The sequence below is a fragment of the Anomalospiza imberbis genome, chromosome 9 (genome assembly GCF_031753505.1).
Source record: "Anomalospiza imberbis isolate Cuckoo-Finch-1a 21T00152 chromosome 9, ASM3175350v1, whole genome shotgun sequence".
Lineage (NCBI taxonomy): Eukaryota > Metazoa > Chordata > Aves > Passeriformes > Viduidae > Anomalospiza > Anomalospiza imberbis.
Window position 1 is genome coordinate 2,728,216 of NC_089689.1, and position 108,487 is coordinate 2,836,702.

The window sequence follows — 108,487 nt, forward strand, 5'->3', positions numbered from 1 at the left end:
CCTACCTTATCTAATCCTGTTTAAATTTAAAGAGATGCATCTAAGCTGGTGAAGTAGCAAGCGCTTATTAACAGCCTCTGGTTATTAAAACATATTTGAGATGTCATCACCAGCGAGCAGTCCCAGCAGCAGGCAGGGGACTTGCAGCCTGCAGATGTATTTCTTTCTCAACTGGGGCTGCCCAGGGATAAGATCCAGTGGTTTCCTCACAAGCTCTGCTGTCACCACACCAGTACCTTTAGTTCCCAGGCTGCTTCCCCTGCCTGTGCAAGAGAAGGTGGTGGCCTTCCAGGGTAATTAGAGCTACTGGATGTTTATTTTTAAGGCTATTTTCCAGGTCTGCAGCTACTCAGGCTGGGGCATTTTTAAAGAAATGGATGTTTTGTTTTCTCGGTGTAATTAAAGTTGTGTTTTCTTCTGCTCAGACAATTCTTCACAGCTCAGTGGGGTCCACAGAAAATCATTTCCTTGAGGATAGTCTACAAGACCAGAAAGACTGTTTTGCCAAGTTTTAGCCCAGCTGTGCTTACATAATCTGCATGTTTCTGGTCTGGCTGCCCTGTGTTTGGTAGTCTCCTTACCTCAATTGGATGCACCTGTGCTTTCCCATCTCTGCTCTCTTCCCTCCAAATCAGGCAGTTCCAGCACACTTTGGAGTGGTGCCACCCAAAACTCTGATTAGGGCAGGTCTCAAAATGCTGCTGTCACAGACAAGAAGAGGTTGTTACAGAACACACAGCTCTCAACTTGGACAACTTACACAAAAGGAGAGTCAAGCCAACAATTTAAGTTCCTGTGCAAAATGGCCTCCAGGCAAAACAAACAATTTTCAGGACATGAACAGTAAGTCACTCTTAAATCCCATGAAAATGAACAGCCCAGACTATTTCACAAGCACTAATCCACCCAATTTTAAAGTACCTTCAACTGCCAAGGCTGGAAGTAACAGCTGTGTAAAGAGAGGGGAAAAACTCCACCAGACAATTTAAAACAAGAAAACACATCTGGGAGAAATCTCCCTGCCCAACAAGACAGGCAGTTCTGAAGAGCTAAGGCCATGATGCCTTGAAGGCTTAATGTCAGCATCCTCACATGAGAGAGGCTCCCTATACATCTTGTTCAAGCAAGAGTATCTCAGCTTCTTACCTTAAAGGCTGATTTTCATCATAAGTCTGGTGCTCTGCTTTTGGCCACTGTGTTTTGAGACAGAAATGGACCATTTGGAGAGAGTAAGCCCAGAGCTGACACATCTGTCACATGCATTGCAGAGAAGCACAGCCATCCCAGTTGGTCCTCACTGATCTGAGAGCAGCTTTCAAACGGCCTCCTAGAAACGTGAAGGAAAATGTTTCCTCAGCCATAACCACCACAGAACAAAACCAAAAATTGAGGCAAGAAAGAAAAGTAAACAAAAATACCCCAACACACTTTATAGGCTTGTTACAATTATTCTTGTTAGAAGTCCTGAATAGGTTGAGCAACCTGTATCCCCAAGGGTCTTTACAAACAGATTAGTACAGCAATGATAGAGATGATCTTACCTCGAGGCAGGGAGAGAGGCTCACACGACCTTGGCGAGGTCCTTTCGACGCTTGTGAAGCACCAGCGACACCGAGCTCTGCCCCACTGCAAGGGTCTGGTTATGGCAGCAGCCAGAGGAGTCTGGACACCAGCAACAAGCTGAAACAGAGACAGAGACCCCACAGAGTCCAGCAGAAGCAGCGTTCTAGCCTGCCAGGCTTGTTGGTCTCCCGTGAACAAAGTAAACCCATCTCATACCCCCAGCAGAACCCTCAAGCCCCAGCCCTCTCCACAGTCCCCACACCAGACTGGGATGACAGATGACCAGAGGGGACCAAACCGAGCAGATAATTTTATTTGTTTTCCCTTTGTTCCTCATCTCTCAGAAGCTGGTGTCATTTAGGATCTTCTGTGGAGGAGACACATCAGCACAGTGACGGATCCTGTCTGGTCCCATCAGCAGCACGGCGGCGTGTCCCCAGAGTAACGCGAGAGGACTGCCATTCCTGCAGGGAAGGATGCTCAGCAGGAGGTGTCAGCCCGGGAAACACAACAATGGTTTCTCTCCCATCAGTTTGGAAACTTTCAGGATAGCAGGGAAGGCTGAGTCTGAAGAGGTGTGCCAAGGACTTGCACTGAAGGCCTTGGAGCAGACTTCACACCCAGGCATCGTCATCATCTCATGCCTGTCAAGGGAAAAGGAATAAGTGTACTTCAAGTGGCTGTTTCCTACAGGATGTGCCCTGTGGGGTAAGGAATGGAACTTCTGAGCCCTCCTCCCACTAGCTGACACTTCCCACTGCACTCCCTCGTCACCTCTGTGTGCAGAGCTGCAGTCACAAATCATGGGGTTACTTAGACTCTTGGAAAAAAAATAACAAAAGGATGCATGTGTTTACAATGCTATTTCCTTAATTCTCAATAAAGGATCCTATTTGCTTCCTCCTCCATAAGTCACCTCTGGCTGAGCAGTGTGAGAGCAGGATGGAAGGGATGGTGTGAGTTAACACTCCAGTGCCCTCTAGCTAACACAGCTTTGGCTGTAGCAAAGGTCTTCACATCCTTTATTCCAACAGAGGACTTCAGATCCTCCGTGGCCATGTGGAGCAAGGCCTGGTGCAGTCTGGCCCAGCTGCTCTGCCTGCCAGGCAAACAGGGATCCGAGATGCAGAAAGGCTCAGCTATTCACCAGCTGAAGAGCACCAGCTCTCCAGACACCCAGCCACCAAATCATCCAAATCACCAAACCATCACGGGGCGTTCCCCACCCTGAAGATCTCAGCTAGAGCTGCAGGTATAATTTTATACAGCAGATGAGGGAAACTGCCTGCAAAAAAATCATCTCTGCGTTTGTCTTAGTGGGAAAGGAACCTGATCCTGGGCTCTTTCCCTGTGCAACAAAGCAGGAAGCACCGATACTGAGTACACTTGTAGCACAATGCCACGTTCAGTCTCATCTGTGCAGCTCAGATCTAGGCAGGCCTTGTCTTTTGCCAGCAGGAGATGCCACGACACGGCTCTTCAGCGGGTGGGAAGTGCTTGGAGGAGCTGCTGGCAAACAGCAGGCTCAGAGGGATGAACCAGCAGAGGCATGCACAGAGCAAGTGATAATTTCCGTGCTGTGCAATTACAGCTGGGAAGGAGTAAACCTCTGGTGCACAAACCTGCCAACAGTTTACTGCCGACGAGGAAACAAAACCGACAGTTGACACTGGAACAGCTACTGATACCCTGTAATCATCTTAAAAATAGACTCTTTGCAAACCTGCTTGTTAGTAGTGAGAACATATGCTCTTTTTAAGAGAGGGGGGAGAGAAACCTTTCAGCATCTCCAAAGCAGCATTTAAATTAGGCAGAGCACGTGTTTGGTGAAGCTGAGGCTGGAAGCTTCCCAGAACCTGGTCCAGTACTGCTGGGTGACCAAGGCACATTGAGATCCTGCATTGCTACAGCACGTTTTGCAGCATGAAGAACTCTTAGTCCTCTGAGCCCAGCAGCCAGTGCTTGCACAGCTATTGCAGGCAGACAGCTTATTCCGCCTTACTACACGTTTGCTCCCCAGGCTCCTGGTGCACAGCTTTCACTCAGGGTGAGTCCTCCCCACGGCTCCTTTGAACCACAGCCCCTGGCCAGGGTGAGCATCATCTTTGAGCCCACTCTGGAGTCTTGTTCCAGCCTGGAGCGTTGTCCATCACACAGAGCTGGAAGGCAGCACAACCCTGGCCCATGGAAAGTGCCATGAGTAAGGTCTTCCCAGGAAAGATAGCACTGCTCAGTCCATCAAAATAGAGACTGGAGCCAGGATTTGATCTATTCTAGGTTGATTTTGTTCCTTGATTCTAGGTTGATTTTGTTGGATCTCTTAGAAGACAGGCCTGGTTTGCTTCCTAACATATTCAGCAGAAAATTCACTCACCTGCAATTTCTGTCCCCTCTGTGCTCAGCACAGCAGCACTACAGGAGAGAGAGGGACACGTTCCCTCAATAAGTGGATTTCATTTTGGTATGAGCCATTTAGAGATTATATCCACTTCAATTTGGGCAGAGATCCAAGGTTAACTTCCGTGCTCTTGTTAACAGAGCTTTGCTCTCAAAAAGCCCATCAGCTCAGTTTTACATCTTACTTGGGAAAGTCAGAGCAATGTTACACTGGGTGCTGAGTGATGCCTCAGGTTTTAACTTTTATATTTTTCTGATTCTGTGCTGCTTTAGTGTGTGGCTCTGGGCTTCATATGAGGGGATGGTGAGCTCTCTTCACAGAGTAGGGAGACAAAACAATTCCTTCTCCAGCTGGGGACCAAGGACAAGTGATCCAAATCTCAGGCCCAAGGGCATAAACAACGTGGACTGAAGAAGAAAACAAGAAGGATGGGACCTCATGGGCTGGAGCTGGAATTGGACAATTAACTCCAATGTGCAAATGGAGCAGAACTTATAAAAGTGAGAGACCCCGTGAGCGGTCGTGCATTTTGTGACCATTTTGGGTGCATCTTGGGTGCAGCCCTGGCTGGGCTCTTGTGTGCCCAAGGTGGATCCATTGGGGCCTTTAATAAATCCCTACTTTATTCTTTAGCTCCATCTAGTCTGTTCTAGGTCAGCCTGCACAAGGCATCATGAGAGGAGAGGAAAGGCAGATCTTTGGGAGCTCTGTGACTGCTGGAGCTGAGAGCAGCTTCCCAGGACTCCTGGACACACATCCCTGGTCTCCTCTGCCTGCCACTCATGACTACAGACTTTGCAGGCTGTCATTGTGCAGCTCTGAGGTCACCTTGGAGACTTCCCGGTGTCTCCACATGGCCAGGAAGGAAAATCTTTGCCAAACAGATACAACACACAGCATGAGGGTGGCACCCTCCATCCAGGATCACAGCAGCACACACAGACACTTGGTCCTTTAAAACTCACATTTATGCAAACCACGGTTTCCCACTTCCTGGAAATCACATCCATTTCCAGGGGGATGCTGCTCCCTCAGGGTCAGTCAGCCAATGTACACTTTCCTGCCTTGCAATCCCCTTGGGAATACTGCAGGCTGTGCCTGCACACAACAGGAGCAACTGCAGAGTCCATCCTGAGGATCACCCTATCACAAAAACTATTTCAGACTCAGCATTTCAGCCACCAGCAGGCACAAGAGTCCACCCGACAGTTATGGCAAGCTGGTCTTCAATAGTCTGGCTTCTCCAGACATCTTGCAACACTCCAAAAAGCAGATAGGAGTATGCTCTGGGTAGCAAGAAGCAGTCTTGGCTGCCAGAGCTGCCACCCTGGAGAGGATCTGGCAGCCAGCTTGCCATGGGGAGACTCTTTGTTGGAACCCTGGATGCTGAGAAATTTACACTTTCTGTGTTAAAAGAACACCACACTTGCCCTGAGGTCGTGGAGAAGGCTTCCAAAATTGAATGACAGAACTGGGATAATAGGTGTGTAATTTGAATAGAAGTGTGTAATATTACATGGTGGAAAACCTAGAGTTTAAGGGTTTAGAAAATAGTAATATCTATAAAGCAAGATGGAGGTTTTAGGGCTGTGGTTGGTCCTTCTTTTTCACCTTCTTCTCCATGGGTTTCGGTGGTTTTGTGTAATTGGATAAAAAAGTCCAAATTGTGGGGCACAGGTGGTTGGTTATTGGGTTAAAAGTAAAAATAATTTAAGTGTCACTTCTTAATTAGATAGTTTTTCCTTAAAAGACCTTGTAGAGCTAGACACAGAACCATTTTACAGCTCGTTAGTGAAATACTGCAGAACTCACAGCTTGTAAGACTGTGATCTAGAGAACCCCAGCACCTGAGCAGGAAGGCAGCTCCTTCACCCAGGGCGAGGCTCCTAACAGCTCCCACCAGTCAATACCTCCAGCATGAATTATTAATCCGTGTGTCATCCAGCCTGGGAAGCTGACACATCCACACCACCAGCAGGAAGAAAGCTTCTAGCAACACTCCCTTGTCAGCAAGGCCAGCTCACCAGGCCCTTCCTCACGGCTCCGTGCCGAGCTGCTTGGAGGCAGCAGGAGGCACCCCTGGCGGTGTTCCTGCTGCCACCTCCAGCACGGAGCTTCCAGATCCAGCTCCGTGAGCTCAGCACATCCACCTGTCACGCGAGCCACTCGCTTGGAAAATTATTCTGCTGGAGCATCACCGAGGACACCTTGCCAGTGAAATATCAGACAACATCAGGCGGTGTTTACTTGCTCCAGTGCGGATACTACACATTTATTATTTACACTTTGCGGCGTATTTTTGGAGTTGTGTCAATAAGACTGAGGGTTATCAAGTGATCTGTTTGCAGTCAGTCAAAAGCTGCTGTGATTCCCAGGGAATTTCAGGACAGGGATTTGCATTTTTGCACAGGCCTAATCCACAACACAAGAGGCTGAGGATCTGGGAGATGTTGGGACTTGTGGGACCTCAAACTGAGTTTGTGTTCCTTGCCTTCTCTGCTTCCTGCACAAGGGTTCTCCAGTGGGAACCAGTCCCTGGGGGAAAAAAAAAGGCTCCTGAAATGATGTAACAATAAAGTGTAGATCTCCCTCAGCCCCAAGCCTTTGAAGAGATGGTTGGGTGGATGCAGCTCATCCAGCCTGGAAAAACTTGGGAGAGACCAGCTGGGGACTCCCCACACACAGGAACACAGATGAGTCTGGAGAGTGTGTCATGGATGTCCCACCTGCAGATGTCACCTCCTGTCCTAGCCAGTATTTTCTCCCATATTTTCTACTGTCTTTTGTCAGAGGTTGGGAAAACAATGAGCACTTCCAACTCAGCCATGGCATAAGCTCACCCTTACTAAGAGTTTCTTAACAGTAAATTTAGAAGTATCTTCAATGGAACCCATCTTTAGAACTGCTTCTTGAAATGAAATTTTTCTCTAAAGCAAGATGGACAGCCATTCTCACATTTTTGATTACCAGGAGTGCCTTCATAGTTCTGGCTGAGAGACCAAAGCATCCAGCCACACATCCACACAAAGCCACCAGGCACGTTAGCAGCCATGATCTGCTGCAAATCCCATTTCCACAATGGGAAATATTTAAGATTTGGTTTCTGAAAAGCCCCTTTTTCATCACTTCTTGAGCTGGGCTAGTTCTAGTATTCAGCCCAGCTCTGCAGTTCGGCAGCAGAGATCTGAATTCTTGGCCTAGTAATGAGTGCCAAGGCAGTTGTTTTCATCTTATTCAGTCAACAAGAACATGGAAATCAATTTTTCCCAATCTCAGTTATGGCTAGAAATCTATTCCTTTTAGGCCAGCTACAGAATTAATCTATTGAATGGTTTGCAGGCGTTTTGCTGACATACAAACATTTGAAGAATACATTATGCTTTCCCCCTCCTAGAAGAGCATTAGTGCTTTGTTTTTTTTGCTTTTTTTTTCCTGTAAACATCTTTGTTCGGGAATCCACGAGACAGGATGTGAAAATGCATGTCTGCCTTGCAAACCAGCCTCGTGTCTGCAAAGTTTCTGCACTTAAATCGTCAGAGCTTGGTGACTTCAGGAAAAGAGCAAAGACGCCTCGTGCTGCACGAGATGTGCCAGCAGCACAAAGCAGGAGCTGAGCTGCCTCTCCACAGCCAGTGCTGAACAAAGGAGCAGCAAGTTTAAATGAAATAAATTACATAAATTCCAATTTCAGTGGAAGCCTCGACCTAAAGAGCTGCCAGTCTAACAATTAGTCTCCTCTGCTGGCTCCACAGCATCAGGATGTGAGTGCAAAAAGCCATCTCACAGCTACCACTGCAGCAGTCTTGTGCAATTCTGTCACCCCAGAAAGGGGATACTTGGCCACAGTTTGTTCTTTCCTCACAGAAAAAGGAGAATCTCATCTCTTTTGGACCTCACTTTGGGCTCCAGAAGGTTTCTTGCCCTGTTCTCAGCAGGATTGCCAGACACTCTGCAAACTTCTGGAAGAGTTTGTTACACTTACTGACATAGCTGAATTTTAATTTCCCCCCATTTTACAGTCATGGAAATAGAAGCAAGTTTCTTTATTTCATCAGCATAAGCAGGTCTTCCTTTCAACTAGACCCTTTCCAATTCCCAAAGGCTTGTTCCCCACCCAAATCTGGGGGTACATCACCCTCCATTCCAGTATCTGCACTTACTCACCGTGATCTAAATTTCCACTTGTCCAATATCACAGCTTTTCCCCACCCAGACTCCAAATATCGGGATTGTTTGTAAAACTTTCCACAGGTGATATATTTCAGGCCAAAGGCTAAGATTTGTTTTAAAATGTTCTTCACAAAATTTGATCTGGGCAGCAATATCGAAATGGTTTTGGAAGAACAGAGAAGGATAAAGCAATTATATCCCACATAGCAGGACAGCAGAAAGTGAGTGCATCCATCTCACCACAGCTGTCCTTTCTTCCTGCAGCAATCTGAACCCAACAGAGTGTGCAGGTCTATTTCCCACTGCTGGGGAGGGCAGTACAGGTATTTCTGAGTCAGAAAATACTCCCTGTACTATAATGTGTTTGTCTGACCAGAAGGGACATATCTAGCTATGAAGATATGATAGCCCTGCTTGCTTACCCACAAAAAACCCCAGTGCTCCAGGGCCACAGGGAGGGAGCAGAGCTGCTCCACAGCTGTCCCCACACCTGATCACCCCAGTGATGCAGGCAGCAGTGAAGACCTCAGCATGTTTACAGGACAGCTCTTAAAGTGCCCCAGATACAACTTAGAAATGAGAGCAGAACAACAGCACCAACCACACAGTCGCCATTCCTATGAGCAGCTGATCCACCCTCCAAAATATTCAAAATTCAAAAATATTCTCTGGATGCTGCCCTTAATGCCTAAATAGCACTACATTTACCTGGAGCTTCACATTGTCCACTAAGACCTACCCTAAAGAGTGCTCAAGCTGCTCATGAAATAGATATTTGTGCCCATCACAAAATCATGGTGCCCTCCTTCCCCCAGCTGAGCTTTTCCCTCTGTTTCTGTAGCATTCACTTGCTGGGCTGAGGCTAAAACAATATATATTGAAGCTAGGAGCAAGCCTCCAGAAATGGATTTATCTCAACAGCTCCCAGCACTTGCAGCAGCACATTTACTCTGGAGCCCTCTGCATGGTCTCCAGCTGCCACCAGCAAGACTTGGTCAACAGGTGAGTCTTCCAGACAGCACAAAATAGCTCATTTCTGACTATTTCTTGCACGATTTTGTTGCCTGTAGCAGGATATGGTCACCAGTCATGAGCACGAAGGCACCTACACCATTCTGGGAAGCAATTCCTGGTTGCAGGGAGAGCATTGTGCACCACTCCCGTGCTGGGCACTGCCTGGAGGGGAGCAGGGGGTGCTCAAGGACTCCTTTGTGCTGCCACACAGCACCACTGGAGAGCTTCCATCAGGTTCTCTCATCTTGCCAGGGCATCCAAGACAGATCCATAGTAACTGAATAATCAATTAATCCTCCTGTAGAGCTCCATTTACATAATGAAAACGCAGCCTCCCAATATACCACTATTTTTCAGTTGTCTAGACCAATATATCTGTCCTGTAGTTGGAGGGGGGAGACCCAACACAGCTTCTATTACGGGTGGCAGAGTTCCAGCTGACATCACGTGGTGGCAATAAAACTCCTATTGATTTCATGTAAGCATTTAACCCTAGCAGAGCACGTATTCCTTCAACGGCCCACAGCGGACTCCGGGTCCAGCAAGCCAGACTGAATTACAGTTGCACCTCACAAGGAGCCTGGGGAATCTCTTCTCTTCCTCTCCAGCTCCCCAGGAAACCATAGAGAGGCAGAGAGCAGACAGGCTTCGCTGCACACCCTGAAATATGGCAACAGGTTTGGATTTCTCACTTCAGTACCTGCAGCTTATCTCAGACCACAAAGGAAGGTCTTGCCCTACAGCTCTCAAAGAGAAACAAATCAGCTGTAATTCTAGATCCAGCTTGTTTAGCAAACAAGGACCTGGGGTTGAGGTCTGTCCTCAAATTCTGCTCCCAGACTGAAGACTGGGACCAGTGGTGCTGAATAATCCCCTTTCTCCACTTCACACAGCACTGGCAAAGCACAGGGAAATAGCCAGCAGAGGCTCCAGAGCTGAATTAAAGCCCTTACTCTTCCCTCAGCTTTCACCAGCAAACAGGATATGAAGAGCAAACAACCAGTACCTCACAGCAGGGCCCACTTGCTGGTCCTGGCTCCCAGGACTGGCTGCAGAGGAGCCTTCAGCAGAGGAGGCTGAGGTTCAGCTGCAGCCCCCGGTCCTGCCACAGACTTCTGCAGGTCAACAGGCAAAGCATTTTGAACTGAACTCCAAACTACAAAGTTAGGGCAAGGCTCTCTGTTAACCTCAGAGCAGATGGAAAGGGAACACAACATCTGGGCAGCACTGCCAACAGCACTGCTGGACCACTGGAGATAAAGAGACAAAGCTGGAAGCACCTTGGTGCTTCCATGAAACAAACTGGACACATCTCGGCTCCGGCCCAGGTGAGCTCTAGGTCTGTTTTTTCTCTTTGTCCTTTGAGGAGCCCTGTCCCACCTGACTTTCACCATCCCTGCTGCTCTTCAAAATGTGAATTCCAAGTTTTGCTGTAAAAGGTCCCTCCGGCTCCTGTCTGAGCTCCTAAAGGGGATAAAAGTGCAGACTTGCTTAGATTTCCAGGGCTAACTCTCTGTATCCTCAGCACAGAGGAGATCACTAGGAACCATACCACAGCACTAACAGAAGAGCAGGAATTCCCTGCCTCCGGGGCATCCCAAAGCTTCGGCCATGACGAGAGCCCTGGGCTCTTGATCTTGAGAGTCATGATCTACCGTGATCTTGTTCTACTCCCACAGGAGCACTAAGTTTTCCATTTGTCAGGGGCACAGCACTGCCCAAGGATGACAGAAAGCAAGTCATTCAGCCTTGGCAGCCCTGTGCGTGCCAGGCACAAGTTTTGGCACATCCTCCAAAGCCTGGGATGCCAATATCTTCCTAGACAGCAGCGATGCTTCTCTGTACTTCTGTCAAGGCTTTCCCTGCTTTGCCCCTCACGCCCTACATCCCTGGGGACCTTGGCAAGCACAAAGGCAGCTCCTCTTGGAGTGGCTGCCTGGCACAACAACTTTTCACAGGTCTGGAGTTCTGGAGAGCAGCCTACATCTGGTGCGGCGCCGCGTTCGGAGTCATCGCCACTCGCGAAGGACAGCCTGAGCCAAGCTTATGTTACCAGCACCAGGAGCGTGTTCCCCACTTCCTAAACACGGCACCAGAGCACACGGTGTCAGGGGCGTTAGGGAATGCGCCGAGGCTGGTTGTGCCAGAGGACGCGCACGCATCCCGTCTGGAAGCTCCAAGGAAGGCCATCTGCCTTCCATCGCCAGCCCGTGTCGCTCGGAGATTCTCCCTCCCTGTCGCCGTGGCTACTGCACGCTGTGCCCGGCTCCACAGCGTGCTCCAGAGCCACCTCCTGGACGAACGGATAACAGTCCTGGAGAGCGGCAAGAATGGAAAATAAATTTTCAAATCCCCCAATGAATCCCAACGCCACCCTCCCATCCCAGCCGCCATGCCCTCCGTATCCAGTTCCAGCATCTCTCCAAAGAGAGGCACTACCCTGCTCCCCTTCCTAACCGTGGCCTCAAATCCAGGATAGGGCTGGGACTGTACTCTTGGGGACACTTTTACCTGCCTCCCTTGCCACCCTGGCTCCAGTGCTAGGATGCCTGGTGTTCCTATGCTCACCCCAGATGTCCCCCAGTCACCAACAGGCTGATGGGCACAGGGAAGGCAGCAGGCATGGTAAAACACTGAGACAGAAGCTGAACACCTGCACTCAGGCACAGAAATGCTGGCACTCTCCTTACCCCATGGCTTCCCCCCTTTGTGTTCCACTTGCACTTGGCTCATGGGCAGCAGAAGCCCCCCCTGCTCTCCCCAGCTGAAAACATTATTCTGTTTCAGCCACTTCTGCATCTGTTCACACCAGGGCTCTTCCTTCTCTGCAGAAGCTTCATTTTGGAAAATAGAGACCTGACAAAACCATTTTCTGAGTCAGAAAATACTCCCTGTACTATAATGTGTTTGTCTGACCAGAAGGGACATATCTAGCTATGAAGATATGATAGCCCTGCTTGCTTACCCACAAAAAACCCCAATGCTCCAGGGCCACAGGGAGGGAGCAGAGCTGCTCCACAGCTGTCCCCACACCTGAACACCCCGGTGATGCAGGCAGCAGTGAAGACCTCAGCATGTTTACAGGACAGCTCTTAAAGTGCCCCAGATACAACTTAGAAATGAGAGCAGAACAACAGCACCAACCACACAGTCGCCATTCCTATGAGCAGCTGATCCACCCTCCAAAATATTCAAAATTCAAAAATATTCTCTGGATGCTGCCCTTAATGCCTAAATAGCACTACATTTACCTGGAGCTTCACATTGTCCACTAAGACCTACCCTAAAGAGCGCTCAAGCTGCTCATGAAATAGATATTTGTGCCCATCACAAAATCATGGTGCCCTCCTTCCCCCAGCTGAGCTTTTCCCTCTGTTTCTGTAGCATTCACTTGCTGGGCTGAGGCTAAAACAATATATATTGAAGCTAGGAGCAAGCCTCCAGAAATGGATTTATCTCAACAGCTCCCAGCACTTGCAGCAGCACATTTACTCTGGAGCCCTCTGCATGGTCTCCAGCTGCCACAAGCAAGACTTGGTCAACAGGTGGCTTTTCCAAGCTCAAGTCACATTGGGACAGCCAGGAACTGCTAGAAGGACAGACAGGACCACACACCTGGTCCTTGGCCCAGCAGGACAGAAAAAGGAACTTTTCTCCCAGTGCACAGCGAGGCCAGAGCCTGCTGTTCGGTCGGCTTTGTTTTCCAGTGAGGCTGTACAAAACATCCAGGCAGCTGAGCCGCCTTGGGGAGAGCAAAATTCAGTTCACGTGGCCAGGTGTCCTTCCCCAGTGCTGCCAAAGGCAGGTAAGAGTGCTCCCCCCAGGACCCTTCTCTCTGCTGACAGAAAATGCCCTTCACAGGTGATGCAGCTTTGCTCAACGAAGGGTGCATTACCCAGCTCTGTAGACAGAGGCCAATTAAAGCACAGATTCAAACTCTAAGCCAAGGTTGCACACTCACAAACAGCTGATGAAACATCAGATTGAACCTTGTAAAAAGGTTTTCCCACTGTAAAGGTGCTCACATCAGGTAAAGGAAGGGTTACAGCAATTTATAGTGATCTCTAACCTGGGTTTCTTCCATCTCAACCTTCTTTCCTGCTGCCATTTCCAGCTCATCCAGCACAATTCAGAATATCCCAAAGGTGAGACCAAACTGAGGTGGCAACCACAGACCCAAGAGATCTGGTGAGAGGAGATCAGCCCAGCTACAACCCCACACACAGCAGAGAAAAGAGGTAAAAAAGCACCAGGCAAGCAGCACAGCCAGGAATGACAGTGGAATCCTTAGGATGTAAAATCCCTTCCCGTGTTGCAGCATGTTGACCTGACAACATGCCATCAGAATTTTAAATGATGCATCCGAGCGCTCTCCTCGCCGTCAGCGAGCGTTTGAGCCTCAAAAGCAGCGAGGAGCAGACAGGAGAGGTAATTACCCAGGGCCTCCTCCAAGAGCTGACAGAAAGCAGGCCCCGTGCTGGAGATCCTGGCCTCATTAGGGGCTCTCCTGGAGGCTGCAGCTGCTCCTCTCCACGGTCAGACGGGAGTCACGGCGCTCGGGAGGAGAGAGGAACGCTCCCACAGTGGCCACGGGGTCCATCAGCCATAGCACAACCACTGCCATGCTGGTGTTTGAAGCCAGACATGAATTTGGGAAGGGGCTTTTTCCTGAGTCAACGTGTGCTTTAGAGCAAACAGAAGCTGTTGTCTTTTTCCCAAGCTGGAAATGAAACTCAGGATAATTTTAGTGAGGAGGTAATATAAAAGGGGATCTTTATTTGAAGGCAGTTATGGAAAGATGTCCACAAAAACCCACTCCCTCCAGGGGTGAATACAGTTTTACAGGTTTTATGAAATTAGCAGAATTCATAAAAAGCAATAATTAGGAGGACAAGTGGGGATGCAATTCCACCCCCCCGCCCCCAGGCCAAGCCCCTTCTCTGGAACCCCCCCTTCAGCACTAACCCATGTAAAATCTTTGAGAAAATGTATCTCAAAGAGTTGTTCTCAACCTTGGTGCCCAGCAAGAACCAAGACAGCACAGGGGCCTTGCACCCCCAGGGCTTGGAGCTCTGGAATTTGTTTTGCCTTTCTGCTTAAGGAAAGGCCTTGGAAAAGTACTGGGAAAATGGGTCACTAATACAACAAGCTACAGAGCTACAAATGTATGCAATGCAGAAGAATACAGAGAACATAAAAAGAAAAAAAGCAAAACCCAAACGGCATCAAAGTGATGGAGCAAACTCTCACTCCTTCCCTTTCTCATTGATGGCAGCAAGACAAAAACTGGGATTCCACAGCACCAATTTCTGCAGCAGTGGAAATGACACCTTGCTCCGAGAGAGCTGCCACGCCAGAAAACCCAGGGTCTCCTGGCAGCTTCTCCATGCTCCTCAAACACTGCCTACACAGAGCAGGGTCTCCCTGTGGAGCACAGATCCCCATCCCATGGCCCAGGACAGCCTTCCTGACAAGGAAAGCGATTTGCAACAGCACAGATGCAGCATAAGACACCTTATGGGGTCTCCACCATGTGCTTCTCTGATGGCCTCTCCTGGCAGTGACCCTTGCTGGCCTGACAGTCTCAGGGCACTAGAGAGTAATTCCAGCTCCATTCTCCCGAGCTGCTGCTGCCCATCTTCCCAGCCATGTGTGCACAGGGAGCTTGGGGAGCCCCCATGAGGGATGGCTGTCCAAAGGAGGCTGAGCCACCGAGCCTGTCTGATGGAGAAACTGCTGGCTGGACATGAACTACAGACCCAGACTGCAAAAGGTGACCTCTTCCAGCCTCCTCAGCCCCTTCCTAGCAAAGGCCTGGCCCAGGGAAGCAAACGTCCAGAATAGCAAAGGGAGGGGGAAACACACCGATGACCACGTGCTGCATGGGTGTGAGAAAAACCCTGTGCTCATCCACTCCAGGAGAGTGGACATGAAGCATGTGAAGCCCCTTGAACAGCAAAACAAAGGTACAGGAGTGATGGAGAACCTGCAACACCTGATTTCCCTCTGTGCTACCTGCCCTCCTGGCTGGTGGCCCAGGCTGAGCCACAACAGAGTGACCAGTGGGGGACACAGCACACCTCTCTCAGTGAAGTGATGCTGCACAGCTGTGACAACTCTAGTGCATCCCATGAAGCCAGGAATTATCATCTTTGCCTCTAAAAGGTCCATTATTAACCAGCAGCTTCATTTTGGAAAATAGAGACCTGACAAAACCAAAACCTGCAGCACCAGCTGTTGTCTCCCTAGCAAAGCAAGCAAACCTGGGCTCAGAGTGCTGGCACTGCCTTGGATCTGGGAGTCCAGGGCAGAGGAGAGATGTGTCAGGCTGCTCCCTCCCCGCTCCCAAGGAGAAGGACAGGAGGAGAATGTGTATGAATCAAAAGGGTAATGTTGGCACATTACAGGCAGCAACTTTAATGACACCTAATCATAATGCTACAGAATTTTGGAAGGGATATAAACCCTTGGGCTTCCAATGACCTTTGAAAGACAAAGAAGATTGGGAATAAATCCCCCCTGCAGCTGTCTGCTCTTCAGTTTCCTCCACCTTCCACTAAACCAGGCAGGGCTGGAGCCATCACAAACACCAGCCTGAATCAAATGGATCTTGGTGCAGCTCCCACCATCCCTTCACACCTAAACAATAAATGCAGCAAATCATTTCCTTCCTGACAGGCCTTTACTCAGCTGAGAGCCATTTTCTGCCACTTCTCCTCTTCCCAATTTTTTTACCTCAGCTTTTGTTTTCAATCCAAGCCAAATTCTTTGGGCGGCTTGGGGCCTGAGCTTCAGGTACGGCGCCATGCACGGTAACAGATTTCCCACCGAGCCCAAGGGAATGGGATCAGACTCCAAATGCCTCCAAGAAAGCCCCATATTTCTCTCCACCACATGTCCCACGAGGATTTGTTAGCACAGGCTGCTCCCGTGCCATCCTGGTCGAGGCTGTGCTTGAGGAGTCTTAAAACGGAGCATTAAACTCCTGCCTCCTCCTAAAGGGATCGGTGGGAAATTTCACACAGGGTTAGTTTTAATGCTTTAAATATTCTGTGAGGTTTGTGTTCAATTTCTCATCATAAAGTTTTAATGGGAACTCCTGGAAATTACCAGCTCTTCTGATGCATCTTCAGACAGGAAACTGTCTGTCTCTGCAAAACTTGGTGAGGTGCATCCTGGTTATATTTATCTGTCTACAGTTTTTAGTTTAAAAAAGAAAGCACATCAGATATGCAAGGCTTAGCAACATTTTTAACGAGGATGTGTCAACATTCGTCCCACACTTGCAAGCCTGATAGCCTAAATCCTTGGTGGAGGATTATATATATTTGATAAAGGTGATTTTATAGTTGTCTCCAGCAATGGGAGACAGGGAGCTGAGCACATCCAGGCTCAGCTCTGAGCTGCCGCAAGTTAAAACCTACTCCCCCACAGGTCACTCAGCTCCCTCTCTCTGCCATACAACTCTTGGAAACACCAGGGAACAAAAAACTTGGTGGAAAAAGCTCACTGCTATACTCCCTAACAAGCTCCCAGAAGTAAACCCATCTCCTCTCCCCTGAGAGCAAGGCATTGCCAGCATGAGCAGAGCCATGGGAGGAGGATTTCTAAGAGGCAATGGGCAGCTGTTCAGGGCTGGATCTATACAGAAAATTTTGTCCTAAACCATCAGGGTTTTCAGATAAAAGCAGAGGAAAGGAATTTTAAGAATTGGAAAAAGAAAAAAAGAAGGAAGTGGGAAATGGAGGCAGAGGGAATAACAAGAAACTTAATTTGGTCAGAGAGGAAAGGTAACAGTGGTTTTCCAACCAACAGCTCACCATGAGTGTCAAGTGTACAGATCATGCAAAAAAAAAAAAAAGTTATTTACAATATAGATTAATTTTGTAAAACAGAAACAGAAGTGATGATTCCTGCTCTGAGAGGGGATTCCTGAGCCCTTGCACATTATTCTCTGGATTTGACCCTACCTCTCACATGCTAAAGGACAATACATCTGCTCTACCTGCTCAGCCTGCACAGGATCCCTCTTCCAGCAGCCTCTGCCCCCAGGGAACAGCCACAGCTCCCAGCGGAGACCACTGAGCTGGAGAGATCAGAGTCACAGAGTCACAGCATGGCCTGGCTTGGAAGGGACCCCAGAGATAATCTAATTATCTCGGTGGACAGGACACCTTCCACTAGACCAGGCTGCTCAGCAGTCCATCCAGCATGGCCCTAAACACTTCCAGGGATGAGGCAATCACATTTTTCTGGGCACAACAGGTCTGCATGGCTGTTCCCCGGGCAGGAGCATCACAGGGGCACAGCTGGACTGCAGCATCACTCCTCACCTTGTCCCCACCAGCACAGCAGCTAGGGAGGGGGATTTTCTGGTCTCTGGGCTGCTGACACTGGCCCTGCTCAGTGTCATCACCCCCCAAAATGAGGCAGTCTTTAGCTGCCTGGGCAGCAGATTGGGGTGCACTTCATCCTGCATCCCTGGACCCCCTCCAGTCTACGCAGTGGGGGTTGCATTTCCCCTTCTCCTTCCCTCTCTTCTCCACAAACACTTTATGCAAATCCAGTCTTGGCTCCCGCTGCGCTGCAGAGGGCTGGGGAAGGGGAGGAGAGGGGAAGAGGATGGAGCCTTGCTCGCTATCAGCTGCTCAGAAGAGCAGAGCAGAGACAAGATTGATGATGCTCTCTGGATATAAGATCTCCTCCTTGTGAAAGGCTGCTTATGAGGCCTGATAGACTTGTCATCTCTTAATAAACATCGCTGATATGTCGGTGAGGAGAAAGCGGAGGCGAGGGGAGGACACACAGAAGGGCTGCTGACAATTTACTCAGAATGCTGCTCCCCTCTTGCCTCGGCCTCCACGTGCAATTCCCATGGCCTCTTCCCAGGGGGAACATTCCCAGGCCAGTGTCACCAGTACCTGCCATCCCAGCAGAGCCCAGGAGCAGGCTGGACCCAGCATCTGGGTGAATAAAACAACTCCTTTCCCCGTGAGCCTTGGGCACACACCTGGTCCTAAACCACAAAGGCATAAGAGTTTTCAAACAACTTCCACAGTAGTTCCAGGAGCAGATCCCAGTGGGACAGAGTGCAAGGGAGGCATTTCATCAGCACCTTGCAGAGTTCAAAGCTGTTTCACTGCTGTTGTGCTCCTTCTCCAAACTGCTCTCCTAATGTAATTGGCTCTGCTCTTGCCCACATGGCTGTAAATCAGAGGGACTTGCTCAGGAAACACATCCCTTGCTTTTATTTAACCTCTGTAAAGCAGAAAGGAAAATTTTAGTGTCTCGAGCAGGCATTTGTCCTATCCTGTTCCAGTCACAGGCAGAAAGTGTGATGTCATCACCAGGAGCTTGTTTGGATCACCAGGATGCCATCCTGGTGTCATCACCAGGAGCTTGTTTGGATCACCAGGATGACATCCTGGTGTCATCACCAGGAGCTTGTTTGGATCACCAGGATGACATCCTGGTGTCTGGTGTCATCACCAGGAGCTTGTTTGGATCACCAGGATGCCATCCTGGTGTCATCACCAGGAGCTTGTTTGGATCACCAGGATGCCATCCTGGTGTCATCACCAGGAGCTTGTTTGGATCACCAGGATGCCATCCTGGTGTCATCACCAGGAGCTTGTTTGGATCACCAGGATGACATCCTGGTGTCATCACCAGGAGCTTGTTTGGATACAGAAAACCCACAGCAGGCATGGGGGTTTTGTGTGACTACAGCCACATTTCCCCTGCATATCTGGCTCTGTTTGTATTCAATCAAGCTATGCATGGTTAAAAATCCTCCAGAGCATTAGCAGGTGCTTAGTGGTGCTGTGTAAGTGCAGAGCTAAGGAATAACGTGCTGTAAGCACAGCTAACATAAGTGTTCATGGCTCCCTGTGGGGCTGAGGATGGCTGCAGACCAGCTTATCCACCCCGGGCTTGCAGATGCCCAGAGAGGTTCCTACAGCCAGGCAGGGAACGCCTTTGGTCCCTCCGAGGTTTTTGCTCCCCAAAGCCTGCCCCAGCACGCTGATGCTTCACAATGTGCTTCATCCCACACTGTTTCTGTGTAAAACAGCACCATGCAGCGATTTTTCCTCTTTTACACAAATTCACTCATCACTTTATTAGCCTGGAATGGTTTGGGTTGGAAGGGACCTGTAAAGGCCACCCAGTCCAACCTCCCTGCAATGAACAGGGACAGCCTTGAACTCTTTCAGGGATGGGGCATCCACCACCTCTCTGGACAGCCTGTGCCAGGGTTTTATCACCCTCATTGTGAAAAAAATTCTTCTGAAACAACTTCATGAACAAGTTCTGAGACAAACTCATTGAGCTACAAGGACTTGCCGTATCTGCAGCACCAGTACTAATATTGTGAGAAAAGTAAGTCCTTTCAGGGCTTGGATTAATTTTTGTTCAGAACTCAGTATATTTTTCACCACGGCACCTGTGTTTGCAGAAACCCCAAACTGGTTGCATCTCTTTCCAAAAAACTTAATATAGAAGCAGATTTTCCAGGGTTGGATTCATCACCGTGCCAGATGAGCACAGGAGTGAGTACCTGCCAGAGGAAACAAATATATTTCTCCCTGTTTTGCACATGACCTTTCCACCACACCTCCCAGCAGAGAGATGTCAGGCCTCCCTCCTCCCCAGGATTAGTGACCCACAAGGAATGAGTTTCTCAGGGCTGGAGCCCACGGCTCAGAGCAGACCAGGACGGCTTCAAGTTGATTAAGAAGGAAAACAACCTCCACTGGAAAAGGTGAAAGTGCAGCGCTGGCATTTCCTGCCCTCAGCAGCCCAGAACAAACCAGTGTCCCCAGTGTCACCTTCTCAGTCAAAAGGGCACTTCAACACTTGAAACCCTCCTCTGCCTCCCCCCTAAAAAAGCCCAGAGGGGTTATTTGCAACATGCAGCTCCCAGGTCAGCATTCAGGCATTGGTGGGGGGTCACTCTCACAACCTGGAGTGTCCCTGCCTGCCTGCAGAACACCAAGTCTTGCTCAGTTCTTGGACAGCCAGCACACTATTCCCACCTCTGATACACCTTGTGACTCTCTAGCTCATATTTCTAATAAAAAACCAGCTGATTTTGCAGCTACTCCATGTACACAAACATCTCCTACTGGCCGGGCACCTCAGGCCAGATCCATGAAATAGCCCCTTCAAACAGATAAAATTTCAGGTGCACAATGCAATATTCCCAACTTCTCATTATTTCTTGTTGTCTTAAATTATTTCAGGAGATTTTTTTTACCCGGCTTCAGCTGCTGGTGGCAGGTGAACACATGAGAATCATCATAGCTGTGCTAAAGGATAATTATTATATTATAGTATAATTAACCTCTGTGGCTGCAAAGTCCTGGAAACCAGCAACAAATGAAAAGTCTCCAGCTGAATTTTCCTTACATTTCACTCCCCCACATAGCCCCCAGTGGCCCTTCTCCTCAACTTAGAGCTCAGCTGCACTTTCAGATTCATTTACACATTCTTGCTTCATTGGGATTTTTCATCGCACTGGAAAAGTGATTTTTAATTCTAAATCCCTGCAAAATCACACGCACTTTGTAGTCTTTTCTGCTATTTCCTCTCCAAAAAAATAACACCAAAAATAGAGGGTAAGAGGTTTTCACAAACATTAAAGGGAAAAAAGCTTTGCTGAGGCTATAGACAATAAAGAACCAATTAACTACCTCATCCAAGAAACTGAATTGCTGGCCATTAAAAAAAGATAGCACCAATCCAAACTCTGCCCCAGTGATTAGAAACTCAAGGTACAGTATATACATTTTCTGCTCAGCACTTAACCTAATGGTTATAATGAGGATATCTAAGTGACTGAGGATATTATTGGTCAGAGGGTCACCACAGAGCCAGACAGATAAAGCATAACTAGAAAATGTGGGGGTATTTTCACATCATGTTGTACGAGTTGTCTTCCAATACAAATAGGGGCACAGAAGAAAAAAAAAAAATGGGAGGGGAGGGAAGGAAAAGGAAGGAAAAGGAAGGGAAAGGAAGGGAAAGGAAGGGAAAGGAAGGGAAAGGAAGGGAAAGGAAGGGAAAGGAAGGGAAAGGAAGGGAAAGGAAGGAAGGAGTATTTGAAGAAAAGGAGGTCTAAGGACAGCTAAGGGGATGTATTTCTCCAGCACAACCCTCCTTAAACAGCAAAACTCTCAGAAACACAGGATTGGAGCCCTTTGAAAGCTGCCTCCAGCTCGCAGCAGCAAAGATTAAAACCCCAGCAGTTCCCATCCATAACTCTCCCTGTTTGGCAGGGGCATCACAGCACTGCAAACACGGAGACAAACAGAAGGTGTCAGCTTAGTAATTTCCCAGCTCTGCAGTGAGCAGCATGGAAAATACGTGAACCTCTATTTCATCCTCCACATCATAGCCAAACTTGGATGTCCAGCAAGAGAGAATTCAAGGGTTTCTTCCCTGTGAGGGTGGGCAGGCCCTGGCACAGGGTGCCCAGAGAAGCTGTGGCTGCCCCTGGAAGTGTCCAAGGCCAGGCTGGACGGGGCTTGGAGCAGCCTGGGGTAGTGGAAGGCGGTCCTGCCCATGGCAGGGGTGTGGAACAAGGTGATATTTAAGCTCCCTCCCAGCTCAAACCATTCTATGAACTAAGCTGTTCTGGTTTTTGAAAGACAGGGATAGGAATGTAACGCAAGGAGTGTTTTAGAATATATATTAAAACACCAAGTGGAGGGTGGAACAAAGCTAATGAACTCAAAAGAAGACATCTGAACAAGTAGTTCATTACCCAGATTCCTGCATGCTCAGAAATCATAGATCATTTGCTTTCACCTAAATGTCCATTATCTCCAGTTTGTTTGGGTTGATTTTTGACGTAGAAAGACATTATCCCTGCTAAGATCTCCTGACAAAGATTTAATGCTGCCATTTGTCGTGGTTTAACTCAGCCCCACACAGCCTCTCTCTCACTCCCCCCACCGTGGGGTGGGCGAGAGAACTGAAAGGATAAAAGTGAGAAAACGTGTGCACTGAGATAAAGACAATTTAATAAGGAAAGCAAAACCACACATGCAAAACAAGGAGTCCATCCTCCACTCCCCATGGGAGGGCAGGTGTTCAGCCATCCCCAGGAAAGCAGAGCTTCATCACATGTGGTCACCAAAACTGATGCCTTAAGGAGCTGGAAGAGAGGCTAGGCGAAGTTAAGAGGAATAAAGTGGATATTTATTAAAGTGCCTTCGCTTTATTTATATCTTTATATAGAAATATTTATTAAAATATTTGTATATTTCTATATAAATATATATTTAAAATATAGGATATATTACATTTGTTTGTTTGTTTATATTAGAGAGAGAGAGAGCCTTCAAAGGCCACACCCTGGCAGTACTGGAGCCACAGCTGTGGCTCTGCCTGGGTGCCTCCAATTTGGAAGCAAAAGAGACCTTGGTCACGAGATCTCACATTTTTATAAATCTTAGTCCATTTGCATCCAGGAGTTAACTGTCCAGTTAATACCTTCAAATTATGAAGTTTCATCCTCCTTGCTTGCTTGCCCACCCTCCTCTTCTCACGTTGTTTATGCTTTGGGCCTGAAGTTTGAAGAGATTGTCCTTGAGACTCCAGCTGGAATAGGAATGTTTTGTCTTCACCTCCCTGTGAAAAGATCCCAGTAACATTTAATATAAAGCTAAAAGCTGCACACCAAAGCAGAACAGAAAAACTTAAAACCTAAGGTATCAAACAACTTCACTTTGAATGCCCCCCTCCTTCTTCTTCCCACAGCTTCATATCATCAAATATACAGTATGGAACATCCCTTGGGTCACTTGGGGTCAGCTGTGTCCCCTCCCAGCTCCTTGTGCACTCCTCCCTGGTGGGGCAGTGCAAGGAGCAGCAAAGGCCTTGGACCTGTGTGAGCTCTGCTCAGCAACAACAAAAAACATCCCAGCATCATCAACCACAACATCATCAACATCCGAACCACAGCCCCACACCAGCCACTGGGAAGAAAATTAACTCCATCCCAGCCAAAACCAGCATACCGTTTTGTAGCCTTTCACAGATAAGGAAATATCTCCTTCATCTTCTTAGCAAAAATCTCTCCCCCCTCCCCTGCTGACAGAGTGTAATTCTCCAAATCTGCAGTTTCAAGTGAAAGCGAATCTGATTTTGACTCAGGCTCCAGATGGGTCTAGCTGTAAAGATATTGTCATGTGAAAGATTAGGCGCTAGCTTAGACAAAGAGGTGTTCAGCTGCAAGCTTAATAGCCTCTGAAACAGCAACTGCCACCAAAGAGCTTCCAGGTACTGATATTGCTATCCATAATAACCACGGGATTGCAACAGATGATGGAAAGGCTGGAAACTCCCCGTGGGACTCAGGGCTCTGCACAGAAAGCTGCTAAGCCCAGCCAGAGCTCAGAGTCCTTGCAGGGTGCCTTTGTCCACGCAGTGACAGTCAGAGTGGAGTTGCCTCTGGGGTGCCAGAGGGGTGGGAGGCTGTGTAGGGACCCCCGTGCAGGTGACCTGCAGCCCCTCAGGGCTGGGGACCTGGGACAAAAGGCATGGAAAATGCAGGAGCAGGGTTAATCCCACCCATCCAAGCCACTGCACTCCTCACAACTCTGACCTCGCACAAGGCTCAGCACCTACGTGGCCAAAGCAAAATTAAGTGAAGGAGAGATGGAAAATGAGCAATTGTAGCACCAGGGCTGGGATGGAATTGTCACCTCCTGCCCAGAAAGCCCAGAAGAAATCCCAGTTTGAGGGCTGGGAAGAATCCCACTGTGCACACTGAATTGGCCTCGTGGCCCCTGCAGCTCAGAGTCGTCACACAGCACATCCTGGAAACCCTCTGCATCCCAGGTTTGGGGAGGCCAGTTACACCCCAAGCACTGCCCTGAGACCCCAACTCTGCCTCCACCTCAGCCAAAATGAGGCAGCTTGGCCAGGGGGTGCAACAGAGAAGCCACAACGCCCACGTGGCCTGGACATGATGATCACAGGTTTGAAAGCCAGTTCTGGCTCCCACTCAGTGCTGACACAAACCGAAACCTTTTGAAGCACTGGTGAATTGACCATGGTGCACCTGGTCAGTGCACCCACCACTAGTGTTTGTTAGTATAGAAACTTTTACATTTTTAGTGATTAGGGTTTTCATGTTTCCCCCTCCTGTTTGAATTATGAATATTGCTTTGATTGCTTTGTTAAACCTTTATTGGCTATATTGAAGTAGATAAGGTATAAATATTATTATAATTATGCTGATATAGATGTTTATTTTAAAAAGTTTTGTTTTTTTAATATTGGTGTGAGGCTTAGCTAATTAAATAGATAATTTAATTATGATTTTTGTTTTAGTTTGGTTATATTTTTTGGTAATTGTATGTTATTCTGTATAGCTATTGAATGGTTGGAAAGGTTTATGTAATATATTTTATTAAAGTCTTTATACTAATGTTTATGTATGAATAAAAGAAAATTAATTGGGGTTTTTTTGGTAGAGTTGTATGTTTGGTATTTGCTGGACATGGAGTTTGTCAGATGGGTGCCAGGAGTCCTGAATGAGGCTTGTCAGGACCTACAAACCCAGCAGCTGGTGCAGCAAGCCAAGCTGAGCCCCCCTTCCAAAAATCCCAAACTACCACCGTGACACCAATAGTTCTGTGTTAAAAAAAACACCTTCCTCCTAAAGAAATACTGCAAAGGGAGCAACTTCTCTGCTGCTGGGCAGAGCTCCTGGAGAATGAGCATTCTCAGGGATGAAACAGGGGCTGTGTACCTGTAAAATGCCATGAAAGAGAATCCAGTGTAACCACCTCGCACAGGTGCACAGAGACAGCTCAACCTGGGAGACGCCTCAGCATCCCTTCCACTTCATCCTAGAAAATCCCGCATCCCTGAAAAGATGCCAAGCTGGGAGCAAAGAGCTGGGCTTCCAGGGCATCCCATCCATCACTGGGGAGACACATTCCTTCAGGGCACAGTGGGGGCACAGATGGGACCCGTGAGTCCCATGTCACCATCACCCCCTGCCCAGCCCACGTCCCCACTGAAGTGTCACTGCGCGGCCCCACGGAAAACAAATATCCAGAGGGAGGGGGATGTTATTTTTTTACCTCAGGCTAATTAATCCGTTCTGCTCGGTAAGGAGTCACACATTGCACATGGAATTGTGGAGTTCAGCAGTATTCCCTGGCACAGCCATGCAGGTAGAGCTGGGAACCACTAAATTAGCCCTGGCAACCACTGGCAGGAGGCAAACACCATGGCTTTGGGAAGCAACAGCAATAAAATGGCAATGTTTATAGGAAATGCTGCAGCACAGCCAAAACACGCAGAGCTTAAAATGAGGACTGTTTTCCCTGTTATCCATCTTGCCTCATGTCCAAGAGGACAAAAAGGATCAGGCTAAAGGTAGGCTCTTATTTTTTTCCTGATGGATCATGCAAATACAGCATTACTATGGGCTTACACCACACCAACACGTACACAAGTGTAGTTGAGGGGTTTTTACACAGACAGCAGGAGGAAAGTTTAGCTTCCCTAAGTTCACTTTAGGCAAGCAGACCACAGATCTGATGAAGTGTGGGATAAACTTTGTGCAACTCTTCTTTGTTGCAGTCGGTGATGAATAGGTAATGGGGTTTAAGGGCTCTGAAAAGGTCACCTGCACCATCTCCTCGCCCTAAAACAGGAGCCATAAACCATCTCTGTGCCTCCCCCTGTGCACACTTTTGTGTTTGTGGAGCATCCAGCACAAAAGAGCTCCTTGCAGATGGACACTTTGATGATTTAAGTGTTAAATAACAGATAGGTGCTATTTATGTGGAAATTATTTGTGTTGGGACAGAGACAAGAAAGCAGCATTTTCTCCAGTGCCTCTGCCTGCCTCACCTGCACTCTCACTGCTCATCCATCTCCCAGGATTGCCTGGAACATTGCTCATGTAGGAGCATTTTCAAACAGCTCACATTTTCTTTAGAAAGTCAACCTGTTCAGTAATGGCTCATTCTGCTCCTCCCACCCCCTGCTACAATACTCTCCTGGGACCAAGAGGGGAGAAGATTCAGCCTGCACTGGAAAACAGCTTTATGTACATTAAAATATCACCACTTGCAAGTCTGATGCCACTGCAACCTGCAAAGCCAGAAATAGCAGCTTTTTCCCAGGGGAAAAGAGAAGGACAAATTTCCAGCCTCCCAGAAGGGCTCAAGGAATGCAGGTGCAATCTGCAATGGCAAAAATCTTACCAGAAGGATGGAAAAACATTGGCTGAGGTCATTATATTTTATATAATGACCTTGTACACCTGTACAGTGGATCTGCAGCTCAAAGATTAAAATAAAACATTTTACAGAGATCAAAGTGATAATCCCACTTCGATCATTTTCCAAAACACTGAAAGAACTTAGTGATGAAGCATTTGGTGGTGTCAGGGACCTCTACGGGGTGCCTGGGTAGGAAACAAAGAAATCATAGAATTATTTGGGTTGGAAGACACCTTAAAACCCATCTCATTCCAACCCAGGGACACATTCCCCTAGGACCTCGTTGCACAGAGAGTCATCCAAACTGGCTTTAAACACTTCCAGGGATGGTTAATATTTACCTGCAACCAGCCATCACCTTAAAATTACAAAGAAAAAGACCTCAAAAATGTTTACATCACCTCCTTTCCCATGATAATCAAAATCCATATTTCCATTTTCAAACAAAACCAGTTTTTCCTATCCACAAAGGTGCAGGATTCCTGGCTCTGCCACAATCATCACTTAAAACTCATTCAGACCATTCCAGCCTGGATGTGCAGCAAAGGCTTAGACACTTCCAAATTTATGCAAAGAACTGGGACAACCAGGCAATCGGCCATCTCCAAGACCACTCTGGTGTCTTGTAGGGTTAGAAGAGGATGGCAGGAGTGCAGCCCATCCCTCCCAGAGGTCAGAGGGGATGGGGAGCTGTCACAAACTATCAACGGGGCTCTTGGCAGTGGGAAGGGTGATGAAAAAAACAAGGATGAGTCTTGCACAGGCTTTTCCTCCCCATACTGAAGGAATTGCATGGGGAATATGGGTGTGGATCCTCCTGTGCTTACAGAATCATATCCCAAAAAGATGGAGTGCAGCAAGGGGAGCCACAGCACCCAGGGCACGGGGAGCAGCTGACTCTCTTCCCTCAGGGGCCAAAAAGCCAGCAAAATTGCCAGTTCCCAAGGAGGAAGGACACTTTAGGAGGTTTCTGCAGCCACTCTGAGACACAAATGGGGGGCAAATCAAAGCGAGCCCTCAATTCACCCCTTCCCCTGGTGCTTTCCAGCTCTTGTGGTCCCCCAGGAAAGCACTGGCAGACCAGCAGCTCTCTCTAGGAGACAGATCAGGACTGCCAAGGGCTAACAGCCATCACAATTCTTCATGCACCAAGTTCTGGAGATTTTTTGGAGGTCCACATGATTGTTGGAGCAGCAGCCAGACCCACAGAGGGATGTGCCATGTGACTGTATCACCTTTTGGGAAGAATTTACTGTTCTCTGCCCCAGGAAACCTGGAGGGGACAGGGCTTCTTCAACACCACAGCAACTGAGCTCAAGCAAGCAGCCAGATTTTTAGGCAGGAAGCAGCCAAAAGAGCCCCAGGAGTTAAAACCAAGAGTTACTCCAGCTATCATCTGCCTCTCAGTGCCATCACAGCAGCACACAGTTTTGCCTTTTTGCTGGCAAGATGAGAGCCTCAGAGAAGCCAAGCAGAGATAAAAGTATTTCACCGAGCAGAAACCACTCTTGGATGACTTTCAGTGACCTTCCCAGTCCTCCCAGAGACACTCAGGAGTGCACACACACACCCCCCCATCGCTCTGCCACGGCTGGGGCTGTCGCCCTTTTGGCAGCCCCTGGATCCAAGCTGATGGAAAATGCACTGGATGCAAGAGGAGAGCACAGTGGCACTGCTGCAGAACAGGAGCTGGATGCAGCAGTGGCAGCAGCAGCAGCAGGAAGCACCGAATTCCCATTTAAATAAAATGCCAAAAGGCAGTCAGCGAAAGTGACATTTATGGTGTTACTACAAATGCATTCAGTGGGAAGCTGAGTAGCAGAAGCAGGTTGGGGGGAAAAAAACAAGCTGTAGTGAAAACTGCCATCTGTATATTGTGCCCCATTTTTAATATTCTGTATTCTCATAAAAAGTGTTGTTTCTGTCACTATTCAATCTCCCAAACTCACATGGAACACTGTTAAAAGTCAGCAGTGTGTGAAATGGTATTTTAAAATAAATGAAACCCGCTCGCAAAGCTGCGGAGGAATATTGCAATGCCAGGGTGCTGACAGACAGGCATTGAAAAGTAACAACCGTTATCATCTTAAAGCAAAGCGGATTAAATAAAAACCCACAGCTAGTGGTGCATTACCAAGTCTGATATTGACACAGCTGCCGTGGTGGTTATTTTTCATTGTCTCATCAAGACAAAGCATCACGGGATATCAATCTTCCCTCTGTCAGGCCATGCCTGCTGTAAAGTTTTTCGTTTACATTTTCATTATATCCCTTTTATCTCAGCTGCCAGCAAAAAAAATATATATGTATTTTATATATATACACATGCATCTACATATATATATATGTGTGTGTGTGTGTGCGCATCTGTAAGTGTGCATGTGTGGATGTACTTTTGGGAATGCTGAGACTGGTTCACCTTCCACATTGCCAAGACACAGTCTCCAGCCAGGAGGATACTCCCAAGACAAAGCAAACCCCAACTTGGTGAGCTGCAAGGACTGGGTCACATCCCCTCCAACTGGGGGTGAGGCAGAGACGAGCTGGTAAAAATCTGACATTTTCCAAAGTGTGATCCCCTGTGTGCTTTCTAGCCAAGAAATCCAACCCACACAGCTGCCAGTGCTGGTGAAAACACTCCTTCCTGTAACCATGTTTTGCTGGGTGGACCAGCCACATCTGTTCTGCTACCCAGCTCAGTTTGGGGCATGGAGAAGAAAACAAAGCAGACATTGTAATTCTCCTTGGAGGGCACTGGCCGCCTCATCAATATTAGGAGCTGTTACATTTCTCCGTGGCTCTGCAGGTTGGTCTCTGCATCTGATCATTCCATGCTCTTCTGTCCATCTTTAACTTTTCCAGCCTTGCAGCACCACCCAAGTGTTTGCAGGAGAGCCTTGCCAGGGCAGAGAACTCCCCCCGAGCATCCCAGAGCCCCACAGAGCTCACCTGTCCTTTCACTCCCACTAACAACCCTGCTCTTTCAAGGCATGGGGCAGAGCCAGCTGTTTGCAGCTGGCCACAGCATTCCTCAGAGCAACAGGGAATGCAGGGGGGAAAAAAAAGAAAAAGAAAAAAGAAAAAGTGTCTTCCATTGTTCATAAGAGAGCTCCATCTTCCAAACCTATCCCAAACAGCTGATGTGGCTGCTCCCTGCGCTTATGATTTAATTAAGTGCAGCCTACGACATTTCTGTTCTTGCGCCTCCTCAGAGGCGGCTCAGCGCTGCCCGGTGCAGCCCTTCACCAGTAGGAACTCTGGGAAACGTAGTTCACACAGGGACCACGGGGCTAAAGCAGCCGCAGGATGCTGGCGCGCCCTGGCAGAGCTACAAAACGGGCAGAATAAACAGCGGAGCTCCTTGGGAAGGGGCTAAAAGCAGGCAAGTGTGGAAGTGACCACCAGCAAAACCCCCAGTCCTCGCTCCTGTGACCCTCTGATGCAGAACAAACCCCCCTTCCTTTCCGCAGCTCCCAAATCCTCTGCAATGTTGGGCACACACCTTTGCACCAGCCCACGGGTGTTCTCTCTCTGGTTACAGCTCCCTGTGCTGAGCAGCAGGAGGGGAAGGTCGATTACACCTTCCCCAAGCCAGGAAGGGGCTCTCTGCGCTCGCCTGGATGGGTTTTCCCCATCAGGGATCCTCCAGAAAACTCATCAGCATCGCTGGCACTTGTCCTGAGGTCAAGCCTTCACTGCTGGAAGCCACAGTGCAAGGTAAAGCAATAACAGAATCACAGCATGACCAGGTTGGAAGGGATCTTCAAGATCACCGAGTCCAACCCAGCCCCAACACCTGAACTGAACCCTGGCACCCAGTGCCACATCCAGGCTTTGGTAAACACATCCAGGGATGGTGACTGCACCACCTCCCCGGGCAGCCACCCCAGAACTTTATCACTCTTTCTGTCAAAAACTTCTTCCTAATTTCCAGCCTGTATTTCCCTCGGTGCAGCTCGAGGCTGTGTGCTCTGGTTCTGTCAGTGCTGCCTGGGGAAAGAGCCCAACCCCACCTGAGCACAGGCACCTTTCAGGAGCTGTAGAGAGTGACGAGGTCACCCCTGAGTCTCCTTTTCTCCAGGCTGAGCACCCCCAGCTCCCTCAGTCGTTCAATTCCTCCTCCCACCTTCCCTGCCTCGGTTTCCCCAGCGCTGAGGACAGCATCCCTGGGCACTCCACAATCCCTCTCTTCCCATTTCCCCGCTGGAAAGCCCCTGGCAGAAACGCCCATCCCACCGAAGAGCTCCACAACCCTGGGATGTGTGTCCTTGATCCTGCTGCCAGGAGCATTCCCTCTCCATCCCCCTAATTCTTCCTTCTTCCAAACAACAACCAGCCTTCCCAAGGTGTTTTCATCTCAAGAGAGGATCATTAACCCCTACAAAAGGAAAACTTCTGGCGGTTCAGCGATGCTCCAGCCCTCATCCCTGCATCCCTCGGGGGTCAGCTGTGTTCCTGTCCACTCGCACCCAGCCCAAATTCGACCCCAGGTCCCGCCCTTCCAGCCCGGGGCCGCAGAGCAGCAGCATTTCCACCCTCTGCACAGCACTCGGCACAGCAAAGGGTTACACCCGCTCTTCCAGCAGCGTTCCCTCTCTCTCCCTCCCTCTCTGCGAGCAGCAGCAATTGCCATTCTGCATCCTTAATAGCAGCGTAATCAAAAGTTATGATGCATTTTTCAGTAATCACAAGAAATGATCCCCACTTAGCGTTAAGTAAAGCAAATTTGCCACTGGAAGGATTAAAAAAAAAAAAAAAAAAAAAGAAGAAGAAGAAGAAAAAGGAGAAGTCAAAAGCATTTCAATGTTCATTTGAAACGAATGAGTCAGAGTCAATTTGGTAAAGCAGTTAACAGCAGCTGTGCTCCCCTTCCCAGCCCCTTAACAGGTACAATTTGCTTTTAACAAACAACCTCGCAGAGGTCTCTGGCACCATGTTAACACAGTGCCATTCAACCCCTCTTGCTGTTGTGTATTTAAATTGGGTAATAGAGTCAGGCAGAGGAGATCCACCATGAATCTTAAGAAGTGCAATTTGACAGCATCTTAAAACAACAACAACAAAAAAAAAAAGTGGGGGGAGCCTTTATAAAAAAATAATAAATGAGTTTGAGAGCAGATTTTGTTGGGTTATTGCAAAGCAGCGTATTAATAAAAACAGAAGTCTCAGAAAGCCCCAGCATGGCAACAAGATCCCAGCAAGTTTGGTCCCAAACCTGGGGTTCTGAGCAGTCAGGGCACCTCCACGAAGAGCTCTGCAAAGCAGGGAAGGACTTTTGGCAGCCAAAGCATCCCCAGCCTGGGTGTATTTGGGGTACTTTGCCCCACACACCAAGAGATTCGCTGGAAGGCTGTGTGTCAGAAAAGAAGAAAATCAACAAAACCAAAACACAACAGAGCTGCACAACCCATGCTAAGGTTGCCCCAACCCCTCAGGGCATGCCACAATCTCATAATCTGAGCACTTGCTTGCAGAGAGGGGAATTCCTGGGCTGGAATGAGAAGTAGAGATATGTGATGAGCCTTCAGCACCCTGTTATCCCTCCTGACCCCAGAGCAGCCCTGTCCTTCCCTCACCTCAAACTCAGGCCCTTGACAATGCCCTCATCTCACTTTTGGTCCAGACAGTCATCATCTCTCATTCATTTGTTCTTTGAAGAAATCTCATTTCATTACTTTCCAGGCTCCTGAGCTTTGTGGGATATTACAGGAGGTCAATGAAAAATTCATGCTCTCAGTCAGTAATTGGCATTTTTGTTTCCTTTTTTTTTTTTTTTTTTTCTTTTTTTTTGAGGAAGGAAAGCAAAGAAAAGGATGTGAGTGGGGCAGACAGCAATGTGAGTGGGTATCTTCTGCTGGTTATTAAGATAAAGTCTCTCATATTGCTCCTGGCCACTGTACTCTGGTGCTTGCTCCAAGCAAGCCCTGTAATCCAGCATATTGAAATCTGAAAGCATTCCTGGTACTTTCATTAGAGGGACAAGTAATGAAAGCAGACTGGACACACACAATTATTACAGTGTAATCCTCTGGAAATGAAGTCAATGCAATCACCCGGCATTCTGCTTTCTTCTCATTTTTTCGACTTCAAGTAAGTGCTTCCCAAATTCCAGCTGAAGTTACTGTTACAATCAATAGCACAAGGGCTCTCAACATAAGACTCAATTAATATGATGCTTGCAAGTGCTCCCCTATTGATCCCAGGCTGGTCTGAAACCCCAGGCAGCACTGGCACCAACTGCAGCATTAGCAAGGAAGACAAATGCAAAATTGAGGGATGCCAGCAAACTAAAAGGGGCAGCAGACCTCTTTAAGGATAACCAAGGAAAAGAGAAACCCCTGAAAGCACAGGACACTCTCCAAAACTCAAAATCTGCCTGCCTGCTATCCACTCTGTTGGATTTACCACCCACGGGCTTGAGACCAGGATTTCACCCACCCAACTTGATGCCTTTTGGGGCTACCTAAAAACTGAGGCCAGATAAAATTAAGGGAATAAAAAGGCATTATATTTATTGAAGGGCCTTCAGGTACATTTAGGGCAGACAAAGCCCCCCAGGGGCTACACCCAGAATGGATGATGGGTCACAGGTTTTCACACTTTCATAAGTTTGGTCCATTTGCATATTGGGGGTAATTTTTCCAATTACAGCTTCGGGTAATGAAATCATTTACCCCAAGTTTGCTCCTCCCAACTCACTTTTGTTCCCATCTCTCTGGCCTGAGGCAGTGAGGTGTCCTTGATTGCCAGGCCTGGAGGGGAATTGCTGTGTCTGCCCAAAAGGGGAAAGCAGCAGCTCACGCTGTGTATGGAGTCTAGAGCTAAACACTAAAGAACTGCAGGACCACAAAGAGATGAAAAACAGAAAAGCCAAAATCCTGAGGCATCAAACTCAGGGGAAGAAGCCCAGCCCAGGCACCCTCCAGGCCCCGTCCCGCGGGGCAGCCGGCGGCGAGCTCGCTGTCAGCCAGCAGACAGATTGCTGCAGCCAGCACCACCAAGGCTCGCCATGATTGCGTCTATTAATGCAGCGCATCTGATTCACCTCCAAGGCCCCGGCGCTCAGTGACAAATAGGGACAGGCTTCCCCGCCTCGCCGAGCGCGGCCTGCGGCGCTGACCGCCCGCTCGGAGCCCGCAGCGGCAGGGACCGGGGCAGCAGCAACCCACAGGTGCCGGGGTCGGGTTGGCAAGACCCCAACAGTGTGAAAGTCCTTTTTCCCTAGCCTGGCAGCCAAAGAAGACGTCTGGAAGGCGTGAAGCTGAGTTTTCAAGGTTGTTTATTTCTTCTTATCTAAGATATTTTCTTTCTGACCTGCCGAGGTCCAGCTAGTACAGAAGCCATGGCAGTCTGCCCCGAGCCCCGGGCGTCTCCCACATTATATACCCAAAATTGCGTGTACCATGTTCACATTCCCCTACCAATACCTAAAATCTATGTTGGACAGTGTGTCCCTATCCTAGACCAACAGAAAAGTGTCACTGTCACACTGAGACATGGAGAAGAAGGAAGAAAAGGCTAGGGCACGCCCAGATTCCGCCATCTTGTACCCCTGAATTACATTCTAAAAACACCAAAATTCTACTTTTCCACCCTGTGTCAATTCACCTATTACACTACTCCAGCCCTTTTGGCTTGTAATTCCTCATATAAGGTTGGCAGCCTCTCCCATGGGCTAAATTTGAAGCCACAGGTGTTTTTGGCTTGTTGCCAAGGTCCCTGAGCCCCCTGCCAGGGTCTCGAGACAGCCAGGGCAGCCAGAGGGATGTTCTGGACTCCGGCACACAGGGACCCTGGGGAGAGCCCAGCAAGGACAGGAGATTGACAGCTGTCAGTCACAGGTGGTGGTCCCAGAGATTGCGCCCCAGCAGGCTCTCTCAGTTGGAGGGTGCAAAGAGGTCCTTGTCTCCTGCCCTTGCTGTGATCTTCTCCTGTCAGAGCTGTCCCCAGTCCCACCAGAGAGATCATTCCACTGGCCCAGTCTCTCCTGCCTGATGCCAGGAATGCCCGTGCAATTCCATGTGTTCCCATTTGCTGCTGCTTGGGATCTACATTTCCCTGAGGCCAGAGGAGGCTCTGCTCCTCCAGACTTGTCACCTCCTCCAGGATCACCTCTCCTAACCCACGTCCCCCAGCAAGGACAGCCACCCGCTGGCAATTCCCTGGGACATGGGCTTCCCTTGAGCTTCTGTGACTCCAGGCCCAGGTTCTCCTGGTACCACCTGTTCCACAGGGTGGTAAGGCACTGGAGGAGGCTGTCCAGAAAAGCTGTGGATGTTCCATCCCTGGAATTGTTCCAGGACAGACTGGATGGGAGTTTGAACAACCTGGTCTAGTGGAACACGTCCCTGCTCATGGCAGGGAATTGGAACTAGGTGATCCTTAAGGTGCTTTCCAACCCAAACCATTCCAGCATTCCCTGGTACCACAGCCTGCCCCATGGCTGCTCTATCCAGGCAGGGGAAGCATTGCCCTGTGCTTTCTCTACTCACCATCCCTTTGTCCATCACTTCCTTCCAGCTGCCCTTTGTCCATCACCTCATGCACTGAAAACCAGAGAAATCACAATTTTAGCACCTCAACCGAAGATACAACACATTCCATGACAAAGCAAAACCCTCCCCATTCCCTACCCCAGCCTGCTGCCTGACTTCCAGAGATCAGCCAAGCCCCACTCCAGGCCCGATTTACCTGGGGTGAGGCTTTCCTGCCTTAACCTGTTTCCCCAGCCCCACACCTTGCCCTGCAGAGCTCGTGGCTCCCCTGCCATGCCCGTGGCAGGAGAGAAAAGCCATACAGGCATTGCTCCAGCATCATCTGCTCCTCAGCCAGGGTGACGTCTCCTTGCCAGCAGCTGCAACCCAGGGTCTGGGCAGGGGGGAGGCATGCAGGCAACCTGAAGGTGGACACTTAGCACATTTATTACCTGCTTATTAGATACCAGGCTCCCATTATGATGAATTGGCTGAGTGATGGCTCCCGCCAGCTCCCGGTGCTCAGCAAGGCTCTCTAATTCCATTTTGCACAAGCTGGGCCAAGGCGAAATCGTTTCCGAGAGGAAGGAATAAGCAGTTGTTTTTCTCCTGCATCCAAAACAATCTGACCCTCTGCACAATCTCAGCAGGACCTTTCCTGCTGCATTGTCTCTCCTCCTGGCCATGTGAGTGGTTTAGATTAGATATTAGAAAGATATTAGGTTTAGATTAGATATTGGGAAGAATTTCTTCCCTGTGAGGGTGGGGAGGCCCTGGCACAGGGTGCCCAGAGAAGCTGTGACTGCCCCATCCCTGGAAGGGTTCAAGGCCAGGTTGGATGGACTTTGGAGAAACCTGGGAGAGTGGAAGGTGCCCAGCCTAAGGCAGTTCCACCCTGAACAAAAGACTTGTGCCAAGCTCTGCAGTAAAAATACCACATCCATGAGCCTCCCAGTAGAAAAACTGCAGATGGGAACAGGTATCACAGGATTAAAAGTCATTAGATGGTGCAAAGGCTTTTCTGGGAATGGCGACAGCCTTGAAAGACATTCCAGAAAACTGAAATTCCCAGAGAGGTGATTTTGCAAAGCAAAATGATAAGAAGATAAGGAAATTCTTAATTCTTCCACAAAACCACTGCTCAGCTCTTTTTTGTCTTCCAGAAAACTGGAATCCAGGAAGGAAATTATTCTGCGAAGCAAAATTACAAGAAAAATTTTAATTGTTTCACAGAACCACTGCTCAGGTCTTCTAAAGGCTGTAGTGAAAGTCACAGCCAACAGGAGGATGGTTTTGAGTGCCTCTCCCGAGGGCTGTCATTTCTCTTGAGATAATTTTTTCTGTATTCCTCAGCTCTGTAGAAACCTGTCCCAATATCCTTTATCCCTCCCTCGGGCCAGATTAAAAACTGCGTGCAGGGGCAGAAAGTTCAAAGAATAAGGAAGCTGCATTCTCACCCAGCCACTCCCAGACTGGGTGTTTTACACATTCTTGGGCTTTTTCTGCTAAATCTGATCAGTGAAAGCAATCCCTGGGTGCTGAGTCCAGTAGAAATGACCAAGCTTTGCTAAGCAGAGATATTTCATCACCATTCACCTCTGTTGGCAGGAGAGACATTCCCATGCTGTGGTTTCCCAAGTGGCACTGACTGAGGGCAGGCAGCAGCATCACTTGTCCTGAACGACACAGGGCAACTCCTTGGTCGAGGGACACTGGCTGTGAGGTGGCTTGTGACCCTTGGAGGTTGGCACGTGTGAGTTCTTGGTGGCCAAGCTGCCTGCAAACCAAGCAGAGTCACTGGTGTGAACAGTCCAGAGAGCTGCTCGGGGGCTTTTACCTCCCTCCAGCTTTACCCGACGAGGTCCCGCGGACTCTTTTCCACCAGGCCCCCACTTCACCATTCCAAAGGAATATTCACACAGAGACAGACGGGATGAGGAACCTCATTCCCAGAGAGCTGAGCACAGAGAGGTTGCTGTGAGAGAGAGATGAACACCTGCCCCCCTTAGGGATGGGCTCCGTGCTCCAAGTTTCAAGTTTCCCTCCCATCGCTGGAGGGCCCCGAGCCCCAGCCCGGGGGAGGACCACACGTTCTACATGTCCCTGCTGAACTGTTACACATTTCTGCTGCGTTCCTCAGGCAGAGGACTCTGCTAGCAGCAAGCAGGAGAGGAGCTGCCATCTGGGACTGCATGTGCTTCCCAGACAGATGGCTGCCTATTCTCGGCGTGTTTTATTTCGAGCAATGGTTCGTACAGCAACAGCGCTAGTGTGAAAATGGGATGTGACAAGATGTGTATTGCTTACACCTTCTGGAAAGTTCAGATAAAACCAAGATGTACAGAATGTAAGAATCAATATAATTAGGTAATTAAGAGAAGCAAAAGCCCCCTGGTTTAATGCTGCATTGTGCTGTGTGTTGTAGGCTGTGTATGTATACATACATACATATGTATGGTTCCACATTTGTGCATGTCCACAATGCAAAACCAGTGAGAAATAATGAATGTATACATCCAGCCATTAAAATAAACAGAGCTACCTGCCCCAGCAGGCGTTTCAGACAGAACTGCTGACAGCCACACACTCTTTCACCATTTTCACAGGGCAGGAAATTCCCTCTGTCGTGCTGGAGCAGGACACAGGGCAAGGTCCTGGTTCTGCCCCTATTCCTCAAACGTTTTTTCCTGCGTTCTGCATTGCAGAACACCAACATCTAGAAATGTCAGCAGAAAGAAGAGCAGCATCACATGCACAAGCTCTCAGTGGCTAAGTTGGGGTCATTGCCTTGCTCTCTGCAGAATCAGGAATTCAGCTCTGGGCAGTATAGGGACACATCCACAGAGAGCTTGACACATTCCCAAGTACATAGGAGTGGTGAAACACAGCTATAAAACCTGTTTCCAAGTTGTTTTGCAGCTCAGGTTGCAATGAAGGTTTGAACCGAACATGTTAAAAGCCACTGGTCACACATATGGAGCCCGCTGGAAGCTGACTTCCCTCCCCCATGGGAGCCCTGAGCAGCTCACAGCCCAACAGCTCCCATCTCCCACACAGAGAAACTCACACAAACTCAAAGAGGAGGAAAAAGATGGCAAGAAAAGAATTCAGGACAAAAGAACCTGTCACCTGGCTGCCCAAAGGCACGGGTTCAGGTGTAATGAGCTTCTGGAAGAGGCTGCTGCTGTGCTCAGGTACATCTGAGGCTGCACCTTCCTCATGTTTCAGGAGCAGCAAGGGTCCATCTCATGTTGCACCATGTGAGACACTGGGACTTAGGCAGAAGAGCAAGTGAAAGAAAAGTATTAGTTGAGCCACATCTCAACATGCAAATCCCAAACAGTGAGGTCCTGTGCTCATGGCCCCAAAGCCCAGCTCCTAGGAAGCTCAAGAAAAGCAGAGATGTCCTCTAAAATAGCAGTGAGGAGACGTGTCTATAATCAAAGTTCATTAAAATGGGCTAATGCAGAGCAGCTGGTGGTGAAAGACCCAAATGGAGTGTAGCATGCTGAGGTTATCAGCATATAAAGTCCCTGCAAAGTTATTATCAGGCAGGCAAGAGAAAATTATGCAGCTCTCCTAAGATTAAACTGCAGGACTGGGACTCAGTGAGGGGAGGGGGGCAGCTAACACAGGATCCTGGGCCTGTGTGCACGAGTGTCCTGTGCAGGGGCACCAAATCATTCCCTGAGGTAAGCTCAGGGATGCACAGCAGGCAAAATTCAGCTGAGGAGCAAGAGATGAGCCAAGCAGGTCAAAGCACCCTGCAGGCAGGGATCCAAGGGTCAGACCAGCAAGTGAAAAGCCTGCCACCTCCACGCCCCCCATAACTAACTCTGAGTCAGCAAATGGGCTTTTGTACTCGCGGGTCCCAAAGTACAGCCAAAAGGACGCTGCGTAGGAACCAGAGCGCGTTCGGGGAGTTTTGGCAACTCTGTCTTTGTATCGCTCTGCAGCTCCCTGGGTGTCTCTCAGAGTGGAACCCTTCAGCCCGGTTCCCGTTAGGTGTAGATGTGATTTCACACTTCTGCCGAGGCAGGCACTCTCTGTGCTGCTGCTGGTTAATTACTGGAGGATGAATCACAGCGCTCAGCAGGGAGGTGGGGCAGGCAGAGTTGGCTGAGCAGGTCTGGAGTGGGGAGGAAAACATCTCCGCATCAGGCGGGCGGGCACACGTGTGCAGGATTCGGGAGGAATAAATTCAGAGAGGAGCCGCAATAAATCTCCCAGCCTGGCCACTGCGGTGGGAGTTTCTTTCCCCCCCCTCCCCGCAACAGGGAAATTCTGCTCTTTCCACGGGGGGTGGGAAGTGGCACAGGGCTGCATTGAAATGTAAATTCACTCAAATTATTAAGCACAAGAGAGCAGCTCCTGCCAGCCCTTTGTTCCGCAGTCAGAATGTGTAATCTAGAAGAATAAATATAGTCAGATATCAGCTAAACAAAGAGACCTGGGGCCATGCATATTCAGCGACCCTCTCCCCCAGGACATCCCTTCCCCCTTTATCTGGGAGGCTCTTTCTGCAGTCAACAATTGTAGATCAAAATGCCCTCATTAACCAGGGCTGAGCTGCAAGCCTCTCGCTGCTTGGTCCTGAGGGTGGGTTCCTTTATTTCTCTCCAGGAGCAGAGGCGTTCCTAGCCCCCGGTTACCTCCGCTGTCCCTTTTCCATCCCGGGGGACAGGGCAGGGCTGTCCCTGAAGCCCATGGGTGCTGCACTCCCGTCAGAGGGATGGGGTGGCTGCGGGACAAAGTCTCAGAGTCCAGCAGCTGTTGTGGCTCCAAAAAACTGTCCCACACTTTGTTGCCACGTCCATCGCTGTTCCAGCCAGGAGAACACCCCCCAGAGAGGCCAGAAGCCACCAAATATACCCAATTCTGCTACCTGGACAGACTGATGACCTGGAGACTCACAGAGATGCTTCTTTAAAAAACACCACCCAGAGAAACCACTTCAAATGGCTTTTTCCCCACAAGCTCCTGACTCCCTGCAGCCACCACAGCAGCTCCAGGTCCAACAGAGACCCGCACTGCAAGTGCACCCTGTGCTGTGGTGACCAAGGATGTCCTACTGCGTCCACTCTCTGGTCACACAGGGCCAGGTGACCACACAGGCACAAAGCCAAGCTGGGAACAGTGGGAGGGACAGCCCCAGCTTCCCAGAGCCCTTCCAGCAGCACTGGGGAGCTGCAAGCCAAGGATTGCCTCTGCCCCAAGCACAGGGAGAGGTGGCTGGAGGGGAATAAAGCACCAGGGGAGGAAAAGAGGGTGCTCTCCCCAGCACCTAAACACAGCTTCTCATCTCCAGTGCTGTCAGTCTCACACCTGTCACTACCACTGAGCCTGCTGCAAGGTTTAAAAATGAGGTGGAGGAGGGGGAAAGAAAAAAAGAAAAAAATCAATTTGGCTGGTTTTGAGTTATATGAATATAATAAACCCTGAGTGTCCTGCTTTTGGATGCAGTTCGTGCTTCCAATAACTCAGCAATATATTCATTAAACAAAGAGAGGTAAAAGCAGCAAGCCATTAAAAATAAAGCACCAGGAGAGGGAAGGCCATGCAGGCTGTAAATATCTTTGACTCTTTTTCAAGCTCCATTTTCTATCCCTGCTCATTCACTAATTGACCTCTGGATCCTGCATCTCAGAACTGTTTCCATCACTGCACTTTGTCCTTCAACCACAGATGCAGCAAAGGATCTCAGGCACTCTCTAAATGCAGAATAACTCACAGACATCCAAAGCAGGAGACAGAGTACATTTCCCTCATTGCCCTGGTGCTGTGCTGCAACACCCCCTGTACAAGGCTGCAAAACCATCAAAGATCAGGTGTCCCAGGTGAAAAAATATGTCCAGTTTTAATCTGTTTATGCACTGGGCACAGACCTTCAGTACAAACACACAAAATCCTACCTTCTGGTGTTTCAGCTTCACTGCACAAAGTCCACCCAGAGCTATGGAGACAGACTCTTCTTTCTGATGCATATGGAGGCGTTCTGGCCACGGGGCACTGCTCCCTTTCCTGGCCCAGGCAGGGCTGAGCTCCACGTGGCAGCCACCTGAGCCTGCTCCAGACTGAGGGACAGCACACACACTGCCACCAAACCACCTGGAAAAGGAGGGTTTCAGCACCACTCTGCAAGTCCTGAAGAGGTTGCTCCTGTCACACCTAGACCCTCCAAGCCTAATTCTAGGATCAGCAGCTTGCCAGAAGGGTGTCTCTGACCCAGCATCTGAAGTTTGGGCTTTAACTCCCCAGTCAAACACTAACTCCAATCACATGCCACAGCAGCGATTCAGAAGACAGCACCTGGCTGGCTCAGCACCCTCCAAAAGCCTCCCTAACAGCTGGGAGAGCTCTCCCACTGGCAGGGAGGGAAGTGGTTACTCAGCAGGAGGCTCAGCTCCATCTCTGCAGCATCTGGTTCTTCTCTGGAGCTCATCACCCTCTGCGTGGTCTCATTTCTTCACAGGTTCCAGCAGCATCTCAGAGCATCACCCAACATGACAGCAAAACAGCAAGTGAGGCTTCCCTCACATTTTCTGTGATTAGCAAAACTGCTTGCTGGGGAAGGCAGGATTCAGTTTGGTGAGGGCACATGGGTTTTCCTGCCCCAAAACCCATATGAGACTTCTCCATTCCTTGCCTGCAGGCACTCAGAATGCCACTTTTCCTCCTTTCTGTGGGATTTAAAAGAGCAGCCTTCTCATGTTCTCAATCCCTCCCAAAGCTCACAGCATATGGCAGTTTGGAAGGAAATTGGGTTAAGAGCATAAGGGCTGTTACAGGAGTTTTGCTAAGAGTACTTAGGCTCTGCAAGGGAAGCCACGGGCAGGGGACAGCCTGGGGATGTCACAGACCCTGCTGGGCCCTGGAGAGCAGAAAGCAGGGCCAGGAACTCTGTATCTCACACCTCTTTGATGAGTTCTTTGCATCCAGTCCCTGCCAGTGCTGAGCAGCAGAAAAAAAGAGCTCCAACAAGCTCCTCTCCCTGTGATCTCTGAGAAAAAGGTGTCCAGTGCAAGGAGGGACAAGGGATGGTGCAGCCCTCTGCTTCAGCTTCACCCCGGCAGTGCTGCAGCCAGAGTGGCAGGAAAGGACGTGGGGGTGCTGCTTTTGGCAAAGCCCAGGTGGCCAAGTGGACCAGTGGCACCTGGGCTGGAGCAGCCACAGTGAGACCAGCAGGCCCAGGGCAGTGATTGTCCCCTGTGCTGAGCACGGGTGAGGCCACACCTCAAACCCTGTGTCCAGCTCTGGGCCCCTCACTGCAAGAAGGACACTGAGGGGCTGGAGCGTGTCCAGAGAAGGGAACGGAGCTGAGGAAGGGTCCGGAGCACCAGGAGAGGCTGAGGGAGCTGGGAGGGCTCAGCCTGGAGAGAAGGAGGCTCAGGGGGAACCTTATCACTCTCTACAACTCCCTGATGGAGGATGTAGCCAGGTGGGGATTGGTCTCTTCTCCCAAGAACAAGCCATAGGAGGAGAGGAGATCCTAAGTCACACCTGAGGAGGTTTAGGTTGGATATTAGGAAAAACCTTTTCAACCAAAGGGCGGTTAGGTACTGAAACAGGGAAGTGATGGAATCGCCAACCCTGAATATATTAAAAAAACATGTGGGTGCAACACTTGTGGACATTGTTTAGTGCTGGATGAGGTCTTAAAAGCCTTTTCCAATCATAATGATGCTCTGATCCTGCAGTTCCTGGAAGTCCTTGTTCTCCACATGGCCCAAGGCGGATGGGAAACTGTCCATGCAACTTCTCCCCTCAGGCACCCCACAGAATATTGGACATGTCTGCTTTTATGGATTTTTCTCCTTCCTCGAGCTGGGCTGGGCTGATTAAAGTCATCCAGGTGCCGAGGACATGCCACAGCTAGCAGCTTTCACTGAACAGCCCATGTTTTAACTACAGATCAGCTAATTTAAAGGAAAGTGCCACTGTCTTCCCCTAATAACCACAGCTTTTCTCTCACTGTGATTTTACAGCGGTGCAAGTTTAGCTGAATATAAATCAGAAGCAAAAGAGAGCAGAATCTGGCCTCAGCTATTTGTATTTTGCCCCCTAAACAAAGCCACATTTGATCAGGGATCTCCTTTCCCACCTACTCATCACAGGCACTAGAAGACATTTTCAGAACAGCGCAGCGCTTGGACAGTTTCACACGAGATTTCTTACACTGTATTTTTCAGGAGAGTCCAAAAGTTCATCAAATGCTCCTTTATCCCCAGACACCCTCTGATCCATGCACAGGTGTGTGAACTCCCACACAGATCTGACACGGAACCGTTAGAGAGGAAAAAAAAATAATTCAGAGTCTCTCAGTTTGACTCATCAGCGAATATTAATTTCTATTGTCATGCAGTTGACTTGTAAATCAACTGGATCATTAACTCAGACCTTTTGTGCAGTAACATTACAAGTTATTTAGACACCACGGTGTTTCCTGCACTCCCACTGCTTTGAACACAGAGTTGTGCTTCCAAGGAAAGAGAGGCTAAACGTGTCCACACAAATCCAGATGATTGTCCACGATGCTGTCCTGGCTGTCCACATTTGCCAAAGTAACCACACCACGTCAAGCTTGCCAGCCAAATAGTGCCTTCTGCTGGAATTGCAGGATTTTGGGATGAATGGCAGTCCTGTTTCTGCCAAGACAAAGGTTTCCACGTGAAGATTACAGGTGTAGGCAAAAGGCTGAAGTTTTAACTAAGGATTTGTGGCCCTGCAGGTTCGGGGAATGAACAAATCTGTATCGATTTACGACGTCAAAAGGCTCAGATCTTGTCTCTTTCATATCTGTAAACAATAAGTATTGTCTATAATAAACCAATTGAGAACAAACTGCTGGAGCTCAGGCTGCTGTGAATACTGAATTAGTGGAGTGATGTGAGGCACAGCCTGTTTACTTCCCAGCTTGTTGCTGCCACAGATGTCCCACCTTGCCAAAGGCTTCTGATTGTCCTCGTGAAGAAAGGCACGAGTATCCACAGTCTCTGCTGGAAGGTCTAATTTGCTTTTTCTCCAGAGAGAAGCTAAAAATCCAAAGCGTTTCCTTCAAACCCAAGGCGTTTCGCTCAAATCCAAGGCGTTTCGCTCAAATCCAAGGCGTTTCCAAGCAGTAAGGAATGCTGGCAATAAGATGTGAATTCACCTGAGCAACTTGCAGCAAGTTCAGAGCTGCGGGATTTTCTGGGGATTCCTAAAAGGGGCTGAGGATTTTCATCCAGCAGCCTGAGGTGGCACAGGGCTGGACACAATGGAGAGGGAAGGTGGCCCTGGAGAGGCGCAGGGGCTCCATTCCCAGTTCAACAGCGACCTCTGCTCTCGGCAGCCTGAAGCACAGGTGTCACCGATCCGCTGGGGCTGGGGACACCTTCAGCCAGATCACCTCGCTCTGTTTTATCTGTGGGGAATAAGGACACATCTTTCACACGTGGGCAGCCACCGTGACCTTCAAATCCCATCAGATGGAGCCCAGGGCTCCACGGCCCCGGCAGTTGTTAAAGCATCCCAGGATTTACCTTTTCCTACTTGGCTGATATTTAAACCAGATGCCAAGAGAGACAAGGACACCTGGTTTCTGAATGGATTGTTTTCAGCGTGCCCCAAGAGGGAATATTGATATATGTGCACTCCCTCACACACACGAGACTTGCATGGAATCTCTGGAACCGAGCCGTGTAACCAAGGCAAACCAAAAGGAAAGTTCAGCTTCTAGACCTACCCCTCAACCCCTTGGGGGCTGGGGGCATTGAGGGGGTGGTGGGACAGCAGAAATTCCATTATAGTCACTGGGATGCCACATACAACAGGTCAGTTTGAGCTCTCCAGCCTGCAGAGCCGTTCCAAATATAGCAAGGGTAAAAGATCTGCCTCAGCTCCTCAAAACAGAGCATCCATCCTTGGCTCTCAGCTCTCCCCCCCCCCTGCTGGTCTCAACTCCCACATCTCAAGATGTGGGGTGTCCAGGACTCTTCTAATTCTTCACAGAACATCAAGCCAGATCCCAGGTCACAGCTGTGAGAGCTCCCCACGCACAGCAGCAGAGGATCCCACAGAAAATCCCACCTGTGCCGTGCCAGGGGTCCAGCACTGCAGACCCTCTGTCAGCAGCAATCAGTGGCAGTCCTCACTCCAGCAATTCAACCAAATTCCACCTGCCCGGTGTGTAGTGACCCGCAGGAGCTGGGATTCCAGCAGAATGTGGTTTCCAGACCCTCTGAGGGTCAGCAGAATAAATGGATAGGGATCCCTGGGAACTGAAGGATGCTTACGAACATGGCAGCACTTCCAGCTGTGCCTCCCCACCCCAATAAACCCACACACAGCAGCCCCTTCTCCCCTCCTCCAAAAAGCCCCAAGCGTTGAAAAAATATATTTTGGGCTAAACTAAGGCAGCAAAGTGAGAATCTCACACCTTGCAAGCTGCAGAGGTATTTTATGAGCTCCCCAAAATATTAATAACAAGCTGAATATCCTAATGCTCTTGGGTAAAGCAGCTTTTAGGACTGCAGTGTCCTCTGTGGGGGAAAGCTCCACTCTGCTCCCTCTTTCTCCATGCCCACTCACACTACTGCAAGTCATTGGGATAATTCTTAGAAAAAGCAGCAAAGAAAATGAAGGTCAGTTTAAAATACCCTCTCAGCTGTAGATTAAAAAAAAAAAAAAATCAAGCTAAAAATAACTGTTTTGAGCAAGACAGAAAAGACAGAAGAGCTATTAAGCAACTTTAAATTGCCCAGCCAAGAGTGTCCAAAGCTTGGACAGAAGCTGGCAGAAAACAGAATAGATCTCTGTAGCTCCTGAGGACTTTGTGTGCTCACCCTACATATAGATAGATATATATTTAAAAAAAACCCAAAACGTTTATAAACATCACCTTAACTGTAAATTAATGTCACCCCCACACACACATATATATTATAAAAACCCCAAAATATTTATAAACATCACCTTAACTATAAATTAATGTTACTCCACATATATATATATATATATGTATTTTTAAAACCCCAAAACTTTTATAAACATCACCTTAACTATAAATTAATGTTACTCCACAAATATATATATAAAACCCCAAAATATTTATCAACATCACCTTAACTATAAATGAATGTATTGGTGTTTGTAGGAAGTATTCACATTACTTTTACAATAATTCACAGTTTTAACAAATAATTCGCACAAAGTCTGTCCGTTTTTCACAGCTTTGTGTATCTTTACTCCTGCTCAGTACAATCCCATTTGTGCTCTCAGGACTGCACCTGCATCCACACCCCATTCACACAGAGCTTCAGAACTCAAAGGCAGGGAGTTCCAACAGATGAAGCTGCAGTTCACCCAAAAAAATATTTATGCACAGACTTCTGTTTGCTTTTAGATACCTTTCTATCCAAAGATCCTACATAACCAAAGTCCTTCCAGGGGGATAGATCAGTAAAAATAGGGATATTAACCCTTCTCTCTGGTTTTGTGCAAGAGATGGTCTGCCAGCTGTTCCTAGGTCAAACATTTTTAACACAAAGAGCACACAGCATCAGTAAATACACAAATTTCTTCTTGGGCAAAACCTGCCCATCACCACCCTGTCACTCCTGTCCCCAAACACAAGGGACATGGCCCTGCTGGGTGCCTGCCCTCCAGGGCAGCCTTGAACTCCAACCAAAGGCCAAAAAGCAAAAGCCTCAGCCTCACTTCAGCCCTTCCCAGCCAAGGTAAGAATGTTCTGCTTCACCACAAGCAGAGGTGGCCGTGCCCTTGTCCCCAGAGCCCTCCTGCTCTCTGATGGGGACAGGTATGGGTGCATTAGCATCAATTCCATTTTCAGCACTTAGAAAAAGTGCTTCATAACTCTCAACTTCATAACTCTTCCCATTTTGTCACTCTTAATATTTATAAGACGTCCAGGAAATGACTGATTTTCCTTCGGACCCCTTGTCATTCACAGTTGCTTATCTCCTGCGTGTAGGGGGCAATCAACAGATTTATAACAGCCCATAAAAGTTGTTACCAAAAGTACAGCTTCTTTGTGTGTGATCATTTCTAATAACTCTCAGGCACGATAGCAATTACTGACAAAAGTCAGCCTCTGTTAATAGAGTTTATCTCAGTTCATCATATATCCTTTGTCAGTGGAAGCATTTTGACAAGCCTGGGGTTAATTAAAACCAAGAAGACAATAAAATACACCTAATCAAACATTACAGGTACAGAAATCAATTAGCAGATTTATGGCACTTTGGAGCCCTCTATAACGTGCAAAATTCAAAGAAACTGTCAGTTCCATCCCCCCCAAGACAGTGTAATTGAATTTCTAATTGAAACTATTTTTCAATAGGTAACACAATCCGCAAAGTTTGATTTGCATTAAAGTGGCATCTGCAAAGGACAGAGGAATCTAAAAAAATAAAGAAATCCCAGGCTGCTCCTGTTATTACCAGCAATAATTATTATTATTGTTTGCATATTTAACATTTTGCTGAAGCCCTTTAGAGTGGCCAAGTCTTTTGCCAAGACAGCTCTAGACACCGAGATTTCTGTAGGAAGAGTTCATTTGGGTGAAAAGGGGGAAGAAGAAGATTCAGGCTGGGCAGAAATGAGAAATCAGGTGAGCAGAAAACAGTTTGGGCCTGGTGATGAGCAGAACAGAGTCCAAGTGGTGATGGTCCATCCTGAGGGGATGGACACTGGCACCCGTGTGTGGCACCGAGCATCCCAGCAGGGAGGGCACAGAGGCACAAGCTGTGTGCTGGAGGATGCTGATGAAAATCTGGGGACATTCAAATACCTTCACTGGGATGTTTGGCTTTTGTCTCTGAGTGCAAATCTTCACGCAGAGCAGTTATTGCCAATCTGGGGGCAGTGGCCACACCCATCTTCACAGAAGCAGCACAGTTCAGCTGGGACAGTTCAGGAGATCACCCAGCTCCAAACTAGATCTCGACAAGAATAACAAAATAGGTTCTAAAAGGCCAGAGAAACAGGGTTGTTCCCCAGAATTTCCCTCTGAAATGCAACGAGACAGAAAGCACAGCTATACTGCCTAATTGCAGTCTATATTATCTATACTTTACACTGCTTCATTTCTTCTGCTGCTTGTAAGACACAGCTAGGAGCTATCTTTCAGTAATTTACTGGAAATGGGAAAGACTAGAAATGAAAAGTCAGGAGAAATGAAGATACAAGGTCAACAGAAAGCTCTCGAGCACTTGCATCTCTTTCAGTGCAGTGAACCAGATTAACCTCTGATTTCAGCACTCTGATATCCAGAATCCAATATAAACAAAAGGATGTTATCCAAAATGAAATATTTGCTGAGCTTGTAGTAAAATGTTCATTACATTTTTTATGTTACACAATGAAACAAAAGAAAAAAATTAAAATTGGCTTTGTTGAAATATTGCAAGTCCAAACTCCATTTAGCTGGGTCCTGCTTTGGGAGAACCTCAGCAGGAATATCAGATTTTAAGAACAACACTGTGGACAAAACACAACAGCAAAGAGAAGAGAATGAATCAACAGCAAAATGGGGCTTTCTGGTGATTTTCTCCTATTTTAATGAAACTGGGCAAATGCACAAGGCTCTCACAATCCACCCAGCTTTGTTCTCCTGCTGTTTCAGCAGCATCTCATCTGGAAGAAAAGCACCTGCAGAGAACACATGCACAGGAGCTTCACAAGGCACCAAACCTTATCCCATAGAGGAAGGGCATTCCCAGGCAGCTGCCTTGGCAGGATAAATCAGCAAGCAAGGCACAGGGATCTTCTCACAGGGAGAGCAGCCACCTGTAATAGTGATGGACTTTGCAGAGGAGAGATTCCCCACCTTACCAAAGGCAGCTTTTCATCTGGATAGCACTTGCTGTGAAATTAAATCCTGGCACATTTGGGAAATGGTCCATGGAGAGGTGATTAATTCTATTAGAGGATGTGGAGGGAACTCATTCTTATTTCCTTTGTTAAGGAACAGAACAGGAGTCCAGAATTCAGACTGTAACAGGGCAGATCCTTGAAATTGTCACTGCCAACCTACACTGCCCACCATTTAAACTGTTCTAGAGGTGCCAGTATGCCCTTTGGAAGGGAATTGATCCCAGAGGGCAAGGAAGCCTCACCTTATCATCAACTCTATGAAGGGAGACATTTTCTGGTTTCATTGGTGCTTGGTTTTTTTGCCTTTTTTTTTTTTTTTTCCTGTTGTGGTTGTTTGTTGTTGGAGTTTTTTCTTATTTTAGTTTCTTTTCCTTCCTCATCTTTCATTCCCTTCCACTACGAGTACATCTTTTTGCTTACCCTGCTCCTCACGCACACTGCTTGTTCCAAAAGAATTGGAGGATTTCTGGCACTGAGAAATCAAAGCTTTCCCCTGGCCATCTCCAGGAACAGCTCTCAGTGCCAGCCCCCACTGGAATTTGCTGCTAAACCAGAATGAAAGAGGAAGCAGGAGTTAAGAGTAAAAGCAGGTGGAGTTGGGGGGCCAAAGAGCACATCCAGAGGGTTCCAGGTGGGCTGATAGGTGAGAATTGAAGGTTGTGATTGAGGTTTTCAGTTTAATTCTCTCCTGCTGCAAGTGAAGTTTAATTTTCTCCCTCTGTAAGGCTTGTCATTACTTATCCCCCAGATCATGATTTCCCAGTTCTTTCCCTGTTCTTGGCTTCTGAAATGCAGGCTGCAAGGCTGGATACACTCTGCCAGCCTTCACCAGGCAGCACAGAGCAGTCATATCTCTCCCCCGACCCCACAACTTGCTCCTGACACTCCTATTAATGCTTCCAGGAACAAGATTTCTGTTTAAAGGCTCATCACTGACTCACTTGTCTGTGATTCACTCTGCAGCCAAACCCTTCCCTGCAGTACTGCTTGCCTAGGCAGCTGTTTCTCATTTTTTTAATCAGATGTTTCCTCCCTAAAGGTAGCATTTGTCATGAATTTCATCTTATTGATTTCTAACCATTCCTGCTGTATAGATAATATTGAACTCAAAGCCTTCTCTGCTGGTAAACTCACACCTCACAGCATCTTCCTGAGGCATTGCAAAGGATTATTTCCTGTATGAGCCAAGGTATTCATGCAGGAGAACTGAACTCAGTGCAGGGAATTTGCAGGACTAGGGGAAATTTGTTTTTATAATTAAAAAAAAATTAAAAATCACTTCTTGACAGTAAGCCAAGGGCAACTGCTCTTTGAGAAATGTTCTTCCAATAAATAAGTGTGATCCCACTTGCTAAGCAAATTCAGTTTATGCTGATTTTACAGTGGTGTCCTCAAGGAGAACAACTGCAGTCAATAGAGGCATTGCACCAACTGCCCCTTCCCTCACCCACCCAGCAGCCATGCAGCCCAGAGGAAAGATCCCCTTTGGATGATCCCCAGTCCAAGGAGAGAGGCCCAAAATCCTTCCTTGTCCCACCCAACTGATAATAACTTGATCCTTCCAATCTGGAATTTCACAAGCCTTCAGAATCCCGATGGTGCAGACCTTTCCACACCCCAACCACCACATTCCAACCCAGACAAAAACTCTGGGTTTTAACTTGATTTCATAGAGCACAGCCTGGTTTGGGTTGGAAGGGACCTGGAAGGATCATCCATGGCAAGGACACCTTCCACTATCCCAGGCTGCTCCAAGCCGTGCCCAGCCTGGCCAGGGATGGAGCAGCCACAGCTTCCCTGGGCAACCTGTGCCAGAGCCTCCCTACCCTCACAGGGAAGAATTTCTTCCTAACATCCAATCTAAACCCTCCTTTCTCTCAGTTTAAAGCCATCTGACAGCAGCACAGAGTGCCAGCACAGCAAACCCTGACCAGCTGACACATCTCCACTGATACAGGGCAGGACAGCTCAGACAGAGCCAACACGTGCTCCGCAATATGTTCACTGCTGGTTTAGAGCAGCAGATTACACCAATGCCCCATTCAGAAGATGTCAGGCTGTGCTGGCACATGGTCACAATGTGTTGTTACATGGTAATTTTCCCCTCAGCCCAAATATCTCTAGCTTGCATTCTGGCCAGCCACTGCAAGGTAATCCCAGGCAGAAAGAAAAAAAAAAAATCCCAAATTTGTTCCCTACTGAGTCTGTGTCTAACATAAATCTGTCTCATTTTTTCCCACTTGTATTTCAGCTTTTTGCCTGGCTGCAAGGAGACAGTGGTATAAATTAAAAAATGCTTTCCTAACACCAACTGCAAATTCACCTGTCTCCTCAGTGCTGATACATTTTCCTTCAAAAGTTTGCATGCTTTGACATCTTTGCAGTCCCTCCATGTTCCTGCTGCTGTTTCTCAGCAATAGATAAGAAAACTTCAAAACCTTGCTCTGCAATAATGAGATTCAAAAGAAAAGATTTTTTTCCCAATCTTTCTACATAAAAAAGGCCTGAATCAGAGCCCAGCAGTGCACAAATATTACTCATGTCATTGACACTAAGAAAAGGGGAGCTGTGAATAAAAAATGTTAAAAATGAACACAAGGAGCATTGTTTGCATATCAGAAAAATTAATCTACATAGAGAAGTGTAAGAGCCTGCAATTCAGAAAGCGAAGAATTAGGACAGCCCAGCTGAGAATAATTTTCTAGCCAGTTAATTTAATTGCATAAATCATTCCTTTGTTAGCAATAAAGAGATATAATTAAAATGAGATTGCTTCTCATTTCTATTCTCTGGAAACTAAAGGAATTGATTTTGGGGAAAGCATTCTTCCAAATACCAGATCGGCAAATTACATTTACCTTTTTAGAAAGGCGAAATTATTTTGCAATAATATCATGGAGGGTTTAATTAATTATAGATCTGCCATATGATCTTAAAGAAATAATTTACTCAATGCCCACGGAACAGAAGTTTGTAAGTGCGTGCATCCCTCTGATAGATGGTGTGCAGATTTTTACAAACAGGTCACAGGTTGAACAGGTGGCTGTCAGGAGAAATAAGAGGAAATATAATAAATGTTTAAAGATAGGGGATGGTTTGTGAAGAGATGATAAAGCACTGCTTCCTATTTATTGGCACATACCTGGATTACTGGTCTTTGAACCCCTCTGAATTGGTTTTCTTTTAAATATGGTAATGATGGCTGTTTTCTATTCACAAATCTTCAGGGCTCAATAAGCAGTAACAGGTTAATAACAGAACAACAGTCAGAGAGGAAAAAAAAAAAAAACAAAACCATAAAGTCCACCAATTAAACAGACTATTGCTTTTGCTGAATATTGCAGGGGTTGGCCACTGCCAGGCCCCTAACAGGGCTGTAACAAACAAAACAGACAGAAGAATTTCTACCCTGGGAGGGTGGGCAGGCCCTGGCACAGGGTGCCCAGAGCAGCTGTGGCTGCCCCTGGATCCCTGGCAGTGCCCAAGGCCAGGCTGGACAGGGCTTGGAGCAGCCTGGGACAGTGGGAGGTGTCCCTGCCATGGCAGGGGCGTTGGAACAAGATGAGCTTTTAGGTGCCTTCCAACCCAAACCATTCCCTGATTCTATGACAATATACTCAGCATCCTTTGGGATCCCTGTCTTTCTCTTACCACCCTCTCTTTGTAACTACTTACCATGCAGGAGACCCCAGAAACTGAGAAAGCTCTGCCTCTTCCATCCCATCCCCCCCCTCCAAGGGCAGCCCCTCTTGCAAAGCCTGCTCAGGAGGCAGGGAACAGAATCCATTTCCTCTCTGCTGTACCAGGATGGGGTCTCACATCCACTCTCTCCACTTCTCTCCCCAAAACAGACATTTCTTTCCACATTTTTGAGAGCAGTAGCCATCTCACGAACATTTGTGGTGCTGCCCACTCTCTCAGTTGTCCTTTTTGTCAGGCAAAAGCTGCCACCCTTCCACCTTCCTCCACAAGAATCTCCCCTGCCACCAAGGATTCCCACTCCCCACAGCTGGGGCTCTTCAGCAAGCAGAACACCAGGTACAAATTAGAGTCAGGTACAAATTAGGGTCAGGCTGCTTTGATGAACTCTCAAACAGTCACGGAAAGTCTTCCACAGATCTCAGGCAGAGGCTGCCCAGGATCAGCACTCCTGGTGAGTCCTCCCTGCACACAAAAGGTGCCTCTGCCTCATAAAGCTCTTCCTTTTCTGTGTGCTTTGGAGCAGAACAGGAGCAGCCTTGGCTCAGGAATATCATTCCCCATGGAGACCACGGTGGTGGAGTGACAGCACACCCATCAGCAGGGACTGTGCTGTGCAGAGACAGGTAAGGCAAGAAAGAGGCTCTGCATGCAAGAGTTAAACAGCAGATAGATCAGATCTCATCAGCTGAGTTTTCCAGGAAAAGCATTGTGTTGCTATGGAAACCCCAACATAACCTGGGTTTTCCCTCCTTTTGTTTGTTCATTTTCTGCAAACACTGGCCTCTCCCAGTCCTCCCCAGGTGGACTTGCAGCTTGCAAAAACAGTGATTTTCCACCCCCACCTCTTTGCAAGTGCATTTTTCAGTGATTGCCTTTCTCAACAGCACTGTCCCAGCCTGCAGACTCTCCCTTTGCAGTAAGGATTGTTTGATGTGCTACCCATTAGAAACTCGACTCCTGAACACCTTGCTGTCTTTTCTTCCTGGGGAAAAGGTGACAAAAGCCTCATGGTAATAAAACTTTTCGGTGAAAAATCACACAGGAACTCCTGCAACTGCAACTTTATCTTGTCACGTAGTTTCTCCATTTACAGCATCTCAAGAAACAGCATTTCCTTCAGAAAAAAGGAATTTTGCAGGCTACAAGAATTTGGATGTTCAGCTCCAAGTTTTCTTTGGTCTTATCCTCAGGTACCTCCAGCCATTTATTTTACTGTATGGTAGTAAGGATTGCCTCTAATGAGCCTGATGGAAACATCAAGAGAATCTTTCCAAAATGTACCCTAGATACAAGACCCCTCAACACACAGCTGCATTTATCAGCCACATTTCTTTGCTCTGCACCTCAAAACCTCGTGATTTACACACACTTGAGCCTTTCACCCTCCCTCCTAATTCCCCTGCACAAATAACAGGGAATAGACTCCCAAGTGCAGGCTCCTTCTCCAGAGTAGCTCCTACTTTGGCAGCATCGAGGGTCATATCCTTAGATGGAAATATATGTCAGTAAGTTTGGACTTGTAGCTTACCTGCTCCTGGCTAGTCCTAGAATATATGAGTGCTGAAAAGCTGTTATCCTGAAGCTGAAGATTCAGCAGGTTTTCCTTTGGCTTCCTCAGCACAGCTGTGGCAGGAATGGAACATGAATCCAGGGCCACTCTCCGTGCCAACATCCCCACCAAGTGGCCAGCACACCACCAAGGGAAGGGCTTCTTCCAGCTCGTCCCACTGCCCCAGCAGCTGAAAATATGAAAATACAAACCTGGCTCACCCACTCTCACCCAAAACCTATGAAATCTGACTTTGGAGACAGCTCTGAAGATCTTTCCAGCCACGCTCTGGAGTAAAGTCAAGAGAGGAGTAATGAAGAGATTTCCTTCCATCCCTTAAAAGGTGTCCTATTAACCCATTTCCCACCTCGGCCACTATTATTTTTTCTGCTTGCAGAATTTAAAACCTTGTGTACAGATTAATGTTAATAACTTCATACATTTCAAACAAGTGTGGCCAGCCCAAGCAGTGTGATGCAAACTTGCTACAAGCTTTATGTTGAATATGAAATACTAAAGTACATGCAAAAAAAAAAAAATCTTAAACTACACTTCTAAAGAGTAGCTAAAGCAGAAAGATTAGGGAAAAAAAAAACAAAAAAAAAAAGAAAATTTTGACTAACACTGCCCTCTTGAGGGAAAGGGAGCTGTATTGCCTCAGCAAAATCATTCTCCCTTCTCTGCTCTCCAGGCCACACTAAACTCCCCCCAGTGCCTTGCCATATGGTTCAAGGTGGGTAGGAGTTTTTGACAAGCAGCAGTAGGAATCGATTCCCACCTAGGAATCGATTATCCCTAGATAAATCATTCCTTAGTTATGTTTCATTTGTAAGTATTCCAGGTACAAATAAGCCACAGTGAAAGTACAAGAACTTATTGGAAATACAAACATCTGAAAATCAAGAGTTTTTCTTTCTTCATGAATTGCAGCCTTTTATTTTACCCAACAGCTGGTGTGGCAAAATCTCTGAGAGCAGACTCCAGCTTTTTCTTTGCCCTGCAAATTCCTCATCACTGGGATACTCAAGCATCATCTCTCTAGCCTAAGAATCTAGATCTGCTGATTGGAATAATCTCCCGCAGTATCTATTGGAAATAGATATTTTGGGAATCTCTTTCCCCAGGGCTGCTGCAGTATCCAGGCTGTGGAGTGCAGCTTCCAACCAGTCTTTATAAGGAAGGAGATGCTACTGCAATATTTCAAAGTGCACTGGTGGCATCAGGGACAGGGTTTAGTGATGGAAGGGGCAGGGGTGCACGGCATTTTCGAGGGCTTTTCCAGCCTAAACAATTCTGTCACAGTGTAAAAAATAAAAAGCTTAAAGCAAAACTTTAGAAGGGTCTGATGCTTCCATAAGAGCTGTAGAAGGAAGAAGCATCTGCCCTTCCTAACTGACTTGCTAGCATCTCTGGCTGGTAAGAGATGAAGAATTAAAATTTTAAAGATGGCTTGAATCATCCTCCTCCTTTCATCATAAAAGACTGCTCATAGCACACATTCCTATAAATGTACAAAGCAACATTTTTCAACTGAAAACTTAGGCCAAGTCAGTTAGAGGAGTGGAAAGACCCAAGAGAAAAAAGGTTAAGTATCTTTTTATCAACTAGAGTAAAAATTAACATTTTATTTTTTCGAAATAACGAAAACCACTGTGGCCATCACAAGTTATGGTACAAAACATCAATCTATATTTAAGAGCATCCTAACACAGACTGATGAACACAGATGAGGGTTCAATACCCCACAAAGCAGACACAATGAGTTCAAGCATTGAGAGGAAGTGTACTTCTAACTAAAATGATATTAAAATGATACTTCTGAGTGTTTACAGTTCCAAATATTTAAGATGAGAGTAACTTGGCATGTAGATGGATGCAACTGCTCTGTCAGAATTTCATCTTAATTGAATAATGGTGGTGGAGCATCACCTGTTACTGACTTATCCTAAATATTCAAGCCAGACCAAGGCACCAGGTGTTCCCAGATCAAAGTTTGCAGAACAGTTTCTACAGAGGCAGGGTTCTGTCTTAAATATTGAACAGTTTGGTGATAGCAAGGCTTGCAATATTACCACTGAAACACCTTTTAATTGAGTGTTTTCTTATCCATATCAGCAAGTTCATGACATCAGGATCAGCCTGGAAAGCTGAATGTCTTCTGACATGATTTCTGGGAAAGCTGGATTGGCCTGGAATTATTATCCCTCCCATGCAAAGCAGAAGCTCTTGAGTTCAGGTAAGAGCATAAACACAATGAAAGTAGAACACAAGTTCAGACAGGCTTAAGAAGCATCTCCAGAAGACTGAATGCTCAACAGCCCTTCCCTTATTTCATCAATTTTTTCTGCTCTTGAGGCTGTCTTTACTGCCTTAAGGAGAGATTCATGACACTTGTCCAATACAGCCTTCAAAATTAGGTGTATTTCCTGGAAAGAGAAAATAAAGAAGGAAAAAAAAATCCATCAGCAAAGTGAAATCTTTATCAAGCACCAATGTCAAGTGAGTGGTCTGGTGGACTCAAATGATTTCAAGGGTGTCTCATCCATGGCTTAAGAGGCAGCATTCACAGAACACAGGGGAGGCTGTTTAGAGGATCATTGCACTGTCCACACTACAACAGGAGTGTAAAAAGATTCCTTTTGAAGGGAAGGGGTGGGTAAAAAAAAACCAAAAAAAACACTCACCTTGGCTTTGGTTGCTTTTTCTTCAGCATCATCCTTCAGCTGCTCAATTTTGCCCTTCTTCTGTTTGATTTCCTTGCGAATGGCCATAACTTTGTCATACACAGCACCCCTCTTCTCCTGGACTTTATTAAAATGTCTAAGGGTGACAGAACAAAAAGTTAGTACTGAGCCTTTTGACTCATTCCAGGTTAAACTGAAGCCCACCATGAGCAAACCTTGCATTTCATGAGCATCAAACCAGAAGCTTCCAGAAGCAATGATACAAAGAATTTACTTTCTCAGAAATTAATGTGACTTTTAAACTAGAACAACTTAGGTACAAGAAGTGAAACTCACACTTAGCAGGAGCCCATATGCACCTTCCCACCTTTGGGGAACAGTCAGGACATATTCTTTTATTCACCAGCAAAAGCTCTTTTCTTCAACCAAGGTTACCTCCCTTCCCCTCTTGCTTATCAAAGCATCTAGTTTTATCACTCAAGGGAAATACCTGACACAATAAAAACAGAAATGGGCAGCAACTTTTGACAAAGAGGAGTATAAGACTGTGTTGTTTTCATTCCTAAATTAAAAGCTACTTCTCACAGAATCATTTAAGTTGGAAAAGACCTCTGAGGTCATCCTATGAACACCCCCTTGTCACTTTGACCATGGCACTTGGTCTTTCCTTGAGCACCTCCAGAGGCAGTGACTCCACATCACCCTGAGCAGCCCATTCCAAGGTCTAATCACCTTTCTGTCCAGAAATTCCTCCCAATGCCCAACCTATTTTCCTCCAAAATAATTCCCTTTAGCTGGTACAATACACTAAGTGCCATTCTGCAAACCACACAAACCTCAAGCGTGACTAAATCTCACTTGACTCTCCCAGCCATGTGCAAGAAGCTCCCTTCCATCACAGCCAATTCCATATTCCCTTTCCTCTCTATCTGTGTAGATGAAAATTGTTTAAAAATCAATTTTCTCCCTAACAGTTCAGCACAAAGCTCACAGTGAAGCCAGGACCTTCCAGGGCTGCAGTTTGGTGCTGCCTTCAGCATATGGGAGGAAGGAAGAGGGGCTGGGAGGCTTTGATCAAATGACACTTTTCCTTTTGTTTCAGAAGCATCATGTCAGGATAATGCTCCTCTGAGATGCGAGCCCCATTTCCCCATGGGTCTTGAACATCTTTGATAATGAGCAAAAGTGGCAAGGGAAATTATGAAAAATTCATGAAAGGCAAATGGGGCTTTGTTGAAGTCTGATAAGTTGGAAAATTATCCCAATGTGACATTCTCTTTAAGAAGATAAAAGAATCAAGAATAAGCATTATAAATTAAATTAGTGCTCCAATAAAAGAATTGCTGTCAAGTCACATTGCAATTATTGATTTGAGACCCCAAATCCCTGCCTGCAGCATTACTGGTCTTCATACAGAGCTGTCCCACACTGCTCATTTTCCCCTCACTGCTAAGCTGTGTGTTTGTAGCAGACATGAACTTTGGCAGCACATAACAAAGACATAAAGCAGCATCAGGCAGAAACATCAAGCCCTCCATACTCGAGCACAGTGCACTTGTTCTGCTCAATATCTTCCCGCATCTTTTTAAGCTGGATCTCAGCCGTAGCAAGCTTCTCATGTTTTGCAGTGACCACTCTCTTTAGGGACATTTCATCTGTCTTGGCCTTTTTCAGCTCTACCTGAGCACTCTCAAGTTGGTCCTCCAGATTTCTGGCCTAGAGTATAGAAGTATAGAAATAAATTAAATAGAAATAAATTAAATGGGGGTGGGAAATTATCAAGACAGCATGCCCTGTAAATGTGCTAAGATTACAACTAGCTGGCTGCTTTTTGAAGATCTGATTGCCAGCTCCTTATCCCAGTTCCCTGGTCTTTGATTATAAATACATCCAAATGGACAAGACTCCCTCCCTTAGGATGACTTTCAGAAGTGACTGTGACTTCTGCTATAGCTTTTTGCCTAGGGTAATTTGAACACAATGCTATACAAATACCCAAAAAGACTCCATACCATTTTTCAATGGCTCCTAACAACTGCATTCTCCCAAACCCTAGTGGCAAATAGCAAGGGACTGTATTGTGACAAACATTTCATCAGAGAATGTCTGACTAACTAATATTAATAAATTTAAAGGCATTTAAGACATGACTCTTCCTGAAGTAACATTTTTTTATTCTTAGTTTCCACTCTCAAGGCAGAAGAAACTCGTTTTCACTTTTCTTTCCCCATCATTTCCTACCAACAACCCCAAGACAGCTCCAACTATTTTAGGTCAGGTTTCTATGGCAACAAAGGCTTTGACTATTCAAAGTGGTCAATAGCTAGTGCATAGTACATTAGCTAGTGCCACCCAGCAAAGCAGCAGCAATGTTTTACTGACATTTTTAAGAAAGAATTTGGAAACTTCAAAATGTCATTCTTTACAGTGAAAAGGAAAGAGGGGAACCTTGCTTAGACATCAAATTCTCCCTAACAGGATATAATTTGGATAATACAAACCTCTGATGACACACTGGCCAGTCTCTCCACATTTTCTCCCTGTATTTCCATCTTCTTTTGGTATAACTGCAATTCCACTTGGCACGATGGCAGAACCTCAACCACATCTCTATAACCTTCATATTTCTCAGTAACTTCTTGCTTTAAAGAGAGAAAAAGACTATCAATAAACAGTTTTAGAGTTCTTTTATATAGAATTAAAGCATGTTGAACTTTGAACCCTCCCCTCATTGTTTCAAGACACTAGAAGTAATATTTAAGAGTTAGTGAAATGAGCTCTTCACTTTGTTAAAAAATAATAAAAGAAAGGCATTTGTTTGAAAGCACAGAAATAAAGATGCCATAGAAGTGCTTTACACTGAATTAATCAGTAATCAGCTTTTTCCAAGAGCTTTCAGAAAAAATAAGCTGTACAGTGAAGAAATTATATACTGGTAAAGCAAGAGTTATGTAAAGCTTTGTACCCGAAATTACAGCAATCAAGTTTACACCTTTGGAACAAAAATAACCTTCAGAGGCAAAGTGCAAACTTCACTGAAGTGTGAGCAATCTCAAACCACAAAAATGAGTGGATATTATAATAACTTAAAAAAAAAAAAACAAAACAGAAAGCTAGGAGGGAACTTAGTGTTCAGCCTATTAGCAAAGACATCCACTGATTCCAGAAACAGTCAATGACAACAGAAGCACTATGGAACACATGTTTTAAATTCAAAAATAATTGGGATCTGACAAAATATTGTCTCCTCTGGAGAGCAAACAGCCGAACAGATTCAAGAGTTCAACACCTGATTTTACAAGTGACTGCAATCTTGCTTTTGAAAAGGAAAAAAGAGCCCATCAAAAATAAACCACCACCTCTACCACAAACCTTCAATTTCCTCTGAGGCTGTGATTTCATTTCAGAATAACCACTGTCCTGCTGGTGTTTCACCACCACTCAAGAAGCAGTTCTAGATGATGACAGTCCAGTAAAACATGTTTTTTCTAACAGAATACCTCTTAGTGTGGACAGAGGAAAACCTCACCTTAGATCTCTTCAATTTCTTAATAGTCTCTTTCATCAGCTCATTGCAGTTTTTTCGTTCTTCTGGACTCTCCACAATTTTGGATTTCAGCTGCTCTTGTTCTTCTTTCAAAATAGCCATAGACACTTTACACTCATTCTAGTTAATGACACAAACACTTTCAATATTAGCGATGAGGTGAACAAAGAAAAATTGTGCAGCAAAGTTTGCCATGATCTTATGGCTAGACAGGTTCTTTGGTGTGTAGTCATTCTCATTTGGAAGCTCTGAAAATAAATTCCTCTGAACAGCATTAACATTCCAAATCAAAGCAATTAACACCCTATTTTGCTTCCCAGATTTGCTTACAAGGGTGCAGAAGAACAGCAGTTAACTGGTATTTTTCACCAAGAGCCTGCTAGCTAATCCTGGACTGGTTTGGGTTGGAAAAGACCTCAGAGATCATCTCGTTCCAACCCCTGCCATGGGCAGGGACACCTCCCACCAGACCAGGTTGCCCCAAGCTCCATTCAGCCTGGCATATTGCCAGCAGAACTCCTGTCCTAGGGATCCTGAGGCAGTGACTGCAGCATTCCAGAGCCAGCTCTATCACCCTGGGAGAAGAGCAACAAGTTCAAAAATTCCTGTTTTGCCTCATTAGCCCACTCTATGCATGCAAGGTAAACCCACAGCACCTCAGAGGTCCAGATTTCTAGTGACTTAATTCCAAGAATAATGTCATCCTTGAAAGAGATGATGATGATCTCTCAGTTATCGGCAGCCAGCACCCACACAGAGGTGTACTCACCAGTTTTTGGGTTCTTTCAGCAATATCTGCCTTCTTTTGAGAAGTCACTTCTTGCAAAGCTGTCTGGAAAAAAAAGAAAAGCACCAAGCATTCAACAAGCATCTACAAGCATCTCTGCAGCTGCTACCTGCCTAATCCTTCATCATAGATCTGTCCACAGGAGAAATCCCATTTATGGGTCCTTTGGAATGCCATAACCAGCAGACAAAACTATAGTCTGTAAGATTTCAAAGACAGGAAAGGAGGATATTGTCACCAAAGCCACTGGAAGCACTAGGGATGCAGCCAGCAGTGGGTAACTAGGAATAGGGATAAGAGATTTGCCATCCTTATTCTCATTGACCCTGGCAGTTATTATACCCCCACAACTTTCTTTGCCAGGAGCCCTGTTCTTCAGGGGAAAATATAATTTAATATAAAGTCCCAAATAATAGACAAACACAAGGTTAATAATGCTAATAATAGAGACATGACTTGACAAAACAAAAATATCCTGACCACAGATTATTATTTTCTTTCTCCCAAAGGAGCTAAAAAAGTTATCTATGAGACCTGAGAGGCAAGTTTCCACTGCTGAAAAATTACCCCTGCAATTAACCCCATTCTTTTTGCCAGGCATTCCCTTGGGTGACCCTTCTTAAGCCTCATTTCTTGCCATGGCTCAACCTCCAGTTCCAATTCTTTGAATTCAAATGGAAAACATAGAGGAACATCCCTGTGTTCCTGTTTGGAAGTGTGATGTGCATCTCCCAAGTCACTGCAGAAATGCATTTCAAAAAAAAGACTCAACTATACTTTTGTATTCCCCAAGTCTGATTTAAAGCACATTTCACATTCCTTACAGTGAAACAAAGAGGGGTCCAAAAGCATTTTGCTAAAATGGCCGTTGTTTTAAATCAGAAAGGCCCCTTTTATGCACTGAATTAGAGGGAAGGGAATAAAATCAAGAGAAGTGAGGAACCCACAGCAGGTTTTCAGAGAAATACAGAACAAGATCCTACTTGTTTCCGACGATAGTCCTGCCTTAGCAGCTGCTCCAGCTCCCGAATGTTCTCTGTGAGCTGCTTGATCTCTGCCTCATGTTCAACTGGGACTGTGCTAAGGGAAAAATAAAGATATTGGGCAGTTTCAGCATCATTATAGTCCAGTCAGAGTACAGTAGATAAAACAATCACTGTCTCCACAGAGTTTACAGCCAGTAACTTCAGTAATCCGAGTAAGACAGTCTCAAATGAATATATCTTATTTTGCTTTGCTTGTAAGATTTTGCAGTTGAAGCATAATCTAAAGAGCTATTTTGGCAAGAAGTGGCACAAACAGAGGACTAAGTTTAAAGATCATGTTAAGCAAAGCATGAAAGTACAACACTCCTACCAATTCTGGTGGTGACTTTCATTTATGAAATTTGCATATTACCTGTCATACAAATAGCTTATATTAGTGTAGACCTATCCCAGCTAGAGAACCCCCTGTGTAGCACACACCAAGAGCAGCTGTCAGAAAAAAAAAAAACACAACCACTTTGTTTTGAAAGCTCTCTTGGAAACCAGCCATTTCTTCATCCTATTATCCACAAGCAAAAACAAAACTTAATGGTGCAAAGACACAGGCAGTAGGGCTAAATGGCCTGAAAAACAGAGATTGTGGCAAATATGTCAAATAACTAAGGAAGACAACTTTACTCATCTATTAAGTTAAAGATGGGCTTCCTCCAGCTGTTGAAGGGATAAAGACACATCACTAGAAGCTAAATAAGAACAAAAAGTTTCAACCTGGTTCCCCACATACAAATACAGGATTCTCTCAATGCAGCCATATACTGCAGAAGTTTTGTTTTGTTTTTTTTTTTTTTTTTTTTTTTTTTTTCCTCTGCCAGCAGAGAATAAACCCCCAGCTCCTTCAGCTGCCCCTCATCAGACTTGTGCTCCAGACCCTTCCCAGCTTCATTGTCCTTTTCTGGACACACTCGGTGTCCCTCTTGCAGTCAGGGGGACAACACATGGGGATGGTCACTGCCCTGGTCCTGCTGGCCACACTTGCTGCTACAGGCCAGGTGCCCTTGGCCTCCTTGGCCCACTGCTGGATGTTGTTCAGCTGCTGTCAACCAGCACCCCCAGGTCCTTTTCTGCTGGGTCACATTCCAGCCCATCTTCCCCAAGCCTATAGCATTGAACCAAGTTATTATGACCCAGGAATGGGGCTCTGCACTCAGACTTGTTGAGCCTCACACAACTGGCCCACTGATCAGCCTGAGCAGGAAAAGCAAGCAGTGCATCTCACAGTTCTTCCTCCTCACACTCACTTCAGTTTCTCCAGCTTCAGTGCTGCCTCCCGATTCACAGCCTCCAGCTGTCGGTTTTTCTCCATAGCTGATTTCTGCAAGTTAAATATTTAATTTTAGAGAAGTGTGGTTTCTCTCTGGGCTTTTATTAGAGCCTTGCTCAACGTTATTTCACATGAAATGCACCATCTCTGAACTACTGAGACATTCAGAACAGAAGCTACCTACAACTGTTGCACCCAACTTTTCTCAAAATTATACAAGGTGCCAATCCTTCACTTACCAGGCTAAAGTATCCAAAAAGTTATTGGAAAAAAAACCCTTTCAGTAATATCCTAAGTAATACTCAGTACCTTCCTGGATTACTTGGCTACATTTAACATCCCAACATGTTACATAAACCTGAAGTTAAACCTCAATCTTCATGCTCCTATATCTAGGTGAATATCAATCATACTTTTACAGGCATCTGGAATAAAACAGCACCTAATCTTACATAGCTCTGTTGTAGCTCCAAGTAGACCTCACGCCGGAATTCCCTGAAGTTCACAAAGTTGAGGATGCCACTCAAGAAGCGAACAGTCCTCTTTGTCTCTGAAACAGGAATTGCAAGAGCTCACCGAGCTGGTTTCCAAAAGCACTGCAATTGCTCCAAAAAAGTTGGGCCAAGTATAATTCAAGGAGACAGCAATTACAAAACACAATCCAAATTCGTTCTTCCCCCACTCAGCTTGCAAAGATTTCAGACTACACAAAAACCAGCACCAAGCTGGTTACCAACACTTTGCAATTCTGTGTAATTTAACAAATGAATAATGGCACCTGGGAGAAAAGGCTGTTAACACACAGCCTCCCATTTAAACAGAAGCCTGGGAGAAAGAGTGTCAATCTTGAACTACAGCTCCAAAGAGAGAACCTCTCTGTAGCTATCAGCCCAACTGAAGGCAGCAATTTGAACTGCAGGGACTTTCCATCTTTATTCCAAACAAACTTTCTGATAGATGATTACAAAAGCTTTGAATGTCTTAGACAAGACAGATCCAGAAGTGAAAGATTTCTTCAGAGCAGCGTTTTCCAAGTTGTCTGTGTTGTGGCAGAATCACAATTGGGTATTGAAAGGAGTGGAGCACAGGCATCAGTTTAAGAAATCCCGAAGCATCCCAGAGCTGTCAGGGTAATTTTCACCCCCTTCTATTATTACACTGTTATAAGTATGTCACAGCCCACCTCCAGACCAACAGTTCAACAGAATCATAGCACTCAAAGCTGCCCTCAGTTACTGACCTGCACCAGCCCACAGAAGGAATAAGAACTGTCCCCTAGAAGCAGCTTGTTTAAGGGTCAGAAGAGCAGCAGAAAGTCAAGGCCACTTCTCCACACTAGATGCCCATCTGGCTATGCCCAAGGAGAAAAACCACCTGGAATACCAAGCAGCATCCAGGAAACACAAGGATTACAAGGCACTTGCTTACTTGGGTTTAAAACATCAGCGATTTGGAAGTCACTAATCCGGCACATGGGCAGCAAGCGCTCCCTGCAAGGAGAACAAAGCACAACCTCAGCTGCAGTGACTGTGACTTGGGTTTGTTAACCATGGCTCAGTTCTTGTCCTGTACCATTTGCTACAAAATAGATCCTGTCCTCTCATCCCAGAGCATTTGCCCAGCAAGCACAAGACAAGCATCTTCTACTTACATGTGGATACACAAATTACAGACAGGTAGAAAGCCTTCATGGATCTGTGGGTACATTATGTCAACGTTGAGCGGCATCTAAAGAGTAAAAAGAGTGTCAGGAGTGAATATTTACAACAAAAATGATGCAGCATTTTCCACAGCATAAAATAATTCCGATAGATTAAAAACACAGATGATGATCTTCCCATCCGCATGGAATGCATATTAAAGGGTGAAAATGTCATCAAGTTCATTAGCACACTATTTTAAGGGTCAACCTCGGCTGGAAAAGACAAAAATACAATAATAACTAAAGCAGCAACGTTACAAACTCTGGCACTGAATCTAAACTCTGTTTTATTTTGTTCATATCTTGTGCAGCTACCAGCAAGAAGCTCCTTCTTTAAACACCCCAAAATTGACACACTCGACTGCTTCATGAAGAAGTCAGGAGGAGAATGTATTGGTACACTGTCCCCTTTCTTTGACATTTTGAACCTCACACCACAGCATGGCAGCTGATGGCACTGCCTGGGAAGAACAGAGTTACCTTGTGCACAAAATGCTCTTCCTTTTCAGTTTATCCAGAAAAGCCATGAGACAAAACCATTTACTCTCACTTTTAAGGATCCGTTCTTGCCTAACAGAGGCAGTAGACAAATTAATTGTTAGTCAATTTATGTATCAGTCCCTCCTCACTGTCCTCTCAGCTAATGGAGGAGTGGAGATGATCAAATATCAAAAGCAACATTTACATTCCTTCCAGATCAGTCCAACCTCCTCCAGCCATGGCCAAAGGCAGGAGTATGGATTTTCAAGGCATGGTGTCCCTCCAAAAGCTTGTCCAGTCCCTCCTGGACCTTAGACATTTCTGGCACTCTTAACATCCCAAAGAACAGGTGAGTCCAATATTCTTCTCTTTTCACATCCCATCACCCCTGCCACAGGCAGCCTTACCATGTAGGCATGCTCCAGTCGGATCCCACACACTTTCTGCAGGATTCTCAGGTAAATCAGGTGCAAAATATCAAGCTGCAGGAAGAAAGGACATGAATCAGTATTCCATATGTTTGATTACTCGGGGCTCTCAGACCAGGCCATGAAAGCATTCAGTTTTTAACATATGAAGGCTGATTTTACTGAGCCACCATGACAACGAAGTTTCACTTTCCGACATTTCTCAGTTCAAGCATGATTTGCTGATAATTCAGTTTCAAGGGGCAGCAGTCAGCTCGGGCAGTTCCAGCCCTGACTGTGTATGCCAGGCATTGGTTTTCATTACACTGCTGCTTGCTGAGCAGTTTCCGAGCCAAGCAATGCCAAAATCCATAAAAAGGCCACAGAAATTCTAATCCTGTAGCGACGAGTGCCCTTCATTAGATTATTAAAACGAAAGTGAAAAAAATCACTTACAAGCCAAACAATTTTTCATTTATAGCACTGATCTATGCCTCCTAAAAACCATCTAAAGCAGGGCCAGACCCCTCTCGCCGCAGGCTCAAACACAAGCAACAGCAGCAGCAGGAATCACTCGGAGGCGTCAACTCCGCTTTAAAGCCACTTTTCTTCACTCATTAACACTAAAAGCTCAGAGTGAGGAAAGGGGTGAAGCAGGGAGGGGTTTAAAAGCACCAAATGGATCCGGCGAGACGCTGGAACGAGACGCCGTGGCTATTTCACCGAGTTGCCACAGAACTGGGGAAGACGGGCCGTGCTGCCGGTCACACCACCGCGCTTCCCGGCGAGGCCCGACGAGAGCCCCGGGACTACTCCGAGCCCACGCCACCCCCGTTCCACCCAACCCCGCGGTCATTCGGGCCGGGCCAGCGCGTCCGTCCCACACGGAAGCCAGCGGGGCACGGAGCCGCCCCGCGCCCCCCTCACGCACCCTGGGGCTGCCGAACACGTCGCCCTTGACCAGGTTGCGGGCCTCGGCGCCCTCCAGGATGTGCGAGCGGAGGTAGCTGATGATGTCGTCGGGGCTGTAGCGGGGGAAGGTCATGGTCTCCATGGCGGCGGCGGCGGCGGGGACGCGGCGGCGGCTCCGGTGCGCGCCCGCCGCTTGAATCCGCCTTGCCCCGCCCCCGCACCCCCGCTGGCCTATCAGAGATCGCATCGTCATCGGGGGGCGGGCATCGGCGCGTTCCCGCCCTCTCCTGGCCTATCCGCGGCCGCGCTGTCGCGAGTGGGCGTGGTCGGGCAGGCCCCGCCCTGCCGCGGCCGTTGGCCGTGAGGGGAAGGGCGGGGTGAGGCGGCCGCGTCCCTCGGTTCCGTCAGGCGGGGCTGTCGCGGCCGCTGGAAGAGTCATAAAATCCCCGGAGGAGCATTAAAGCTCGCCTTGTTTTCCGCCTGACATGAGCAGGGACACCTTCCACTATCCCGGGTTGCTCCAAGCCCTGTCCGACCTGGCCTTGAACGCTTCCAGGGATGGGGTGGCCACAGCGTCTCTGGGCACCCTGTGCCTCGTCCCCTTCCCAGGGGAGAATTTCTCCCTAACATCCACTCTAAACCTGCCCTCTATCAGTTTAAAGCCATTCCCTCTTGTTCTTTCATTGCCTGTCCGTGTAATTAAACTCTTCCTCCTTTCCAAAAACCCTTTAGGTGAGGTGTCCCCAGAATCCTCTCCAGGCTGCACAGCCCCACCTCAGCCTGTCCCCACACCAGAGTTGCTCCAGCCCTCTGAGCATCTTCATGGCCTCTCTGGACCCGCTCCAACATCTCCACATCTTGTGCCGAGATGCCCAGACCCTGACACACACTACTCCACATGGCATAAAACCTCCTGGCTCCTGAAAGAAGACAAAGCCAGCCCAGCATTGCACAGGACTCTTGCCTAGCCAGTACCACCCCTTGCAGTGTGACACCATTTCTGACAAAATTTGGGCTGTTCACACTCTCCCCACAAAGCTCTGATGCTCCCACACTGCGCACAGCTTCCCGCACATCCACTCAGCTGGAAGCAGGTCAGCAAGGTCACAGCCGTGTCCCCAAAAACAGGCAGCTTCTGCAAGCCACTGACACCACGTTGGTGTCACCTGGCACCGAGTGTGAGACAGAGACGCTCCAGCCACTGTTCCGCACTTGCCCATGTAAAAGCCAGGCTCGGTTTCCAGCTGGGCACTCTGCCAAGGGCTCAGGTGAGCCGCAAAGTGCTTCCCGACAGCCTTGCAGCCGGACACCTCCTCGGCATGGCTGGGAGGGCAGTGCAGCTGCCATAGGGCTGCTTGCAGAACACGAAGGGCTGAGCGGCCTGGAAGGTCTCAAACCATGTCTCCTTCAGGTAGACCGTGGTCCCTGAGCCTCGTGTTTCTTCTGGGGATGGCATCACAGGGGATCAGCTGCCCCAGCAGGTGTAGCTGTCAGTACCTGGAGGTGAACTGCACCGGGCAGCAGTTGCAGGAGTTCCCTGTGGACATCCCTCTGGACACCAGGCAGCTGATTCTGGCAGCAAACAACATCTCGTTCCTGCCGGCAGTGGAACTGAGCTTCCTGGCTGATTTGGTCTATCTGGACTGCAGAAAGAACCTCTTGGGGGATGACCTGGATTTCACTTTCATTGGCGTGGCCAAGCTTGTCTATCTGGACCTCAGCTTCAACAACCTCACACAGGTCACCTTCAGCACCTTCTCCCACCTCCTCAGCCTGGTGGTACTGAAGATCTCGGACAATCCCAACCTTGTGGCCATCGAGAAGGATGCTTTTGCCAACAACACCTGGCTAAGGCACCTGGATGTGAGCCGGACGGGCTTAACCTTCCTGGACACCAGCACCGTCCGGGACTTGCCCAACCTGAGGCTTCTGGGGCTCAGTGACAACCTGTGGCACTGCAACTGTTCCTTTTTGGACTTCATCACCTGGATGATGGAGAGCGAAGTGCATTTTCCAGGTGAGGGCTGTGTGAGCACAGATCTGTGTGGAACAGAGAGAGCCCTCTGTTCTCTTTCCCAAAAGTTCAGTTCACGGGGCTGTGCCACTGCATGCCATTTTCTGGGATGGGAGCAGCTGGGTTACACACATGAAGAGTCCCATGTGTTCACATCCCCAGGGCAGCCAGGGAGGTGTAGTGTGCAGCTGGGACACTGCTGCTTCCCTAAAACACCTGGATCCAGCCTCAGGTGTTTCTGTGCCTGCACAGCACCCCGTGGCTGCAGCGCCAAGAACGAGGAGCCCAACGCAGCTCCAGGGAGATGTGCACTGGGAAACTCATTGCTCTGAATTTCCTGCCTTGTCTCCACCCCAAAGTCAGCTGTTGCCCATCATACTGAGAAATTCTATAACTGAGCCTTGGAGAGGCTGAGGCAGGGCAATCACCAGTTCCCTTTCCCCTAAAAACACTGGTCCCAAGGGTGAGGTTTTGCTTTGCAGCTGCAGCACATGGACTTAGTTTTTCCAGACTGGAAAGAGACACAGCACAGCACACATGAACAAGAAAAGCTTTGGTTGCAGTAATGCAGGGCACAGTGGTGAGAGAGAGCTGCAAGAGAGAAATTGTTTGAGAAAGTCTGTCCACTGAATAAGAAAGGGCCACAAAAGAGCCCAAGGGGAAAAAAGAAAAGGGCAATTGGAAGCTGGTGTTAGGACAGAACTGAATTGAAGACAGCTCAGTGTCTTTATTGGCTGTAGTAATAAGCTCCTTATAGACAATAAAGGTGGTTTTTTTTTCCACATGCAGTTATGGAACAGTGGAATAAAGTACAGCTCTCAGCAGTGAGATTGGAGATAACCCACTGAACCCTGCAACAGGAGAATAAAGCTCATTGCAGGCTGTTGGGGAGGGGAGGAGTAGGAAAGGCAGCCTTAAACTGAGGGTTGTTCCAGGCCAAAGGGATACTGGGACAGAGCCCTGGAATCTGCTGCAAGCAGACCCCAGCCTGGCCTTTAGAAAGGCTCCTGACCTTCAGAAATACCTGTGCAGTAGGAATGATGAATAGAACACACCTGGGTTGAATTTTCCAGTTTGGATAAAATATATTATGCACACAAATCCAAGGAGAAGGTGTTCCCCCTGTGGCCCGAAAAACCTTCACTAGTACTAGTGTTCTACATAAACTGTATTTTAGTCTGAAAGAAAAGCTTTTTCTGAGAGTGTCTGAGTGATTTGTATGAAGCACAGATATTTGACATATGCAATTTTGAATATCAGAGGAGAAAGGAAATTGCCAGAAGTTTTTAATTTTACTGGTTTTAATTTTAAATTCCATGCACTTTTTCAAAAAGTGTCAAGCTCAAATGCCCACCAACATATTTTAGTAATCTGTAAGTTATTATTAATATAAAATGTGTTTCAAATCACAAACATTTCAAACATTTCCTCAAATTGTAAATGCCTAGGTGTATTGTTTCTGACATATATTAGATAAAGGGAAGAATTTTTTTCCTATGGGGGTGGTGGAACACTGGAACAGGTTGCCCAGAGAAATTGTGGATGTCCAATCCCTGAAAGTATTCAAGGTCGTGTTGGATGGGGCTTTGAGCAGCAACAAATGCAACTCTTGATGGTAGAGAAACAAAGTTTGAATATAGAAGATATTGAGTTTTGAGCTCAGCCTGGGGGCTGACACAACGCTGCCCAAGTTTGGATGGATTTGGGTAACAGAGAGATGAAAGCTCATCAGTTTTGCTCAGGACCAGTAGAGAGATCAGCATGAACAACACCACTCAGCCATACACAATACAGTGTAATGCCATAAAAATCCCCCATGCCTTGTTCCCCTCCACCACTCCCATTCCATCCCATGCATGGAGCAGTGCTCCCTTTCCCTCAGGCTCTTCCATCCTGTCCGTCCAGCGGTGGGTGCCCAGCCTATGCCTGCCACAGTGACCATGTCTGTGGGGTTCAAAACCTGCAGAGCATGGCTGAGGGCACACCCTGCACCACACTGATCCTTCACTAACTTGAAAGGGAGCAGGCAGCATCTGTTTTATCACTGCAGATATTGCAATATGACAGGGTATGGTTGTTATTTCAGCAGAACTGAATCATTGATGAGTTGCCTCTGCTTGCCTCACAGAGCAGGTAAGGCTGTGCCTGACTGCAAACCACCCTCGTTGTCAAACCCACAGCAGCCTCATTATTCCAGCATAATTTAAGCTCTATCACTTCAGAAGGTGTTTGAGATTAAGAAAAACCAACAAACACAGGTGCTCTTATATGAAGATGAAAGTGCTCAATCAGCAGAGACGAGGAGGGCAGGGACAGCAGTTTGCCACAGTGGCATAATCCAGTGGGCAATATTATCCTATGGAGCCAACACTGCAAAAAATATTCTGGCAGCCTGGGAATTGTGGTTTGGCAAGGGTTTAGCACAGGTTTGGCATGAGTTTGGCTGTCAGATTTTACCCAAGCCATGGTGGGGAGGGCATGATTTCTGCAGCTATTTTTCAGGCTTTTAGCAAGCACTCCCATATTTTTTCTACCAGGACTTCTATTCATTAAATTATGATACGGGCTAGAGAGTCCTGCTTCTGCTCATCTCTCTGCAGATGCTGACAACATCACCTGCTACACCCCAGCAGGCCTGCGTGCCCTGAGGATGCCAGCAGCAGAGGCACAGCTCCACTTCAGCTGCCTGACCCAGCTGTACAAGCAGGATTATGTCTTTCTGTGCCTCGTGGGCTTCTGCATATTCCTTGCTGGCACCATGGCAGCCTGGCTGGCCGGCGTCTGTGCTGTCATCTATGAGGCCCATGCCTCAAAGGGAGAGGAAGAGGAGGAGGAGGAGGAGGAAGACACAGCCACTTAGAATCAGCCCTTCTGAACTCCCATTGTGGGAACCAAAGGCACGTCCTTCCTGCCTGAATTCCCATGTTGTCCCACCCTATTTTTTTTTTTTTTTGGCAAGTGAAATAAAACTGCAAAAGAAGGAAGTATCTGTGCTCTAGTTTCACTTGCTGTGCTCTCAGTTTCACTTGCTGTTTTTTTTACCCAGTTTTCTACCACTCTGATTCAGGATTTTGACAAAATATTAATTTTGGGCAGGTGTGAGAGTTGTGCACAGTGCCAGACATTTCCACTTCCACCCTACCTTGAGACCACAGAACAGTAGGGACATAAGGACTGGCTTGAAAAGCTACTGAAATACGGGAAAGGTCCTGACACTGTGCTGTAGCCAAGGAAGTCACAAGGCCCTTCCTGGCAAAAAAAAACCCATAGGGCTTACAGAGATCAGCCTACACAGCTGGAGCCCTAGGGAATATAAGAACTCCCTGCTTTGGAAAGGCAAAGAGATTAAAACCAGGATTTTAGGAGCCCAGGATCCCACTGGTTCTTCCTTTCTTTCCCATTACATTGATTACAGCAAAGGAACCCTCTGTGCTCCCGCAGTGCAGCCAGACCGCCTGTGCCTCCACTGTTGTGTGAACATTTACAGAACTGCAAAGTCCAGCTCTGCTTTTGTGTCACACTCTGATATTCCTAAAACTGGAATGTTTTATAAAGTAAAAATATTGCTTACACGCTCTCCAAATATTCTTGGAAATGGGTTGTGTGTCCATCCCAAAGTGTCAGAGTTACATCTACAGGGAGATGTAATATCCTTGTTACCACCAGCGCTGGGAATTGCCAAGGGAAGTATCTGCTTACACGACCCAGCACAGCAACTCCACGTGTGAAACACACTGCAGGGTCTGGTGAGATAACAGGGGAAAACAGGAGATTTCAGCAATCACGGTGTGAGTTACCAAACTCAGAGCCATTAAACTGTAGATTGCGAATGAGACTGAGAGCTCTTAGCTATAATGGGTAAAATGGCAGAAAGGGTATGGGGGAAAGGCTGAGGATAACGATGTCTGTGTGCTGGGGACGCGGGCAGAGCTGCTGGGGCACGGCGTCACGGCAAATCGCTCCGCAGATCCTCAGCAATCCCTGCGCCACCCTTCTCTCGCAGCAGTGAGACTGATCGCGCCTGGCCGAGCCCCGGCCCCGCCTGCGGGCGGTGCTGCGGCCGGGACGGCCCCGCCGCCGCCGCCGCTGCCGCCCCCGGCTCCGTCCCCATCCCCGGCTCCGTCCCGCAGCGCCTGGGCTGCTCCGCGCCGCGCTGAGGGTGAGTGCGGGGCCGGGGGCAGGGGGATGCTCCCGGGGTCAGGTTGTCCCGATGGAAAACGGAGGAAGCGCTGTGGACATCTCCCAGTCGGGGGAGGCTCCGGGGCAAGGGGGCCTGCGGGACGAGCAGGCTGGGCAGGGCTCGGCCCCCTTTTGTCGCTCTGCTGGCTCGAAGGGCTGAGCTTACATCGGGTAATCCGGTCCATATCCACGCGTGGTTCTGTTCAAGGAGCCTTAATGCGCTTTGCTGACTCACAGCAGCTGCAGTGTTGGGGCAGAGTTGGGAAGGTCTCTTTTTCTGCTGCTGCTCTGTGCCGTGTTATGCTCCAAAATCTCGTGTCTGTGGCTCCAGCCGGAAACATCGCAGGGTAAAGGGGTAGAAATTGAGTCTTGTGCACCGTGACAGCAAAGCCCTTGCAGCTGCGGGCAAAGATTGCTGAAACGCTCCGGGCACCACAATCCGGAAACGACCGTGGGAGTCCTGGTGACTTTGGAGTGCTTTATATGGTACGAAATGACACGAGCAAAGGCTTGAGATATGCTTTGATAGCAGTAGTGTAAGAGCAGCAGTTTTATGACACACCCGGTTTAATGCTTTGCCGTGCTCTTTGCTCCCAAGGTAAACCCCCAGATTTTAACTTAGTGCTGGAAGATAAAATGCCTGGTTCTCCAAGAACCTTGTAATTTGAAGGGGGAAATGTGACCACCAACCTGCTCTACATGTTCTATTTTCAGTGTGTCACCTGTCAGGTTCTAACCTCAATTACAGGTGCATGCAGCTGGGTTTTCTTCATTACTTCAGGGTTTTAATATTCTTACTGATAATTATTTCCCTCACTTCCTGTGGACAAAGCCAGCTGTTGTCTTCACCTTGCTCCATCAATGATAATCCTCTGCAAATGAGAAATAAAACCCTCTGGTCCCCAAAGATCCCTTGTGGGGGGTGCAAGAGGAAGACTTTGCAGCAGGTCCCTGAGTTGGCCTGTTTTTCCCCACACTGACAGATTGTGCTGGTGGGTCAGTGCAGGGGGACACCAAAACCTCACTACATCATGGAGGCACCATCTGGAGACAGACACCAACTGGGGTTTGACTGAGAGAATTCTCCCGGTGCTGGAGAGGGGTCTCTGCTGGGCTCTGTCATGCAGCACCCTCCAAGGTCACCCAGACAGGCGTCTGAGGTTTGGGGTTGTGCAAGATGGTTGTGGGGAAGGGCCCTTGTGCTCTCTGGCAGCAGGGAGGGAGCCAGAGTGCTCTGTGTGGAGCGGGGCAGGCTTATGGGGGCTGCTGAGCAGGAAAGAGTGAGAATGTGGAATGTAGGGCAGCATGGCAGAGGCTGCAGGATGCACCTTCTGCCCCATGCTTCTGTCTCAGGCCTGCATGAGGGAGCACAAAACCATTAAACAAAAGTCACACGGGCCCTGGTGTCCCTTGGCCACTGGTGCAGACGTTTGTAAATGGCAGTAGCTGTGTGTTGTTGGAGCTGTTCACCAGTTTGTGACTCTGAGAGGCTTCCTGGGAGCTGCAGGGCAGAGCATCGGTCATCTGGCCAGTGGCTCTTTACCCAAAAGTTCACTTATTGCTGTGGTGGGTTTTATTAGTATTTTATATAAGGGTGACCTTAGCAGTACAAATTAATCATTGATGTAGCCCAGCTCCTTCCAGCTCAGGGGATTTCTGAGCCAGGTTCTGTTATAATTCCCAATTTACCTCTTATTCCCAGTTTCCTGTTGAATTTATGAGAAGTGCCTGCATTCACAATGTCCCTTGGCAAGTTCCACAGGTGTGGTTCCCAGTGCATGAAGAAACATCTCTCTTGGGGAACAGGCTGGAAATAAACTGACTTCATTTGGTGGCCCCTAGCTCTGGGGCTGGAAAGGCCCATGAGTTTCTGCCCAGGCTGCAATAAGGTTCTCCAGACACCACTTCCCACCAATGCTTAGGTGATTTTGAGTCTTGCTTGACAGGAACTATGCAAGAGAACTCCTGGTTTGTGCAGGCTCCAAAAGGTACAGATTCCTTCAGCTAGTTCCTGTGCTGGGAGCTCTTGGGGTCCAAGTTCAGCCGCTCTTCCATGCACCTATATGACGTGTTGCCACTTCTCCAGAACACTCACGGGCTCCCTTTCTCTGGCAGCACCACGATGGCTGTTCTCTCCAAGGAATATGGCTACGTCATGCTGACCGGGGCTGCCAGCTTTGTCCTGGTCATGCACCTCGCCATAAACGTGGGCAAGGCCCGCAAGAAGTACCATGTGGAGGTGAGTGCTCACTGAGGGCACAGCAAGGTTGGAGCCAGTCTGCTGACTGCTTGATCGGTTTGGGGTGGCTTGCTGACATTTCCTGCCCCACCACACAGATGTAGAAGGGATGGAGCTGCCATGGCTCTCCAGAAAGCAGCTCCAGGGATTTGGATAACACAGCCTGGGCTTTGGGACATCAGGTGCTCGGCACTAAGCTGAAAGCATGTGGCTTTGAGCTTGGCAGCACTGATGGGCAAGAAACTGCTTGGCCCTTTTTCCCTGCAAATAAGACTTGATGCAGCACTGGGGGGAAAGGGGTCATAGTGGCACAAAAGTGACAGGAGGGTTTCTCAAACTCAGGGGGAGCATGTGTGCCCTGTCACAAGTCTTTCAAGTGACCTTCCCTTAGCATCTGTTGGGGAGCCTTTATGGCAGGCAGAGCTGTGGGCTGGGTGGGGACAGCTGTGAGTCAGGGCCATGGCATGCAGTGGCTGCTGTGCCACTTGGCTTCAGCACAAAGCACTTCTCCTTTGCTCTTTCACCTCTTCACTCATGGAAGTGACAAACGGGGAGGGGGGGCACCAGGGCAGCTCCAGCTGCCTGTTGGGGTGATCCCATTCCTGCTGCATCGAGTCAGGATTGGAACAAATGTCCCCAGTGTGTGTGGTGCACAGAGGGCTAGATTTGAGGCCTGGGGAAGCCTCTGCAGCCAGGCAGCAGCTCCAGGAAGGCGGTGACCTTGAACAGAGCTTTTGTGGGCCCCAGGGCAGGCACAGCCTCTTACCTGCCACTGCAGGTTGGTCTTGCAGCACCCAGGCAGCCCTGGGCTCCTGGGGAGAGGAGCTGCAGGCCTCACTTGCTGATGCTTTGCTGCTGGTTTATTTTTTGGCAGTACCCAGCCATGTACAGCACCGACCCTGAACACGGGCAGATATTCAACTGCATCCAGCGCGCGCACCAGAACACGTGAGTGACGCCTTTGAATGGGGGCCTTGGAACACACTGGGCTGAGGGGCAGGGCCCGAGCCCCAGAGGTGCTGCTGCCTCTGCTTTGATCCAGGCTCAGCCCTGCAGAGCTTAGCAGAAAGGCTGTGCTGGCTCCTTCCCACGCCTTAAACTGCGGAATGGTGCTGTGAAGTCATCTCCTCTTCCCCAGTGCCCACCAATTTGCTCCCATGGGTAGATCTCAAGACGTGAGGAATCTTGTTTCCAGAAGGTGCTGATCTGTTGTGCTGCCCAGGTCTCCCTGGGGAGAGGCCAAAGTCCACCCAGCTCCTGTGGACAGGTTGCAACAGCACATCAGAGGGGTGCTGGGAAGCATAACTCCTGGGGAATGTTTAGAGTGGCTTAGGGAACAAAATGGAAAGAGTGGGTGGGTGTCCTGGGAGAGAGGCACAGGCTGGGAGGAGGCCCCTAAAACTGTGTGTGCTTCTTTCCTCAGCCACAGCACTGAGCACAGAGACTCGTAATGAGCCCAAAATGCCCTTGGCAGGGAATGTTGCAGTTTCTGCCTTTCTAGAGTTTCATCTTTGTAAGCAACCTGAGCACAAACACAGCCTCCTCACTTTTATTTTCAGATTGGAAGTCTACCCTGCCTTCCTGTTCTTTTTAGGCACTGGTGGACTCTACCACCCGGTAAGTGATGCAGAACTCTGCTCTGGCTCCCTGACCTGGGCAAGGTGGGGGGCAGGAGCCCAAGACAGCCCCTTCAGTAGCCACATCAGACATTAAGAGCAGTTCCCCTTCTTAAAATTGAGTTGTAGAAGGTCTTCTGCAGGAGAATCACAAGTAATAAACTCATTACTGCTGTTACAGCTATTATAGTCCTTCCCCTAGAGGTGCCTTGTTAGACAAAGCAAAGCATTTGCAGCCTCCAGTCACTGAGCAGGAAGAATCCCTTCACCCCAGTTTTTCCAAGCCCTGCCAAAGGAAGTCAACAAAAGCCTGGATTACTTTTAACTGAAAGGTGCAGACAACTTGGGAGGAGGCAGGCACATGGGAGAGGCCAAATCCAGTAGCTGTGTCTTTGCCATCAAAAGACAAATGATGTCTTTCCTGAAGACAGACTTCTTTTCCAAGAGGGAAGGAAGCAGCATAGGCACATCTGGCAAATGGGAGCCATGCTAGAGCGAGCTCTAAATGAAGAGTCAAGGTGGAAGTTTGGAACACCTGCTGGAGGCACTGGAGCAGGGCTTGGAGCAGCAGCTGTCTCCACAATCCTGGTCCTTGCTCTGGCTCACTACCTGGCTAGAGGTGAAATAAGATTGAGCACCTGGTTGCTTCCATGACTTTGCTCAAGCCTCCAAAGCCTTTAATGCTTCTCTTTTCTCTGCAGCGAGTGGCCACAGGGCTTGGCATTGCCTGGATCGTTGGGAGGCTCCTCTATGCCTATGGCTACTACACAGGAGGTAGGACTGTACCCTGCAGCACACACTGCTGAGACTCAGGTCTCCTACAGTGACCTCAGGCCTCTTTGCTCCCAGCCAGGGGTGGAGGAAAGGGTACAGGTCTGCCAACACTGCAGCACACTCTTCCTGCTCTTGGGAAGAGCTCTCATCCAGCAGGGATGCCTACCCTAAGAGGCCTGAGCTGTTTTGCCCTGGGGATTTCCCTTTAGTTCTTGCTCCTTCTTCAATCTCCAGGCTGGGCTAGTCTATCAGTGAACTGACAATTTTTTTTTTTTTTCCCCAGATCCCAAAAACCGAAGGAGAGGAGCCCTTGGTTCCGTGGCACTCCTTGGGCTGGTGGGCACAGGCATCTATTCAGCCTGCCAGCACTTGGGCTGGGTCTGCCAGCATGGCTGCAGAAGCTAAAGGGACTTTTCTTATGTTTTCCTTTAGAACACTTGGCTTCCTGTGTTTTTTCACTTTTCTTTCTCAATAAAAGGTAGTTGTCCATTCTGTATTTTCATGCTAAAGTTACAGAGGGTTTTCTTAAGAAGCTCTGCAGAATGCTAGAACTACTCTGGTTTTGTAGGACTACAGAAATCTGTCTGTCAGGCAGAGATACTCCTTCTAGCTTTTATGGTTTTACTGATCAAAAAGCCACCTTGCAGCTCATTTAGCCCATACAGCAACAACCCCATTTCTGGACCCCTCAGTTCATGTCACGCTGAGAAGATGTTCCAGAATAATTATTTATTTGATTGCTAAAAAAAGACATAAGAAAACAATTGAAGTTTTTGCTTCATCATGTGTATAAAGAACAGTAAGTTTACAGGAAGGAAGTGAGATAACTTTCACTATTCTGTGCTGGAGCTCACCACCACTCTGATGTAGAGGTGATTCTCAGGGCCAGGCAGCATCAGCCAACCCTCCCCACAATGTTTTGTCTCACTTGTAAGGTACAGATAGAAAAAAACCAAAACTTGAGGTTACCAAGGGTCTAGAGGGAATAAACAATGCTACACTTAAGGCTTTTATGTGGTTACAGAATAGACAGGGTCAGGATAGTTACAGGATATCATTGTGTCCAAGAGCTGATACCTGCATTGAGCAGGGTCCTACCTTTTAAGAAGCCAGAAATGAAGCTGATGGAGGGTGGAAGGCAATGGGAATCAAGGCACACAGCCTGGGAAGCCTGGGCCTGGCCACTGACAAGCCTCTGTGGCTGCAGGAGCTGCTGTCAAAAGCCAGATTGGTGCCTCCTGCTCTGAGCTTCCCATTGTCCACCACCAGCCAGGTCAGAGCTGGGCCCTGTGTCCACCCCTCCTTGCGGGAGCAGGGTGGCTAAATGCTTCTCCAGCTCAGCTTCCCCCCAGGCACTGACAGCTGTAGGGTACTTTATTGCTGTGTTCATGATCCACATCTCTGGCTGGCAGGAAAGAGCTGCCCGATGCTGCCCTGAGCAGGCCCCAGAGGCACTAAAACACAGACTCCACATCCCCCATCTCCACGCAGACAGTCTTCAGCTGTGAGTAGTACTCGATGGCTGCCCGGCCGTTCTCCCTGCCAAATCCTGCAGGGAAGAGCTGCAGTGAGGACACAGCTCCAGGCAGTGCCAGTGACCCCCCTGGAGCTGGCATGTACCAGGGGAGGTCACACAGAGCTCACCTGAGGACTTGTATCCCCCAAAAGGCAGCTCCACTGGGCTGACGTTGTAGTTGTTGATGAAACACATCCCAGCCTTGAGAGCAGCCACTACCCTGTGAGCCTTCTGGATATCCCTGCAGGAAAAGAGCAGTTCAGCTGGATCCCCTCCTTCCCTGCCAGGCAACATCCACTGGAGAAAGGCCAGCAGGCCACGCTGCTTTTTGGAGTCCAGCCTGCCCTACTCTGTCTTTGCCTGCTCAAAGGAGGCAGCACCAATTCCCAAGGATGCTCCAAGTGCATTTGATTCAAGAGAGCAGGACAAGGACACCAGCAACACAGAGTGGGGCAAGCAGCCAACAGCAGCACAGCAGGCTCCTGATGCATCCTGGAGGGGCAGGAAGGCAGGCAGCAGGCCAAGCCAGGATGGGAGGAACCCAAGGGACAGCTGGGCCCACCCAACACTTCAGGAAAAAAAGGGAGCCGTGCAGTCATTTACAGATTGCCCTTTTGGCAATCCCTTGCTTCAGCTTGTCAGGGAAAGGATACCCATGCCCAGGCACTGCAAGAGGAACAGTCAATCACTGCGGTATTTCTCCTCCCCAGAATGATTCCACAATACTGCCCAGTCATACCTGGTGAAGACACCACCTGCCAGGCCAAATTTAGTGGCGTTGGCTCTCTCCACAACCTCCTCCTCCGTGTCAAAGGGCAGGATGGCCATGACAGGCCCAAAGATCTCTTCCTTCACACACGTCATGTCATCCTTGCAGTTCCCTGCAAGGGAAGGGTGACAAATGCTTCAGGAGGAAGAGCAGCAGCACAGCCTGTGCACTCAGCAACCCACACAGCCTTGGAGACAGCACTCAGCATGGCAGAGCAGCCAGGCACACCCTGCACCTCAAAAGCACCAACAGCACCATTCCTGTCAGGCCATCCAACAGCACAGACTTCCCTGGATGCAGTTCTTGGAAGCCTCAGCTTTCTCTAGGACCCCCATCCAAGTGTCCCTCCACGCTGGGGACATCACAGAGCCAGGTTACAAAGCTGAACTCATTTCTCAGGAGAAATCCCACAACATCCATGGTACCACAACTGAGATGGATCATACCTAACACACAGGGCCGCATGTAGTAGCCATTCTTCAGCTTCGGGTCATCTGGCACATACAGGTCCCCACCACACAGCACCTCTGCCCCCTGGAAAAGAGCCAGGAGAGGAAGGGATGCAGGCACATCCAGGAGCATCCTGCCCAGCTCTGGCTGGCCCTTGGCCTATCCCAGCAGGCTCTGCTAAAACATTTGTCCCCATCTTTCTTATAAGCCCCTGTTATAAACTGAAATCCTGCAATCAGGTGTCCCCACAGCCTTCTCCTCTCCAGGCTACACCACCCCAACTCTCAGCCTTTCCTCACGTGTTTTCCTGTGCTGAGGATTCCAGAGGTTGAAGTGGGGTCTCACCAGAGCAGAATTCCCCCTCACCTGCTGCCCACACTGCTTTGGATGCAGCCCGGGGCACTGGGGATTTCTGGGTGCCAGCACATATGGCTGGGGCATGTCCAGCCTCTCATCCACCAGCACTCCCAAGTCCTTCCTTGCAGGGCTGCTCCATCTGCTCATCCCTCAGCCTGGATTGATAGCAGAGGTTGCTCTGACCCAGGTGCAGCACCCTGTACTTGGCTCAAATCACCTCCCTGTCCTCCACGTGCCTTAACAAAACTTCCAGGGGGATCTGTTCCATGATCTTTCCACAGTCAGAGTGGTGAGGCTGACAGGTCTGCAATTCCCAGGCTCTTGTCCACCACACTTTTAGAAAATGAGTGCTTTTCCTTTTCCAGTCACTTGGGACTTCACCTGACTGCCATGACTTTTCAAGTATCATGGAAAATGGCTCAGCAACTACATCAGCTAATTCTCTGAGAACCCCAGGATGCATCCCATCAGATCCCACAGACTTCTGTATCTAGTGGTCCAACACACCCACTGAGTAAACCAAAAACAACCCCAAAAAAAAAAAAAACCACAAAAAAAGAAAAAAACCAGCTTAACTGGGAAGGCACAGGGCAGGAGGGCAGCTGGCAGTGTGTTTATCTAACAGGACAGACATTTCAGGGCAGTCACAAGGCAGCACCACCCCCTCACCTGCTCCTTTGCCTGCTTGATAAAGCCCTGCACACGATTCAGGTGGGGCCGGTTGATGAGGGCTCCCATCCGTGTGTCTTCCAGAAGAGGGTCTCCAATTTTGATTTTCTGGGTGCGTTTCACCACCTCCTTTGTGAAGGTATCCAGGATCTTCCTCTCCACAAACACCCGGGTGCCGTTGCAGCACACCTGGGACACAGGACAGGCAGCTCAGAATAGGAAACACAGCACTGCACTGTCCTTCCCTGCTTGGGTCCTGCTCCAGAGGCTCTTGGAAAAGCCCCTCCACAGCAGCTAACTTGTCCCTGGGGACAAGGAACACAATGAGATTGCCCTGGGGCCGTGACTACACTGAACAGTCCTTGCTGGACACCGTGGTTCTGATCCCACCAGGTGGCAAAAACGCATCAGGTCACCAGCAGCAGAGACCTTGAGCTGACTCCTGAATTCCCAGAAATGACCTTGCTGAGCAAATTTGCCAACAGGATTACACAAAACTTGCAGCATGGGTGGATATCCCGAATTTGGGAAGGACAGAAGCCTGTCCTCAGGCTCAGCACACCGGGCTGGACCCTGCTGCCCCTCCAAGGGACACCAGCACAGCTTCTCCTGACCTGTGAGTGCCACACTGGTGCCCAGGGCACGGAAGCAGCAGTGCTGAGCTGGGTGCTTGGTGCCAGGGAGGCTCCATGTCTGGGAAGGACAGGACACTGGCTACGTGTGTCCTGTGGCTAAGGCACACTCTGCTGGGACACTCTGCCCTGGTTCCTGCAAGGGCATCCCTTCTGACACTGCACAGGGAAAGGTGTGGCAGGATGGGAGCTTCAGGGCATCCCTCACTTACAGGAGGTCACAGGCTGGCCCCACTGCCCGACCCTGCCCCCACCCTGCCTCTCTGGGAAGGAGCACTCCTGCCCCACAGACACACACCTCGCCCTGAGTCAGGAAGTTGGCCATGAGGGCTCCCTTCACAGCATTCTCCAGATCAGCATCTGAGAAGATGATAAGGGGGGATTTGCCCCCCAGCTCCAGGGTGACTGGCTTTATCCCTTTAGCTGCCATCTCCATGATCTGAGGGGAACAAGGACACAAGAGATAAGTGATCCACTAGCCAAGGGGAGGCTGGTGGGAGAGGCAAGAGAAACCCAAAGGACCATTCACCAACAAGAGAAGCAGCTCAAAGGGCAAGCTGGGCTCCCTAGATGTGGCGAGTTCAGACTGAGGACGGCCTCAGAGGGTTCGGGGGTTGGTTTTTGATAGATAAAACCAACAAAACTTGGAGAGGCATTTGCAGGAAGTCTCATGCCCAGTGTAAGCTGCAGGCAGCTGTAGCTGCCATCTGTCACTGCAACTCACAGGTACACACATGTAGGGAGCATTCACAGGACAACATTTCCCCGCCTTCAACTCAGAATTTATTCCCAAAAGTCCTTCTTGAATTTTGGAATAATAAATTGAGGGTGATAAACTCAAAAAAAACTACCCCCTTGCTTAAAAACAGTAGGTTGCATGCAGCTTTAGTGCTTTAGAGCAGCCAGAACCACATTTTTCTAGTGCTGCTGTTTCATGTAATCTCTCCTCTCAACATCAACACCCACCTGAGCAGCTCAGAGACTTCACTGCAACCAGGGGCTAAGCAAGTGAAGCTGAAGTGAAGGGGTTTCTCTCCCAAGCTCATGCCCAGCAGGTTAACTGGATCCCCAGCATGACCCTGCCCATGCTGTGAGCTCCTTGCCCAGCCCCAAAAAAGCTGACCCACACCCCACCTCTACAAGCCCCGTGCAGAAAAGCTCAAGGAGGTATCAACTACAGACCTCTCAGGGTGCCTTTACCTTCATGCCAGTTGGCACACTGCCAGTGAAAGAGATTTTGGCCACATCTGGGTGCTGGCAGAGGAGCTGGCCCGTGGCAGCCCCACCCTGCACCACGTTGAAGAGCCCCTTGGGCACTCCGGCCTCTGTGAAGATCTCTGCCAACCTCACCACAGAAAGAGGGGTGAAGGGTGAAGGCTTGAAGACCATGGCATTGCCTAAGGGAACCCAGACACAGGCAAGGTAGGGGTTAACACCCAAACTGCTTCAGGGAAGAAACAAAAACAATCCTCACCCCACACTGTGAGTTTGTCTCAACAGACCCCAAAAGTTTCCCCCAAAAGAGGAGGAAACACTTCCAGATGATCCCAGCAACTAAGGGTGTCCTTCCTGCTGGGGGAGATGGGGCTGCTGCATGCAGCCCTGCAGACATTTCCAGAGACCTTCCCCATCTGGTACAAAGCCAAGCTATCAGTGTTTTTCTGGATGCACTCCCAACCTCTTGACACCTGACATGTTCCTCCTTCCCTTTTCCTTCCCTTTCTGCCAGAGTAACAGCCTGAACATTCTGCTAATCCTTCAACGCTTTAAGGTAATCGTAGAGTTCATCCCAGAAATCACTCTGCCCCACAGGATCAGTTGGCTTTGAAGAGACACTGGTGTGGGCAGAAAGGCTCCATTACCACAAGCCAAGGCCGGGCCAGACTTCCAGCAGGCAATCTGGAAAGGGTAATTCCAGGCTCCAATCCCAACACACACCCCAAGTGGCTCTCTCCGAGTGTACCCAAAGGATCCCCCAGGCAGCTGGATGTGTTCACCTGCAAAGAAACAGCCAGAATGTAGAAAAGAGCAAAGTCCCTTCTTGTTTGATCAGAGCCCCCAGGGGTCAGGTCTGGCTTTGCCTGGGAGACACAGTTTTAACCCAGCAAGCTCACAGATGGTGTGTGAGTGCCCAAAGAGCATGGCAGCATTGGGCAGAGACCTCTCAGAACCCTTCCAAGATCTTCAGGAATGGTGCATCTCAGAGAAATCAGCAGCAAAGATGGCTTTGTGCCATTGGAGCTACCAGGGAAGGTGGGACAGAGAGCAAAGAGCAAACTCCAGTAACATCCTCACCCGCCAGAGATCCTGCCAGCCCTGCGTAATATTCCAGGCACTGCCAGGATATGTCGATGTCCACTCTGGCCTCAAAGATGGATTTCCCATTGTTGATGGTCTCCATGGTGGCAATTTCCTCCCTCTGCTCCTGTGAGCGGCACAGGACAGAGACAACATGTTAAGAGAAGCCTGGAGCAGAACCCCACAAGGAGACAGCTGCTTCACAAGCACACAAATCCCAAACAAGATCCTGCTGTGAGAAACGGTTATCTCCAAAAGGGACATTCCCAACTGCTGTTTATCAGCGTCCCCATGGCGACTGAGCGCAGGGCACTGTCAAAGGGAAAGCTGCTGGGGTCCACTGCTGGTCCAGTCTTGTTTAACATCCCTGTTTATCTAAAAGATGAACAAACATGAACTTAAAAGCCAGCTGGCAAACAATGATTAGAATTCGCAGAACTGAACTGGAAAGAGCAAACAGCAAGATCAGGATGGAACCAGAGGCCAGTGAAGAGGGACAAAGCAATGCAGCTGGGAAGCATCCTTTAACTGTGCATCTCCCAGGCAGAAATATTACTCTGCTCTGGAAGTCTGGCAAAAGCAAAAGTTTGGCATAAAGGAAAGTTTTCTCATGACTTGCACACACTGGGGAAAGTCTGGGCTCTTACAGATGTGTACCTTGATGGAGATTAACTATGATGCCCAAGAACCTGTTATCTTAGAAAGGCGTCTGTGTTAAACCTCACTCATGTGCATCCTCCCCATGTGTATTATCTGATAGATAAAAACCAGTACTCCTACTTTCTCTTATTGCCAGGACACATTCCAGTCATGTAACAACAGCCTCTGACAAGCCAAAAGTTCAGCAATGCCAGTTATGCAATTTCAGCTTTGAAACTGTGTGCAGTGAAATTTAATCTCTGAAGCAGTTAAAAGAATCACAAACCCTGCAAGATGCCAAATGGGTCACTTCAGTTTAATGTCTTCCAACAGAATTAAGCTGAGAAAGCACACACTGGCCTTGAATCCAGTGATAAGACCAAAGCTGCAGGCACAGATGCTGACTCCAGCGATAAGAGCAAAGCCCTGCCTGAGGCAGCCTCCTGTCTCTTCTGGCCAAAGGTGGGTTTTAACTCCCGAGCAACTCCTGGAGCTCTGCAAGTCCTGCTGAAGCCTCCAAGAGCCACAATAAGAAGGAAGCTCAGAGACAGAACCACCCTCTCCCCCCACAACATACCCGAATAATTCTGGCAGCCTCCAGCATCACTCGGCACCGCTCCATGCCCGACATCTGGCTCCATATTTTAAAGGCAGCTTTTGCACTCTGCACAGCCAGATCAACTTCCTTCTCCCCAGAGCAGGGCAGCTTGCACAGCACACGACCTGGGCACGTTTTAAACAGGGAATAAATGAGATGGAAATCTCAGAAAAGGGGCCCAGAACGTGACTGATCTTGCACCAGACCTCACATACTTCAGTCAAGCCACCTATACCAGGCACAGAATTTCCCACTGAAACCCACTGGTTTGTAATCAGCCACAGAAGAGGCGCTGCAATTCAGCTGGGCCGAACTAAAAGAGCTGACATTCCCCACAGTCGTGTTCTGGTTACTAATTACCTCCAGTTGCTACAAAATTCCTGGGTTTTCAGTTGGGTTTGTTACACTTCTACCACCCTCTTCAGGCCTCTCGTTACACATTCCCCAGGAGGGTACAACACTTAGAAGCGATTCTGCTGAACGCTGCATACCGATAACTACAAGTACACAATCACAGAGCTATTTCAATCGCGGGGTTTTGCCAAAGTCACCGCGTTTTGCACCGGTGACAGAGCGAGAGCCGATTTCTGCATAAAGAACGATGACGGCCAAACGCCGAGGCAGAGCTCAGCCACCGCAGCTCAGGGGCGGCTCAGGAGCAGCAGGACACCCGCACAGGCGGCACCCAGGTGAGCTGGGGGAAAGCCGAGGACACCGGGCCCGGCAGGCACAGAGCTCTCCCTGCCCCCGGCGATCCCCGCTACCTGTGGCCGGCTCGAACACCTCCTCCAGCTGCCCGCCGTCGGCGGGCTGGACGCGGGCGCCCGCGCGGTAGTTGAGGGGCTGCTGCACGGTGACGGTGCCGGTGGCGGAGCTCATGGTGGCGAGGCCGGGAGAGACCGAGCGCAGCCGGGGGACGAGGAGGAGGAGGCTCGGCAGCCGGGCCTGTGCCAGCATCGGCGGGATCCCGTGAGGCGCCGCGGCCGCGGGGCGCCGCCTCTCCCTCCGACGCCTCTTCACCGCCAGGGCCCGCCCCGCCCGGGGCGTGCCGGCTGCCAGGTCCCGCTCCCCGCCACCCAATTAAGAGACGCTGGTAACATAAATTAACATGCCCATGCCGTTTATTACTCAGAAACAAAGGTCGCGTTATCTTCCGAGAGAAGTTTCTTGGCTGGATGAACGAACAACTGCTGGTGGAACAGTCCAAATGGATGATGATGGCAATACTGCATAGCCGGGTTCCAGACAGGCGATGCCTGGTGCAGAATCCCGTGCTGTTACCTCCCCAAGGCAGTCTTGGTGCACTGGTCAGGCTTCCCGTGAGGGCTGTGCTTCAGGAGAACTTCCCTGCCTGAGGTGGGGGGCCAAGGAAGCCTCCTGCCTGCTTGGTGGCAGCCCGGGAAGGAGCAAGGCCGAGCATCTTCTGGATGTTCTGCAAGAACAGCACAGAGCACGGTACGTCAGTGTGGCAAGGGAAACAAAGAGGAAGAAATCCCGACTCTGCTCGCAGAATAGCTGGGGTTGGAAAAAAACCTCTTGACATCATTCAGTCCAACCCCCCCAGCCAAGGCAGGGTGACCTGGAGCAGGTGACAGAGGAACACATCCAGGTGGGTTTGGAGTGTCACCGGAGAGGGAGACCCCACGCCCTCCCTGGGCAGCCTTCCCCAGTGCTCTGCCACCCTCATTGTAAAGGATTTCTTCCTCATATTGAGGTGGAACTTCTTGTGGTTTAGTTCATGGCCACTGCTCCTCATCCTGTTGCTGGGTACCACTGAAGAGTTTTGGCACCATCCTCTTGAAACCCACCTTTGAGATACTCATATGATAAGATTCCCTCTCAGTCTTCTCTTTGGACTAAACAGGCCCAGCTCTTGTAGTCTCTCCTCTTCAGAGATGTTCCAGACCCCAAATCATCCTTGTGGCCTCTGCTGGACTCTCTTCAGCAGCACAAGTAAAACCTTCCCACTTGTTTCAACAGATTCAGGTTCTCACACACATAGTCTTAACCCATCTGGCTACTGTACATTGAACCTCTCTCCTTATATGTTCAAACAGCTCAGCATGGAGCCAGACAAGAATGGCTGGGCCATTCTTCCCCAGCTCAACAAAAGCCCCTGAACACCAAATCCATATTTTGGACGAGGATTCTTTCCCATATCCAGCTACAGCCAGCTGTCTTTACACACACTGTTTACATAAAATACCACTGCAATTTAACTGCAGTGCAGGTTCCCAGTGCCTGCTCACAGGCAGACCCTGCAGCCCTCCGTTTTCCCAAATTCCAGAAAGCACTGCTGGTGGTGGCCATGGGAGCTGGAGTCTCCTAATGCAGCTGGAATTTGGGACAGCAGCATGGCAACCAGAGCGTGTGCCAAGTGCAAGTCAGGAGCTTAGTCCCAGAATTAACATGAATGCCAGTGCTGCACACAAAACAATGGGGCGCTGGAGACATGCAGGATAACAGGACATATGGAGCAAACCCCAAAACCTGACTATTGAGATGACCTCATCTGCATCCGAGCGGGGTGTTTCAGTGGAAAACAACAAACAGGGGAAGAGCTAATTAGCAGAGCTAGGCATAAGCAAAAAAAAAAAAAAAAATCACAGCAAAATATTTAAATTTTAATGTTTTTCTTGATTTTTGGGAAATTTCTTTTAAATTTCACAACACTGCAACTACAAAGAGCCTTCAGTTGTTTCAGTTTCATCCTTCACTGTAAGGAACTCCAGCTCAAGATGGTGCTCCTGCAGTGCTGGCAAAACAGGGACATCTGAGATGCAGGGGAAAGAAGAAAACAACTGTGTCCTCCTCGTGTCACCATCTGAGTGCTGGCTATCAAAACAACAAAAGAAGGAAGGATTCTCTTCAAACCTGAATGTCCTCTCCAAAATAACTGTCAGGATAGGTCAGACAGCAAGGTCACAGAGGTCTTGAAATTTTTTTATCATGGAAGGAGAATAAACTAGGGGAAAAAAAAGGGGAGAAAGGGAGGGGGGAAAGGGAGGGATAGTTTTGCAATTCCACAGGAGCTAAAATAAAATAAAATCGAGATTCGTTTCAGCTAGATTATGAAAAGGAAGGCTTCAACCCACACACAAGGAATACATGAAGAGGAATTACATCACGTTTAGTCCGTGGCATACATAAAGCAGCCACTGGTTGATGTTCAGCACCTGAATATGTATGAGAGCATTAACTCCTTGCTGTGGTTCCTCCAGTGTTTCTTGGATCAAGGCACGGACAGAAGGGAGCAGTCAAGGGACAGAGCAAGCACAGCAGAGGGTGCTGCAGAGCCAGCAGCCCGCAGGACCGGTGTCCTGTCAGCTTCCTAGCGGCTCACCCGCGGAGCACAGATCTAGCAGGGATCCATGGAACCATGCACTGCCTCCTCCCCGTTCCTTCTAGCAGGGAGAAAGAGGTGCTAAAGTTTATTCCAACTGCTTCAAGAGGAAGGGAGATGACAGTCAGTCTGTCTGAATTCCAGACTATAGACACTGTCCAGCATTACCCTTCCATGCAGACTCCCCCTGCTCTGGAAGGCAGAAAGCATCACACACTAGCTCCAAGGCAGGTTTTGCTGGACAGCAATCCTGAAATCCATACCTAGACACACCAAAGATGGGGCAAGGTCCAGCAGAAACCTTGTCCCATCTGCTGTGGACAACAATGGACAAGGAAATCTGTAGAGTCTACTTCCAACACAAGCACGACCATCACCCTCAGGAGCAGGGAGGGAAGAGTAATATTTAGGGACCCAAATCCCTTATTAGAGCTCTTCTGATCTTTCCTCAAATGACTGCAGGAAGCACAGGAGTTGCTCCTGCTGTGGTCTTCAAACCCAGAAGGGACCTCAGACAAGGCAGCAAGTGGCTCCCTGCCCTAAGACCAAGCTCTGTGGGAAAGTTCAGTGCTGGCAGCAGAGATAATTACTGGCTCCCCTTCCCACTGGGAATACATTTCGGTGAGAAGCAGCCTAATGTACAGTTCAGATGCGTGTGAAAAGGAAGTGAGGAGCAGCAAACACCCCAGGAACAGCAGCATATCCCTCTTCCCAAACAGCACAGGTGAAGGCTGGGAGCTCAGAACCACGAGCAGCGACAGAGGATGTAACCCTGACACTGCACCTCCCACCCAGCCCAGCAGCAGACTTTCCCAGCTGAAAACCCAACAGCTCAAGGACCCTTGGAAGGCCTCTCCCAGCAACCCTCCTCTCTCCAAACAGGAAGGCAGGAGGAACTAGGGGACAGGATTTACGTGCCAGGGAGAGCTGGGAACAGCGCAAAGGAAGTTACTCACTGCGAGGTGACTATTTTGGGAGATGCTGGCCAGGTCACAGGCAGCAAAGCTTCCCAGTCGGTGTTTGAAGAGTTTATCACCCCCACATGAAGAGAGTCCCTGATGCTGCTCCTGCCTGTCCCACTAATGTCACTTTAATCACCACCCAGGCAGCCTCCCACCCCCGCAGACTCCCCTGCATTTCCCACCAGGTCGCTGTTTTTCCCACATACCCAAGTTCCTGCTCTACCCCTGAGCTCCACAGGAACATCTCTCTTCCCCGTCTTCACAGGCAGCTCCAGGATTTAAGGAAAGACTGAGGGACTATGGTCTCCTTGGTTTGTTCACAACCTTTTCCCTGATTTTTGGTACATCTCCACTCCTCCTCTTGTGTCAGCAGCATCAAGCCAGACACCAACTCCCACAGCACTTGTCCTCCCCTGGGCCAGCACCTGTTTGAAGCCAACGTGGCAAGATTTCCCCTTCTGCACACAGTGAAATACAAAGGCTCACAAAGCCTTCACCTCCAAGGTCACTGAAAGCACGAAGTGCAAGTCTCTTGGCACCATTTTAAGCCCTTAATTACTTTCTTGCCCTCTCCCCCAGCCTGTCACAGCTCTGAAGTCCTCTTCGAAATGCTGTTATCACCTAGGTTCTTTCAAATAGCAATAAAGCCAAGAGCAGGATGCCAGCAGCAATCACAGCTTCAGTCTTGACCTCTTGTGCAAACTAAGGTGTCCCTACCCTTCCCTAGAGCAGCAAGGAGGAAGAAGCTGAGCTGCCTGAAGCTGGAGAAGTGCAGGAATTGTTAACCATGATCACGTAGATAAGGCAGCACTATGAAGACTGCAGTCTCACACCCTTCTCCAAAGCAATAAACTCACTCTCCTCCTCCAGAGGGACATCATAAGGAACTCTTAAGCACAAGGGCATTTTTTTTTCCCAGAAGTTTTATGGAAAGCTCAACCCGCTGCAAAGAGCTTGGCATTTCTGCCCCTCAGTTCATGGTGCCCACCAATTTCACCACATAAAACATCAGGAAATACCCAGCATTAGAATTAACCACAGGAATTATATTTTTGGACAAAACAAATGAGGGATTTTTCAGCAAGAGTTCCCCAGTCAACCCAACGGGTGCGGAAGAATCTTGCTGGTGGTGCTATTTAGTTTCCTGTCATAATCTGCAACACTGAAAAGAAAGGACTTTCCATGTAACAGGTAACACAGAGCAGCACCAGCCAGGAGCCTGAAGGAACAGCATCAGACCACAGCATCCCAGAATTCTGGAAGGTGATCTTAAGAGCTCAGTACGTCTCAGTGCTTTCCAAGCAGCAAACCCTTCTCTAGCCACTGGGAAGTGAAAGTTTGTCTTGCAGCAAAGAGAGTGAGGAAGTCCCTGCCTGGCCTTTGGTGAAGCTGGGCCTGCTTGGAGTGAGTGTGCCCAGATGAACCCCCAGATGTTCCTTTCAGCATAAATGATTCTACAATTCGTTATCTGCTTTTGCACAGGACCAGACTGGGATCCATCTCAGCACAAACACCCAGTACAAAGGGCTATGGGGAATTCCATCCACCAGCATGCACTTTGTGACTAAAGGAACACTTATGGAGCTGCTCCATCAAGCTCAGCCCAGCTCCTGGCATTACACACCACCTCCCTTTGCTGATCTGCTTTAAGCCTAAGCCCCTTAGTCTAAGTTTCCTTGGCACCTCTGAGGAAAAGCAACAAGGGGATTAAGGAGAAAAGCAGCAAGAATTCAGGAAGTGAATCAAAGAAAAGGGAAATATGAATACAGAAGAGAAGGTAATTTGCAGCTAGTTGCACCAGCATTCATCCAGAGTATATTAACCTATCCCCAGCACCCTGTGGGGAAAGTGGAAAACAAAATAGACTTCTTGTTGCACGGGGAAGGCCCTCTTGTCCTCACGAGCCATTCTGCCACTTGAGCTGCCAGTGAACCTTCCTGAACAGGTCCCTTATCCTCATCCTCTTCCAAAAGACAGGACTATGGAGCTTTGCTGGAGAGCTCTGTGGAGCCTACTCTTGGCTTACCATACCAGACCCCCTCTCTGTGCCACGTCCCTAACGCTGGGAGAGACTTGACACCAAAGGTACAATTCTTAAGACTCTGAAAAAAATCAGACAGCCAGCAAAAATAGGAAGGACAAACCCAAAAGAGCAGCTTTAACTCTTTCATCACTTTTCTGACAACTTGATGGACTGATGAAAGTTTTATAGAGCTGCAAGCCACCTAGAAAGTTTCCCCTAAAGAAGCTGCTGTTTGTAAATATGCACATATTGCTGTAAAAGTCATAATTACTAAGGAGCAGGATTTAGATCAGCTACTGGTGGAGACAATCTCTTGGTATGGCAATCCACAAAGTTATCACACAAGTCAGGAATCCATTTCTGCCAACTCTGTCCCAGAGCCCTGGTGCAAGTCTCCAGCCAAGTCTTCCAGGCCCATCCAGGACAGCGACTGTTTTAATGATCCCAACCTAGAATTGCTTTGTATATGAGGCACAGGAATGAAGCCAAACACAGAAACCACAAACGGATCCAAGATTACACGTGCACTACTCCTCGTCCTGGATGGGGATATGCTTTCCCTGCTCCAGGGAAAGTGTACTCACCTGTCTGATTGACATGGTGCACAGAATGTAGAGGAAGATGAAGGAGCAGTCAGTGTAATCCTCACCCAGGAGGTTGCGGTGGGAGAGACCTTGGATGTATGAGAGGGGGATAAATGGAAGCTTTGCTACCACTCGGCCATCAAATCTGGAAAAGAGAGCACTGGATCACCACTGGAGACAGCAGAAGAGCTTTTGGATATGGAAAGAACAAGTGAGCACCTTCAACAGGCCACCAGAGCAGGGAAGACCACAGGGAAGGCTGAAAGGCCTTGCTGCCTTCTCCAGCCCCTCTCCACACACTACACCAAGGTGCACAAAGACATCTCTCTCTCCAAGCCCTCCACAGGGTAGGATTCCCTCAGGAACAGTTTTACCATAATCAAAGTGTTTCCTAGTGATTTAAGTGATGAACTGGACAAGCTGCTGGTTCATGAAATCTTGGTATTTTGCAGTTTTCTGGTGCATTTTATTTCCAAGTCAGATTTGGCAGATCACTTCCCAGAACACAGTCAGCACTCCAATAAAAGATGAATGACTGTCACCCTGCTGTACTGCAGTTACTGCAACAAGACAGACCCTTTGCTTCAAGCAAAACAGCATTTTTTAAACCAGAGCATAAATCAAAGACACCTTTTCCTCCCCTGGAGCAGCTGTGCTCCTCAGGATGCACATGAGAGCCATCAGGGAACACTTCACAGCCCCAGTTGGTCTGCATTAGCTGTGGAGATGAAGGCAGTGCAGAGGCAGGATGATACCGCATATTCCGAGCGGCATGTCCTGCTCCTGGAATCCCTCCAGGCCCACATTCCAGGGCATCAGGCAGAGTGTGAATTTTGGCCACTTAGCAAAGATTTCTCCCAAGGCAGACCAGTCTACCCAATCTTTTGATGTAGATGTGTATGATGCCTCATCAGCATGTGCATATTTGGATGTTATTTTCTCTGCATGTGCTGATTTTCGAACAGGTGTTTCTTGTTTCAAGAGATCCTAAACGAGCTTTCTTTCCTGTGGAGATGCATTCACACAGCCACGGCTCAAACACACGCCAACTTTGTTTACATCTCACAGGCAGCTTGGCAAAAGAGCTCAGAACGGATGTTTATCTCCCTGGAACATCCCCCAGTGGCTTAAAATTCTGCGTTATTCCTGCTGTGAGAATGACAAGTACTTCAGCAGTAGCACCCTGAGGTACCTGCTTTCAATTCCAGCAGGTTTTCACAGTCATTGAGAGGTACCAAAATGCACAACTCTTAGAGTAAGGCAGGGGAGTGATTGCATGAAAAAGTTCCTGGCAAGAGAAAATTGAGACACACAGAAGGTAATTCCTGCCCCAGGTGAAATCCCTGCTGGCTTGGAGGCCACTGCTGCTGCAGATCTCACTGCCATAATGAACCTCTTAAGCCACAACAGTCACTCAGCTGTTTGTCTTGGGCACAGCATTCTGCTCTTTGGGTTTAAACCAGCCTTGCTGACACTTCCACATCCTTCCAGTACGGTCCAACCTGCTGCCCCAGTACTGATGACACTCCAGGAATGACAGCAGGAAATCATCCCGGTGATTTCCAGTTTGGCTAAAGGGGCACTTGGCAATGGTGACGTGCTCAGACAGAGTAGCAGCATCTGCAAAGTACCTGTCCAAAGGGTGCTGCTTCCACACAGTTCCTGCTCCTTTTTTCCCAGCAGCCATTAACTCATTCAAGAACAGGAAAAGCAGCAAACGTGGCCACAGCCATTGCAGGTGTCAGACACCCTTTTCCTCCTTTTCCTCCCACACCCACAAGTGCCTCCATGGATACTCCTGGATACTCCTGCTGCTCAGACTGCCTCTAAAGAAAGAGGCAGTTAAATAAAAGATATATCCAAAGCTGACATCAATTCTCTGCTCAGTAGCGTGGTCTCTGTGGGCAGGAATCCTCAAAAGAGGAACAAGACAACTTGGTAGAAGCTTATTGGTTTCTTCTACCTTTTTTTTTAATTATCTATGGAAGGAGGAACCATATAGAATTTAACCCAAATCAACCCCTTCCTAAAGTTTTTAACAAACTTAAAGTTCTGTAGTACTTGTTAGTCACAAAATACTCAGAGCAACTGCCTCTTCTCCCTCTAGGAAAGGGGCACAGTGGGATAAAGCATTTTTATTTCGTTGTTCAGTCTGCTTTAGGGGCAGGTGCTGGTGTTTATATTGTACCAAAGAGCAAGGCAAGCACTTGGAGGTCTCAAGTGCAACCCTACAAATGCCCCCCCAGACTCCTCACTGCTCATGATGCACCTCCAGCCCTGCTCAGGGCTGCAGTGAAATGAGACATCACTGACTCAAGACTGCACCCAAATTTTAAAATCCTCCAGTGCAGGGCTGCTTTGCTCTGCTCAGAATGCTGAAGTCTGACTAAGCTGAATAAATAAAGGATCCACACAGTGGCACTTCTGTTATTATGTTACCCCATGTTTGCAATTTATCCACCCACAGATCTCCAGTAAAATAACAATAGAGTGTATCCTGGGGACTGCCAGCACAGAAGCCAAAGGCTTTGGTGCCCAAGAGTGTAAATTCCTGTTTGCAGGGCAAGGATATTGCCCAGATATCAAGCAGCCTCCTAAAATATTCATGTCATCTTCAGATTTAACAGCCAACAGTTCATATTTCAAGTGAATCGAGTTTTAAAAGCCAAGCACAGCCTTTCAGATTTGCATCTCTGAAACAAAGCTGTCTATAACTGTGCAAACCAGTTTGGGGTTTCTTGTCTGCTTGTTTTTTTAAACTACACCCATCTCAGGTCACTTTTAAAACAAGTGAGGCTTGGAGCCCATGCCTGGACCTGTTTATATCTGGACTCTGATTACCTCAAGTAGGGCAACAACAAACTCTGCAATTACAGCTCATTTCTAAGGGCAAGGGAGCTGACCCAGTTTTGTTTGCAAGAGCATTCTTTGGTCACACCATTACAGCAAAGCCAAAGCAGCTGAAGACTGAAGATGTTTGCCTGACATGCACCAAACTTGCCCTAATCAGGATGTTCCCATGTAGAAAAGATATTAAGGCTGTGTCTAGACTAAATGCAATTTGTTCAGTTTGGCTGTGCTCAGTACTCAATGTTCCCTCTTGAGCAGAAAGTGTATGAGATGACCAAACCACCACATCTTCAGATGAAAGATGGATCCATTTATTTAGCTGTGGTTCTTGGCTGGACAATGTCACTCTTAACACTTCAAGCGATGAAGGGAAGGTGGAAAATATGTTCACCATAAAAATTTCAGAAAAACTGCAGGAAGCTGATACTTACATGGAGTTGAACATTCCCATCAAGGCAGTGAAGCAGAAGCCAATGGCAAACATGGATTTCATTCGAACCTGCAAGCAGAAAGGTCAGAGAGATTTAAGACAACAGGCCCACACCCTTAAAAACAGGCTTTGTACAGATGACTGAAATCAGCAGGGGGAAAGGAGACAGAGGGGTTGTTAAAGTGACTGCAGAAGTCCCCAAGAGACTGGGTACAAAGGCAGCCACTGATGGGAAGTGCTGCTTCAGGGGGACAAAACCAGAAAGTGCTCAAGAATTTTCCTGTCACCTTGCACAGGCTGGTTTTATTTTTTCCTTAAGCCTATAAAACCCACCAGGGGGATTCCCAGGGGATTCTCAGCAAAGGATCATTACAATGACAAAAGTTATAGGAAGCCACAAAAATTAATTCTACATTGAAAAAACATCATGGAGACTGATAAAGATGAAAATAGCTAAGGTTTGGCATGAGATGAGGCAGTAACTCTGTGGCTCAAACTAAAATCTCTTGTGATTTAGAGAAAATCCAGAAGGACCTTTCCAGAGGAAAAGCAGCTTTGTGTGCCAATTGAACAAAGTCTTTTTGTTGGAAAACTGACTGAAATCTCCAGCAGTTGGGAACTGGCTTTAAATTTTCATACCATTGACAAGTCCCTGTTGTTATTCTTCAGTTTCTCTTCTTGTCTCTCTGGAAAGACAAAAACAACAATTATAATCAGTTATGTCAACCTAGAAACCAGAGTGTTTTCATTTCCAGGAAAACTTAACCTCTTTGGCTCTCCAAACAAATAACACTTCCAAAATCAACTCCAACTCTTTTTGCCAGACAGTAGAAAATTAAAAACTGTACCTAGCCAACTGCTTCTCCACCACAGCAACATACAGCAAGTCAGGCACAAAGAGAGGAGGCGGCTGGAATCACACATTCAGCACTTTTGAAAGAAATGCACCCAATGTCAGATTTGCTAACTCAACCAACTCACACAGGATCATGAGCACTGCTGCCAGAAAATAAAAACAGTGCCCCTCTACCACAGTTCCCAGAGGGAGCAGTGATCAATTTGCTGCACACCATCATGAATACATTGAGTAAGTAAAGGATTTCCTTCTGGAGGTCTCCAAAGGGAAAACCATGCACAGAGCTGGGAGCTGCACCTCAGCAATGCCAAAATCCTGCTGGTCTTAGTAATGAATTTTGCACTCTTCTCACACCTAGGAGATTTTCCAAAGAGGAAAGATTTCCTACCTGAAATTCAGTAATGAGCGTACTACTGTGCTTTGCAGGAAATATTATGGAAATTTAGCCTGTCCTTAAATCACCACAGATTTCAAAGATACTCAGATTTTCAAGAGGACATTTTCTACGTCCCTCACTGGAGGGCTGCTCTGGCCTTCAGCATTATCTGTCACCTTTCCTGTCCCATGTCCCCATCATGCCTTGTGCTCCTCTCACACCGAGGATCCAGAGGGGCATCCAGGATGGGAAGCAACAGCCAGCTGAAGTAAGGATGTGGATAATGAAGGAATATCCAAAGAACAGCACGAGGGAAGAGGAGAGGATGCAGAAGGCCTGCCAAGGGCTATCCAGCAGGGGAATTGTGAGGGATCCCCACTGAAGTTTCAGTACTCTAGGCCCACAGCTCAGGAACTCCCAAATTCTCTCCCAAGCCCCTGCTAAGCACAGGGACTCACAGTTAGTGTTGTGAAAAGTAACAGCAACACCCCTACCCAACTCCTTAGAACCCTCTTTGCTATTTCCACTTGCTCCTAACTACAAACCATCCCCTCTGGCAGGAACCTTTCAGACACCTGTTTCCTGAGCAAGGTGGAAAGTTGTGTCCTGGGACATTTCAGCAACCACAAGCCAGCTCTTCAGGAATCACATTTGGCACAAATACTTGTTTTTTCCCCTCTGCTGCATAACTAACCATCTATTTAGGTGGGCTAAAGGTTACATAGAGGAAAGAACACAGCTGATTGCCCAATATACCTGACCTGTCTGTCACCTATCTCTACAGATTCAAAAAGAACACATTCTGGGTGATCTACCAACTTATATAAATGGTCTATTCCTCCCCAAATCACACATAAACAGCCTGTTAAGCACTTTGCTGGGTAGTTAACAGTTGGGTAAAGGCACAAAGAAAGAGGACTGGGTTAACAAGCAGCTCCCTGGATTCCACAATCACCTTACTCTGCTCATTGGAAAACAAACCATGAGGATACAGGGACAGAGATTTGCCAGGACTGGAAGTTTTCACTTTGTTTTAGTTTTGATGTCCATCCAGCACTTGTGTGGACTCCTGGGAATGTCACTGTCTTTTCTTCCAGAAGCATATGGACACAGAAAGCAGTAGCAAGGTTTAAGCTAACAAATTATCTCTTTAAACTGAAATGACAGTAGGCTACACCAATGCTAAAGGTGTCCTGTTCCAGCAGTGCCCAAGGTGATTTAGACACAATGTGACAACTGGCTCATTTTACAGTTAAAAATAAAGACTTTTAAGTAGAAAACACCAAATTAAGCCTTCCCAAGCTACTTTGCCCCTACCTCCTTGTGCACAGGCATGAATCATCCCTTATGAAACAAAGTACTATGTTCCACACTCCTCCTGTCACATTCTGTGTGCAGAACAGATGGCAACTGAGGCAGGTCTGTACCACAGCTGTTACTTATCCATAAAGCCTCAGCTCAATATTTACTTTTTGTTAACTAAAATGGTAGAACTTGGAAGAACTCCAGCACAAGTAGATTTGCTGTGACAACAATGCCCCATCTTGCAGAATGATTTGACATCCAGTAAGTTACTGAGATCAGAGATTTCAACTTAACAACTGTGAGTCATTTTCTGGAAGTCCAGTGTGACATTTGGGGTTTGATTTTTCAGGAACACCAAGAATTCATCTTTGCCTGAACACAAATGAAAACCTCAATTTATGCAGCACTTGTTAAAAAAAGATAAAAAAAAACAGTGTCAGAATCTTAGGCTTGGCCAGCAAGCATCACAGCAAACAAAATCAGTGGTCGTTTCCTAAGTTCTGATCTTTGTCCCTTTGTGCTTTGTTTTCCATCTGCAAAACAAGATTATTTCAGTGTATAAAAATTGGTGGAGCATCTGAAGTCCTCAGATTCTACTGTTTATTGGTTTAGTCCAAGCATAAGTCAAATATTGTCTGCTAGGAACACAGCTTGGATGGTGCCCTGCAAAAAAGTCATTGTCACACTTTCTTTATTTAATGTAATCTGCAGTTGTTGCATATGGTCACTTTCAAAGTTGCCTTATCCACCAAGGAATGTTCACCCCACGCAGGGGTTAGTCAAGATTAAGAATTGAAATGCACAAGAGGAAGCATTTTGGCTCCTGTCCTTTCAGGAATCTAACGACAACAGGTTTTCTACCTAGGAAGAGCTGTTTGAAGATGTGTTTATAATTCCCAAGCTTTGTACAGATCAAATGACTAATCCAGCTACCTGGTGTTACAGAGGAATGAGGAAACCAACTCCCAGGAGCTCTCAAAAGTGTTCCTGCCACGATCTCTGGAATAACTTAACTGAGCTTTGCTGCACGTTGCAAGTCCTGCAGATAGCAGATCCTCCTAAAACCTTCAAACATCTCCTTACCTTGGTCTTGCTTAGTTCAGTACTAAAAAGTTACCATAACCCTGGAAAAATACAGCTTAAGGACAGTGAAAAAGAATGGAAAAATAAATCACTGCCTAAAATTGAGCAGAACTGATTTATAAAGATTGAAATTCATCTAAGCATGGTTAGAGTTAACATGAATATCTTCAGCTCTAAAGTGTACAAATGAAGGGGGAAAAAAAAATCACAATTTGAATCCTACAGCTACAGCAAGGTGCAGCACTGCAGCAAAGAGCTATGACAGCTGAAGTTAGTAACAGCCATAAGTATCAAGGCTAAAACAGGAGAAAAAGTCAGGGAGCTCAGCAAGAGGTGCTGCTCCTCTCAGTGATCCACCCAATGGATCCAAACTATCAGGAGCATGGGTGTCCCCTGCCTTGGAAGAGTAAGGCAGATGAATAAATAGCCTTGAAAGGAAGCAAAGGATAATCATTTCCATCAGTTTCTCAACTTTCCACTATTCTTGAGGTGCCAGTCTTACCTATCTTCTTTTTCTGCTGTCGGCCTGCTGATTCAGTTATGGTCTCCTTCTTCTTTTCCACTGCAAAATGAAAAGATACGCCATCATTTCTGCACAGTGATACCACCACACCTTTTCCACACACCAAACAAAACATTTTATTCCTCTGCAGAACAGGGGCACAAAAAGCAGCAAAGTAGGACTAAGAACATGTTCAGAATCAGTAAGTTACCAACTACCTACACCAATCACTTAAAAGCTATAATTAAAAAAAAAATCAAAACCCTGGATAAGATACACACATATTTAAAGGGTTAATTTTGACCTCTGTCAAGAGCCCATGGCACTGTGGACTGAGCAGTCTGGAGACAATTTTGGCTTAAGCTACCCTTGCTGATTTGTCATTAGTATCAGACAGTACTTTTGATTCAGCAAGTGGAATGAAAAGAGCTTTGTGGCACGCTCTGCTCCTGATTATCTGCAGTGGGAAGCAGAATACTGGAAAGTCTGTGTTTTCCTACATCCCTTCTTCACAGGCAGGCATTCTCAGGGGAAATGCTGTCCAAGCAGACAGCCACAGCCTCTCCATTCTTCAATTCATTAGCACTGAAGCATTTCCAATATTTTAAAGCAAAAGCCTAAGGTTAAAGGTCCTAAAACCCCACATCAGACACGCACGGAGCACCAACCACCACTGCAGCAAAGCAGGCCAGCAGAGCCAGCACAGGCAAATGGGAACACAGCAAATGCGCTGCTCAGCTGCAAAGGAGGCTCTGGGACAGCAAAAAGGGCTTTTCCAGGAAGCAAGAGACATTTTCATTCAAGACCTATAACAAGAGTACTCCAGGAAGCAAGGATGATGAAGCAGGACTATAGTCTAACAACCTTTTTTACTCGAAACTCTCTGTATTTATGCAAACTGCATGTACCATATCACTCTACCAACAAAGAGCCTGGGCTCACTGTCAGCTCACAGATACCTGACCGCTGGGGCTGCCCTCCCTCGTGGAGTACCAGCTCAGCACAGCCCTGATTTCACAGCCCAGAGGAAATGAAGCCAGCCAACCTTCCAAGCCACACCAGGATTTGTAGAACTGCCTTGCGAAATGCCTGCGAGTCACTCACAACTGCTCAGAAAAATCACATCAGCCCAGACAAATCACCTCAGCATCATCCCTCCATGGCAACAGAATGAGAAACAATTGCTTTTCCCAAGGAACAAGAGGATCTCAGGTGGGCAGGGAGGAAAACAGGGAGCTTGTGTCCCTAGGGAATACTGGAGAGAGGTGTCAGATAGACACAGTGCACCCAGGGCTCACAGAATGCTGTCTCCATAGCCTTCCCTATGCCAAATCCAGCTGGAAAACCCCATCAGCCCATCCCTGCCCTGGTGCACATAACCCCACAGCCCCAGCTCTAAACTCTACACAGTGCTGTTGAGACTTATGCCAAGCCCCAGGAACTCCCAGCCCCAATTCCCTCAGGAACATCCACGTGAACAAACCAGAAATTCCAGGGACAGCCTTCAGCCTTGTACATTTAGCCCTACATTCACCCAGAACAATCCCTGCAGCAGCCTCAACCAACGCTGAGCCTCTCCCGAGGAAGGAGAGGACAGGAAGAAATGAAATTAAGGAGCAACAATGTCTGCTCAAGCACACTACCCAGCCCATTTGTTTTTGCAAATCCTAAGGATCTGCTAGGGCTCTCACGGGAGAGCTTAAAGGTCTCAAATGTGTTTTTTCCTGTTTCAGATGTGTTAGATAACAGCTGAAAGGTGTGGCTCAAGTGGTCCACTTGGCAAATTGTAAGCCCTCAGGTCAGCCAGCTGTCCTCAGCACAAGAGGGGAAGGGAAAAAAGCAAAGCTGAATTTTTACTGACTCCTTATTCAACTTACCTTTTTTTTTTTTTTTTCATTGTTGTTGGGGGTGGGGAATCAAACAAGGAAATCAGAAACTAATTGAGACACATGAACCCTTCACCACTCCCTTCACAGATGATAGCCTAGACACCAGGAGAGCTATAAAAGCAAGCAGCATTAAACTCTTTCAGCAATCATTAAGCCCGAGAGATTAAGCCCTGCTAACTGCTTTTGCAATTGAACAGCACAAGCACAAGAGGACACTAAGTTTGCAGCTGGGTTTCAACTCCTTCTCAAAGTTGCTCTTCTGGGGCTAATTCCATCCCACACACAGGACCAGTGGGATTCAAGTGAGGCAGGCAGGGATGCAATCCCCGTCTGCTCCTGCTGTGGTGACAAAAGCCCCAGAAGAACGTGGGAGCCGTGACACAAACACGACTACACTTCAACTCCTCGGTGTAAACTGCCCAGGGGAAGGCTGCAATAAGCTGGGCTGGTAAGAGCAACATGCGATAATGCTGCTCTCTCGTGCATCAGAGAGCACCGACACCACGATGAGATATTTGTAAGGTAAAACCAGGTCTGTTTTGGCCCCAGCTGTCGAGTGCTGTCTCTCACTGCTGTAACTTGGGTAGGGAGTCCACAGCTGAGGTCAAAAGGTCAGAATTTCTCATCTGCAACTTGGCTTCTGATACAGACAGGTCCATTTAAAGACTCCAGGCTCCCTCCTGTTTACCATTTCTCTCAATATTTGATGCAGATCTGACTGCTCACCCTCAGCTCCCTTTTCCCTTCTCCCCTCATACTTTGTTTACCCCCTCCCAGACCTCCTCTCTGTGGAATGAACTTATTTCCTAGTATTTCATAACCTACTTGCTTCCAGTTCACACTAGGATAATTTGGCTTTACATCAGCTGACTGCTCAGACCTTTCTATGACGGCTTTGTCTTTACTCACCCCCCATCAATCACCACTTTTAATCTTTACACGAAATGCTTTTTCCTCGTGGTACTCATCATTCAACCCTAACTCGTTCTTTCTACAGACCACAAATTCTCCTCTTCGCCCCTGCAAGGCAGAAATTGCATCTTTGAACGCATTTCAGACATTTATTTCAGACACTGGCTGCTGATGTGCAGAGAAAAAAGATGCCAGGACCAATCTCCTACTCCCTCCTGTCCTCCACTGACAGGAAGGGCAATTTACACAAGGCAAAAGGTCTCTGGCTGAGAATTAAGGACAGAAATAAGCCCCTGGCGAGTACTTACATTTCTTGCTCTGCTTTTCCACTTCAGCCTTTAACCTCTTGTATTTGTCTGTCCGATAGACCAGCACCCAAGTTATACCTGAAACAAACACTCATTGTTTCCTCTTGTCACTCATAGCTCCCCTTGTCAGCCAGCAAGGAGGGAAAGAAAAACCTCCTGCTGGAGTGCTGCTACCAGGGAGCAAAGCCACGTGCGGGAATTAAACTTTGTGTCCACAAAACACCCTTATAACCCAGGCAAGGGAGCACAAAGCAGCAGCAAACTGCACCGTCCCTTCCCCTCAAACCTCCATGCCAAGTTCCATGTAAAATGGAACTGGAAAATAAAGCAGGAAAGCAGCTACAGGTGGAAAACTGAAACAAGTTTTTATTTTCTTACTTGTACTGATAAGCCTGCTTTGCAGGTGTGGGATGAAGATTTGGGGACAGGGGGTATAAAGGGGATTTAGGGATACAGCACAACACCAGAAACGGGACCTGTGGCTCGTGACTACCCCAAAAGGCACCCCAAAAGTCCAGCACTTCCTTAAAAAGCTGCCCCTATTTCAACCCGTGGAATATAAAAACCCTTTTCCAGCAGCTGAAACCACCAGCACTGCAAGGCCAGGCGATTCCTTCACATCCTTCCCACAACAGCTGTGGAGGAAATCACTCCGTCCCCTTTCACCTGCAACAGCCTCCCTCCCTCCTGCAGGGAATAACCCCAACTGCCAGCGCCCTGCAGCACGGCTCGGCGCTGTGCGGGGGGCGATTCACCGCTGTCCTCTCCGTGAGGAGCCTCGGCTGAGCCCGAGCCCCGTTTCACAGCCTGCCTCCCCTTCCCCCGCTCCCGGGAGCTGCCGGCCGCGCCCCGCCCGGCTCACCCTCGGCCAGCAGCGCGGTGCAGACGGAGATGAACACGATGAGGAGCGTGTCGGCGAACATGGTGCTCATGGTGCCGCCGCCGCCCCCGAGCCGGCAACCGCGCCGCGCACCCGGAAGTGCCCCCGCCACCCGGAAGCTGCCCGTCCCCGTTGCCTAGCAACCCCCGGAAGCGACCATCTGCACTTCCGGCCGGCGCCGCCGGCCGCGCGAGAAGCCGCGGGACGGGCGAGGGGCGGGGAAAGCGCGGCGGACGCTGCTCTGATTGGGCGGCGCGGCTGTCAATCTGCGAGGCGCGCGGGCCCCGCCCCCAGCGGGCTGAGGGAGGCTCGTTGTCATGGCGCGGTCCGCGCTCGGCTCTCGCTGCGGCCCCGGCCCCGCACACCGGGCCGTGATCCAGGGCTCGCGGAGGGCTTCACAGAATCCGTGAGGTCGGAAAAGACCTCCGCGATCATCCCGAGTCCAACCTACCGTGGCACCAAGTGCCGTGCCCGGTCTTTCCTTAAACACCTTCAGGGATGGGGACTCCATGGGTACCTCCCTGGGTAGCCCGTTCCAATGTCTAATCAGCCTTTCTGTGAAGAAATTGACCCTAATGTCCGAGCTAAGCCTCCCCTGGTGTAGTTTGACGCTGGCTGGGTGTCTGCCCTCCCGGCACCTTGCGGGGTGTGGTGCCAGGGAAGGTGCACCAAGGTGTTCGCTCGTAAAAAGATTGGTTTGGAGAAACCTTCCTGGTTTCTACAACTCTGCCCTGGGTTAATTTGCCAGTGGTGAATGGAAGTGTTCAAGACCAACTTGGACAGATTTTGGAGCAACTGGTTTAGTGGAAGGTGTCTGTCCGTGGCAGGGAGGTGGAATGAGATGGTCTGTAATTCCCCTTTCAACCCAAACCATTCTAGCATTCCGTGATCCTGTGTCGGAACCCAGAATGTCCCTTGGACACTCCTGGATGTTCCAGGCCCGGGTCAGAAGTATCTGAGACCCTGGAATGCAGCCACAGACCCCTGTGGCTTTGAACCTGATCCATGGAACAATTTACCAACCTCGCAGGAAGAACAAGAAATCACACAAGTTCAGATATTATAGTAGAAGTAGTCACAAAGTGAGAGGAAGAGTTTTTGAGTGCTGTACAGGGGGGTTCTAGGCCTTGTACAGAGGAGTCTGAGTTTTGTACATGGGGGTCAGAAGTTCTAAGATGGAGGGACTTGGGCATGCCCTGTCCTCTTTCCTTCTCCTTCCTAACCTCCATGTTCTTGGTGATGTTGGCACTCACAGATTGGTTTAGAGTAGAAAGTCACTGTTCAATACAGGTGATGGGCATTGGGGAAAAACTGTAAACATTTAACACGTAATGTATGATATAAAAGAGGGCACCAGCCCCCTGGGAGGGCAGTGTGCCCTTGCCTGACTGCTGAACGGACCGCAGCAGCTCAGGGAGAAATCTTTCAGATAACACACAATAAACTACCTTGAGACCGGACGACTGAAGACTACTGAGTCTTTCTTTGGAGACACGGGTTGGAGGAGAGACTTTTCCACCTTCCCGGGCTCACCCCAACCGGGGGGTGAGGCCCGACAATTCTGTGAATACCCTGTTAGTGCATCTCACCAGGAGGCACTTTCTGGGATCAAATATTTAGGAATATTGCTGTCTGCCCTTTACCAGGAGCTGTTGCTGTCCCCCCCGCCCCTTGTCCAGCCAGCAGGGGATTCTGTGATTCACAGGGAATCACATCTCCCATTGCTCCTTGTGTAAAATATTCACGGATGGGATGGGACTATGAAGTGCACTAATGAGGACAGTGCAATAATGGCAAGGATTTGGCAGGCAAATTGACTTTTACTGAGGCTCCAGCGATTACACCTGGAGCAGCAGAACTAGACCAATCCCGTAGGTTGTAATGGGGTGAGGAGACCTAGAAAGCAGAAATACAGAAAAGAAAACAGGGCAGGCAGGGAAGGGCAGGTTTGTGCCTGTCCTTACGTAACAGAGGAGTTTGCTGCTGGTGACAGCGGTGCACTGTGGGATTACACGAGCAGGGCTGAGTGAAAACCAGGGAAAGGGAAAAACCTACCGCCCGTTAATTAAACACACCATTCAGAAAGAGGGTGAGGAGCTGCAGCTCGGAGACAGCGAGTGAGGCGTGAGGTCAGACAGCAAACAACCTCTCCGAGCCTGGGGACAGGCACGCAAGGAAAGCAGAGAGCCACGTGTGTGCAGGTGGCTGAGTCAGACGTCACTGGGAGGTGGGAAAAGTCCCAGCACTGTATCCAGGGAACTTCCTGCGACATCAGGACAAAACTGAGAGCTGGATGTCAGCAAAACGGGACTCAGAGCCATCTGGGAGACAGGGATGAAACTGAGGGTGGATATTTCTGTTTGGGGTGAGCAGCAGGAAGATGTTGACAGCTGGTGATGCAGAAGGATTTGTGATACACAGAAAAAATTCTCCCCTGTGAGGGTGGAGTGGCCCTGGCACAGGGTCACTGTGGCTGCCCCATCCCTGGAAGTGCCAAGGCCAGATTGGACAGGGCTTGGAGCAACCTGGGCTAGTGGAAGGTGTCCCTGCCCATGGCAGGGGGCTTGGAACGAGATGAGCTGTAAGGCCCCTTCCAACCCAGTGCATTCTGTGCTTCTGTATTATTTTGTGCCACCTCATGCAGTTCCCTGTGCTGTACGCCATCCTCCACCCTCTCTCCCTCTCTTTAGAGCTCCCTGACTTTCCTGGCTGTGACACGTATCAGCATCTATCAAAGCAGTATTTAGAAATAGTTTCTCATATGCTCTGTGGGAAGTTATTCACTTATTGATACTGAATGGGGTTTTTTTGGCAGATGCAGGCCAGGAGGAGATGGTCAGTGAACCATGAACCTCTTTCCTCTGCAGGGTCCCTGCTTTGAACTGGAGGCAGAGGTGACAACAGGCTCTTTGTAATTTCATCCTGTCACTTTGAATCACACGGGGAGCCTTATCAACAGAGCCTTTTTAGAGACAACACACGGCATATTACCCTCAATGGCATTTCCTTTTCAAAACAGCATTCTTGTGCTTTGATCAACGTGTAAAGGACAGATGAGAGTTGGGTGCAGTCTGATTTGATCTACCAGCCTGGATATTAGGAAAAGGAAGGCATTTGCATAATACATCGCTCTGGTTTCATGAGTCAGGGGCTGGTGTAGTCCACAAACTTTCTAGATATAGAAGTGGTAATATTTATGGAGGCAACCTTGAAACCAGATTAGAGAGACACATAGTCCCAGTAGGTTTCACATACTGAAGTCTCCAAGCTTAAACTGAACAAAAGGTTCGGTTGCTTTGCACAGGGTGTTAGTGACCAGCTGCCAGTAAAAGGGTGTGTAAAGTTCTCAGTTTTGAGGAAAGGTGCCATCTGAAACTAACTGGGACTTGCGTTTGGTTCACTTCTAGTTCACAGCCCTGGCCTGGTTTTGGAAGAGCTGTTAACCTGACCTTTGCAAGTTCTCCTTGAATTCTGTGTAAATAAACCTTGGGTATCCTTAGCTCAACCCCCTCCAGGGCCCACCAAGAGGCATTTACTTCTCCTTCCCCTGCAGGTGTGTCAGCTCCTGCCACATGTCCACCGACAAGGGGACCTGGAGGTGAAATGCCATGATGGGCATCCTCCAGAGAAGCTCAAGACAGCCAGCACAGCCTGAAACAGGTGCAGCACAGCAGAGGGTTTGGAGTGTCCCCAAGCAGGGCAGCAGTGATGGCAGGCAGGAGGAGACCCCAGGAACCGGGAGTTCTTGCTGTCCTGAGGGGGTTTTGCCATCCTATACAGCCGTGTCAGTGTCGGAGTAAGAAAAAAAGAGCTGTGAATATCTCCTGGGTCCCAGTGGGGTGTGCAGGAGCTGTGCCCATGGTCAGTGCTTGGAAACTGGCACGGGGCCATGGGAATCCACGGGAACTCATCCCCGCAGGAAGTTCTCATCCATATATAGCACTTCCTTCCCTGGCAGGGGCTGCATGCAGTGCCATTCTCCCATGGCACTGCTGGAGAGGAATTGGGAGCAGTGGGCAGAGGGATCAGGGCTGCCGAGGAGATGCTCTCACATCCTGTGTGACGAGGGCTGGGACATGGGACCTCTCGGGCAAACACCTCCACAGCTGCTTTGCTGTGTTGAAGCAGGAAGTTAGAAACCTAAGTGAGAGTTCTGATCCTCTCTGAACAGGGCTGGGAGGAACCTTGGGGCATTCCTTGGGCTGGCTCCTGCCCCAGAACAGGATCAGCACTATTAAACACTTTCCAAACAGGTGGAGAATCCTTACTCTCCTTAAACAACCTTTTCTAGGATTTAACTATTTTCAACCCTAGAAAATGTCCCTGGATTGTCCTTGTTACAGTGTTGAGCCGGCAATATTTTGTTTTAGTCCCTAACAGTAAAAGAAATGTATTCCCTTTCTGTTTGTGGCAGCCTTTTAGGTATTTGGAAATGGTTATCGTGTCCACACAGCCTTACAGCCCAGCAGAGACTTTCCCCAGATGAAACACGGATGGGTCCTGCAGTCCTACAAAGCCAACCCTGGGATGCTCCTGAGCCCCCACTGGAGTCTCTCCACCAGGCCTCACCTTTCTCAAAGCTGGACACCTGTGGATGTTTATATGCCCCAA

The 108,487-nt window shown here is 48.2% G+C and overlaps 5 protein-coding genes and 2 long non-coding RNA genes across 8 annotated transcripts in view; 2 read left to right on the forward strand and 5 right to left on the reverse strand.

Moving 5' to 3' along the window:
- The window catches only part of LOC137479075 (uncharacterized), a 10,718-nt gene extending 8,961 nt beyond the window's left edge, over positions 1 to 1,757 (reverse strand). The window contains exons 1-3 of the long non-coding RNA XR_011001958.1: positions 1,542 to 1,757; positions 1,147 to 1,327; positions 582 to 701 (exon numbers count right to left, since the gene is read on the reverse strand). This is a non-coding gene — a long non-coding RNA (uncharacterized lncRNA). The remainder of the gene's footprint in view (positions 1 to 581; positions 702 to 1,146; positions 1,328 to 1,541) is intronic.
- A 37,374-nt stretch (positions 1,758 to 39,131) lies between these two features.
- On the reverse strand, positions 39,132 to 41,106 carry LOC137479093 (uncharacterized). The gene is made up of 2 exons (XR_011001961.1): positions 40,784 to 41,106; positions 39,132 to 39,278 (listed from the first exon to the last, which is right to left on the reverse strand). It is a non-coding gene; the product is annotated as an uncharacterized lncRNA (long non-coding RNA).
- A 14,557-nt stretch (positions 41,107 to 55,663) lies between these two features.
- NUF2 (NUF2 component of NDC80 kinetochore complex) lies at positions 55,664 to 67,004 on the reverse strand. The gene is made up of 13 exons (XM_068199339.1): positions 66,843 to 67,004; positions 65,912 to 65,986; positions 64,974 to 65,050; positions 64,751 to 64,812; positions 63,775 to 63,872; positions 63,300 to 63,373; positions 61,999 to 62,095; positions 60,998 to 61,060; positions 60,211 to 60,348; positions 59,183 to 59,323; positions 58,222 to 58,397; positions 56,682 to 56,817; positions 55,664 to 56,423 (listed from the first exon to the last, which is right to left on the reverse strand). The coding sequence occupies exons 1-13, from the start codon at positions 66,963 to 66,965 to the stop codon at positions 56,280 to 56,282; spliced, it is 1,404 nt and encodes a 467-aa protein (XP_068055440.1). The 5' UTR covers positions 66,966 to 67,004; the 3' UTR covers positions 55,664 to 56,279.
- A 1,058-nt stretch (positions 67,005 to 68,062) lies between these two features.
- On the forward strand, positions 68,063 to 71,817 carry LRRC52 (leucine rich repeat containing 52). Its single transcript, XM_068199343.1, has 2 exons — positions 68,063 to 68,840; positions 71,438 to 71,817. Exons 1-2 carry the CDS (start codon positions 68,222 to 68,224, stop codon positions 71,695 to 71,697), a joined length of 879 nt encoding a protein of 292 aa, XP_068055444.1. The 5' UTR covers positions 68,063 to 68,221; the 3' UTR covers positions 71,698 to 71,817.
- A 1,029-nt stretch (positions 71,818 to 72,846) lies between these two features.
- On the forward strand, positions 72,847 to 78,147 carry MGST3 (microsomal glutathione S-transferase 3). The gene is made up of 6 exons (XM_068199346.1): positions 72,847 to 72,996; positions 75,132 to 75,255; positions 76,130 to 76,203; positions 76,815 to 76,872; positions 77,573 to 77,645; positions 77,929 to 78,147. Exons 2-6 carry the CDS (start codon positions 75,139 to 75,141, stop codon positions 78,048 to 78,050), a joined length of 444 nt encoding a protein of 147 aa, XP_068055447.1. The 5' UTR covers positions 72,847 to 72,996; positions 75,132 to 75,138; the 3' UTR covers positions 78,051 to 78,147.
- Positions 78,148 to 78,359: 212 nt separating this feature from the next.
- Positions 78,360 to 86,565, reverse strand: ALDH9A1 (aldehyde dehydrogenase 9 family member A1). The gene is made up of 11 exons (XM_068199338.1): positions 86,338 to 86,565; positions 85,553 to 85,698; positions 84,334 to 84,463; positions 83,901 to 84,035; positions 83,239 to 83,435; positions 82,337 to 82,477; positions 81,407 to 81,595; positions 80,377 to 80,464; positions 79,901 to 80,042; positions 79,290 to 79,402; positions 78,360 to 79,194 (listed from the first exon to the last, which is right to left on the reverse strand). The coding sequence occupies exons 1-11, from the start codon at positions 86,528 to 86,530 to the stop codon at positions 79,100 to 79,102; spliced, it is 1,569 nt and encodes a 522-aa protein (XP_068055439.1). The 5' UTR covers positions 86,531 to 86,565; the 3' UTR covers positions 78,360 to 79,099.
- A 111-nt stretch (positions 86,566 to 86,676) lies between these two features.
- On the reverse strand, positions 86,677 to 104,013 carry TMCO1 (transmembrane and coiled-coil domains 1). Of its 2 annotated transcripts, none has more exons than XM_068199344.1 (7): positions 103,859 to 104,013; positions 102,997 to 103,074; positions 99,888 to 99,947; positions 96,405 to 96,451; positions 95,767 to 95,834; positions 92,486 to 92,630; positions 86,677 to 87,005 (listed from the first exon to the last, which is right to left on the reverse strand). In XM_068199344.1, exons 1-7 carry the CDS (start codon positions 103,926 to 103,928, stop codon positions 86,907 to 86,909), a joined length of 567 nt encoding a protein of 188 aa, XP_068055445.1. In that variant the 5' UTR covers positions 103,929 to 104,013; the 3' UTR covers positions 86,677 to 86,906. The 2 variants fall into 2 exon arrangements, with proteins under 2 accessions (XP_068055445.1, XP_068055446.1); XM_068199345.1 differs by lacking the exon at positions 86,677 to 87,005 and adding an exon at positions 88,190 to 88,320.
- Between the last annotated feature and the right edge of the window lie 4,474 nt (positions 104,014 to 108,487).

What these genes read in the sequence shown, in the direction of transcription:
- ALDH9A1 (XM_068199338.1), bottom strand. Translation starts at nt 86,530, where the DNA reads ATGCTGGCACAGGCCCGGCTGCCGAGCCTCCTCCTCCTCGTCCCCCGG. An exon ending in TCAAGCAGGCAAAGGAGCAG is followed by an intron (nt 80,465 to 81,406) that starts GTGAGGGGGTGG and finishes GCTCTTTTCCAG; the next exon opens with GGGGCAGAGGTGCTGTGTGG. An exon ending in TGGGGGATACAAGTCCTCAG is followed by an intron (nt 79,195 to 79,289) that starts GTGAGCTCTGTG and finishes TCTTCCCTGCAG; the next exon opens with GATTTGGCAGGGAGAACGGC.
- TMCO1 (XM_068199344.1), bottom strand. Translation starts at nt 103,928, where the DNA reads ATGAGCACCATGTTCGCCGACACGCTCCTCATCGTGTTCATCTCCGTC. An exon ending in CACCGCGCTGCTGGCCGAGG is followed by an intron (nt 103,075 to 103,858) that starts GTGAGCCGGGCG and finishes TGTTTGTTTCAG; the next exon opens with GTATAACTTGGGTGCTGGTC. An exon ending in ACAGCAGAAAAAGAAGATAG is followed by an intron (nt 96,452 to 99,887) that starts GTAAGACTGGCA and finishes TTGTCTTTCCAG; the next exon opens with AGAGACAAGAAGAGAAACTG.
- MGST3 (XM_068199346.1), top strand. Translation starts at nt 75,139, where the DNA reads ATGGCTGTTCTCTCCAAGGAATATGGCTACGTCATGCTGACCGGGGCT. An exon ending in CAGCGCGCGCACCAGAACAC is followed by an intron (nt 76,204 to 76,814) that starts GTGAGTGACGCC and finishes TTTTATTTTCAG; the next exon opens with ATTGGAAGTCTACCCTGCCT. An exon ending in CTGGTGGACTCTACCACCCG is followed by an intron (nt 76,873 to 77,572) that starts GTAAGTGATGCA and finishes TTTTCTCTGCAG; the next exon opens with CGAGTGGCCACAGGGCTTGG.
- LRRC52 (XM_068199343.1), top strand. Translation starts at nt 68,222, where the DNA reads ATGTCTCCTTCAGGTAGACCGTGGTCCCTGAGCCTCGTGTTTCTTCTG. An exon ending in GAGCGAAGTGCATTTTCCAG is followed by an intron (nt 68,841 to 71,437) that starts GTGAGGGCTGTG and finishes ATCTCTCTGCAG; the next exon opens with ATGCTGACAACATCACCTGC.
- NUF2 (XM_068199339.1), bottom strand. Translation starts at nt 66,965, where the DNA reads ATGGAGACCATGACCTTCCCCCGCTACAGCCCCGACGACATCATCAGC. An exon ending in AGGACTATCGTCGGAAACAA is followed by an intron (nt 61,061 to 61,998) that starts GTAGGATCTTGT and finishes TTTTTTTTCCAG; the next exon opens with ACAGCTTTGCAAGAAGTGAC. An exon ending in TGGCCAGTGTGTCATCAGAG is followed by an intron (nt 58,398 to 59,182) that starts GTTTGTATTATC and finishes TCTATACTCTAG; the next exon opens with GCCAGAAATCTGGAGGACCA.